The 144179-nt window shown below is 41.2% G+C and overlaps 1 protein-coding gene and 1 long non-coding RNA gene across 2 annotated transcripts; both read left to right on the top strand.

Annotated features, from left to right (window-relative positions):
* Positions 1–17221: 17221 nt before the first annotated feature.
* LOC122355059 (protein ADP-ribosylarginine hydrolase-like) lies at positions 17222–84560 on the top strand. The gene is given in 9 exon segments (XM_043253015.1): positions 17222–17554; positions 34116–34224; positions 42365–42473; positions 42583–42681; positions 53247–53300; positions 53303–53351; positions 53435–53701; positions 64101–64315; positions 84358–84560. Coding segments are annotated over 9 exon segments (1059 nt in total). The 5' UTR covers positions 17222–17546; the 3' UTR covers positions 84507–84560.
* LOC122355060 lies at positions 23066–28758 on the top strand. The gene is made up of 3 exons (XR_006252162.1): positions 23066–23244; positions 25094–25203; positions 28190–28758. It is a non-coding gene; the product is annotated as an uncharacterized LOC122355060 (long non-coding RNA).
* Positions 84561–144179: the final 59619 nt, after the last annotated feature.

The raw sequence follows: 144179 nt of genomic DNA on the forward strand, positions 1-144179 counted from the left end.
CCGACCACCACCGGAGGAGCTCTCACCGGAATACTGATCACTAAAGACTACATTTCCCACAACCCCGTGCCTTGGCAGGCTGATTAGAGCCACCAGGTGTTCCGCATTACTCAGCCTTTATAATGAACTCCCTCACGATCACTCATCGCGAAGTCTTGTTTTGTATCTACAGCAATTCCGCGTTTATTCTTGTGTTTGTTTACCTGTTGCCGACCTAGACCTTGTTTAGTTCCTGTGATGGGTCTGCCTGGAGAAAGCAGTCTTCCATTCATCTCCTTCTCTGATACTGAATCAGGTTATATGCATTTCTGAGGTCCAATTTAGTGAAAAACGTGGGCCTTACGGAGTTGTTCTAGAGAGGCTGGTGCGAGAGGCAGTGGATAGCGGTATTTTTCTGCCTGCATCTGCCTGCCCTACCGACCTTCTGCCTGTTATTGTTTACGCCTCTCTCGGATTCTCCTTGTGTATTATCGTTTGCTCCTGTTTAACCCTGCCTGCCTGACCACGAATAAAACTCAGTCGCAAATGGATCCACCTGTCTTCGACGCGTCAATACAGAAGACTTTGCCACAAACTGATCCAGTGGAAATGTATCTCCTGATGTCTGAAGTCTCGTCTCAAGCTGCCCTCTGCTCCACACATCAGCAACAGCTGCACAAGCTCACCACGTTGACGGAGGAGCTGAGTGAGGTCGATCAGGCGTTAACCCTTGCGACCACCAATCCAGCCCAACACGCCGCCCCACCTGCCCAGCCCACGCAAACCAACCATGATGCCGCCTCAACCTAACCTTAATCCGCCCCAGTCTACCTGACAAATTCGACGAGTCAGCCTCCAAATGTAAGGGTTTTTATTGCAATGTTCTCTGTTCATTCACCAGCAACCCCTAGTTTATACCCCACAGATGACAGTAAGGTTGCTCTGATCTGTTCCTGCTCACCGGGAGAGCGCTTAGATTGGGCCACAGCCACTTGGGAGGCGCGCTACGTATGTCTTTCCTCTTATCATGATTTCATGCGCGAATACAGGGAGGTTTTGAGCATGTAGCCGGAGGGAAAGAACCTGGAGACCAGCTGCTCGCCTTATCACAAGGAACCAACACTGCTGCCGATCACACGCTCAACTTTCGCACACTTGCCGCTCAATCAGGTTGGGGAGAGTCGCCACTCAAGCTATTGTATCGAAGGGGTTTGAACACTGAGCTCCAAGCTGAACTGGCGTGTCGTGATGAGGGCAAGTCACTAGAGGAATTCATGGAAATCACCATAAAATTGGATAATGTTCTCCAGAGCACGCGCAGCGGCAAGTACCCGATCCTCTTTCAATATCCTGTCCATTCACCAGCACCGGAGCCCATGCAGATCAGCTCAACTCACCTTGACTCGGAGGAGAGAGAGAAAGAGTACGTGAACAGTTATGTCTCTATTGTGGTCAAGCCGGGCACTTTCGAGTTTACTGCCTACACGTCCCCCAGCGCCAGCGCCAGCAACCTGCTTCGTGAGACCGCACACTCATCCAGATGCCTTTGAAATCAATGTTCAGTTGAGAGTGAATTCGACATGGATTACTGCAACAGCTCTTATTGATTCAGGAGCGGCTGGTAATTTTATTGACAAAGCCTTTGCAGAATCTAACAAAATCTCTCTCATTCCCTGTGAACCCCATGTAGCAGTGGCGGCGTAGATGGACGGCCAATCGGACCTGGAACTATTTCTTCCGTCACACAACCTCTAACACTACAAGCAAGCCCTCTCCATTCGAATCCATACGCCTCTTTGTAATCCACTCTCCCAAACATCACCTCATCCTCGGACTACCCTGGCTTGAGACTCACAACCCTACTATATCCTGGACTGATCACCAAATAACACGCTGGTCAACTAACTGCCACAACCACTGTCTTAAAGCACCCCGTGCACCAATCTCCCCTCCAAACCACTTCCCGCTGTAGAAGAAGTCATCATTTTACCTGAACTTCCCGCTGAATATCAAGATTTAGCCCTTGCATTTAGTGAAAAGGACAACACAATTACCACCTCACCGCCCATACGATTGCACCATCGATCTCATGCCGGGTCGCTAGTTCCTCAACGCGGTCGGCGTCTTTCCTCTTTCACAACCGGAATCGGAGGCAATGAGATCCTACATCGAGGAGGAATTGCCAAGAGGATTCATCCGTCCCTGTACGTCACCAGCGTCTGCCGGGTTTTCTTCGTCAAGAAGAAGGATGGAAGCCTTCTCGGCCTTGCATTGATTACCGCAGTCTGAACGAGGTCACTGTCAAGTACCGTTATCCGCTGCCTCTCGTACCAGCCTCTCTAGAACAACTCCGTAAGGCTAAGTTTTTCACTACATTGGACCTCAGAAATGCATATAACCTGATCCGTATCAGAGAAGGAGATGAATGGAAGACTGCTTTCTCCACTACATCTGGGCACTATAGATATCTTGTTATGCCGTTCGGGCTTGCAAACAGTCCTTCTGTCTTTCAGGCATTCGTAAATGAGGTATTTAGAGACATGTTGCACCAATTCCTCATTGTTTATATGGATGACATCCTAGTGTACTCTGATAGCTTCGATTCTCATGTCACTCACGTCAGAACGGTCCTTCAACGCTTAATTGACAATCAACTGTACGCCAAGCTTCAGAAATGTGAATTCCATAGGACCTAAGTGTGGCTTATCTGGGGTACATTATCAGTTCTGACGGGTGACGATGGACGAACACAAGGTCAAAGCGGTCGGGAGTGGCCGCGCCCCACTATAGTCAAAGAGTTACAGCGCTTTCTGGGCTTCTCTAATTTTTATCGTAGATTTATCCGCAATTTTAGTATCATAGCCGCCCACTCACCTCTTTGGTTAAAAGAAGTTCTCATCGCCTATCGTGGTCACCTGACAGCATCCAAGCATTTGATCAGCTCAAAGAAAGGTTCACGTCCGCTCCCAATACTTCATCACCCAGATCCCAACCGGGAGTTTGTAGTTGAGGTAGACGCATCTAATGTGGAGCATCGGCGCCATCCTGTCTCAACGCCACGGGCAGCCAGCAAAACTCTTCCTGTGCTTACTTCTCCACAAGCTTAACTCAGCCGAACGCAACTCACGACATGGGGACAGAGAGCTCCTCGCTATGAAATCAGCCCTTGAGGAGTGGCGGCACTGGCTAGAGGAGCCAAACTACCATTCACCATACTCACCGATCACCGTAATCTCGAATACATCCAATCCGCTGCCGTCTAAACTCGAGACAAGCCAGGTGGTCTCTGTTCTTCTCCCGGTTTGATTTTAAAGTTACTTACCGCCCAGGGTCAAAAATACCAAAGCGGATGCTTTATCCAGGCAGTTTGAGAGCATCCTCAAGAGTTCTCTCATGAACCCATCCTACCGTCAACCCGCATTGTTGCTCCAGTCCAGTGGGATATTATGACCGAGATCACAGAGGCTCAGCTTTCCGAACCAGCGCCTTCAGCTTGCCCTCCTAATCGAACTTATGTGCCCCAAGCATTATGACAAAGAGTTTTGCATTGGGTTCATGATACCCCAGCGCCGGTCATCCAGGCATCACAGCCACCCTGCAGCTAGTTAACAACCGATTCTGGTGGCCCACCATACGTTCAGACACCATCCATTTCGGTCCAACAGTGTGAGACATGCAATATCATAAAGACCTCCCATCAACGCCCAGCAGGACTCCTGCAACCACTACCCATACCGGAACGACCTTGGTCTCACATAGCTATAGATTTCAGAACTGATCTACCAGTCTCCAACTCCTTTACCACGGTGCTCACAGTCGAGATCGGTTCTCCAAGTCATGCAGATTCATACCATTGCCGAAACTACCCACAGCCTGGGAAACCGCTGAAGTCCTTCTACAACAGGTATTTCGCTTTTATGGGTTACCAGAAGATATCGTGTCTGATCGCGCCCACAGTTCACCTCTCTCGAGTCTGGTAAGCTTTCTGTTCACAACTCAACATCAACATAAGTCTAACTTCAGGTTATCACCTCAATCCAACGGCCAAGCGAACGTCTGAACCAAGAACTGTCACAATTCCTCCGGAGTTACTGCCACAACAACCAACATGACTGGAGTCGCTATTTGGTCTGGGCTGAGTATGCACAGAACTCTTTAAGGAAACAATCCACTGGGCTAACTCCCTTTCAATGCGTTCTGGGCTTTCAACCTCCTTTATTTCCTGGTCTGAGAACCTCCGCACTGCCCGCAGTCAGTCAACTCATGGTTACAAAGAAGTGAGGAGGTCTGGAACTCCGCCCACGTCCATCTCAGAGGAGCTGTCAGAAGGTTCCAAGCTCAGGCTGATCGTCATCGCGCCTAAATGCACCCTTAGTACTCACCTGGTGACTGGGTTTGGCTATCAACCGAGACCTCCGCCAGTCCAAGGTACGTGGGTCCTTTCAAAATCATCAAACAAGTTACACCAGTTTCCTACCGTCTTGACTTACCTGCTAATTACCGCATTGCCTCTACCTTCCATGTCTCACTGCTTAAACCCGCCGGTGGTCCGGGAGAGAGAGGACCAGGAGGAGGTTGCTACCAACGGCGCCCCTCCCTTAATCATCGGCGGCAGGAAGCCTACCAGGTTCGAAATCCTGGATTCACGACGCAGAGGCAGGGAATTACAGTACCTCATCGACTGGGAAGGCTATGGACCCGAGGAAAGGTCTTGGATACCTGCTCGAGACATTCTCGACCCCGCTCTCACTACCACCTTTCACCATGACCATCCCGACAAACCTGCTCCCACACCCGTGGAAGACCTCGCCGCCGAGTCACCCCTTCGCTTCGGAGCCACTCGCAGGGGGCTCTGTCACGAACAGCACCTCTGTGGCTCTCTCCGACCACCACCGGAGGGAGCTCTCACCGAATACTGATCACTAAAGACTACATTTCCCACAACCCCGTGCCTTGGGCTGATTAGAACCACCAGGTGTTCCGCATTACTCAGCCTTTATAATGAACTCCTCACGATCACTCATCACGAAGTCTTGTTTGTATCTACAGCAATTCGAGCGTTTATTCTTGTGTTTGTTTACCTGTTGCCGACCTAGACCTTGTCTGTTCCTGTGATTGATATCTGCCTGCCTACCGACCTTCTGCCTGTTATTGTTTACATCTCTCGGATTCTCCTTGTGTATTATCGCTTGCTCCTGTTTGACCCTGCCTGCCCGACCACGAATAAAACTCAGTCGCAAATGGATCCACCTGTCTTCGACACACATTACAGTTGATCTGACTCACCCTAGCACGCCAACAATGCAGAAAACCTCAGAAGTCATTAACCTACTAGAAAAGTTATTTCAGACAATATTAAGTTAACTAAGATTAACATTTATTTTGCCAGGCAAGAACAGTTTCCAAATTGGTATAGCTGATAAACATTTAATATTCAACTGATCAGCAGTACAAAATAACACAAAACAAAATAAAACAAACTTAAAAGGTCAGTATACCTGGTCTTTAAAAGTACATAGTGTAGTGTATGAGGACATACACCACATTACGGGCCAATCTGGCTACTAAATCGTGCCTTGTTGTATGTTTTGTCACTTTCCTTATATACTCAGACCAGACAAAGAGATGCCAAATGTAATTGTAAAAACCTTTTGGTGTTTAGGTTCCCGTGCTCCAGTGTCACACCTGGCTGGAACACGTTCAGTGACCTGCAAAAGGAGGACACACTCTTCTTCCCAACAGAACACAGTTCTACCAAGTTCTAATCTTTCCATAATGTAAGTGATTACTGTGAAATTGAGATCAATTTACCAATCGCACTGAAACCTTTCAAATGAGACCAAACATGAAAGTGAAGAACAATAGGTTCATAAGACACATGATATATAATGCCTTTTTCTTAATGAACTTTAAACCAAGTCTTTTGGGCAGAAGGAGGGGAAGCAGGAAGAGCAGAGGTGAAAGAGGTGTCATAAACACAACAGGGGGTGGGGTGTTTACTCTCTTTTTTGGTTCTTTTCTTCCTTTGGATATCCCTTCTCAGATCAGTCTTATTGCATTTACAGGTTTTGATTCACCTCTCACACATTAGTGAAAAGTAGGGTGGAAGAAGGGTATAAAAAAGACCTCTTGAACTCATCACACTTTCCATCAGAGTTAGATTCTATTTTTCCAGCCATCCAAGTGGCTAATCCACATTACGGTGTAGAGGACGATTGCAATAGATACCTTCACGTGTATCGCCATGGTCAGCCCAAGAAATGAAAGATGCAGTAGATGGACTTGGTCCACTTGAAAATACCGCTGCATTGTTAGAGTATTTTAACCAACTGATACTTGCGTATCGTTTAAATGGCCCAGAGGTTGATAAAGTTGCAAGATTAGTTCTTAAATACAAATATGGCCAAGTTAGGGTGATTTCACTGGTCTAGATGAAAATCCAGGTGACATAGTGGGCCAACCTCTTCGCGCTACGTGCACAGGAGGCACGAGAGAGGAACAAAGAATAGAGCAAATCACGCAGAATACAAAATGAAACAGAACAAACAATACATGCAGATGACACAAAGAAAGATATAAGGACCCCTAGTACTGCAACAAATGCTGCATTTAGCCCCAAACATACTAGAAAACAAACATCATATGATGAATCTGTCAGTGCTTTACATGCACATGAACAGAAATATGGCTATAGTGAAGGGACCTCTTCCCCACCACCATACATACCCCAACATGATCAGGGTCAATTTTACCCATCCATTCAGGTCCCAAATCCTCATTTTGGAGTGAATGGGGACCAAAATAGATGCATGTTGGTTTATAGGCCCTGGTCCCAGAATGAGCTGAAAGAGGCAGTCGATGGACTAGGTCCTCTCGATAACATAATACAGTGGGTAGATAACCTTAAAATGTTGGTCACCACTTACAATTTGAATGGAACAGAAATAAATATGGTATTGAGAATGGGTCTGAAACATCGATATGGAGCCGTAAGGAGACTATACTGGAAAGAATGCTGAAGGTGAAACATTAGCACCTAATTCAAATGTTTTAGCTAATGCATTTGATGCAGTATGCCTGAGAATCACCACTGGTTTGGCTACTAGGCCAGACTATGCAAAAATAGCACAGTGTAGACAGAAAGAAGGTGAAGATGTAGGCGAATATAGATCTAGAATGGAAACCGTATTCCAAGCTAATAGTGGAATACCAATAAATAATGATGCAGCAAGCCCTTATCAACAACATCTAAAGCAGGCCCTCCTTACTGGTTTTCTACCAACAATCTCCAGCTTTATTAGAAAGCACAATGTTAATACACCCACCGATGGGGTAACACCCATCATGAATTATGCTGCACAAGCTCAAGAAGTGTTAAAAGATAAGAAGTCTAAGACGGCCCAGGCCCAGGTTTTCACCCTGATAGGTGACCTTGTGCAGGCTGGTAAAGGTAGTACCACTGAAACCTAAGACCATAGATCAAAGAAGGGGATGAATTGAGAAATTAATTTTATATATATAGGGTAAAATATGTTCATCACGAAGTTTGTTTAAAACAGTTGCAGTATTGACACATGGGCAAGCGCATGTGTCAACAGGAGGGATGGTGCACAGGGTAGAACAATACTTTTATGCACCAGGCTTTATAAATTACTTTAAAAATTTTTGTAGATCATGCTTGATCTGCTGCAAACAACTCACAGGGAAATTTTAGGCCTAAACGTGGTAAATTTCCAACACCAGCACACCATTTTTAATTTATTCACATGGACTTCATTGAATTACCACCATGTCAACAGTATAAATATTGTCTGGTCCTGATTGACCCATTTTCTAAATGGGTAGAAGTTGTACCAAGTAAGCAGGCTCACGCACTGACAGTAGCAAAAGCTATGAGTAAGATGCTGAAATTGATGGATGTTGCAGGTGCAAATGGCCTGCCAGATACTCCTTTGTCTCCACAGGATCAAAAGGTGAAACCAGGTGACAGCATGTTGATGAAAGTCATCAAACGAAAGAACTGGTCGCTACCAAGGTGGGAGGGGCCGATACTGTATTCTCACCACACCCACGGCATTGAAAATCGCTGAGAAAGCCACGTGGATTCACCAGAGCCACTGTAAACTGCTGAATGCCTGGGATTCGGAGTGAGGGTGGAAGTCGGCCGATATCAAAACCTTTGGCTGCTGAAGAAACCAACTAATCCTCACTCCCAGCTATGGGTCTCAGGGTTCCCAACCCAAATGGGTGGTAAGTGGACTCGGGTGTGTAGTAGGTCTTGCTGCCCTCCTCACCATCATCATCGAAACTGTAAAAAGGAACATTGTGAGACTGAAAAGATGGACAGACAGCCACCCGGACGAGTGGATGTGGAAAGCTGTTGTACGTACATTCCCAACTTGTGGTTGGTAATGGCCAGAGATAGTGGAGTGGGATCAGAGTGGGATCCTGTCATGGCTTAATTCAGGAACCTGGTGGAAAATTCTTTTGAAATTCTGTATTCCTATCATCGTTGTTTTGATTTTGTTTTTCTTATTCATGACCTGTGTAATCCCTTGTATCAGATCAATGTTACAAAAAAAAAAAAAAAAAAAAAAAAATGCTTGCTAACACAATTGTGTCTTACACTCTGCTACAGCAAGAGGCCCGAGGACAGGAAGAACAGGGAAAGAACCCTGTCAGGCAGGGAATATGCTAGGCTAGGGGTTCAAAGGCTCCCCTGTACAGTGAAGTAAAACTGCAGAGAAGTGGAGGTTTCTGATGATCATTGTGTAATAATGTCAAACAGGAGGGAAATGTTGGAACTACTATTCTTGTTTTGTAGTTTTATTGACATTATTGTCTCATATATCAATATGGTTTTGAAGAACTTCTGTGTGTGTGGGTAAAGAGTTTGGCAACACGCTCACAAAGGACAGGACACTGTCCAGAGCCGACACCTTGCTGAACCCTTGCTGAACTCACCCCTAAATGATATCTAATCAGGATCAAGCACCCACAAGAAAGGAATGTGCCTCTATTGTAACCTTTTATGGGGTTGCTTTAACTTTATGTATAAATAAAGATGTGTGAGGGCTGCGTTTCAGAAGCAAACTGAAGAGAGCTGAAAACAGTTTGCTTCCCTTGCAACTGAAGCGACGTCACTTGCAAGTTACACATTCGGAACAAATTCTCGTGTCTGTTATTGAGTTGTCTTCGGGCAGGTAAAGAACCTTAAAGGCATCCAGACCCAACAGTATCAAAACCCTTGGCTGCTGAAGAAATCAACTAATCCCTTACTCCCAGCTATAGCGCCCTTAATGGGAGCGGGAGATGATGGCTGGGTTCTGGATCTGGAGTGGGGCTGGTGTCATTGTCCTCCAGCGCAGCAGTCATTGACGGACTGCACGACACCAGCACCCACTTGATGTATGCGCGCGACGCTCTCTCGAGGGTCGCTCCCGGACAGCTGCGCCTGATTGGAGATGTTTAGTCCAAGGAAGTAAATTCCGCACAGAAAGCTGTCCGGTAACGGAGTCGTTGGCGAGGACGAGGAAGTCCAGCAGGAGGAAGGTTCGGGTCATCATAGGGGAATCCGACAAAATACAAAAACAAAAGGGGAAAGCAGTGGAGAAGCAGTTGATCGGCATTAGTCTGCAGGAACGTGTAAGTGTATTTGTTTGTAGTCTAGTCTTATTGTAGCGTCTCGTCAGTTGCTAGGTTTCAGCTGTATTGTTTACCTCGTGTCACGTGATTATTGTCGTGTCACGTGATTATTGTCGTGAAGTGTCGTGTGAGTTTCGGACCTTAAAAATAGTGTTTACACCGCGCAGTGGTCGCGCAATCCCCATGCATGCAGACCTCATCGTGGTGAAGACCGACGAGTGTAAAGACCAGCGACTCTACCTGTGCGACTCCACAGAGCACAGACACCGGCTAAACACTCGCATATACCTAGTATTTATTTTCGTTTCTATTTGAGCTTTCCCTATTCCTCTTCCAAATTCTTCCACTGTTGTGTCTCTCTATTCCACCCTACTCATACAATGTCTTTCAACATCCCTAGCCTCATTACCACTCGCACTTCCTGTATCCGGCGCCATCGGAGGCGCAACTACAATAATATGCATACTATTCCCACATCGTTTACCACATCACACTCTTTCTCCATCGGCCTTTGGAATTGCCAGTCTGCTGTAAAAAAGACTGACTTCATCACAGCCATCACAGAACATTCCAATCTAAGTATTCTAGCACTTACCGAAACCTGGATTAAACCAGAGGACACTGTCACTCCAGCTGCCCTCGCTGCCAACCATACTTTCACTCATTCCCCTCGCACTTCTGGGAGGGTGGAGGTACTGGTCTGCTCATATCAAAGAATTAGAAGCACAGCCAAATACAGACCCTCAATACAAACTCCTCTTTTGAATCACACGCCATTACTGTCACCCACCCTTTTAAAATTCACCTGATTGTTCTGTATCGCCCCCCAGGGCACCTCGGTAACTTCGTTAATGACTTGGTTGTGCTGCTCTCTGCTTTTCCAGAGGATGGCATTCCTCTGGTACTGCTAGGAGATTTCAACATCCATGTAGATAAGAGTCTGGCCTCATGACTTCCACAGTCTATTGGCGCTTTTTGATCTCAGCCGTGTATCCACCACTGCCACGCACAAATCAGGTAATCAGTTGGACCTACACTGAAACTGCTCTACTCATCATGCCCAGGTAACACCACTGCACACATCTGACCACTTCCTGATTACATTCAACACCACCCTAACCTCTTCCCAACATAACACCAAACCTCCTCTGGTCACTTTTACGCCACTTTACGCACGCCTCGCCAACCTGTCTTTCCTCTGCAGTGTCACTGTCACTCCCTCCTCCTAACCGGTTATCTTTACTAGATGTTAACACTGCTACCAATACCCTCTGCTCCACGCTAACATCCTGCCTGGACTCTTTCTGTCCTCTAACAACCAAACCTGCCCGGCCAACTCCTCTGCCCCTGGTTATCTGATGTTCTCTGTGAACATCGCTCCAAACTCAGAGCTGCAGAAAGAAAATGGCGTAAAACCAAGGATCCATCGGATCTCTGTTTTTATCAGTCTCTTCTCTCCTCATTTTCTAATAATGTTTCCACTGCTAAACTATTACCAAACAAAGATTAACAACTCCTCTGACTCACAGAGCCTCTTTAAAACATTCTCTGCTCTTCTGTGCCCACCTGTCCCCCCACCATCGTCATCCTTAACCTCTGATGATTTTGCTCGTTTTTCATTAACAAAACCACTAAGATCAGCAATCAATTTCCTGCTGCTCCTCGCCTTACACACATCAAACCACAGCACCCCAACACATTCTCCACTTTTTTCCTCCTCTCTGAAACAGAGGTATCAAAAATCGTCCTTGCCACGAATGCCACAACCTGCCCTTTAGATCCCATCCCTACTAACATCTTTCAGGCTATCGCCCCTCCTTCCTCCCTGCACTCACCCACATTATCAACAACTCTATCTACACTTTCCCTCAGCTTTTAAAGAGGCTCGTGTTGCCCCTCTCCTTAAAAACCCACACTTGACCCTGAGCTCATTGAAAATGACAGACCTGTATCTCTCCCTCCCATTCATAGCTAAGACACAAGAGCGTGTTGTCTTTAACCAAATCTCCTCCCATCTCTCACAAAACAATCTCCTGGACACATCAGGTTTCAAAAGCGGCCACTCCACAGAAACTGCACTTCTATCTGTCATTGAGGCACTGAGACGGTCCAGAGCACAATCAAAATCTTCAGTGCTTATCCTGTTGGACCTGTCTGCTGCTTTTGACACTGTAAACCATAACATTCTCCTATCAACCTCAGGCAGATGGGTGTCTCTGGAACAGCCCTTCGGTGGTTTGAGTCCTACCTCTCTGGTAGGTCTTTCAGGGTATCATGGAGGGGCGATGTCTCAGAGTCTCATCACTCACTACTGGAGTGCCCCAGGGCTCAGTACTTGGGCCACTGCTTTTTCCATCTACATGACATCACTGGGTTCTGTCATTCTGAAGCATGGCTTCTCATATCACTGCTACGCTGACGACACTCAACTCCATCTCTCCTTTCAACCAGACGATCCCACTGTTTCTGCACGTATTTCTGCGTGCCTAAACGACATCTCAGTCTGGATGAAGGATCATCACCTGCAGTTAAACCTCACAAAAACAGAGCTCCTCGCTTTTTCTCGGCCGATCCCAACATACAGCACAACCTATCTTTTCAGCTAGGCTTGGCTACTGTATCCTCGCCTAGGTCAGCTAGGAACCTTGGAGTGATCATTGACGACCATCTAACTTTCACTGAGCACATTTCAAAAACTGCTCGATCTTGTAGGTTTGTGCTGTACAACATCAGGAAAATCAGACCATACTTATCAGAACACGCTACACAGATCCTTGTCCAGCCACTAGTCCTGAGTAGACTTGATTACTGCAATGCCCTTTTTGCTGGCCTCCCAGCCTCTTCAACCAGACCTCTTCAGATGGTCCAGAATGCAGCGGCAAGGGTGGTCTTCAACTAACCAAGGAGGGCCCACGCTACACCCCTCTTCATTAGTTTACACTGGCTTCCTATAGATGCCCGCATCAAATTCAAATCCCTGATGCTGGCCTACAGGACAATCACAGGCTCCGCTCCCTCGTACTTACACTTACTAATTGAATCATATGTTCCCTCCAGGTGCCTACGCTCTGCAAACGAAGCGTCTTGCAGTGCCTTCACAAAAAGGTGCAAAATCACTCTTGCACCTTCACCTGGTCTGTTCCTCGCTGGTGGAACGATCTGCCCGCTGCCACTAGGGCAGCATAGTCACTAGCAATCTTCAAAAACCAACTCAAAACTCATCTTTTTCGCTTACACTTGACCCAACATTGATAGCACTCTCTTCTTCTCCTGCTCCTTCCTATCATTTTGTTTAAAAAAAAAAAAAAAAAAAAAGCCTCGTGTCTGCGTTAGGTAAGACAAGACCCCACTCAGAGCACTTATGCACTACTGCCCTTTGCTGATATTAATTTGCTTCTATATGCCTACCTCATTTGTACGTCGCTTTGGATAAAGGCGTCTGCTAAACGACTAAACGACTAAATGAAATACGCCGCTTTACTGTTTGGTCTGATCGTACTGTCATGCTTGATGGTTTGCGTTGAGAGAGCACTCAAGACTCGAAATAAACTTAAACGGATTTAATCCAAACGGGCAAAAATAAATATACAAAGGCAGGCAGGACAAAAACCATGTAGGGACATCGACGATCGGACACCGAGAACTCAAAGCACACAGGACTAAATACACGAGGAAATTGACTAAATTAACACGACACGGCTGAAGACAATAATACAATTAACATGTAGGGAAGGCAGGGCACACAGAGCATGTGGCACGAGACAAAAACAATAATAACAGAGTCCAGAGACGTGACAACACCAAAGGGATCGTCATAATCCTGCTGTATTCCACAGACACCTAATACAGTTTTAAAAACAAATCGTAATAGTTTGTGTGTCACGCCTCTGGACTGTGTTATTGTTTTTGTCTCGTGCCATGTACTCTCTGTGCCCTACCTTCCCTTCATGTTAATTGTATAATTGTCTTCACCTGCTCCTGTTAATTTAGTCAATCTCCTCGTGTATTTAGTCCTGTGTGTTTTGAGTTCACGTGGTCCGATCGCGATGTCCTTACGTGGTTTTTGTCCTGCCTGCCTGCCTGTTTATATGTATTTTGCCCATTGAGAAGATTAAATCCGTTTAAGTTTATTTCTCTTCTCGAGTGCTCCTTTGCGCCAAACCACCACAACGTGACATTGTGTTTACAGTCATTGCAGTATTATAATACATGCTACAGTTCTTACAGTATTATAATACACTAACCGTGTGTCTTTAATACTTACAGATCACATATAACATTACCACAACTGAACCAACTAAATAAAAGTTAATAATTCTTCTAAATAGAAAAATTACAAAAACCATCTAGTAATTATAGATGACTGTGGAAAAAAACGTGGAAAATATTTATGGGAACAAAAACGGAATGCAGAGTGACTAATAATTACATGAAAACAATGTCAATTACACATAAAATACATCAGGATTTTATGTAATCTGTGATTCACAATTCTAATCTTTAAAAATTTCAATATAAAGTGAAATAAGTAAAGTATTTTACCTGTGTCTCTGTCTCAACACAAAACAAACTGCACAAAATGGCATTAATCAGAAGACAACCATGTGCGCTCTAACTGCGCATGTGCAGATATATGTCAACGTGCGGTAATGCAGGAGCAACATAATTTTAATTTGTTCATGTAATGTCAATGAATTGTGTCAAAAGAAAGAAAAAAAAAAGAAAAAAATACTAGTAGTTCCACGCTGCAAGACGGAGACCATACTAGAGCTGGCCCACTCTTACCCGATGGCAGGGCACCTGGCTGCCGCCAACACCATTCAGTGAATCAGAGACCGCTTTCACTGGCCCGGCCTGGAGCCAGAAGTCAAGTGATCAGAGAGCTCCTCCCTAGTCCGCTAATACCACTGCCCATCATTGAAGTGCCCTTCAAGAGCGCATCGGGATGGACCATGTGGGCCACTGCCAAGTCTCCCGGAGATATGAACACATCCTGGTGGTTGCTGACTCACGCACACCTGGTACCCTGAAGCAGTCCCGCTGCGTAAAGCCAATTCCATCGCCCATGAGTTGTTACTGCTGTTCAGCTGAGTTGGCATCCCCTTTATATTCCAGCTAAGGGCTGACCTCAGCCGGCTGCTGGGGTGAAGCAGCTCACACGCCGCCAGACCTGGCCAATACCACGCCTCCTCTCGAACACACCCACTCCCGCTGGAGCCTGGTGAAGGCGGCGAATAAAGGACGGGGTGATGGTGACAATAAAGAGGAGGGGCAGCCGACTCGCCACATTCCCCTCCCCAAGCGCCAACCCCGTCAGGCGGTCGCCGCCACACGCAGGAGTGCTACCTTCCTCAACCAGGCTCCAGCGGTCGGAGTGGGCGTGGCAGGGATTCCTCTCCGGGCAACTCCTCTCGCACCGGGACAGAGAAACCGGGAATTAGTCGACATGCTCAACCAGCCACCGGGTAAATGACAGTAAACACAAGCGTCACTTACCCTTCCTGGTGGCTGGGAGCGAGTCTCCGTTGTTCCTCCGTCCGGCATGGGTACCAGCGAGAGGGGATGACGCCATCAGATGTCGCCCAACTGTGCAGTCTAAGCTCCGCCTTGCCGCATTCTCCACCACTGTGACGGGAGGAGCCAAACGACAGACACAGTGGGCGTGGCGTCCAGGCCTCAGAGAGGCTTTTTATTAACAAAAATCAAAATAAAACAAAATAAAGTGTCCAGGGAAAAGTGTCCAAATAAAAGGGGATCTGGTGTCCTCGTCGTGCCGCGGGAAAGTGAAGGTTGAGGCCGTGTTCCAGGGGGAAGGGTCCAGGTAAGGGGCGGAGTCCGGCGGTCGCACACGCCCTTTTTCTGGTCCGGGGCGCGAGGGGCGGCGGCTTCTTCCCACGGCGTCTCCGTCGCCGTTGCTCTGGGCGGCAGAGTGGGATGAGCTCTGTGTTCTCGGACGGCGGGTGAGGTCCATCGCGCACCCTTCCTGGACCCACGAGGACACCAGCGTGCATGCACGGGGAAGAGACCGGTCTCGAGAGAGGCGCGCAGGGCATTTAATGGCGGCGGTGACAAGGCTAAATCCCTTCAGGTGTGCCTCGTCACACGCCGCCAGACCTGGCCAATACCACGCCTCTCCTCTCGAACACACCCACTCCGTCGGGAGCCTGGTGAAGGGCGGCGATAAAGGACGGGGTGATGATGACAATAAAGAGGAGGGGCAGCGACTGGTCACAATATATATATATATATATATATATATATATATATATATATATATATATATATATATATATATATATATACATACATACATATACATACATACATATCTATTACATACACTTATAATAGAAGCAGACTCACACAGGAGCTGGGTAAAATGATAACAAAGTTTATTTGCACAGATAAGCATGAAAAGGCAGAGGATCCGGGTGTGTATATAGTCCTTTGAAAGGTTTTAGCTGGACCGCTGTGATTGGGTGGTGACAGAACCTGGCAGACCCGTGTCAATGGATCCATGTTAGATGCCAGTGTTAATAAGACCAGACTCTCAGTAGTCTCACTAGTCAGAGTATCCTTTTGCACCATCCGTGCTAATTCAACATTAACATTAATCCTTTATTCTAAAACATCATAACACCAGAATTTTAACAGTGATTTTGCTGTGTGTATTTGCTGTGTTTTGCCAATGTGTGACATTTAAGATTTGTGTTTGTGTGTCATTACAGATATCTTTTTACAATTTTTTTTCTTAAAAGATTTCTTATTAGTCCAAATATAACTGCAGATGTAATAGTTATCATTCTGACTATTCAATGTATAATCATGACTCTTATGCATACTGTTAATTTAGTGCTTATTATAAACATTTTCTTTAAATTGCAGAGATATTTGTAATTTGGCTTTTACTTAAAGTCCAAGTAGTGCCAGTTGTATTAAATGCTAAAACGTCTGCAATGCTTTGTGAACTCTGCACAATGGAGACAGTGTGTATAAATAGGGTTTCGCACGTTAGTTGAGAATAAACCATTCCACAGCAATGCTTCAGTTAACTCTGCTCTGTTTATTTGAAAACAGCTCTTTCAATTCTGTTTCTTGAATTCTTTTTAACTTTGTGATCGTATAGTGTTTGTTTTAGATGTTAACAATTTTTTTATACGTGACACATTTTCAATTACTTATAAAGCACATGAGTAGAGATCTAAATATAATACAGAGCAATACAATTAAACCGTATTATAAGTGAAACATCCCCACCTAGCGGAGAATTTGAGCAACACATTTTGAATCAAACAATTTAACACAAACTTTTAACAACACATTCAACAACATACCTGCACAATGGAGACAGTGTGTATAAATAGGGTTTCGTGACGTTTGTTGAGAATAAACCATTCTACATAAAACACAACACACAAACAGATTACAATCGGCCTCGTAATATAATCTCGTTATAACTCGACATCAAGCAACACACTGACGCCAAACATAACTTAACAGAGTCTCAACATGTTCATTGAGAGATAACGTCACTATAAAGCAAATATTTGTGTGATTTGAACACTTATTAATGGTAATTCTCAGACCGCGACACGTGCAACTTACCCACAGCAATGCTTCGTTAACTCTGCTGTGGGCGGTCCCTACTCCACACGCTAAATTACATCCTGCACCAGGTAGATGGCGCTGTCCCCATTTATGCAGTAATTTTACATTTGCACTCCGTTACACTTGCCATACATTTCGTCAAGCGAAGAGAATTGAAACAGTAGGGGAGCAGCAAACACTGCGTACCTGCTCTGTCAATCGGAATAAGTACAACTGTTAAAAATATTAAGTCGAAAGTAAAAACGTTTGAATTCGCGGCGGTTTCCAGCAACTTCTCTCATAACGGGCAGCTGAAGTTGGCGTGAGCGTCAAATATGGAATGGTGAGTCATGCGCTACTTTTTCACAAAGCGTTGGTATGAGGACCTACAATAACGCAACACATTTCATTGAAGTAGACCAATAACTATTTATACAAAACACTAGTCAAAGGCTTGAGTAGCCGAGACGACGCTTGCATAATCGCGTAAACAGTCTCATGAAACGTAATTTGGGAGATGCATGTCATGTTATATGTTACATAAAAGCATTTTAACAGACTTATGGGACTTTGAAAAAGCCAAATAAAGAAATTATTTTGGCATTTAAAAATGAATAAGAACTGAAAAATACAATAAACTATTTTAATAAGTAGGCTATGCCATTATTGGAACTATCCAAGTTAAGGACAGGTGTTGTCCACATTTAACTAGGCTGTTTACAAAGCTAAAAATAAATGGTCTGTAATACAAGATGAAAATCTGTTTTGGCATTTCTAAATGATGACAGCAAAAATGTGTTGCACCACTGACTGTAAATTATCTTGCCGAGGTCATCCAAAATTATCTCTTGTTGAGGACAGCAAAAGTTAAAACCGTTGACCTGCCATTTATACCATGCATGTAAAAATGATAAATAATATTCGTCCCAATTACTTACAATTTGATGTGAAAGAATCTGTGACACATGCTTTAATATATGCAAATAGGAAAACTTACATCACACTGTCATACTAGGACATATATGGATATTTAAAAAAAAAAACGATTAGCCTATTATTAATTAATTACTATATATATTTACTGTATTTACTGCATTAAAGTCATATTTAGTAAAAATAACAAGCAAGAAACCAAAATTTAAGAATGCAAGTAAAATTATTTTGCACAAAATGTTTAAATTAAAGCATGGTTTCAAGATAACAATGATCACACATCAAAAAAAATAAGTGCAAATAAAATATTTAATAACACATGTAAAAAAAGTATGAATAAAAACTTTAATCACATTTAAAATTATACTGCACAATCCAATCAATCAATCAATCAATCATTTTTATTTATATAGTGCTTTTAACAACATAGGTTGTATCAAAGCACTGTACAGTATAAAGTTGAAGAATACAATGACAGGGATGTACATTGACGAGAGTGAACAATTTGTTATTAAATTCAGAGAGTCTCTATAATCAATTTGACGATAATCACTAGAAGTTAAGTGTCCCAACAAAGCAAGCCAGAGGCGACAGCGGCAAGGAACCAAAACCCCATCCATATATAATGGAGAAAAAATAACCTTTGGAGAAACCAGACTCAGTTGGGGCCAGTTCGCCTCTGACCGACACCCAGCACTTAACTTCCAGTTAAATTTTAAACGCAGCTGTGTCAGATAGTGTAAATGACTTAGTGTGTGTTTGTGTGTGTGCATCAGGATCTGGTGATCAGTCCACAGAGCGCATCTAGGTGTTCTCGTCTCTGATGAACATAATCTCTGGGTGCTGATCCATTATCTAGTCTGGATACAAACTGTGATTCTCAGATTGAAAGAAACAGGACTAATATTAGCGTAGATGCCATTCTTTTTACGATGTCACAAGTACATTGTATTTTAGGAGTAGTGTTCCCGGTTCCAGCGAAGTAATGCAGCCTAAAAATCCTTTAACGGATTTGAATAATAAAAAGTGTGTCGGTGTGTTATGTTAGGCTAAGTTAAAAAGATGTGTCTTTAATCTAGAGTGTGTCTGCTTCCCGAACAGAGTTAGGAGATTGTTCCAGAGTTTAGGTGCTAGATAGGAAAAGGATCTGCGCCCTCAGTTGATTTTGATATTCTAGGTATTATCAAATGGCCAGAGTTTTGAGAATGCAGCGGACGGGCAGGACTATAATGTGATAAGAGCTCACTCAAGTATTGAGGAGCTAAATCATTCAGGGCTTTATAGGTAATTAATAAGATTTTAAAATATATCCTATGTTTGATAGGGAGCCAGTGCAGTGTTGACAGAACCGGCTAATATGATCATACTTCCTAGTTCTAGTAAGGACTCTAGCTGCTGCGTTATGGACTAGCTGAAGTTTGTTTATCAAGCGTGCAGAACAACCACCCAATAAAGCATTACAATAATCTAACCTTGACGTCAGAAACGCGTGAATTAATATTTCTGCATTAGAGGTTGAAAGCATAGGTCGTAATTTAGATTTTTAAGATGGAAAAACGCAGTTTTACAGCTGCTGGAAACAAGGTTTTCAAAGGAAAGATTGCTGTCAAACAGCACACCTAGGTTCCTAACTGATGATGAAGAATTAACAGAGCAGCCATCAAGTGTTAGACTGCGTTCTAGAATATTATATGTGGGGTTTTAGGTCCAATTATTAGCACCTCTGTTTTTCAGTATTTAACATTAAGAAGTTACTCATCATCCAGTTTTTATATCGACTATGCATTCTGTTAGATTCTCAATTTGGTGTGTATCAGCAGGCTGCGCTGAAATATAAATCTGAGTATCAGCATAGCAGCGTAAAGCTTACACCATGTCTCCTGATAATGTCTTCCAGAGGTAACATGTATAGGTTGAAAAGTAACTGTCCTAGCACTGAGCCTTGAGGAACTCCATATTTCACTTTTGAGCGATATGATACCTCCTCATTTAGTGCTACAAACTGATAGCGGTCAGATAGATATGATTTAAACCATGCTAAGGCGCTTTCTCTAATGCCAACATAGTTTTCTAGTCTATACAAGAGAATGTTGTGATCGATAGTATCGAATGCTGCGCTAAGATCTAATAGCACTAATAACGAGATAAAACCACAATCTGATGATAGAAGCAGGTCATTAGTAACTCTAAAAGAGCAGTAAATTCTTTAATGAAATCTGTGCTGTGCCCTGGTGGCCTGTATACAGTAGCCAGTACAAACATTACAGGAATTTATCACTAGCACATGATTCTATAGATAATGTTATATGCAGCACCAAAACTTCAAATGAGTTATACTTAAAGCCTGCCCTCTGAGAAGTACTAAGAATGTTTTTATAAATTGTAGCAGCACCTCCCCCTTTACCTTTTAAACGTGGCTCATTTTTATAGCAATAATTTTGGGGGGTAGATTCATTTAGAGTAATGTATTCAACTGGTTTTAGCCAGTTTTCTGTCAAACAGAGCAAGGTTCTGATCTTTGATCAAATCATATATATAAAGTGTTTTTGTGGAAAGTGATCTAATATTCAGCGAGCCAAGTTTTATTGTTTGCTTATTTGTATTATAGGTCGTTTTTATTTGTTGAACATTAATTAAATTATTGCTTTTAATTTGGTTTGGACGTTTGTGTTGAGAATTAACTGCCTTCTGTGACGTGAGGCAGCTAGCAGACAGTCGGTTTAGCGAGTCTGTCTGCTTCCTGACCTGGGCACTAGTTGGTCAAGTTGGAGCTCTAAGACTATATGCCATATTTCTAGATAGAAGAGTGGCACCACCCCAGGAGGGATAAGGACCATCTCTTTTCAACAGGTCAGGTCTGCCCCAGAAATTCATCCAATTGTCTATAAAGCCTATGTTGTTCTGGGCGGCACCACTTAGACGTCCAGCCACTGAGACCCAGCAGTCTGCTGTAAATCTCATTACCCCGTTAAGCAGGGAGGGGACCAGAGCATATTACATTGTCCGACATCGTACTTGCAAATTCACACACCTCTTTAATATTATTTTTAGTGATCTCCGACTGGTGAAGTCGAATATCATTAGTGCCGACGTGAATAACAATCTTACGGAATTTACGCTTAGCATTAGCCAGCACTTTTAAATTTGAAAAGATGTCGACGCTCTGGCTCCCGTAAGCATTGCACTATGGTGGCTGGTGTCTCTATTTTCACGTTCCGTACAATAGAATCGCCAATTACTAGAGCACTTTGATCAGGTTTCTCAGTGGTTGTGTCACTGAGTGGGGAGAAGCTGTTTGATGTTCTGATCGGAACAGAAGAGCAGTGTTCTGACCCGCGACTAGTGCGCCTCACGGTCACCCAATTGCCCTGCTGCACAGGCTGTAAAGCTGGAATCGAACAATGTACATGATTCACTGTACTAGTCGCATCCAGAGCAGTATCTACAGCCCTCGCATTCTTACTGTCCTCAATTAACGCTTGGATGCGTGTCTCTAATTTCAAACCTGAAATATTAATAAAAATATAATCGACTTGCACACAAAATCATGTTACAGTTATTCTGGCTTGCCTATATCCAACAGATAATAAGTCTTGTTATGGTTATTACTGTTAGGAGAGGATAATAGTAAGCCTCTTTTCAGAATAAAGCTCTGTGCACAATCTGGAGACATAGCTCTGCTTGTTCGCAAAACAATAATTAGGCTAACTGATGTTTTATTAAAACACTTTGGTTGTAAAGTCTAACGTTTTGTGTGTTTGAAGACCGGGGGAAGAGTCTTAGCATTTGCCATCTGTTGTAGCCAATATAGACTAATTTTGTATGTTTTAAATATCCACAGCACTTATATAACTAAGATAACCGCAAACTACTATTTAGTTTCATGGCATAATGCAGTATTTTTTAGTCGTCACACGTGCAACGCCATTGAGTGCCCTCATATACGGGAAGAAAACCACGATGCATTGACTCCCTTCGGCAGAAATACAGAGTTTTAACATCAGATTGCCATTATTTTATTAAGTGTGAAGTAAGAACACGGAGCAAAATGACAGTCTGCAACCCAGGCAGCGCTAAATTTAACTGGATGTGCTTTCATCCTCGTCGGTTTATCAAGGTAAGTGATCAAAATTAGTTTTATTCTGTGGTATATATTCAAACCACATTACTAATAGTAACAGTTTTTTTATTATTACTTTTGTCTTTACTTGATAGAAACAAATCAGCAAAGTGCAATAGGCCTAATGTTAACGTTATAGGTTGCTTGTTCATTAGCATTTAACATGTCGCAACATTTTGCGAAGTAATTAAATGTACTGACGGTTCTTGAATTTTTTATACAATTTATATGAGAGACCGGTCTGTATTTAAAAATAGTTTTAGGGTTTTCTCAAAAGTTAATTGAAGTTAAGGCTACTTGGTTTACATAATACTTCAATCCATTTGAGAGCAGCTTCAATATTGTCTGTTTTACAACGGTAAGGTAATGATATTTTGTAGTTTAAAAATGATAACTTGCAACTTGTGTGCTAAGACCTGCAGCAACATATTTGCAAATGTCACCCATGTGCGACTTCATAGCCTTCTGCCTAGTGTGGTGAAAAGTCTTATTAGTGAAGGAAAGATGGTTACATTCCCTTTTAAACACTGATAAATTTACAGTAAAGTCTACATTCACACTTGTTGATTTTATTATCCTATGTATCAGAAATTACAGAAGTCACACTTGATAATATTCTACATCCTTCCAGTTGACTTGACAGATACAAGTCTTTGCTCTTTAGCCCAATGCCTTCATCTTTTCACTCAAGCCAATATGGCAAATAAATGGCACTGAAACCTTTGAGATTCTTTTTGGGATAAAATGCCTGAAGACTTTAATGAGAGGATAGAAGGACTAATACTCAGAGCTGATGTAAGTTTTATTTAGTATTATCTTATATGTTTAGTATTATTTGCTTTCTGCCTGCTATGATTGTACACACATTTTCGTTCTTTATTTGCATAAAATTTTGTACCATTGTTTACATATATCCTCCACCACAGCAGATGAAGGCATCTGGACACCCGACCTTCTTGCCAGTCCACGACTGATACTTGGTAAGTGTCACATATGCAAGGCATAAAGTTTAAAGGAATAGTTCACCCAAAAATAGGGGTGTACACAGTGTAAGTCAGTGATTGGAGTATAATTTGATGAATATATATTATAATGATTTTTTTAATTAAAAACCCATCAATCTGCTTTAAAAAGAACCATGTATGGGTTAGTTTTCTGATGCAGTACTTGCAGATATATCCGATATATCAAATTTATGGCCATTATCCACCAGCATTGAAAAAGCTTGGAAGAGCCAGGTTAAATGTTTAAAAACTTTAACTGTGTTAGTCTGAAAGAAGAAAGTCATATACACTTAGGATGGCTTTGGTGTGAGTACCTTATGGGGTAATTTTCATTTTTGAGTGAACTGTTCCTTTAAAAAACAAGAAGCGTTTTTATGTTTTGGGGATTTTTTGTTGTTTTTTTGGCATTTCATTGCGACTGTGTTGCATATTTTATGATAACCATTAGAAATAGACAATTAAATTGTATTTAGCCTTTTGTTAAATGGGCAATCTAGATTTGTTACCGTTTCAGGACATTAAACTTTTAGCTGTCTCTTTCAGTTGCTGGTGACAAAGTCACACTAAGCTGAATGATCAGCATTGATGTTTTCCCACCTATTATGTCTTAAATTTGCAGTACCAAGAGGAAGCTGCCCAAACATTGGACTTTGTTCGGAGACATTTTGGACATTTTGTCAATCTTATCAGCATTGTTTAGGATTGTTTATGTTAAACCAAAGTTCAACCAAAAATGAAAATGTGATGTTTATCTGCTTAACACCAGGACATCCAAGATATAGGTGACTTTGTGTCTTCTGTAGAACACATACAAAGATTTTAAACTGAAACCATTGCAGTCTGTCAGTCTTATATAATGCAAGTCAATGGGATACAATCTTTGAGAGAAAAAAAAAATGCACAGACAAATCCAAATGAAACCCTATGGCTCATGATAATACTTTGATGTTCTAAGACACGAAACAATAGTTTTGTACAATAAATTAGTATTTATATAATTTTTTACCTCTGATATACCACAATGTCTGACTGACTCACAACATCCCGAGCATGACGCATAAAAAAAACATACAAACTTACATATTATGCCCATACACAAGGAATCTATGTATATATATATCTATGTGCCAGAGTGTGACACGCTTAGCGCTGGACGTTCTCACCAAGTCAGATATTGTGGTATTAAAAAAAATACATCAGTGTATCATCACAAGCCACAGGGTTTAATTTGAATTTGTCTGTGTATGTTTTTTCTCCTCTCAAAGATTGTGCCCTTTGTCTGGCATTATATTAGTTCTGAATAGGGATAACTTTGTGAAAGGTATTTAATTATGAATATTGCAGACTGTAGTATTACAAACCAATCTACTCAAGTGGATAGTTGAAAAGTCATTACTAATGTTCAAGTAGTTCCAAATTTGTATACATTTATTTGTTCTACTGAACAGAAAGGAGGATATTTGGAAGAATGTCAGTGTCCAGACAGATGTTCTCCACTATTCACTACTATAGTAGGAAAAAGTAAAATTATGAAAGTCAATGGTGGGCAATCTATCTAGGTATTTTCCAAATATCTGTTCAGTTAAATAAAGACATTTTTACTGGTTTGGCATTGATAAGAATAATTATAAAATTGTAACAAAATTGTTGTCTACATTAATCTAAGATTCTTAGGCCCCTCAGATTGAAGCTGAACTAAAGATGGTGCAGATGCTGCCATAATGACAACAGTCTTAAATATAAAATAGGTTTCGTTGATTAAAGTGCAATTATTCTTTATTTACGAAAACCTAATATCTTATGTTTCTCTGTTTTTACATTCTAGATGCTTCATTGGTGTGAACCCTAAAAGGAGAACAAAAGAGAACCAACCAAGTAATGTCCAAGAAGACAGGGAAGCTTGTGCAGAAAAAAGCAGCTACTGTGAATCCTCAGGTGGCCACTCTCCTCAAAAACTCATGGCCTTTGGGTGGGGCTTTATCTAGTCAGATTAAACAATGTTACAGTTCAGCAGATAGATCTGCATAGTAAGCATAGATTACATTATTATAGTCACATTATTGAGTCCTTCAACAAAAATGTTTGTGATGTCACTGCATTGTATTCTGGAATAGGATGTTCATGTGATGACACATTATTATGTTCTGTTCAACCAAGCACTGGTGAAGCAGAATGTTAATAATTGGTTTAAACATTTTAATAGAAGTGTAATGTCTGAAAGATGATCTTTTGTTTGAGCCATTTGTTTGTAAAAATCTTTTCTAATTTTTCTTTCTTTTTCTAATCATTAGCTACTAGCAATGTTACAACATTAAAATGACAAGTACTTTAAAAAATAAAGGAGATTACAGTGGATGTGATAAAATAACAGTAAACAGCAGTCAAATAATTGGCAGTATTATACTGTACAGCTGTCACGTTCTCCGGACTTTTGTTATTGTTTCTGTCTCGTGCCATGTGCTCTCTGTGCCCTGCCTTCCCTCCATGTTAATTATTTCATTGTCTGCAGCTGTGTTAATTTAGTCATTTACCCTGTGTATTTAAGTCCTGTGTTTTCAGTTCCGTTGGTCCGATCGTCAATGGCCCCACCTGGTTTTGTCCTGCCTGCCTGTTCTGCCTGTCTTAGTATCTTTATTTTGCCGTTTTGGGATTAAATCCATTTAAGTTCATTTTAAGTCTCGCGTGCTTAGTCTCGCGAAAGCGTGAACGTGACAGTACGATCGGACCTTAAAAGTTAGCGGCGTATTTTCCCGTTTTAGTTTTTTTTGTTTGTCATGGATTCCCCTTACGATGACCCCAACTTCCTCATCCTCCTGCTGGAGCAGGAGGATCGCTCTCTGGAGGGTTATACGATGGACTTCCTCGCCCTCGCTAACGACTCGCACTACCCGGACAGCTTCCTCTGCTCACTTTATTACCGAGGACTCGACAACTCCCCACGAGTGAAGCTGTCCGGGGACGGCCCTCGAGAGAGCATCGCCACATACATCAAGTGGGTGCTGGTGTCCTGACGTCAATGACGGTTGCGCTGGAGGACAATGACACCAGCCCCACTCCAGATCCAGAACCCAGCCCACCATCTCCCCGCATTGCGGAGCTCAAGTCTGTGCCCACCGATGACGCAGTCGCTGAGTCTGGGACGACCACAAAACCATCGCCGAGGAGAGCGACCGGACCCGAGCCGACTGCGACAGACCAGGTGCGTGAGCCGACAACAGAGCTTGCCGCGGGGGAGACAGCCGACTGCAATGAGAGCGCGGAGTGGAGCTCCGCCCACTGCACATCGGCTGAGGATGAGCTGATCATCCACCTGGGGCTGCTGGATCTACAAGAGAAGCTGGAAGATGTGGACTTGAACTTAGACTGGGCACCTCCCCTGTATCCTGAGTTCCTGTTCCCGTTCAGCTATCCCGTTAGCCCGCTGGTTCCGCCCAGCCGTCCCGTAAGCCGCTGGTTCCGCCCAGCCGTAAGCCCGCTGGTTCCACCCAGCCGTCCTGTATGCCTGCCTCAAGAGCGCACCTGCTGGAGACTATTTCCCGTATGCGCTCCTCCAGGGCACCGCGCCACGCCGCGCGCTCCCTCCAGTGCCCGCGCCACGCTTTCCAGTGCCACCCTCCCACCCTGGTCATACCACGTCGATGGATCCCAGCAGCCCCTGTGCTCATCCTCAGCTCACCATCTGGAGCTCGCCACGGGTCTGCCGGTCTCCATCGCCGTCGAGGGTGAAGGATCCCTCACCTCGCCGTCCCTGCCTCCGAGTCCCGGACTCCATCTCGGTTCAGAGACCCGTCAGCCCCCTCCTGGGGGCCGTCCTCCACCAGAACCTCCTCCCAAGATCCGGTATCCCCAATTCCTAGTCGTTTTTTGTCACTCTTTAGGTGCGAGGACGCACCTTCCGGGAGGAGGGGGTAATGTCACGTTCTCCGGGCTTTTGTTATTGTTTCTGTCTTGTGCCATGTGCTCTCTGTGCCCTGCCTTCCCTCCATGTTAATTATTTCATTGTCTGCAGCTGTGTATAGTTAATTTAGTCATTTACCCTGTGTATTTATGTCCTGTGTTTTCAGTTCCGTTGGTCCGATCGTCAATGTCCCTACCTGGTTTTTGTCCTGCCTGCCTGTTCTGCCTGCCTTTGTATATTTATTTTGCCGCTTTGGGATTAAATCCATTTAAGTTCATTTTAAGTCTTGTGTGCTTAGTCTCGTGAAAGCGCGAACGTGACAACAGCATATATTCTACAGCATGGTACTGTAATATTTTTTACAGTAATACACTGTTGCAGCAGATTACAGTAGGTAAACTGTAAAATTACAGCATTGTACAGGCCAATGTAGCTGCCAGTAGTTTACTGTAATTTTACAGTATTTTACATGTGTGTGTGTGTGTGTGTGTGTGTGTGTGTGTGTGTATATATATATATATATATATATAAATTTTTTTTAAATAAAGAGAAGCAAATTAAAGAAAGGAGATGAAGGAGAGAAATAAGGGGAAAAAAATGGTGGGAGGGGTTGATGGTGCTCATGATCCAGCTCATTTAGCTTTTCTGGTAGGGAGGACCCAGCATCAGTGCCAAGACCACAAACAAAAGTGGCGGAACTGGGGAGCATTAGATCTAGACTAAACAAAATCTGCATCAATTTCTCCCATCATTCTTGAAACGTGCTATCTTTGGTGAGGAACTGTGGTTTTGGATGATAACACTGTCATGATTTAGTTTCAGTAGGTTCCTTCTCAGGAACTCGAGTTGTGTCATACTACGCTTTGTGAATGCCCTTGCTTGACCACACTCTAAATCCGCTGGGTAATCTGTCCAATGGAAGGGCACAACATCATAGGCAGGTGACGTCAGAGACCAGGAAGCTTAAAAAACATGTCATCCTTAAAAGCATCAGCCTCAAGTCATAAAGAACTGTGCTTGCAGGGATGCCGTAAGGGTGCTCTGGATCCTGAAAGGGAGGATGATGGAAGGCATGCAGTATGATCGGCCTTGGTGCAATAGTGGGGACATTCGGGGTGTAACCTGCTTGAGGGTACAGAAACCATTTCAGAATGGCGCCACCTGGAGGAGCTAGAGAGAACCAGATAGGACCTTGTGCATTCTCTCATGCCACAAAGAAAATTCCATTCCCTTGCCTTGGCCCCTGTCTCGACAGTAAGTCTACTCCCACATTCAGATAGCCAGGAATGTACAGTTCTCTCAGTGAGGAACTTGTTCTAGGACCATAGGATGATCTGATGTGACAGTTTGTACAATGGCAATGAGCGCAGACCCCCTTGGTGGTTGATGTAAGAGATTAGTGAGAGACGTTAACAAGAAGCTCCCAGCACAAGGCCCTGATTCAAGAACCAATTTTTCCTCCACAGATCGAGAGACCTTGATCATGGGTCTATCCCTCTGGGAAATATTCCTTGTTCTTTTGCCACCACTGTAGGGTTCTCATGTACAGAAGGCCAAAAGGTATCACATTGGATGCATCTGCTATAAGACCCAGCAATATCTGAAACTGTTTGAGATTGAGTGATTGGCCTTCTCTCACTCTCTTTGACTTACGTGAGGATCTAATCCATGCCTGCATTACGGTCGAATAACACACCAAGCCTAGATAAATGGTCCTCTGTGCCTGAGAAAGCACACTTTGGCATTTTGTCTTACATGATCATTCTCATATAATAATTTGCTGCTTATTTATGATTATTATCAATCACCTACATGCACCTAATCACATTATCACCACAATGTCAAAAAGCACTGTTGGCTTATTGTGGTCATTAGTTCCACTAGAGTATAGAAACAATGGCGGGGGAAGAAATCTTTGTACGTCTGAAAGCCAAATTGCTAAACTCTGTTAGCACACCTTGCTTGCCACCGTTCTCTGCTTCTCACCTTCATCAATAGGTGTGTTGAACATGGCTGCAATGTAGTCAAACCCAGCTGCAAAAAGCATGGAATACAAACATGCAAAAGTGTTTAGCATTAGACATAAATTCAAACAGCTGCCAGTGACATACCTAATTTAGTTTTATGCACCTTTGTTATTAATATCTTCTCAAAAGGAAAAAGTCATAGTCTTAGTCACTGCAGCCTTTTGAACTGTAGTGTAGACCAGTGTTTCCTAACCAGTGTGCTCTGACAGGTTTTCGGGTATGCCTTGGAAAATTCTGAAAAAACATTTTGGAGTTAGTATAAACCTTGTTGATATTGCCTTGTTTTTTCCTGTCGATAATCTCTGGTTTTGACCCTGCTTGTCTTTGGTTTTCAATTGTTTGCTGCCTGACCCAATCCCTGCTTGTTTTTGGATTCTGTTGTTGCCTTGCCTCTGACATTCTTTATGGCTGTGTTTTTGACGTCTGCCTGCTTTGACTATGCATTTGTTGAGTAAAAGCCTGCGAATGGATCCGCACGCCTCAGACCCTTCATTCATAATAAAAACATATTTATTGATTGACTTCTTTTGTGGGGGAATAAATCAAGCACTCAAGACACAACTTGTTCATGAGGGTCCATGTGGGTCACTTGCACAGTTTGAGGAGTTTGCCTTAATGACTGTGGGGTCAGCATTCACACTGGGTAGGAAGAGGAGGAAGAGGATATCGCATCGGCCCCTGTAATGGTGGCTTTGCCAGCAGAGCCAGTTCACAAGATGACCACCACACCTGATCCCTCAGCCAAGATGACCGCCTTCCATGAACCACTGCACAAGATGTCTGCCTTCCCTGATCCACTGCACAAGATGGCTGCCTGCCCTGAGCCAATGCACAAGATGGCCACCTGCCCTGAGCAACTGCACAAGATGGTCGCCTGCCCTGAGCCACTGCACAAGATGGCCGTCTACCGGAGCCTTCTTCCATTGCGTAATATCCAGCCCCAGTTCTCAGCCACCATGATGCCTCTCCAGTATTTCCAGGCATTGTGGATGCTGCATTTGAGGACAACAGGGCATTCCAAGGGCGCTTGAGGCTGATATCCAGTCTGGCGGACCCACCAGTGATATCAGTGAGGGCAGCCGGTATCCCCGATACCAAGATTCAGCACATGTCATTCCTGAGACTGTTCACTGTGCTTCATCCACTGTACGTCTGGGCCACACACTGCTCAACCTCTCCACCAGTCAGCAAATCCACTCCACTACCCACTCAAGTCCACAAGCTTGCTCCAAAGGACTTTCTTGTCCACATGTCTATGCCTGACACCTTTTCTGACCCTGAGTCCGCCTCTGAGATATCTCCCGTCTGCCAGTCTGCTCCAGAGGTGTCAGTGAGTATCAGTCACAACAAAGCCCTCTGCCTGCCCAGTCTCAGCCACGGTCACAGAGTATGGGCCCACAGCGAATCCGGTCAAGGTCTTTGAGATTGCAGATGAACCTTCTCTCGGCTCAAATATTGCTAGAGAGATTGAGGAATCCTCGCCTTGCACAGCTATGGCTGTGAAGGCCGTCTGTGACTCATTGACCAACCCTGCTATGGCTATGGAAGCCGCCTATGCACTCTCACCCTGTTCCTTCCCGGCTATAAGGGCCGCCTGTGAATCATCATCCAGTTCAGTCACAGCTATGGAGGCTGCCTGTGAGCCCTCATTCTGCCCAGTCAAGACTATGGAGGCTGCCTATGAACTTTCGTCTGGCCAAGTCATGGCTAGGGATGCCGTTTATGAAATGCTGCTCTGCCCAGTCATGGCTATGAAGGCCACCAGTGAACCTTCGTTTAGTCAAGTCACAGCTAAGGAGGCTGCATGTAAACTCTTGTCCCACAAAGCCACAGCTACGGAGGGCGTCTGTGAATATTCATTCAAGTCTCGGTCTTGGGCCCACGAATACCCGGTCTATGTTGTCTGTCTCTGCATCTTTCACGCCCTAGTCTCACATATGCGGCCCTGGTCAGTCCAGTCCGCACTGGAGGGTTTCAGTTCTGTCTGCTCTGCCTGTCTTTTGTGTCTCATTCCTTCTTAGGGCTATTCGCCAGATTCTCCCTGGTGGGCGTCCAACTCGCCTGATAGGCTCCTAGGAGGGGGCTATGTTACGCTAAGTCAGCAGAGGGAGACCTTACCTCTGGATGATCTGTGATTGCTTCCTCTGCTGCTACTTCCTGTTTAGGGACTATAAATCGTGAAGCAAGCCATTCACCTACAGGTAGCATTGTAGTTAGTGTATAAACCTTGTTTGTTCTTGCCTTGTTTTTTCCTGTCGATATTCTCTGGTTTTGACCCTATCTGTCTTTGTTTTTTGATTGTTTGTTGCTTGACCCGACCCTGCTTGTTTTTGGATTTTGTTGTTGCCTTGCCTCTGACATTCCTGTTTGCTGTGTTTTTGACATCTGCCTGCTTTGACCATGCCAGACCTCTTATGAACTCTATTTGTTTATGATTTTCAGAAATTAAGTGCCAATGTCAAATCATATACAAAGCCAAAATATCAACTCTGATGATGCAATGTTTAATTACTAATTAATTATCCTTTTTATATTTTTTAATATCATACTTAGTGGTGCGTCATAAGATTTTTTTATATATCAAAAGACAAAGTACATATCACAAAAAGTATTGTGCAACTGTTTTACACATTGATAAAAATCAGAAATATTTCTTGAGCAGCAAATCAGCATATGATTTCTGAAGGATCATGAAACACTGGCAGTAAATAATAAACAATAAATTAACAACTAAGGTGTATCATAAAAAACTATTATCGAAAAAGTGCAACTAGCAATCTCATTTACAAGTGCTGCTGCTGCTTGGCAGCAGTTTCAAATTTTATTCATTAAAATGCACTTTGTATGGCTAAATAAAAAGAAAAAAATAAAGTTAATAAAAATTATAATTCAATAAATAAATTGGATAATCTGAGCTGGAGCGACAGAGGACCAAGGTGGAGCCGGGGGGATGAAGGAGCCTGACATAGCTGGAGGGATGGAGGGAGGAGGTGAAGCCGGAGGAGAAGCATCCCGAAACGAAAAATGGTCGACGATAGACCAATGCGGAGCCAAAGGGACGATGGAGCCTGGTGAAGCTGGTGGAGTTGCAGCAGAAGGCCCCATCCAGAGCCCTGAGGCTGCCTTCCTGTACATGCCTGGACACTTGTTCTAGGTGCACCAGGCAAAGTCTGACCATGGGCTAAATGTGCTGTTCACACAGAGTGTCCCATGGCTCCTGCCTATCTCAGGACTAGGAGTGAAGCCAGTATTGCAGTGGTCTCATGTGTAGCAATCAGAGCAACGTGACAGCGGCTGCGTACACCATATGCCCCAGTCTTTCAGAAACTGCTCTTTTGCGAAACACCCAGTCATCTTACCTTTACTCTTCTGTGTGAGGCTGCCTTTACAAATGATTGCGGCCCCACCCTAACTTTTTAAACCCCATAAATGTAATCCTCAGTACACTTCATTCACAAGCAGTTGTCAGGAGCTTAATCAAAAACCTGTAAATGCAATAAGACTAATCTGAGAAGGTATATCCAAAGGAACAAAAGGACTTCAAAAAGAGAGTAAACAACAACATCCCTCCCTGTTGCTTTTAAACATCAAAAGGTTTTTACAACTAAATTTGGGATCTCTTTGTTTGGACTGAGTATATAAGGAAAGTGACAAAACACAACAAGGCGCAATTCTGTAGCCAGATTGGCCTGTAGTGTGGTGTGTGTCCTCATACACCATACATACTATGTACTTTTCTAAAGACCAGGTATAATTACTTTTTAAGTTTGTTTTATTTTGTTTTGTGTTATTTTTGTACTGCTGATCAGTTGTGCAAATGTTTATGAATTATACCAATTTGGAAACTGTTCTTGCCTGGCAAAATAAATATTAATCTTGGTTAACTTATAATATTGTCTGAAATAACTTTTCTAGTAGGTTAGTAACTTCTGAGGTTTACCGCATTGTTGGTGTGCTAGGGTGAGTCAGATCAATGATAAATGGATGGAGCCGGGGTCACGTTTTTGATATCTTGACTTCTGGCCACCAAACTGGCTTAGCATGCTATTACTTAGGGAACGCATAAGCAATTACTCTTTTTGAGTCTATTGAGGAAATGGCTGCATTAAGGTAAGCAATCTACGGGGTAGCCTCTGACTAAGACCTGGACTAGCCCAGATGAGTCGTGAGTCTGTTCTGGCCAAACAAGGTCTCTAAGCGACCCAGACTCCTAACAAACGATAAGTCGAAACTAGGAAGTGTCATAGTTAATTAATGATACAAATTTAATCACAACTAGAGGGATCAGCAGTTACATTTAAATAAATATAACTAAAATCACGAAAGATTGGAGTCAGATAAAATTATGTATAAGGTCAGTACTACAATTGGAAACGCAAAAGATTAATAAATATCAGTGATTTTCAAAGAGACGCAAGGAAAAGACCCGAACGCGCATTAACCTTTGACCAGGGCCTCTGGATTCCGTTCTTCCGTTCTGGAACCACCCTACTACCTAGCAGTGTGGTGACATTTTAAAGCATTTCAGGTCTATTATAACCTGCCATTAACAGATTTTTCACTCCTTGCAATTAGTGTATTCTACCTAAATTCCATTAAGAACCTCCAATCCAGGTCTCTTGGAGGTTTAGGACTTACAAAAGTAAATTCAAGGTGGCACTTGGTGGCAAAGACGCTGCTTTAAGAGAAAAGTGGCTTCTCTGGTAATGCTAAACAAGGCAGCATCGTGCTCATATTTGTGGATTTATCAGACATTTTATAGGCAAGATGTCACCATAATAGTGTATAGTTACACTTTACTTGAAGGGGTTTGCATAAGACTGACATGACATTGTGTGTCATTTGCTAAGTTATGTCATTTTTAATGCAAATATGATATTATTTGTATTGTTATTTGTATTGTTTATATTTGGTTCTTGCAGTACTGTGGATCATTACACTGCAGGAATGCTGCTCAGCGGTGTAGGAGATGCTCTGGGTTACAGGAATCAACTGTGGGAATACAACCAATCTGGCCCTGCCATCCACCAGGTCAGCCATGCAACAATACAATAATTCTTACTGTTAAATCAATTTGTGAGTAATAATAATGTGCATGGTATTAAGATCAAAGATCTATTTTTATGTCATTGCTGCACATTTCATCGCATTTTGGCACTAAAACACAGGTTCAATACAATCCTGGTACATTTTTTATCATGTTGACATATGTATACAGCATATTGCTGTGTTTTCATTACGTTGCGTTTTAGACAGGATTTGTGCAACTGTACCATGAAGCTGGTTATGCTAACATTCAACATTTTTAAATCTCCAAACATATTAATATTATGTTAAGTCATAATATTAATATGTTTGAATAATATGATATTCTTTAAGCAAACCTTTAATTCATTTATTTCATTTAACCTTTAGTTCATTTATTTTTATGTGAGGGGGAAATAGTGAGAGTAGGCCGGCCCTCAATACAAGGCACTCCTCACTGATCGAAAAAGCTTGGAGGCCCCCGACCCTCTTGATGGAATTGAATGCGGTCAGGAGTGCTGCCTGGAGACAGGAACTTAAGCTTAACTGACTCAAGCGGCTCAAAGGAATCCCTCCGAAGGCCAGCCAGGACAACAGACAGATCCCTGGAGGGCAATATGGGTGATCTAGGGGGATTTAATCTCCTGGCACTCCTCAGGAACTTCACGATGAGACTGTGTTTTCTGAAAGATGAGCTGTCCACTTCATTGTGATCTGCTGCGATAGCAGCAATATACACTTTCAAAATTGAGGGTGACAACCTATGCTCCAACTTCTCCTGCAGGAAGAAAGCACTACTCCAGTTGAACATCTTCAGGGTCCTCTCTGTGAAAGGAACACCAATCAGCGAACAGACCCTACTTCAGTGTGTAGGCCTGCCTCGTAGAGGGTCCCTTGCCTGAGTGATAGTGTCCACCATCATTGGTGGTGGAGCACTCAAGTATGCCGAGTCCCGTTCAGAAGCCATACGTGAAGGTTGCCAGAGGGTGCCATACCCCTGAGAGAGGAGGTGATTTTGGTAAATCGAACCATGCTGCCATTTTCTTCATCCCGAAATATAAACAAAGGCTCATACAACAAGCCCCTGAAAGCAGGGTAGTGAAACTGTGGTCCAACCAATCAGAAGCCGCGTTACAAGATGCGCTGGATGACGTGGACTGGGACATGTTCCGCTGATGTCAGCGAGTTTGCGGAAGTAGCCATTAGCTTCATCAGTACACTAGTTGATGAAGTTACACACACCATCACAATAAAGACTTTCTCCAACCAGAAGCCATGGGTGGATAGTACCATCCGAGCAGCGGTGAACGCGCGTACAGCTGTTTATAATGCTGGGCTCGTGTCGGGAGACATGAGTGATTATAAAGCAGCTTGTTACACTCTCTGACACATGATGAGAGCCACAAAACACCGGTACAGAGAACGAGTGGAGTCTCACTCCCAACTGAACGACTCCCGACGCATGTGGAATAGATTAAGGATGATCAGCACTTTCGGATGCAAGACCTCTAATTTGGTGAGAGCCGACTCTTCACTTGCGAAGGATCTGAATACCTTTTATACACGCTTTAAGAGAGAGCGTACATGCACTAGCCTATCGGCTAATGAAATGAAAGTGTCATTGAAAGTGGAAGTGAAAGTGCCAGACGGCATCCCCGGTCGTGTTTTAAGGTGCTGCACTGATCAGCTGGCTGGCTTACTTACCTCCATTTTCAGCGAGTCACTCACTCAATCTGTTGTCCCAGCGTTCTTCAAAAAAGTCATAGTTCCTGTACTGAAGCCGTCTTGCCTGAATGACTACCAACCTGTTGCACTTACATCGATAGTCATGAAGGTCTTCAAGAGGCTCATTAAAAACAACATCTGCTCTTACATCCCGGACAACTACAGTTTGCATACCGTCCCAACAGATCCACAGAGGACGTTGTATCTCACATTCTGCACTTCACTCTCACCCATGTTGATAAACCTGGAAACTACATCAGGCTGTTGTTTATAGACTAGAGCTCAGCCTTCAACACCATTAACCGTCAGAGACTGGCATCCAAACTCAGGAACCTTGGTCTGAATTCCTCTGTGACTGGGTTCTGAACTTTCTCTCGGACAAACCCCAGGTTGTGAAGGCCGGACAGACTATCTCCAACATCATCACCCTGAGTACAGGTGCTCCACAGGGATGTGTCCTAAGCCCCCTACTGTACTCTCTTTATACACATGACTGTGTCTCCTCTCACAGCTCCACCTCCATCATCAAGTTTGCAGACGATACAGTTGTACTGGGCCTCATATCTAACAACGAGGCAGCTTATCTTAAAAAAAATTAAATCTTGAATCTTGAATCTTCTTTAAGCAAACCTTTTTTTGTTCATTTATTTTGGAAACTGCACCAGTGTACTCATTGGTACGTAGGCAAGGTAGATTTATGCAAGGTACATTTATAGCTGAAGCTGAATTATGTATGAAGAATGTCTGCCATCTCCTTGCAGAGTGAAATGGAGTCAGTCGGCTGTGTGGACCAGCACACACCCCCACTAGCAGACTAAGAGGGGAATTCTGGATGTCACCAAAGTTATAAAAAGTACCTGACTACCTAACTATCTTGTCTCTACGTCCTTCCATGTGTCCCTCCTGAAACCGGTCCACTCGGATGCTGACCCCGGCCATAAGGCTCCAGAACTGCCCCCACCACTGGACATTGATGGGGCCCCAGCCTACCAAGTAAAGGAACTACTGGACTCTAGACAAAGAGGGGTCAGCTTCAATATCTTGTGGACTGGGATGGATACGGACCTGAGGAGAGATCCTGGGTAGCCACCTGGGATATTCTTGTTCCAAAGAGTCAGACCCGATCAACCTACTCCATGACCATGAGGACGACCACACAGGCACAACCACATAGAGCTCCAGAGGGGGGTATTCTGTAATGCCAAACCAGCAGAGGGAGCCCTCGTCTGAGTACTAGCAGTTCACAGGCTCCTCTGCTTCTTCTCTGAAGGGTTTTATAACCAGAATCTTTCCACATGTCTAATATTGCCAGTCAGACTGCCTTACCAAGCATTTCTCCTGATTACTGTAATTGTTTTCATGTGTATGACCACTGCCTGCATACCTAAATCATGTCTCTCAGATTCTGATTATCTGTCTTGTTTGCTGGATTGCATTGACAACCTGTTAGCAAAACTGCTTACTGTCTAATACCCTGAACCTGTTTGCTGTCTGGACTGTCTACCTGGTACTGACCCTTTAATTGTCTTATCATTGATGTCTATTGTCTTGCCCTCTAATAAACTTCCACAAATAGATTCTACTCCGTCTTCTGCATCATCATTACAACGGATGTTTGATAGAGAGCCAGTGCAGTGTTGACAGAACCAGGCTAATGCACTGCCAGTAGCTCTAGGCAGCTGATGTGTCAAAGCAGACAAGGTCCTGTTGCATGAAGCACCCCATCCTTTCATGGAGGCATCTGTGGTTACGACCATATCCCGTGACACTTGTTCTAAGGGCACTCCGGCTTATAGAAATGCAAGGTCTGTCCATGGGCTGAAAGTGTGATGACATGCATGCTTATCTTGAGACTCGGGAGTGTATCCAGTGGTCTCATATGAAGGAAACCGAGCAGCGTGACTGCAGCTTTGGAAGCAAGACAGGAGCATTCTGAGATGCCTAAAGTCTGGAGAATGCCACTGTACCTGGAAGGTCGCCAGGCGAATTTAATCGCATAGCCAAGCTGAATCGTCCAGATAAGCCAACACAAAGGTTTAAGCAGTGCCATCCATACATCCAAGCTTCTCATGAGTGGCACCTCAGCGCCACTGAGTGGCACGAGGGGTGTGCAATGATGAACAGTCCGAAAAGGCAGTGCGTTCGGCCTGCACTTCAGCAGACTGTCCCTATGCCTTGCAGAGCTGGTTAGAGGAACATGGGCAAGAGTAGCATCCCCTAACTGTTTTCCCTTGGCCACTGGCAATGGTGGGTGCTGTGGGAGAGTGTGAGAAACCATGGACCCCAAAGTGGGGGTGACCTCAGTGACGAGCAGGCCAAGACGAAACCCGTGGCGGAGCGTGGCAGCTGGAGGATCACGCCAGGGGAGGATATGCTGAATTGCTGAATTACTGCAGAGTACTGCTTAGCGAAGTCCTTAACGGTGTCTCCTAATAGCCCAGCTTGGGAAATGGGAGCATCCAAGAAACAAATCTTTACGCATCTTGGGCCATTAAGGTGGATATTGGCGCCGTGACCTTAACCGCCCGTAAAGCAAGCTATATACAACCGGTGTTACCATATACAACAGGTGTACCTAAGTGAAGATGTACTCTGCTCCTGTTATTTTATTTACCTCGGGAATTCACTATCTACACTATTGGAGTTTACATTCCACCCGGCGCTAATGCTAAGGAGGTTTGGGGATTTTCATTAGTTAGTTATAATCATCAAAATGAAAAGAAATACACATTTGAAATAAATCAGTCTGTGTGTAATAAATTAATATAATATAATATACAAGTTTCATTTTTTGAATGGAATTAGTGAAATAAATCAACTTTTTAATTTTATGACCAGCACCTCTTTATAGCGAGCCTCACTCTTGTTGTTGAGCCGTTTGACACAGTATTTCGCTCAATGAATGTGCTTCTGCTCGAATTCACTCTGAAGTTGAATTTGAAGTTGAAGTTTTTTTCCCCTTCAAATGTTCTGACCCTTCCCATATCTAAAGTTTAATTTGACTTCCACTACAATAGGTGGCAATAATATACTTAAGTTATTCGCTATGTATTTTTATAACATATTGATTAATTGTCCTATTTATATCCTGTGTGGGTTTAAACTAAAAATAAGTGTTTAATGTTTTTTTTCATTTACATATGATCGTCCAGAGTTTAGACACTGCCTTGTGCGTTGCACCTGAATCTTTAAGGTCAGTTTTCCATTATCCCAGTCTGGTATTCAGCTTTAGAGATCCACCACTGGTGTTACCACATGCAGCTTTTATTTCTGAACCAGCAAACTCTTCTGTTCCTGAAATGATTCCCCCTGTCTGTAGTGCTTCCCACAATGGGAATTGCTTTATGGTGTATTTGGGCTCCATTCACCACTACTGAAACTAGAGATGTTGGCGGCCACTATGATGTCTCTAGAGGTGGCGGCTGATGCTGCTGAACCTCCCTGAGCATTTCAATGCATGAAAAAGGCTGTTTCTGTCCATTTTTGGTAGTAAAGGCAGTTCTGTTAAGGTCAAAATGTCTCATCAGGGATTTTCAGTGTCCAAGTCCTGAGAGGGGAGATGGTGATCCATCCAAAAGAGTATTTAATTGTTGTACCCATGCATGATAATCCAATTTCCACCTATGATTCAAAGTTTAATTATTAGCCTATTCAGTCCATAGTAATGCCCTTGTTTTTGACCATGTCTTTTAACAAGTTTGCAAATGGATTTGTATGCCTCTCATCTCATCAGCTTGTAAGGAAGTGAATCAAAATCCGTAAATGCAATAAGACTGATCTGAGAAGGGATATCCAAAGGAACAAAAGGACTTCAAAAAGAGAGTAAACACCCCACCCCATCCCCTGTTGTGTTTATGACGCCCTCTTCACCTCTGCTCTTCCTGCTTCCCCTCCTTCTGCCCAAAAGACTTGGTTTAAAGTTCATTAAGAATAAGACATTATATGTCATGTGTCTTATGAACCTATTGTTCTTCACTTTCATGTTTGGTCTCATTTGAAAAGTCATTGGATTGGTAAATTGGTCTCAATTTCACAGTAATCACTTATATTATGGAAAAGATTAGAACTTGGTAAAACTGTGTTCTGTTGGGAAGGAGATGTGTCCTCCTTTTGGGTCTCTGAACGTGTTCCAGCCAGGTGTGACACTGGAGCACGGGAACCTAAACACCAAAAGGTTTTTATAACTACATTTGGTATCTCTTTGTATGGTCTGAGTATACAAGGAAAGTGACAAAACACAACAAGGCACGATTCAGTAGCCAGATCGGCCCAGTAGTGTGGTGTGTGTACTCATACACTACACTATGTACTTTTAAAGACCAGGTATTCTGACCTTTTAAGTTTGTTTTATTTTGTTTTGTGTTATTTTTTTGTACTGCTGATCAGTTGTGCAAATGTTTATCAATTATACCAATTTGGAAACTGTTCTTGCCTGGCAAAATAAATGTTAATCTTGGTTAACTTATAATATTGTCTGAAATAACTTTTCTAGTAGGTTAGTGACTTCTGAGGTTTTTCGCATTGTTGGCGTGCTAGGGTGAGTCAGATCAACGATCGATGGATGGAGCCATCTTGAGATCTTGACTTCTGGCCACCAAACTGGCTTAGCATGCTATTACTTAGGGAACGCATAAAAAATTACTCTTTTTGAGTCTATCGAGGAGATGGCTGCATTAAGGTAAGCGATCTACGGGGTAGCCTCTGATTAAGACCTGGACTAGCCTAGATGTGTTGTGAGTCTGTTCTGGCCAAACAAGGTCTCTAAGCGACCTAGTCTAAGTCGAAACTAGGAAATATTATAGTTAATTAATGATCCAAATTTAATCACAACTAGAGGCATCAGCAGTTACATTTAAGTAAATATAACTAAAATCACGAAAGATTGGAGTCAGATAAAATTATGTATAAGGTCAGTACTATAATTGGAAACCCAAAAGATTAATAAATATTAGTGATTTTTAACGAGACGCAAAGAAAAGACCAAACACGCATTGACCTTCGACCAGGGCCTCTGCATCCCGTTCTGCAGGAAAAGGGGACCCTTACAAGCTTTGTAAAACTCACCAGTTCTCTTGGAGTGGAAAATTAACACAGAATTACACACAAAATTATGTCAAATTGTATGTTGACAAGCATTTTTGTAAAAGTGACAAGCATGATTTGATCGAGTCAATTACATCTTAAGTGAACGTAAACAGTAGGGTGGACCTGTATCAGTACATTGCATTCAGTCTTAAATGGATAGTGCCCTAATTTAGTTGCTATTGTCCAAGTCACTGATGTTATTCAAGCAACAAAATAAAAATCGCTCACTGTACTTGACTGAATTACTTAGTAAACTTGTTTACCATATTATAAATTCAATTTAGATTAATCTTTAGGACTACTAAGTACTAAGTTTAAGAATCATTTGTTTTGCTGCTGAACCAGGATTTAGTTTAACTTGCAAACTTGTGGTACTGTGGGGAGTGCAGGACCTGGGTTTGGGTGCAGAAATGCAGCTGCTCAAAGAATTTTTCTAAAGGACTCTTGGCCTATCCCAAGAATTTGATTGATCTTGGGATAGATTGATCCCTGATTGATCTGACTGCACTGTTTCTACCTGTTAACAGATATGATTTTTAACATTGGCTGTTGACATCTTAGGTGGACACTTAAATAACCATATTGTCTCTTTTTGTACATTGACCAAACATTTTTTTTATAAAGAATGCATAATATAACCATTGGTATTTCATTGAAAAGAAGACCATATTCTTGTTCTTTATGAAAAGTGGTTTTATTCAGTGTCACTGCAGTTAACTCAGTGTCTATCATGATTAAAACTTAATGTCAAATCTTTGAGAAATAAATGCAATGTGTTGTATAGAATTTAGCTTACTAGATTTAGTGGATTAAAAGTAGACTAAAACTAAAAACAATTCAGGAGACTAAAATATGACGCCCTAGTATGGGGCAGAGTAACAGGAGGCCTCCCGGGCAGATCAGGAGTCTCGGTTCCATTGCGAATTAGGCAGTCCAGGGTGCCATTGCGGTTTAAATGTCTCAGGGCACCATTTTTGGATTAGGCTGTTCAGGTGCCAAAGTTGATTAGGCAGTCCAGAGTGCCATTTCCAATAAGGAGTCTCGGGAGCACAGAGTTCAAGAGGCCATGGCAGAACAGGAGCTCAAGACCACAGTCCCTGCCCATAACCCACCTGCACCTTAAATATGCACAGACACAATTAGGAGAACTGAAACAGGTGAATACACACAGGTGAAACAAATTAACTAATCAAACTATACAAGAAGAGGAAAATGACCAAATAAAGACAACCAAGAAGACAGACAAAACAAAAACAAAACCAACATATTCTGTAATGAGACCACCTTTTTAAGCGGAGTTAGTGTGAACTCACCATAATCTATTATGATATACTAGGAACTGCAAGAGCTAGGGGGGCTGAAAAACATCTCTGTGGAGCTTCCTGATTGGCCAGTTAGTGATGACACTGTGCTTCACTTGGCAACCGCTGAGGCCCTAGCAACAGGTTGGTCCATCCAGTTTGTGGGGTTTGGTTAAGGGAAACACTGAATTTTATTTAACAGAATTATGTATAACAGATTTTTCTGTAATATTTTGCTGTGATAAATTTGTAGGAAAAGCAGGCTTGGAGCTACTGCATGAGGTTGCTTTCCGATACGTGGAGGGAATGAAGGACATGGAAGGGAGGAAGCCAGGACCTTCAAGTATTCTAGGTATGCATTATAAAACCCTCAAACAGGAAACAGTAGCAGAGGGAGAGCTGGTGGCTAGAACTCTGGTGTGGACAACAACGTCAGTTAGCCTGCATCTCTTGAGCGCTGATTGCACATGAGCACTGTCCACAGCCTCTCAATATATTGGATCCGGTCATTGACTGCAGGCACTAAAGATGGTTCACCAGACCACGGAAAAGTGGAGCTTGGTAGCTAAGCACACATTGGAATGGAGTCAGGCTGGTTGAGGAGTGGGTGAGTGAATTTTGTGCATACTCTGCCTAGGTAAGAATTCTGCCCATCTATTTTGTTCTTGACTGCAGTAGGTGCGAATGTAATGACCAATCTCCTGGTTCACCCTTTCCACTTGGCCAGTGGACTGAGGGTGGTAACCAGAGGTTAGACTTACAGTAATGTCCGGTTGTCCATCTCATCCCAGGAATGTAGTTTATTTCACATTTGGCTTTTACCTTGCTGAAGACTTCTTGGAGATCTTTATACTCAGTGGGAGTGGATGGCATGGAAGTAACAGGAGGACTTTTAATAGATATGGTTAAACAGGGCTTTATCAAGTTGGTGTGCATGCAGTGAGTGGAGCAGAACTTGGACAAGTGAGAAAGTTTACAGTGAAACAATGTAATGGCAGGATCATGTATGGTCAACCAGGGATGTCCAAATATAACTTCATATTTGGGGGAATTTGCCACATACAAAGAGACGTCTCCTTGATGAAAAGTCAAATTTTAATGTCAATGGGCATGGTTTGTTGCTTGATGCTACTCTCAATGAGTTGGTTATTTACAGCGTTAATTTTGATTGGTGGAATGCACGATGGTGGTGAGTTTATATCTTCTTATCTCCTCGTTGATGAGGTGCAGGGCTCTCCAGAGTCAATCAGCGCTGTCAATCAATCAATCAATCAATCAATCAATCAATCATTTTTATTTATATAGCACTTTTAACAACACAGGTTGCATCAAAGCACTATACAGTATAACGTAGAAGAATACAATGACAGAGATGTATAATGACGAGAGTGACCAATTTGTTATTAGATGCAGAGACGGTCTCTGTAATCAATTCAACGATAATCATTAGAAATTAAGTGTCCCCAACAAAGCAAACCAGAGGCGACAATGGCAAGGAAACAAAACCCCATCCATACAGAATGGAGAAAAAAAAACCTTGGGAGAAACCAGACTCAGTTGGGGTCAGTTCTCCTCTGACCGGACGCCCAGCACTTAACTTCCAGTTCAATTTTAAACGCAGCTGTGTCAGATAGTGTAAATGACTTAGTGTGCGTGTGAGTGTGCATCAGGATCTGGTGATCTGTCAACGGGCTCATCTAGGTTTTCTGGTCTCTGATGAACATAATCTCTGGGTGCTGATCCATCATCTAGTCTGGATACAAACTGAAAACAGATTGAGAAAGAGACAGGACTAATATTAGCGTAGATACCATTCTTTTCACGATGTCACAAGTACATCGTATTTTAGGAGTAATGTTCCCGGTTCCAGCAAATCTAAGTAATGCAGCCTAAAAAACTAATAATAAATAGTATGTTGGGGTGTTATGTGTAGGCTAAGTTAAAAAGATGTGTCTTTAATCTAGATTTAAACTGGCAGAGTGTGTCTGCTTCCCGAGTTAGGGAGATTGTTCCAGAGTTTAGGTGCTAGATAGGAAAAGGATCTGCCGCCTGCAGTTGATTTTGATATTCTAGTTATTATCAAATGGCCAGAGTTTTGAGAACGCAGCGGACGGGCAGGACTATAATGTGATAAGAGCTCGCTCAAGTATTGAGGAACTAAACCATTCAGGGCTTTATAGGTAATTAATAAGATTTTAAAATCTATCCGATGTTTGATAGGGAGCCAGTGCAGTGTTGACAGAAAAGGGGCTAATATGATCATACGTTTTGGACTAACTGAAGTTTGTTTATCAAGTGTCCAGAACAACCACCCAATAAAGCATTACAATAATCTAACCTCGAGGTCATAAACGCATTAATTAATATTTCTGCATTACAGGTTGAAAGCATAGGTCGTAATTTAGATATATTTTTAAGATGGAAAAACGCAGTTTTACAGATGCTAGAAACATGATTGTCGAAGGAAAGACTGCTGTCAAGCAGCACACCTAGGTTCCTAACTGATGATGAAGAATTAACAGAGCAGCCATCAAGTGTTAGACTGTGTTCTGGATTATTATATGTGGGGTTTTTAGGTCCAATTATTAGCACCTCTGTTTTTCAGAATTTAGCATTAAGAAGTTACTCATAATCCAGTTTTTTTATATTGACTATGCATTCTGTTAGATGCTGAAATATAGAGCGAATATCATCAGCATAGCAGTGAAAGCTAACACCATGTCTCCTGATAATGTCTCCCAGAGGTAACATGAGCATAAGCACATAAGCACTGAGCCTTGAGGAACTCCATATTTCACTTTTGAGCGATATGATACCTCCTCATTTACTGCTACAAACTGATAGCGGTCAGATAGATATGATTTAAACCATGCTAAGGCGCTTCCTCTAATGCCAACATAGTTTTCTAGTCTATCCAAGAAAATGTTGTGATCGATAGTATCGAATGCTGCGCTAAGATCTAATAGCACTAATAACGAGATAAAACCACGATCCGATGATAGAAGCAGGTCATTAGTAACTCTAATGAGAGCAGTCTCAGTACTATGGTACGGTCTAAAACCTGATTGCAAATCCTTGCAGACACCATTTTTTCTAAAAAGGAATACAGTTGTGAGGATACTACCTTTCTAGTATCTTTGACAGAAAAGGGAGATTAGAGATTGGTCTGTAATTTACTAAGTCTTTGGGATCAAGATGTTGTTTCTTAATAAGAGGCTTAACTACAGCCAGTTTGAATGTTTTGGGAACATATCCTAAATGACAATGATGAATTAATAATGTTCAAAATAGCATCTGTGACTTCTGGAAGCAAATCTTTTAATAGTTTAGATGGAATAGGGTCTAACATACATGTTGCTGGTTTAGATGATTTAACAAGTTTGTACAAGTCTTCTTCTCCTATAACAGAGAAAGAGTGTAATTTTTCCTCAGGGATCTAAAGCTCACTATCTGATGTGAAACTAGTTGAAGGCTGCATAGTTTTACATTTTTTTACATTTTATACATTTTATCTCTGATGGTATCAATCTTAGAAGTAAAGAAATTCATGAAGTCATTGCTTCTATACTCTTGGGAATATTAGCACCTGTTGACGTTTTATTTTTGTTAGTTACTGTAGTGAATAAATACCGGGGTTGTGTTTGTTTTCTTCTAAAAGAGATGAAAAATAATCAGATCTTGCAATTTTAATGCTTTTCTGTATGACAGGATACTCCGCCAGGCAGTACACGAAATACTTCTAATTTAGTTTTCTCCACCTGTGCTCCATTTTCCGGGCTGCTCTCTTTATGGTGTGTGTGTTGTCATTATACCATGGAGTCAGATTGTTTTCTTTCATCTTTTTAAGTGCAAAGGAGCAACTGTATCTAAAGTGCTAGAAAAAGAGAGTGCATAGTTTCTGTTATATCATCAAGTTTTTGTGTCCTATTGGATGTGCTAAGAAATTGAGATAAGTCAGCAAGATTACATAGAAAGCTTTCTTTTATGGTGGAAGTGATGGTTCTACCATACTTGTAATAAGGTGCAGAGTTTACAGGTTTAACTATACAGAGTTCACACAAGACTAGATAGTGATCTGAAATGTCATCACTTTGCTGCAGAACTTCAACCATTTTAACATCCATTCCATGTGACAGTATTAGATCTAGAGTATGATTTTGACAATGAGTAGGTTCAGAGACGTGTTTTCTAACCCCAACAGAGTTAAGAATGTCTAAGAAAGCTGATCCTAATCCGTCTTTTTCATTATCAACATGGATATTAAAATCACCAACAATTAAGACTTTATCTATGGCCAGTACTAACTCTAAAAAGAGCAGCAAATTCTTTAATGAAATCTGTTCTGTTCCTAGTCGCCTGTATATAGTAGCCAGTACAAACATGACAGAGGATTTATCACTAGCACATGATTTCTCTAATGCCAACATAGTTTTCTAGTCTATACAAGAGAATGTTGTGATCGATAGTATCGAATGCTGCGCTAAGATCTAATAGCACTAATAACGAGATAAAACCACAATCTGATGATAGAAGCAGGTCATTAGTAACTCTAAAAAGAGCAGTAAATTCTTTAATGAAATCTGTGCTGTGCCCTGGTGGCCTGTATACAGTAGCCAGTACAAACATTACAGGGAATTTATCACTAGCACATGATTCTATAGATAATGTTATATGCAGCACCAAAACTTCAAATGAGTTATACTTAAAGCCTGCCCTCTGAGAAGTACTAAGAATGTTGTCATAAATTGTAGCAACACCTCCCCTTTACCTTTTAAACGTGGCTTATTTTTATAGCAATAATTTTGGGGTAGATTCATTTAGAGTAATATATTCATCTGGTTTTAGCCAGGTTTGTGTCAAACAAAGCAAATCTAGGTTCTGATCTTTGATCAAATCATATATATAAAGTGCTTTTGTGGAAAGTGATCTAATATTCAGCAAGCCAAGTTTTATCGTTTGCTTATTTGAATTATAGGTAGTTTTAATTTGTTGGACATTAATTAAATTATTGCTTTTAATTTGGTTTGGACTCTGCATATTCGGGGAACAGTCTCTATAGTGTGATATCTAGGGTCTCTAAGAGTCTCTATGTGTTGAGAATTAACTGCCTTCTGTGACGTGAGACAGCTAGCAGACGGTTGGTTTAGCTGGTCTGTCTGCTTCCTGACCTGGTTGGTCATGTTGGAGCTCTAAGACTATATGCCATATTTCTAGATAGAAGAGCGGCACCACCCCAGGAGGGATGAAGACCATCTCTTTTCAACAGGTCAGGTCTGCCCCAGAAACTCATCCAATTGTCTATAAAGCCTCTGTTGTTCTGTGGGCACCACTTAGACATCCAGCCATTGAGACCCAGCAGTCTGCTGTAAATCTCATCACTCCGGTAAGCAGGGAGGGGACTAGAGCATAATACATTGTCCGACATCGTGCTTGCAAAATTCACACACCTCTTTAATATTATTTTTAGTGATCTCCGACTGGCAAAGTCGAACATCATTAGCGCCGACGTGAATAACAATACGAAATTTACGTTTAGCATTAGCCAGCACTTTTAAATTTGACTGGATGTCAGACGCTCTGGCTCCCGGTAAGCATTGGACTACGGTGGCTGGTGTCTCTATTTTCACGCGTTCATAACAATAGAATCGCCAATTACTAGGGCACTTTGATCAGGTTTCTCAGTGGGTGCGTCACTGAGTGGGGAGAACCTGTTTGATTTTCTAATCGAACACCTCACGGTCACCCAATTGCCCTGCTGCATGGGCTGTAAAGCTGGAACCGAACAATGTACATGATTCACTGTACTAGTCGCATCCAAAGCAGTATCTAAAGCCCTCGTATTCTTACTGTCCTCAATTAAAGATTGGATGCGTGTCTCTAATTCTAAAACCTTCTCTGTCAGCCTAGCTATTTCCCTGCATTTATCACACGTGAATCCCTGATTGCTAACAGAGAAGGATAAGCTATACATGTGGCAGGCGGTGCAAGTGACGATGCAAGGAGAAGCCATTTACTCACCGTAAGTTATGGAAGATTCACTTACCACTCTTGTTTTGACGAGCTTGTGAAAACGGAGCAAACGAGCGTGAGGAACAAATGAACAGGAGCAGAAAGAAGCCAATAATAGGCATTAAAACGGATGGGAGCGAAGTGAATCGGCTAACGAGTACTAACTCACCACTGAGTTTTAGATTAAAGTGAGCAAACTAACAGCAGTCGAATTAGTTAGATTAATTTGATAGATAGTATCAGCGGTATGTAGACAATTAAATTATATTTAATCACTAGAGAAGAGGTGATAAATTGAAGAGCGAAGCTACACGGAGCTACAAACAATATAACCTCTCAGCAGACAGGAGCAATCGAGCAGGACAGAAGTCAAAAGAAGTGGGCCTTCCTCAGTAATCAGCAAAACCGGAATAGTAAAAGATTTCCTCAGATATGTGGAGAGATGGTTAGCGCTCACCCAACTGTAGGAAGCAGTGGTTTGTGTGGGCATTTTAGTCATTTTGCACGGTCTCTCTCCTCATCAGACAGACGAGCAAAACCAATTGGGTTCTGGTTGGCTAACAGATTGAACCTGGGATGACGGGGTGAGGTAATGTTGCATGCTATGGTAGATCGAGGGATCTTTCTTCATGGTGCTTGGTGTAGCGGGTTATCTATCTTGCTGGTCAGAGTGATGAAGTCAGACAATGATAATTCCTCTCCTTTGCGTGCTAATTCCGTCTTGAGCTCGGTGTTCAGACTCTGTCTGAAAAACTGCCTTGAGTGCAATATCATTCCATTTGTTTTGTGCAGCGAGTATCCAAAAATCAATGGCATAGTCAGCAGTGGTACAGTTTCCCTGAGATAACTGCAATAGTTGAGTGGAAATGTCAGGAAACAGTAGCAGAGGGAGAGCTGGTGGCTAGAATTCTGGTGAGGGCTCCCTCTGCTGGCCTGGCATTACAATAACAAATACTAATAAATATTATACTAATACTACTATACTATTATACTATATATGCTATTATGTTAATAATATTTAATAAACAACAACAGCCATTAAAAAGTCACTAAGCAATTAAGACTACAAAGGCTGCCAAAACTGTTTTAAAAACGATAATAGATTGTATTCTTTGTGATTGGTAGTTTTATTGAGGTTTATTTGTTCCTGTTCAAAAATAATAATTTTAAAAGCTGAAAACGCGTGCAGGGCGTGCTTTTTAAGCACGAAAATGGAATGGTTCTCCAGGAACAGTTGTAGAGCGAGTAGCTCTGAGCTTACAGACACTGAAATGAAAATGTAATTTTTAAAGACAGTTTTCCTTTAGAAATACAGTGAAATAAAAACACCCACATCTCAGTTTGATTTTTAAACATACATTACATGCTTAGGTTTAGTCAACAAAGCCTTGAGTAAAATCTGTCACTTTTGATTTTGTGACAGGTCACCACAAATAAATAAATGTATGGAAAACAGCACAATAACCTGAGACCAACTTTATTTCTCATCATTAGCTGCGTTTGTAGCTTTTGGCACTAACCAGACAGATAAACACACACAGACCGGAAGTTAACTTAGGGTTAGGTGCATATACCAATCAATCAATCAATCAATCATTTTTATTTATATAGCGCTTTTAACAACACAGGTTGCATCAAAGCACTGTACAGTATAATGACATGGATGTATAATGGCGAGTGACCAATTTCTTATTAAATGCAGAGACGGTCTCTGTAGTCAATTCAACGATAGTCACTAGAAGTTAAGTGTCCCCAACCAAGCAAGCCAGAGGCGACAGCGGCAAGGAACAAAACCCCATGCATACAGAATGGAGAAAAAAAAAACCTTGGGAGAAACCAGACTCGGTTGGGGTCAGTTCTCCTCTGACCGGACGCCCAGCACTTAACTTCCAGTTCAATTTTAAGCGCCCAGCTGTGTCAGGTAGTGTAAATGACTTAGTGTGTGCGTGTGCATGTGTGCATCAGGATCTGGTGATTGGTCCACGGGGCGCATCTAGGTGTTCTGGTCTCTGATGAACATAATCTCTGGGTGCTGATCCACCATCTAGTCTGGATACAAACTGAAAACAGATTGAGAAAGAGACAGGACTAATATTAGCATAGATGCCATTCTTTTTACGATGTCACAAGTACATCGTATTTTAGGAAATAGTGTTCCCGGTTCCAGCAAATCTAAGTAATGCAGCCTAAAAATCCTTTAACGGATTTGAATAATAAAAGGCGTGTTGGTGTGTTATGTGTAGGCTAAATTAAAAAGATGTGTCTTTAATCTAGATTTAAACTGGCAGAGTGTGTCTGCTTCCCGAACAGAGTTAGGGAGATGGTTCCAGAGTTTAGGTGCTAGATAGGAAAATGATCTGCCATCCTCGCAGTTGATTTTGATATTCTAGGTATTATCAAATGGCCAGAGTTTTGAGAACGCGGCGGACGTGCAGGACTATAATGTGATAAGAGCTCGCTCAAGTATTGAGCAGCTAAACCATTCAGGGCTTTATAGGTAATTAATAAGATTTTAAAAATCTATCCGATGTTTGATAGGGAGCCAGTGCAGTGTTGACAGAACCAAGGCTAATGTGATCATACTTCCTAGTTCTAGTAAGGACTACGGGAAGGCTGGACTTCCGCCGTCCCCTGTTCACAAGAACGCGTGAGGCGTTCCCAGTGTTCCAGTCTTACAAAATGGGTAGTATTGACAAGAGTAGCTTGATTCTTGTGGTCAGCCCCGGACTATGCCGATAGACTGAGGGGCTTGTGAGTTTCAACAGGACACTGCAAGAGGCAGCGTCCATAGCGTTTTTGGTAGGGATCCCAATTCGTCGTGACCGACTGAAAGGAACGTCTAGGTTACGTATGTAACCCTCATTCCCTGAAGAAGGAATGTAGGCGTTACGTCATGGTGCGAAAACCTGAATATGCCCCTGCTGCTTATTTATACTCATGCTGTAATCAGTGGCAGCTGAATACGATTAGTGCATGCAAATCTTAGATTAAATTAGCTCGTTTAGATACACTCAAAGTAGATTGGTCTCTAGAAGCAAGATCCCAATTTGTCGGTCATCCGACATGACGTCTCCGTTCCCATCTTCAGGAAACGAGGGTTATATATGTAACCGAGACAGTACACTTCTCAACCATGGACATGTAACATTATGAACAATTACTAAAGTTTCAAAGATCAATACTCATCGGACTTCCATGAAACAAATCATGAAATGGTGCTTTCACGTTTCGCTTTTCTTTCCAGTTATCGTAGTAAGTCAGCATCTTCTAATATCACTTACCAAGAGAGGTCAACTGCTACTGCAACCATTTTGGTGCCACATATTCAAACAAAGAATAGAAATATTCTCTTTGTTTGAATATGTGGTAACCAAAATGTTATATTTTTATACCCATGACAATAATTAAAAAGAGTTTGTCAGTAAAACTTCGTGCCATTAGATAATCAAAATCTCAGTGAAAACTTTACTTTGCATCCTTTTGTAATGATGCTCCAAAAGAGTCTGGAGGAAACAGATCTCCACTTTTCACAACACAAGGGCAAAATAAACAACAAATGTTTGAATAGCACAGTGTTTTCTTAACTTAAACACATATTTATTTTTATGTTTTAAGAGCAGAAAAGTACGTTATTTGCAGTCTCTTAGGCTACTTTTGTACATTTTAAATATTCTGCACATGAGTGCTTCATTTGAGATTGAGCACATGACAAGGAATATACTCTTTAAACAATCTTTAATGATCCACAATGGAAGGAAGGCAGATAATCAGGAATCACATGCATACAAACCTGACAAGACACAGACAGGAACTTATAAAGGCACAGGAAATTGCTTAATTAACAAGACACACCTAAACATAATGAAACAATCAACTTGGGCACTTTCAAAATATCAGATGCCTACCAAAGCTGACGCAGTGTTTCCCTTTGTATTTAGGTTACATATTAGTCACTTTTATTCATATAGCGCTTTAAAAATACAGATAGTATTAAAGCACAGAACAGTATCAAATTGGAGAATAAAGTGAAAGTAATATATAATGACTAAATTGAACACTATTTTTTTTTTACTTTTTTATTATATGCATAGATGATCTCTGTAATCAAATTGACCATAATCACATGAAATTAAACAAGCCAGAGGCAACAGTGGCAAGAAACCAAAACCCAATTAGTGACAAAATAGAAAAAGTTTTTGTGGGTGAAATCAGGCCAGTTCTCCTCTGGCCAAACGTCCAACACTTAATTTACTGTTAAATTTTAAGCACAGCTATGTGTAGAGGTCTCCCTTTGCGTGGAGAATGGAATCAGAGGCCCTGGTCGAAGGGTTAATGTGCATTCGCTCTTTTCCTTGCGTCTCTTTAAAATCAATCATATATAAGTTGTATAAGTATACTTATATATATTAATCTTTATGTTTCCAATTCTAATTCTGACCCTTCACATAATTTTATCTGACTCAATCTTTCGTGATTTTAGTTATATTTATTTAAATGTAACTGCTGATCCCTCTAGTTGTGATTAAATTTGGATCATTAATTAACTATAATACTACCTAGTTTCGACTTATCGTTCATTAGGAGTCTGGGTCGCTTAGAGACCTTGTTTGGCCAGAACAGACTCACGACACATCTGGGCTAGTCCAGGTCTTAGTCAGAGGCTTGTGTGCTTATAGTTTGTGTGTGTGCATCTGTGTGTGCGTAAAATATGCAGTTATGCATATAAGTTACTCAAGTTTTTAAAGATGATGCATGTACAGTATGTGCATGCAAAAAGTTAGTTTCTGTGCCCTTTTGTGAAGACACAAGGTCTCATCAGGAATTTCAATTTTCCATCAGGAATTTCCATTTCCAATTTGAAGATCCATCCAACAGAGTCTTTACGTGTTTATCATTTTCTCCTTTAAGGTATTGCACAGTTGCGCCCAGGCACTGAAGGGGGTTACAGGGTGCCGTATAACCCAAAGCCACAGGTTGTGGGGCAGCCATGAGGTCCATGTGCATTGGCCTTAGGTGAGAGTGAGGCATGCCTTCTTTTGTATTTTCATTGATATTTTGTAGCACTGTTGAGAATCTTAATTGTCATTGCTTCAAAGATATCCTTATCCTGATCAGCTGTCCTCACTGGTTGAGGTTGCTGTGGAGACTGGAAGAATGACTCATCCTCATCCAACCGGTTTCCTTGGGGCTGTTGCTTCAGCCTTGTTCACCACTTATGCAGTCCAGCGAAGACCAATCACAACCTGGGGTCTGGGTTTATTGGAGGAAGCTTGTCCTGTTGCAAAAACATTTGTTACGTCTGCAGGATATGCTGTTATGGAGACTGAGAGAGACTGGGACTACTTTACTGAAAAATGGAAATGGTAAGAAGTTATATTTAAGGCACAATGCATGAAGGTCCTTTTATCAATCAATCAATCGATCAATCATTTTTATTTATATAGCGCTTTTAACAACACAGGTTGCATCAAAGCACTGTACAGTATAAGGTAGAAGAATACAATGACAGGAATGTATAATGACGAGAGTGAACAATTTATTATTAAATGCAGAGACGGTCTCTGTAATCAGTTTGATTGATAATCACTAGAAGTTAAGTGTTTTAAAGTCTTTGTCTGTTCAGATTAAGTTTGTTAGGTCTCGTCAATGTACATGCATGTCACCAGTCTACCTGTGTGTGGATTTACCAGTTTGTGAATTTATAAAATAAATTGGTAACCTTCATCTTTGAGCATATTCAAATTTTTTTTTGTTTGGTTATGGATAATTCCAAATTCTTCCTCCTTGTCCTGGTGGAACAGGGGAACAAATTCTCAAGAACCGTACAAAATGTACCCGCTACCTGGACAACTGCCTCTGTTCGTTCTACCACTCCAGGTTAAACTTTTGTGAGCAGAGTGCAGTTCTCCAGAAATGGTCCCAAGGGAGATTTGCTCACTTTTTTAGGTTGAGTACTAGTAATCTGTGGATTTCCACTCACAGTGAACACTGTGAATAATGACACCAGTCCCACTTCTGACCTGGAGTCCAGCCTAACATCACCCCCACTGCATGGAGCAACAGCCAAATCCCAAGGATCGACAGAGCTGAAGATCGCCCCAAAACCAGAGCATCGCATGGCATTTGACCAGACATAAGAATGCGATGGTGAATGAGACAAATGAGAGCAAGGGCAAAAATAAATGCCATTCTTTTCCTGGTGGGAAAAAACACACACTATCCCACAAAGCCCTGGCTGTCAGAAGGTCCAAACCAACTTCCATCTACCACATCCTCTCTTAAGTCATCTGCCATCTTCTGCCATTTTTTCCTGCATTCTGTCAGTCCCTCAGCTCACCATCATTGGTTTGGTTTCTACATATGTCTCTGCCTAGCTCTTTCCTCCACCTGAACCACTGCGTCTGCCACGATTTGCCTGCCTTTCTTCCTGCCCTTCTTCACATCCTCCTCCCTCCTGCTTTTGTTCCTGCTGCTTTGGCTGTTAGGCCACTCATTTCAGTAAAATAAACATTCATAATTTAGTTTTACAACAAAAGTGTTTGTTTTTAAATAACCTCATTTGTTTTAGTAAACATTTCTTTTTGTGAGATTTAGTTAGAGGTGGCTAGAAGCAGCTTTATGCTCAATTTAGTAACTTAGTCTGCATAAGGACACCAGTATGAAGGTATTTCTGTTTCTACTTGCCAATTGAAATGTGTGAGTGTCAGGTCTCTGGACTCTTTGTGTATTGTTTTTGTCTCGTGCCATGTGTTTTTCTGTGCCCTACCTTCCTTCGTGTTAATTGTATTATTGTCTTCAGCCGTGTCTTGTTAATTTAGTCCATTACTTTGTGTATTTAAGTTCTGTGTGTTTGTATTCCACGTTGGTCCGAACGTCGAGGTTACATACTTGGTTTTATGTCCTGTCTGCCTGCCTGTCTGCCTGCCTGTCTGCCGGTAATTATTATTATTTTGCCCGTTCGAAATTAAATCTGTTAAACTTGTCGTGTGCTCCTTGCATCAAAACTACAGACGTGACAGTACGCGTTTGGACCAAACAGAAAAGCGTATTTCCCCTTTTGTTTTTTTTTTTTTTGTCATGGATTCCCCTTATGACGACCCCAACTTCCCTCATCCTCCTGCTGGAGCAGGAGGATCGCTCTCTCAAGGGTTATACAAAGGACTTCCTCGCCCTCTCGAGCGACTACTTTCTACCGGACAGCTTCCCCTGCTCATTTTATTTCCGGGGACTCAACAACTCCACCACGAGTGAAGCTGTCCGGAGGCGGCCCTCGAGAGAGAGCATCACCGCATACATTGAGTGGGTGCTGGTGTCGTGCAGTCGCCCGATGACTGTTCAGCCCGTGGACAAGCGACACCAGTCCCACCCAGATCCAGAACCCGAGCCCAAGCCTGTGCCCACCGATGACGCAGTCGCAGAGTCTGGCATGACCACGGAACCATCGCCGAGGAGGCGACAGAGCCGTGGGCGCCACGGACCCGAGCTGGCTGCGACAGACCAGGTGCGTGAGCCGGCAACAGAGCTCGCCACAGTGGAGACAGCCGACTGCAACAAGAGCGAGAGTGGAGCTCCTCCCACTGCACATCGGCTGAGGATGAGCTGATCATCCACCTGGGGCTGCTGGATCTACAAGAGGAGCTGGATGATGTGGATTTGGACTGTGCACCTCCCCTGTATCCAGAGTTCCTGTTCCCGTCCAGCCGTCCTGTTAGCCCGCTGGTCCCGTCCAGCCGTCCTGTTAGCCCACTGGTCCCGTCCAGCCATCCTGTTTGCCCGCTGGTCCCGTCCAGCTGTCCTGTTAGCCCACTGGTCTTGTGGGTTTTGTTAGCCCACCCGCGAAACCACGACCGTGACAGTAAGAACCTATTCATTTTTAATTGTAAGTTAAAATTTACACTCACAGCTCTGAATGAGAATGAAGAATGAAGACATTTTATTGGTCAATGTCTGATGAATAAACAAATCCAGTCATCACAATTTGCTCAGCAGAAAGAGTATCAGTTATTTGTAAAATAATGCAGATTTAGTTTTCATTGAATATCTTTAGCTTTCACTGGATTTTAAGACACTGCATTCATTGTGTCATTTAGATGTTATAGCTCAGTTCTATTTAGTTTTGAGATTTTAGATATTTTTATAAATAATGAGCAATAATTATAATCCATTAATGACCATTTAAAATATAATAATATGCTTATTATTTACATTACAATTAGTGTAGTATTTAGGTTAAAATGCTGAAAATGTTTTTAATTTCCAGGGCAAAGAGACAAATTAGATGCATTTGGTGGTCAGAAAGATATTATTTATGTAATGTCATAATTTAACCACTAGATGCTGTTTAATAAATGCATGTATTTACTCTAGAGCACTGCCAGCTTATTTTTATTTATTTATTTTTAAATTTGCCATTGTAATATACATTTAGACATTATCCAACACTTGAGTTTTATAAGTTAATTTGTTTTTAAATTTTGCATTTAAAAAGGTAAATTACTGACACGGAATAATAAGAATTTAACCCAATAAAAAGTTTTTATTGTATTTGTTTTTATAGTATTTGTCTACCAGATTATACCTGAATGACACAATGAATGCCGTGCATTAAAATCATGTAAAAGGTAAGGATATTCAATGAAAACAGTCTGCAGTGTAACATAATTTTAATACATAATACATAATTTTTCTGCAGAGCAAATCCTGATGGCAGCGTTGTTCATTGGTGAGATACCAAACAATAATATGTCTTCATTCTTAGCCAAGCCCCACCCTGTCATGTCTGCATTTAGAAGTGCATAAGTGAGTTTTGAAACAGAATATTGCAAAATGTGAAGCAAAATGAAAATGCGCCTGGATTTGAAGTTGTACTGTCAGATTGTGGTTTCACAGTGAAACTAAAGTAAAATGCAAATGTGTTTTCCATTTGTGTCTGTCATTTTGTTTATGTGAATGACATTTTACAAATTTATAACTATTAATCTGCAACTCTTAAATTTAAAACACAGGTGAGAGAGATTCAGCTTTTCACTTCAGAGCTGTGAGTGTAAATTTTAGCTTACAAATACAAATATTAATATGTTCTCACATTCCAATAAGCAAGCTCTCATGTTTTGTAACAGAAATACCTTCATACTCCAGAGATATCAGCAATATTTCTGTAACTAAGCAAACCAAAAGGCTACTGTAGTGAGGAACCCAAACTTAATCAGTGACAGAAAGAAGTAAAACTAGGCTCTCTCCGGGGCCAGTTTTCCTCTGTAAAATGTATAAGAAAAGGTTTCTTAATACAAATACCACATCTAAAGTACAATCTGGATTTCATTGTTGGTATAGTTGCACTACAGCAGTTGTAATGTTATGAATGATATTTATAATGCTTTAGAAACACAACAGTTTTGTGCTCAAATCAACTTATGGTCACTCCACTTTTGATTTTGCAGCCCCAAATGACTGGAATGTATTACAAAAGTCACAGAAATTTGAGATGAAATATTCTGCTAGGTGCTCTGACTGTGTGCTGTGTGTACCTGTACTTCTATCAGAGAATAGTAATTCTAATTATAATTGGGAAATTACTGTTAGATGGCTAGATAGAACTTAACCTTTGGAACATCTTGGTCACATATGTAACACTCATTCTATGAAAGAGGAAACAGAGATATTACAATGAGAACAAAAAAGCCAATGAGAATTGGTGAGTGGATTTTGCATGCCAAGCTGTACATATGTGTTTGTAAGATGGCAGAGTGCAAGAGTCCGTATGGGAAACACCACAACCTGAACTGCATGAGGAAATTAAAGACACAATGCTGACAGGCAAGCATGTCAGAACAAATGGCAATGAAGGACTAGAGTTCACAGAGGGAACGGATCCCAAGGGAATGGCGTTGTCAGGCAACACCAAGCCAGTCTCCCGCATTTACATGATGTTACAAAGACACAGGCTCTATGCAGCCTGTGTGCCAGCGCCTATGAGGCAACACTCCAAAAGGACAGCATCTGCTATAACTTTTCCTGGTGAAGGGAGCGATTCAAAACCTGAAGATCCAGGAGTGGCTATAACCCACTGCTCTCCTTGGGTACGATTCATCTCCATTGGAGGGACAGGTACTATTGCTTCCACCACTATGATTCATTCCCCGAATCAGAGTGTGAGGAGGTATAGCAGTGTTCACAATCTGAACATGGCACAATAGACCCAGAGATTAAGGAAATTGCACTCTTTCTAATAAGGTTGGCAGCAATGGGAGAAAGGCTGATAAATGGACTAGGGGTTACGGTGGGGGGCTTCTCAGTGTCAGGGCTGCTTCTGAAGATGATAGCCCATGTGCTACCATCTTCGGAACAAAGCACTTTGAGTAATGACCTCAAACAAAGCCTGGAAATGCAGTACAGAAATCAGCCTTGAACTGTTCAGAAGTTCCTCTTTATTGAGATCTCACTGTGCGTGGCGCTGCAGTCATCAGGAAGTCTAATAAGGGCTCAGCACAGTTTATACCTTCAATGGGAGGGGTAAATAGAGGTGCAGTCAATTTACTCAAAGTAACAGTAACAGAATTTTCCCAGTCTTGATCTAATCAACATAAAAGTGTTGTTCAAATGCATAGGTGCTTCAATTATTGTAAAATGGCATTTACAAATGATTGTAAAATTACATGTACAAATGATCGATTCTTAGATGTGACACAGCCCTAACAAAACCTGTTGGCTGTTGGCAAAAAAAATAAAAAATACTCACAAATGTTATAGCACAGATATTTTACACAAATTGGTGTAGAATTTATACCAAACAAATCTCTCTCAGAAAAGGCTAGTAAGTTTACAAATACAAATTGCCAAGTAAAAGCCTATCCATACTTATAATTTTAATTTAAGTTTACTTGGTAATTCAAGTAAATTTTATTGACTCTTTGTAAATTTTACTTAAGTAATGCTTACTATGGAAAAGTACACTGATTCACTAAAATTAAAAAACAATAAGTATACTCATGTACATTTTACTCAGTCAAAACTTACTTGTCACCAAGCCAGCAGAGGGAGCCCTTACCTCTGGGTGATCTGTGATCACTCCCTCTTCTTCTACTTCCTGTGTTGTTCCTTTTGTTTCCCAAGTCCTAGATTCTTTGGTTTTGACCCTGCCTGTTTTTGATACTTTGATTGTTTGCTGCCTGACCCGACATCTGCCTGTTTTTGGATTCTGTGGTTGCCTTGCCTCTTATACTCCTGTTTGCTGTGTTTTGACGTCTGCCTGCTTTGACCATGCCTTTGTTCAATAAAAGCCTCAGACCCCTTAATCATGACAGAATGCAACCTCACACCAGGATCCAGCGGCTTTTCACCTGATCCATGGCCAGGTAGGCGCCTCGCAATATCTTTATTAACCCTCAAGCAGGGCACCTGAGCACTTGAAGACTATACCCAGGAATATCTGGACCTGGCTTACCTCTCTGACTTTCCAGACTTTCCTGATTGAGTTCTTTCATGAGGGAATAAATCAGCCACTCAAATCCACGACTTGTTCGGGAGGGTCCATGTGGTCACTTGCACAGTTTGTGGAGTTTGCTTTAGTGACTGTGGGGTCAGCATTCACGCTGGGTATAGAGGAGAAAGAGGACACTGCATTGACTCCTGTAATGGCCGCCTTTCCAGAGCCGTTACCCAAGATTGCGCCTTCCCTGCGCCACTTCCCAAGATGGCCGCCTGCCCTGCGCCGCTGCACAAGATGGCCGCCAGCCCTGCGCTGCTGCACAAGATGAACAGCAAGACAGCTGGAACCAGTATCTGCCCTGGGTTGAATACGCCCAAAATTCAGCCTCCACTTTTTCCCTGGTCAGGTGAGCCTCCATTGTCCCAGCGGTAGATTACTGGTTCTGAGAGAGCAAGAGGGTATGGGACTCAGCGAAAGAAAAACTACCAGAAGGACTTCCAACCTTCCAAGAGGTGTGATAACCTCTTCTATTTGTTGTACAAATGGCAGAACATCAGGGAAGCAGGCCTTCCTAAGAAGGACACTACGGCAGACTACATCCTGACCAAGGAGAGGTGACACATGGAATGCTTGGAATGGCATGTACTGACCTAGGGATGGGGCAGTGAACATATGAATTATCTGTGTGGCTTACAGAGAAGATACGCATATAGAATCGCAGAGGAGAATCCGCTATATGGAACACTTAGCCTAGTATAGGGATTGACTGGAACTGGGCAAGCTATTCCGATACTGGGCCTGGTGTCAGAGTGCTCCACCAAGTCTGACTGCTGAGGGTCTCAAAGGAAACTCCACCAAGGTTCACAGACTGGGGAACTTACTGGAGGAGAAAAAACAACACCCACCGATTGTATCTTCGACACCACGGCTTGTTTCAGCTTCCCCTCTTTGTAGTAGCACTTTAAAGGTTGTAGTTATGAGACTGTCGGCTATATCCACGTGATGGGGAGGGGCTCAGGATTAGTTAACCACCTGCCAAATTTCATTGGTGTTTTCTCTTATCAGAGCTAATCAGGGCTCCAAGCAAGACCCCAGTCTGTCATCATGACATAATTCATAGTGACTGACAGAACACAATGTTTAAAATTATTGGTGTAATGTTTAAAATTATTGGTGTAATTATTTTACTGGGTAGGATTTATGTAAAATATATGTTGTATTTACAACTATTTATGGGTTGAATTAAAACTAAAAGTTGCATCTGTATCAGATGAATGTTGTAAAGCCATTAACACGAGCACACCACATCAGACAACAGATTAGGTTGTATTGGTATTGTAAAAAACATGTCCCAAACCTGACCGCTTTTCAGAAGCATATAAAAGCCATAATAGGTACTGATATGTTTCTACATTTTTAGTTTTCAGTCTTTAGGTGCTTTTTAGGTACAAGTAATATATTTTGTACATCCACAGCTCCAACGCATTTCAATGTTGTTGGAAGCAATCAAAACAGTGATGTCTTAAATCTCAACATTTAGCCTATAAATCAACCAATGAACCGTTTAGTGGTGTGACATGGACGTGTGTCTTCTAACCCATTGAACATTGATTACATCACAGTTGGAAACAAATAGGGAAGCTTTGGGTTCTGGTGTCTGGACACAAATCTTCCATAGTCGTTACCTAAAACAAAAACATGGAAGCCAAATGCCCAAATAACCTTTTTCTGACGGGGATATAGACAGGGCAAAAGGGACAAATTGGTAACTAGGCATTAACATATACATCAACAAACATTGATCCTGTTGAAATGACAGAACACATGGGATTGCGCTGCCTTTTTACACAATCTGGAAAAACCTAACTCTACGCAGGTGAAGTTAACAACAACATAAAAACGCGCAGCCATAAACCTACTCAATCTATTTTATTCTTTTGATTTACACAACCTACCCCTGTGACAGGGCAGTCAGGGTGACAGAGGGGTCATAAATCCATTCATAAATCTGTCAGTGGTACACATTTGACATATGACAGCCTGGCAATCAACGCTGACAGGGGTCATAAATTAAGCCATAAATTAGGTCAAAAATCAAATCTGCTACGTGGTACCTGTTACTACTGTTATTTATTGTTTTTCCTTTATTTTATTTACATTTGTGTTTACTTACATGTTTGGTTGGTAAAATAAAAGTCAATTAAAATCGTTTTTCTTGTCTGGAATGAAGGTATTCTTGAGTCTATAAGGTAACAATATAGTAAGATAACCTTGTTTGAAATAGGTTTGGCTAAAACAAATTTTTGGGTCCGTCTATAGTACTAGGTAAATATACAATATTAACTGAGTTGAACTGAATTAAATTGCATTACTAAAACTAGACTAAAATACAATTTCATTAAATAAAATTAGACAAAAATAATCATGGATCATCCTGACTAAAATGAGACCAAAATACTTTAAGAATTTTAGTTGACTGAAACTTGAAAAGAGCTTAAACTAAAACTAATAAACACTAATGACAGCTTCAAGATTAGACTAACACTAAAGTTAAAACAGGCCAAAAACAACATAGTAGCCACCAGATTCAGTCCATATCTCGATCAGATGGCACTATGGTACTATTAGCAACTAGAGATGGCCGCTACATCCCTGCATATCAGTGGAGACCAAGATGACTAGATGAGCTCCAGAGACATATTTCCAGTAAACACCTTGTCATTTAGATGGCCATCAGCACAAAACAACAGGAACACACAGGTTTGTGTGTTCGTCTTGCGTGTCTGAGTGCACACATACTCCTCCATTGCACAGTATCACAGCTTATGCCTATCAGAGTGCACATTTGCGGCTTGTTTGTGCTGCTTCATCTTGATGGTGATCCATTTGGTGTTGTTAGTTCATTATTCTTGTCTTGTTTCTCATCTAGTTCACCTCTGTGTCCAGCAGCTCACTCTGTGGATTCTAATCTCCTGGGATGTCTCACTTTGATGTTGCAAAAGTTCTCTGCCTGAAGTATTCTTAGAATTGTTCATTTTCGCTGTGTTTCAGTAAACTCTGTTTGCACTTGCACTTGGAACTTGTGACAGAACAAGCTGAACATGATAGATTAATCAAGTATGGCAGATTTGAGAGATTGTTTGTGAAGAGCAACACTCACATGGAGCAGCAAAATGACCACATAATGGCCACTAGTCACGCTGTCCAGGCCCTGGTTGCTCAAGTTTCAGATTTAACCACACAATTTCTGCAATTAAAGATGGACACTGCCATGTTTCTACACCCACTCGCTACTAATCCACCTGCTCTTGGGGATCAGAATGCCCGTTATGCCAAACCTGGTTTATTGCCTCCAGCATGCTACCTCTAGCATGCATACTCTGGGTGAACTCAGCTATGTTGCTAATTTTTGACTAAATTTTCATTATACATCTCTCTTCAACCCTCCTCTTTCCCCACTGAGGAGTCTAAGGTGCATTTCATTCCAGGTTTTCTATGACAAGCTCAAGAAGGTGTTTGCACTGTAACTGGTTACTCTATTTAATTCCGTACATTAGCAGAAGAATGGGGCAGGAATATTGAGGCGCAGTGGGACATGTTCTTATATGGGCTTTCTGTCAAGAATCGAACCCAGGTCGCTGGTGTGAAAGGCAAAGTTCAATCAAAGTGAGCTACTCAGGAGACTCAAGTGCAGAGGTGTAAAAGTCTTCTCAGAGTTTATTTCAAGAACTTAGAATCCACCGAAGATCAAAATTGCAACAAAGAATTCAAAAAATAGAAGTGATAAAGTCCAATAAACAGCACAGGGCAGAACTGAGAAAATCATGAAAACTTAACTTAACATCCACAGTGGAAATCCAAACATGCGAGGCAAAAAACAAAACTTAAAGGATAATCACAAAAAACTTAACTTTCTGGCTTAAGGACAGAGATGAAGACTAGATAAACAGTCACTCTCCAGCATGACTTAAAGCGAAGACTCAGTGACATTTCACCCCGAGGCCCAATATAAATAGGCAGGTAAATTAGACCACATGACTAACACATCTGACAATAATCAGGCAATCAAAAATGGCGGAAAAATGCAGTGTAGGGCAGAGACAAAAACAAAAAACAAAAACAGAGACATCACAGAAAAAGCACAATAGCGGCCACTAGGGACCCAAAACAGAATAAACTCCTAACACTTTCAGAAATCACCTTTTTAGTCATGCAGTTATAACTACTTATAAATTATTTCTAATGCATAATTAAGTGAATTAATCACTTATCACCTTTATAAACTCTTTACAAATGAAACCTTTGTTACCCATTTTTTCTTCCTTTCTTCCAAGGTATTTGGATCTAAGAGGACTATCTTTGGGGGCTGGGCCAGTTATTTGGCCTGACCAGTATGGGCCAGCAGAACGAGATGAGGCCTACAAGAGGTTCAGTCTGTCAGGTTGGGCTGGTCGAAGTGGTCATGATGCTCCAATGATAGCTCTGGATGCCCTCTTAGGAGCAGGCTTGAACTGGGAGGAACTCATGAGTCGAGCAGGATTTCATGGAGGTAATCTTACTAGATTTCAGAATAAACTATCTATCTATCTATCTATCTATCTATCTATCTATCTATCTATATATGTGACGAGTCCGCTGCCCCTCCCCTTTATTGTCATCATCACCCCGTCTTTTATTCGCCGCCCTTCACCAGGCTCCCGATGGGAGTGGGCATGCCTGAGAGGAGGGGCGTGGTGTTGGACAGGTCTGGCGGCGTGTGACGAGGCACACCTGAAGTGTATTGAGCCTCGTCACCGCTGTCGCAAATACCGAGCACGCCTCTCCTCAAAGAGACCGGTCTCCCGAGGACTCCGTCCCTTACCACACGATGACACCAGTTTCCCCATTTATTTTGGACACTTTTCCCTGGACACTTTATTTTGTATATTTTGTTTAATTAAAAGCCTCTCCGAGGCCTGACACCATGCCCACTATGTTCTGCCGTTGGCTCCTCCAGCCACACTGGTGGAGAATGCGGGCAACGCTTGAGCTTAGACGGCACAGTTGAGCAACATCTGATGACGTCATCCTCTCTTGCTCATACCCACGCCGGGACGGAGGAACGACGAAGTCTCGCTCCCAGCCACCAGAAATTTACTGTCATTTACCCGGTGGCTGGTTGAGCTTGTCGACTAATTCCCGGTTTCTCTGTCCCGGTGCGAGAGGGGAGTTGCCCGGAGAGGAATCCCTGCCCCGCCCACTTCGACCGCTGGAGCCTGGTTGAGGAAGGTAGCACTCCTGCGTGGGCAGTGACTGCTTGACGGGGTTGACGCTGAGGAAGGGAATGTGACAAGTCGGCTGCACTTCCCTTTATTGTCATCATCACCTCGTCCTTTATTCGCCGCCTTCACCAGGCTCCCGACTGGAGTGGGCATGTCCGAGCCATGACCCTTCCCCTGGAGCACTACCTGACCTACAATACAGGATACATTCTCATATATGTATTGCTATGTGCATTTTCACTGCAGTATTCTCATGCCCCTGGACCGTTTTGTTTGTGTTTTCACCAGTGTGTTTTCACCAGTTTTGCCTTGATTGAGTCATTGTATTCAGGGTGTTAATTAATGTCATTATCTCCGCAATATAAGTTCCAGTGTGTTCAGTGTCTAATCATCTGGTCTACTTTGTCCCTTTCTCATGTGATATGTGTTTGCCTCTTCAGTGTATATTAATCTTTGTGTGGATTTATTAAAAAGTTTAATTGTACTCATTCTCATACGTGCCTCGCAACACTGTTACGTGACAGAAGACAAGACCCATAAAGTTCATGTGAGTGGCATGTTTTCCCTGCCCTTTTTGTTTTGCATGTTTTTTTGATCAGTTTTTATTTTAGATTTTTTCATATGTCCTGTCCCTACCTCCTCAATACTCCTGATGGAGCAGGGGGATCGTTCTCTCGAGGACCACAAAGAGTATTTTGTGTTTCTGGTCAACCAAACATGCTACCCAGACAGCTTCCTCTGCTCATTGTAAGGATGAGACAGCCTCACTAGTGGGTGTTGGTTCATGGACAGTGACACCAGCCCACTCAGGATCCAGAGCCCAGCCCACCGTCTGCCCACAATGCAGAGTTACAGCCTGAGCCCACCGATGATGGAGGGCTGGAATTTGTGGCGACCGATGAGCCATTGCCCTATGGTACAATGAGATGGCAAAGTGGAGCTCCACCTACTGCATAAAGGCTGAGGGTGAGCTTATCATATATCTGGGGCTGCTGTATCTAAAAGAGGAGCCATTTCACTTGAATAAGGATTTGGAGTATTATCTTGCCCCACCCCTGTCTCCTGAGTTCCTACTGGTCCCTGCTGGTTCCGTCCAGCCCAGATGGGGTTTCAGATCCTCCAATGCCTGCTCCTCATGAGCGCTTTCCAAAGGCGTGCTGGCAGAGCTGTGTCTCTGTGCTTGCTGAGTATCCTCCAGAGACTGTGCTCTCCCACCCTTTCCTCTCTCCACTAATGTCTCCCAGCAGCCCCTCTGCTTACCCTCAGCCCACCATCTGTTTGCTGGATTCACCACGGGTCTGCCAGTCTCCATCGGCATCCCTCTTCTTTATCTCAAGCTTCTGAGTGTAACAGATCTAGAAAACTGTTACTTGCTTTCTGTGTTGAATGAAAGGTGTTATTTTACTCCCTGCCATTAGAGGGCACTGGGAGCTATTACTGTGAAAGGTTCTCTAGGCCAGAGAATAAAAGGAATAGGGAAGTTTGAATGAGGAGCACATGGAAGCTGAGAGTGTTTGCTCTCTCTATGCTTTTATTTGGAAACCCTTGTTGAGGAATATTTTGTTCTACATCTCAATAGGGTTTTGTGTGTCTGATTATGTGATTATGGGATCATCTACCCAGGTCATGGATCCTTTTCTACAATATTGGGATTTTCATCTGAGTACTTTTTGAGGATTGCTATTCCCTTTGGATAAAGTTTACTGGATGGACTTGGATTTATCCTTTTAACATCTATGCATTGATGAACTGAGGACATGTGCAGTAACACTGAGCTTTATTGTTGTGTGGACATTCAAATGTTTTTCTTCCAAATGTGACTGCTGCTCTGAGATATGGTCATGATTGTTGTGCGGTTTCAAACTGTATGTCTTTTGGAAATGTAAATACAATAAGATTGGTGGTGACAGATCCCTCCTCATTTTTTGTGTGACATTTTGCGAATAATCTTTGTTACAAGCCCCTCAACCCGTTAGCACCAAAATGGCACCATGTCCCTCCATTCCTCTGGCTCTGTGTTACGTGTTTGTGTTGTGCCATGTGTTTTTCCCTCTATCTGTTCTTTCGCACTTTAACTTCTTAGTTACCGGTCATTGGTTCCTGTCACCTGTCAATCTTCATCAGTGCTGACGCCACACATTCTGCAGTCTCCAATCACTCAAGACCACCTCAGATAAAAGAGCTCGCCAGACCACCCACACGCCCCCCCATTTTATTTGCTGTTGTACTCGCCACCTGCTGTGTTATCATTGTGTATTATGCGTTTGTTTTGATGTTTGTTACTTGCCACCCTGTGTAGTGTTTTTCCATTCCCTTTCCCCTCATATTGTAAGTCATCACGCAAAGTGGACAGGTAAGAAAGTCACGTGACACATTACAACACGTAGGAATCTGCCTTGTGTAGTACATTAGGTTAGGAAGCGTACACACCCCATGTACTCTTGTTTTGGCTAAGCGAGTGTAGTTTAGTTAGGGTGTCTCAGACGCTGAAGAGATTTTCTTTTCATATAGTTTTGTTGGTAGATATCTTAGGGAAATTAAGTAGCTGGAGACTTTTTTGATTTATTTTTTTGCTTTAGCACCACCCTTTGTCTCTTCTTTCCGTTCCCTCCGTCTCGTGTATATGTAAATAGTGTACCTGTATATACATTTTCCTTTTTGTTCTGTCACATCTACATTTTTCATATTTAACAATCAACAACAAAAAATAAAAGCACTATCTTGCACTTTAGTTTGCGGTGTTATCTTTGTCCGACACACTGTACGTGCACGTTCTTTAATGTCTTTTAAATGTTATACCCCAGTACCCCTAGACCTACGTGGGATTGTAACACTCTGTCAGACTCGTTCTTCCCTCCGGCTCCATCTCAGTCCTCTGTCCCCGTTTCTGCATCTGTTGCCTGTGCCATCTGCTCTGCATAGGCCCTTCAGATCCTTAGCTTCACCCAGGCTCTTCTGCTCTCTTTCTCTGCTTCAGGCTCCTCCTCTACCTGTTCTGCCACCGTCAGTTGTTAACCATCTGCCGTCTCTGGATACTCTGGCTTTTTTCATGCCTTCACCCATCTGGCTCTGTCAGGCTCCACCGGATCCCCGTTTTACACATCAGTCGCCAGTGTCATCTTTCTTTTCCTATGGTGCGAGGTCATGCCTTCCAGAAGGGGAGCAAACAGTCACAAATGTTTTGTTTGTGTTTTCACCCACAATGTGCCTGAAATTCCACTGGATGGCACCCTTTCTGCTCCAGATCACCTTATTGTTAGAGACTTGTAGCACACCTGTTCTCAATCACTCTTAATGACCAACTTTATTTAAATGTCTGACTGCCTATTGTTCTTGTTCAGTCCTGATTTCTGTTGGAGTATGTTGTCGTCAGTCAGTTGTGGTTTTGTTTTTTTGTTCTTTTTTGTGTGTGTGTGCGCGCCACTTTTCCCCTGCCTTATGTTGAAGGGAAGTTTTTCTTTTGGGATTACATTGAGACCTTACAATCAAGAAGTGTTTTGAGTTCCTTTGTGGCTGTTCCTGTACGACGACTCTAAGATTGTACTCTGGTTCTTGGAATTTATTTTGTTCATCGTGAGCAAAAGATACCTAAAGAGTCATACTCAAAACCTCTTGTTTGTTTCCTTCGCAACTGGATTTCACCTGCTCCAGGTGCAGTGGTGCAGTGGTGCAGTAGTAAGCGCCAAAGGTTAGCTCCTGAGGACCTGAGTTCTATCCCCACTGGGGTCATAACAGTGACCTAGTTGTTTGTCCTCTTAATTATGTTTCAGTATCTAATTGTCTGCTCTACTTTTTCCCTCCCTGATGTGATGTGTGTTTGCCTCTTCAGTGTGTTTTTGATCTACTTGTGCATTTATTAACATACTTTAATTGTACTCATTCTTTCATACTTACCTTGCAAAACTGTTACTTGACAAGTATTAAGACGCAAATTATATGTCCTGAAAGGTATGCTGTCCATTTCCTAAGTAGGGTTATTTGTTTGTTTTAAAATTGTATATAAACCATGTATTATTAAGAAAACATACAACTCACACTTTATTTTTTGGGGAAACCTGGGGATATTTAGAGGCAGAGTTTTGTTTGCATGTTATTGCCACTATTTCTAATTATGGAACACATTGGATTATTATTACTATTATATAGATATGATTGGATTATTTAAAATATTATTTAAAATATTAAGATTACTGGGTACAGCACATGATGGGGTGGGCATATAAAGCGGAACACACAAAGTATGACAAAATAGGACAATTAAATATTTATTCAGCTTAAAATAATGAATAAATATAATAATAATAATTTTAATAATAATAATAGTAAATAATTAAATTATTTTCACATTTATATACCCAACCCACCCCATTCATTGTAATATTAACTACAAATGAATACTGTGAACATTTTAAACAAGACTATTGTAAGTGAAATAGGAAGGTGGCGTTAGAATACATTTGCGGTTCTTTATTGGGCTCAAGACAAAGACAAATATCAAAGGGCAGGCAATGGTTCATCAACAATAAAGCAATCCAATCCGTGAACAAATTAAAGGGGATTAGAGGCAAGGCCAGGGTTAACAGGCAATGGGTCAAACAACAGGTATAGCAATCCAAATCAGGCGACAAGGCAGAAGGGCGAATCCAAGAATCAAAAAACAGGTTGACAGGCAAAAATCATACACACAGGAATCAGACAGAGTAGTAGAAAAGAACACTCAGTAAAGCAGTAGAACTGGCAATACTTCGCGAACTGGCAAACTGTGAGCTCTGGTTATATGCTGGCCAAACAGGAAATGGGAGCAGAGGGAGTGGAGATGAGTCAGTACTCGGATGAGGGCTCCCTGTGCTGTCGTGGTGTTACACCTATACAGCTGCTTGTCATAAAATTAGAATATTATTAAAAATTTGATTTTTTTTTTTTAACTAATTCCATTCAAAAGTAACATTTGTATATTCATTCATTACACATAGACTGATATATTTAAAATGCTTATTTCTTTAAATTTTGATGATTATAATTGACAAATAATGAAAACCCCAAATTCAGTATCTAAGAAATATCAGTACAATATTGAAGACACCTGGTGCCACACTAATTATCTAATCAACTCAAAACACCTGTAAAGGCCTTTACATTATATGACCAGCACCTGTAGGTCTTTTGTGCAAGCATTATAACCGCCATGTTGTGTTTGTCATCATTAAATTACATATGTTATTCTATTAGTGTGTTATGTTATGCGTTTTCATTTAAATGTGTGAATTTTTTACACTGACTACCCCTTACTTAGATGCATATACATTTTATTTTGGTGAGAACGGGAAGGGCCCAGAGAAAACGGTCAACCAGCACACGTTACACTACATAACTGGCTGATGGAGTCCTCTCCAGCAGCCAATGCTAAAAGTTGAGACAGGAGAGTTCGACAGCCTGGACCGGGCTGGCAGTTGGGGGTTGTAACCCCAGTCATGGAAGTTTTGTGCCACACAGATGTGGGACAACGTGGGAGGGTAAAAAGAGAGTGGTGTTAGTCCTTGTATTCATGGAGGCGATGCTCGTCTTCTGGCATGCATCATGTGGCTTATGTAACCGACTCTTGATGAGTCGCAGGTGTGACCGACCAGCCTGTGATGGTGCTCCTCATCCGTTACCAGGGTGACGCTGATTGTTCCTTTGAAAAAACCCATCCACTAAAGAATGGAGAAAAACCTTGGGAGAAACCAGACTCAGTTAATGCCAGTTCTCCTCTGGCCGGACATCCAGCACTTAATTTCCAGTTAAATTTTAAGCACAGCTATGTGTAAGGGTCTCCCTTTGCGTGGAGAATGGAATCCAGAGGCCCTGGTCGAAGGTTAATGTGCATTCGCTCTTTTCTCTTGCGCTCTCTTTAAAATCAATCATATATAAGTGTATAAGTATACTTATATATATTAATCTTTATGTGCCTGTCTTACTTAGCCTAACATAGCCCTTTCATAGTCATTTTTATGTTACATTATCATAGCAAATGAGTTATGAACAGGACATTAAAAGGCACCCTACAGTGATATGGACCTGACACTGTATCAAGAGGCTCAATTCAGACATAAAAATAATGAACTCTTTTTATTATTAAAGATATTACTTTATTTTAGGTGTATGAGTGTATTAACATTTAAACTATGTCTTTTGTGTAAATTCACTGATTTACAATATGTTTATATTTTAAATATACCTGCTTGCAGTTACATCTGTCCATCTGTCCTTAGTACATGTATAATTATTAGGGTAGCAATATTATTAATTATTATTAATAATTTTGCTCTGAATTTCATTTAGTCACTATTACTGCACTTTTATGTTTAATATGGTTTAATTTAACTTTTATCTAGTTTCTTAGTTTATTATACTTATCTCTACATAAAAATATACATATAATTGTAGCCCAGCTAATTACTTAACCAATGGCCTTACCAGCGTCATTCAGTGGCATGGTGGAGAATTGCATCAGCTTTCTCCTTTAATGCACATTGTTATTTGAGATGCAACCACAGCGTTTTACCATGGATAGAGGCAAAATAGCATTTATAATTTCACTGGTCATGCACTCCAGTAGGCCAGGACCATCTGGAAACAAGCTTAGCCTGCAACTTGAAACCTGGAGGGGTTTTTTTAGCACATTTTAGGAGGTGTTTGATCAATCAACAAATTTCTTTCTGTTCATGACCAGTTAAATCGGCTAAAACAGGGAAAATCCATAAATGAGTATGCAGTGAAACTTCACACCGTAGCTGCTGCTGCAAGTGGATGAAATAAGGCAGCTCTCACTTATGCCTTTACTGTGGTATAGAGGGCTACCTCATGTCTCAATGCTCTGTATGTCCAGCGGTGAGCAGTCTGACCACCAGATTTGATGTTACCTTATTACTACATTTTCCTGTTTTAGAGATACCTGCCAAAAACGTCATTTCCAGGGACTTCATCAGCTGGTTTCACATCCCCACAAATCCCCTGCCAGAAAATTAATGTTCACTCCAGAGGATGTCTTTGCTGGTGCGATCAACTGCAGATATCATCCTAGGACGCCCTTGGCTAAAGCATCATAACCCCACCTCTCCTGGACGTCTGGTGACATCCTCTCATGGAGTGACTCTTGTTTTGAATTTTGTCTATAACTCCTGCTCGACCTTTTATAACTAGTAAATCAGCTAAGGCGCCCTCCAAGCCACTACAATCAAGAGTTCTGAAGGGCAGCATGATGTTGACATCCCAGAGCTATATAGGGCATTCCAGAATACACTGTCAGGGCACTATGAATATTGAAATATGCCATATTGTCTAGCCAACTCTCCTCTGTATTCTAGGCCTTCATGAATGAGGTGTTCCAGAAGTATCTGCATTGTTTTGTTATCATATACATCAACAACATTCCAATCTACTCCTGGAACGAGGTAGACCATTGTCTCCACATTGCGCAGGTCATCTAAAAACTATACCTCAAACTTGAAAATGTGAATTTCACCGCTCCTCTATTCAGTTTCCTGGGCTACATCATCAACATAAATGGCTTACAAATGGACCAAAAGAAGGTTGATGCCATCCGTCACTGGCCTGATTTCTTGGCTTTCACTAACATATATTGACACTTTGTTGAAAACTTTAGCACCTTGGCAGCTCCTCACCTTCCTCCTGTGGAGATCTCCCACATCTCAGTCATGGATTCCAGCAGAAACAGAGGCTTTCCAACAGCTTGCTGGCATATAAGGCTCCGCCTTAATCCACCCTAACCCAGACTTGCCCTTCATCGTAGAAGTTGATGCTTTCAAATGGGTGTGGGAGCAGTACTATCATAGCGGAAGGCTGTTCCAACAAGACTGCATCCATGCTCTTCTTCTCCAAGAAGTTGTCCCCACAGAGCAAAATTACAGTATCATTAATAGAGAACTCCTAGCCATGAAATTGGTGTTAGAAGAATGGCATCACTGGCTGAATGAATACAACTAACCATTTGTATTGATTACTGACCTAGAATATCTGCAAGAAGTCAAATACGTAAACCCTTGACAAGTCAGATCACACAATCAATCAATCAAATCAAACTAAAAATTATTTTACTAAGCAAAGGAGATGGTAACATAGACAAGAAACCAAAACCCCATTCAAATCAAATCAAATTAAAAATTCAAATTCAAATTTTATTTGTCACATACACATGCATACATGGTACGACATGCAGTGAAATGTTCTTTACAACCGTCCAGCATCAAAATAGAAACAAAATAAAATTTAAATGTATATATACATATAAAATATAAGAAATATATATAAAAAGAAGTGTGCAAAGTAGAATATAAAAATAAAATAAAATAGAATATAAATATAAAGTATAAGATGTAAAGTGTAAGTGTAAAGTGGCTGTGCAATGTCCAGTGCAAAGTGGCTAGTGCAATTGTCCAAATGTAAGTGGCGAGTATCTGGGGAAAGAGGGGTGAACATGGGAATCCCGGTGATTAGGTGCTGGGTGTTCTCTGGTTCAGAGTCCGAATGGCCTCATGGAAGAAGCTCCTCCTCATTCTCTCTGTGTTTGCCTTCAGGGAACGCAAGCGCTTTCCTGAACGCAGCAGAGAAAAGAGTCCATTGTTGGGATGGCTGAGGTCTTCCACGATCTTCCTGGCTCTGGTACAGCACCGCTTGTTGTAGATGTGCTGCAGCACAGGGAGCTCAGTGCGGATGGTGCGCTCAGCTGACCGCACCACCTTCTGAAGAGCTCGCCTGTCCTGCATGGTGCTGTTTCCAAACCAGGAGGTGATGTTTCCGTCAGGACACTCTCGATGGTGCAGGTGTAAAAGTTCCTGAGCACCTGAGATGGGAGTCTGAAGTCCCTTGCCGCCTCAGATGGTATAGACGCTGCCGGGCCTTCTTCACCAGGGTGTTGATGTGACAGGACCAAGACAGGTCCTGCGTGATGTGAACACCCAGGTACCGGAAACTGTCCACTCTCTCCACTGGGGTCCCGCCGATCTTGATGGGATGGTAAGAGCGCACCTGCTTCGTGCTGAAGTCCACTATTAACTCCTTTGTTTTGCTGACGTTCAGGAGAAGATTGTTCTCCTGACACCATCTCTCCAGGTTGTTGATCTCCTGAAGGTAGGCCATCTCATCGTTGTTGGAGATCAGGCCCACCACGACAGTGTCGTCAGCAAATTTAATGATGGTGGTGGAGTTTGTAGTGGCCACACAGTCATGTGTGTACAGCGAGTACAGCAGGGGCTCAGAACACAACCCTGAGGGGCTCCAGTGCTGAGAGTGAGGGAGGATGAGGTGTGTTTTTCCCATCCGTGACGGCTTGTGGTCTGTCGGTCAGGAAGTTGGTGTAAAGACCTCCAACTTCGAGGTGAGCGTGAGAGGGAACTATGGTGTTGAACGCTGAACTATAGTCCACGAACAGCATTTTCACATAGTTCCCTTTCCTAAAATCCAGGTGGCTTGTGGTTGTGTGGAGGAGGTGTGTGATGGCATCCTCCGTAGACCGGTTTTGGCGGTAAGCAAACTGTAGTGGGTCCAGTGTGTCCGGTAGTGATGCGGTGATGAAGTCTCTGACGAGTCTCTCGAAGCACTTCATCACTACAGACGTCAGAGCTACAGGGCGGTAATCATTAAGGCAAGATGGTTGAGGTTTCTTCGGCACAGGAACAATGATGGACTCTTTGAAACACGAGGGGACTACAGACTGTTTCAGGGAAAGATTAAATATCTCAGTGAACACCGGTGCTAGCTGGTCAGCACAGGCTCTCAGAACCCGACCTGTGATGCCGTCCAGGTCCTGCTGCCTTCCTGGTGTTCACTCTTCCTGAATGCCCTCCTTACGTCGTGCTCTGAAATGGTGAACGCGATTTCCTCTCCGGCTCTCTCGGCATGCGTGCTGTTCATCATGCGCTAAGCGGCGCTAAGCGTGATTAGCGTGATTAGCTGCAGCCTCGAACGAGCATAAAGGTGTTTAGCTCGTCTGCCAGAGAAGCATCCGCGCTCTCCACTCTGGAGGTTGGCGTTTTATAGTCCGTGATGTTTCTCAGTCCCTGCCAAAGGCTCCTAGAGTCACTGTGTTGAAACTGTGACTCTAGTTTCCTCCCGTAGCGCCTCTTTTTACCTCCTTTACCGCTCTGCACGCATTGACGCAGCCTTGTATTCAGACATATCCCCGCTGACAATCCCGTGATATAGGCTGCGGAGCGGGATCTCAGAGAGTCGCGGATAGTTTTGTCTACCCACGGCTTCTGGTTGGGAAACGCCCTGATGACGGTTTTCTCTACCGTGTCATCCGCTAGTTTCCGATGAATCCCACCACCGCTTCGTGAACACGCTTGACGTCCTCGGAGCTACACCTGAACATGGCCCAGTCTCGCGCATACAAAGCGCCCTGCAGAGCGGCCACCGAATGGTCAGTCTAGCGTGACACCTCCTCTGTACCGGGCTTCCTGTTTCAGCCTCTGTTTGTAAACAGGTACGAGGAAAATGGCGGCATGGTCCGATTTACCAAACGGTGGGCATGATTTTGCCTTGTAGCTCTCTCTGAAGGGTGTGTAACAGTGATCCAGTGTCCTTTCGCCCCTGGTGGGGCAGGTGATGTGCTGGTGAAAGTTCGGCAGTGCGCGCTTGAGGTTTGCACTGTTAAAATCCCCAAGCACAATGAGTGCGCGCCCCGGTGCTGTGTCTGGTGTGTTGTGAGGTGGTCGTAGTAAGTCCCATATTGCAGCGTCCGTGTCCGCTTGAGGTGGAATATAAACGGCGCTGACTATGACCGAGCTGAATTCCGTGGAAGATAGAAAGGGCGACATTTGATGGTCAGAAGTTCCAGGTTTGGTGTGCAGGAGCGTGAAAGAGGAACAACGCTCGCGCTTGTCGCACCAGCGGTTGTTCACCATCAGACACACCCACCTCCCGTGTCTTCCCGACTCCATTGTTCTGTCCATGCGGTAAACGGAGAAAAACTCGCCGGTTGTATGGCGTGGTCCGGTACCGCTGGGTTCAGCCATGTCTCGGTGAAGCAGAGGAGGTTGCAGTCCCGAATGTCTCTCTGGAACTTGATCCTTGCCCTGAGGTCATCGAGCTTGTTTTCCAGAGACTGGACGTTGGCTAACAGGACACTAGGTAGGGGAGCGCGGTGTGAGCGTGCCCTCAACCTGTTCCTGACGCCGGCTCGCTTCCTCGTGGACGCCGGTGCGGGTCGCGCCCTTTGTCTTCGCCAGGATCTCGCCGCCAGCATGGGTCCGGGTTTAAAACGGCCCAAAGTTGGGTGCATTGTACACCAATAGATATAAGAGTGGCTCGGTCGTATGTAATAATAGCCATCTTATATAAAGAAAACCGCGCAGACTGTCCAAAATACTAACAATTAAAAGAAAACAGAAAGTTTTGCAGGAGCGGTCGTGACGGCAGCCGAACTCAACGGCGCCATCTTGGATATATATATGACAGAATGGAGATATTCATGACAGAATGGAGAAAAATAAAACCTTGAGAGAAACCAGGCTCAGTTCGGGGCCAGTTCTCCTCTGGCTGGATGCCCAGCACTTAATTTCCAGTTAAATTTAAGCGCAGCTAATTCAGGCTGCGCAAAAGACTTATAGTGCTTGTGTTTGTGTGTGTGCATGTCTGGTTTCGGTGATCTGTCCATAGGGCTCATCTAGGTGTTCTGGACTTGATAAAGGTCATCTCTTGGTAAAGTTAGTTTTAGGTTTAATATTCGCGGATATTCGCCTAGCCTGCTTTAGGACCGCTCAACCCCATAGCAAATACCTTGTAAGCAAACTCACTGAAAATATGGTAAGCTCCACTTATTTAAAAAAATTCCACTAATATATGCATGTACAAAAAATTAATAAATAAAATACAGTAATTGTAAAAAGAAAATAGTATTTTTTAATTATATTTATATTATTTATATTATTATTATTATATATATAAATAATAAATTATTTATATTATATATATTATATAAATTATAATTTTTTTTTATTTTGCCAATATATTCATTACTGTACACAATTATTCTTAAAAATAATTACTGTAATTTACAAAAATGATTGTTCATGTTATAAAAGTTGTAATATATTCTTTCTACAGACTTTCTACAGGTAAATGTTTGCCAATTTCACCAGACTGTACATACAGTAATTATTCTTAGAAAACAATTACTGTTCTTTATCGAATTTTTTTTTCATGTTCCAAAAGCTGTAAAACACCAGGCTGACTTTCTACAGGGTAAAGTTTGTGTATATATTTTGTATATATTGTAAATACAACAGGTAATAACTAATGAAAAACAATTACTGTACTTTACCAAAAGGTTTTTTTCATGTTACATTTGTTGTAGTATTTCTCTTGTGGCCAGACTCGCTCTTACTGTACGTGACAGTACATCTTTATTCTTGGATAACAGTTACTTTTATTCACAAAAAGGTTATGTAAGGTTATGTTCCAACAGTTATTAAAGGTGAAAATTTACTAATATTTCACTTACTGTACATACAGTACTTAATCTAAAAAAAAAAAGTGTAGTACACCACATTCCTTGTGGTCAGACTGATGTACTACAAGGAAATTTTTGCAATATTCTTCTTACTGTACTTACAGTACATGTTACGATCTGTGAAAGAAGTCTAGGGTCCAAATCGTAACACTTAGGAAATGTATAACGGGATAGGGTGAACTTGACAGTGAAATGACCATACGATGCGGATGAAGCTTAATTACAAGATTTATTTGGCCATCATTTGCTGAAGCTACAGGAGAACTATTTACATAAGAGAAATAAAGGTCTTAGATTAATAAAGAAAAAAAAATACAATTGACAGAACTTGATATTAGGAAAAGGAACTTGAGTGGCGCCCAAATCAAAGAACAGAATAAAACCAACCAAGTCCCATAAGCTGCCCAAACCCCATACCCTAATAAAAGAAAAATGCAGAAAGGAAACCGAAGTCTTCCGCGAGTTGTCGTTTGAACTCCCCTACTCTCACTAATAACAAAAATACAAACAGAGGCGCTCACCACTGACCTAGTGTGTCTAACACAAAGTTACTACGTGCAAGTGTACATCGCGCGATATGCTGACTGGTTCCAGTTTCCCTAATTAAAAGGAATCAGATCGGTTCTGCTTGAATATTAGACGCGTAGTACAGAATAACAACAAAACACAAAGCGCACCTATTAGACACATAGTAAAGAATAACAACCCAAAGCGCACCGACGCGCAGCACAAACAAGCCTCCTTCTGAAGTTCGCGGGAAGACCTTTAAACCACTCGGTCGACAGTCGATTGGGCGAAGACGATGACGTCACAATAATGATCGACCGTTGACCCATCCAATCAGGAACCTAAGAGCAGACAGGAGGAGGGGAAAAAAACATGCCGTATCTAAAGCACGTAACAGTACATAATACATAATTTAATTAAATTTTAATTAACTCAAAATGGTTATGTTCCATTGGATGTACATTAGTTGTATATTTGACTGACTTACTACAGGTGAGTTTTGACAATATCACCCTTACTGTACATACAGTACATAAGTATTCTTAAAAAACAATACAGAAATTCAAAGGTTGAAGTACATTCCTAGTGACTGACTTTAAGACTTGCACTACAAGTAAAATTTTGACACATGTACTGTATACTCTGAATACTGTCTATTGGCCATTCTACTGAATTATTTTTGTTGCAGTAAATATATTAGGCACAAGTAGACAGTGAAACTGCTGTTGATTGTACAACTGTTTATGTGTAGTTCCTGTTTGCCCTTATTTGGTTCAGTTGCTGTTCCTATTAGTTAATCACTTTCATTGTTTTCAGATGTCACCCCCTGAGTTTCAGTTTGTCCTGTCTCACATTGTGTTAGAGGTTTCCATTGTAAGGAGCGAAATCAAAAAACTGCAATGCAACAACACAAGGATCAAAAGAACTTCAAAAAGAGAGTAAACAACACCCCTGTTTTTGTCATCTCTCCCTGTTGCTTTACGACACCCTCTTCACCTCTGCTCTTCCTGCTTCTGCCCAAAAGAGTTGGCTTAAGGTTCTTTAAGAATAAGGCATCATATGTCATGTGTCTTGAGAACCTATTGTTCTTCACTTTCATGTTTGGTCTCATTTGAAAGGTATCAGTGCGATTGGTAAATTGGTCTCAATTTCACAGTATTCACTTATATTATGGAAAAGATTAAGAACTTGGTAGAATTGTGTTCTGTGGAAAAGGGGGTGTCCTCCTTTTGAGTCTCTGAAAGTGTTCAAGCCAGGTGTGACCCTGGAGCATGGGAACCTAAACACCAAAACTCAATTTGGGTCCTCTTTGTCTGGTCTCAGTATATAAGGAAAGTGATAAAACATAACAATGCGCAATTCTGTAGCCAGATCAGCCCGTAGTGTGGTGTGTGTCTCCATACACCACACTATGTACTTTATCAAGACCAGGCATAATGACCTTTTATGTTTGTTTTATTTTGCTTTGTTTTGTTTATGTACTGCTGAACAGTTCTGCAAATATTTATTAATTAAACCAATTTGTAAACTATTTTGGCAAAATAAACATTAACATTAACTGATAATATTGTCTGAAAAATTATTCTAATAGGTTAGTGACTTCTGAGGTTTTCCGCATTGTTGGCGTGCTAGAGTGAGTCAGATCAATGAGCAATGGATGGAGCCAGGGGCACGTTTTTGAGTTCTTCTGGCCACCAAATTGGCTTAGCATGCTATTACTTAGGGAACACATAAAACAATTTAATCTCCTCCTGGTCCTCATCCCAGGATTGTTGGCTGCAGACCCCCATGCACCTATGACAAAGCCTGCCGGCCAAGTAACATTTGTCTACCCTGGTCCTGTACAGCCCTTCTTTGTCTCCTGAGTCTCTGCTGGTCCTGGTCAGCTCTGCTCCCTTAAAGCTCTCTCGAATGGCCGAGGTTATGGATACTGCTTCACCCTGGATTCACCGTGAGATCCTATTCTTTACCTGTAGTAAGCAAGTAAGTCAGTCTGGCCATAAGGAACATACTAGAACCTTTGAAACCTTGAAAGTCCTTACTGAATTACTGTAATTACTGTAATTTAATAAAAAATTCTACATTGTATGTACAATATGGGTGATAATGGCAAACTATAATCTGCAATTAAAGTCAGTCAGTCTGGCCTCTATGAGTGTTCTACAGCTTTTGGAGCAGGAAAAAAACATTTTGTTAAAATACAATAATAAATAAATAATTTTGATTAAAATGTACAATAAGGAAAATATTGACAAAATTTCAGCTGTAGCAAGTCAGTCTGGCCAATAATAATGTACTAAATGAACAAATGGAACATGAAAAATTATTTTGGTGAACTATAGAAACTTTTATTGAAATTATTGAAAATGTGAGATACTGGCAATATCTGACCTTTAGTAATCAGTCTTGTGTCTAAGAATGCACTACAATATTTGGAGTATGGAAAAAGTATTGGTTGAATATTTTATTCTAAAATATTTGTGTACTGTACATACAGAAAAAGTATTGGGCAGATTTCACCTGTAGTAAGTTATTAGTGTAACTAATGTACTACAGCCTTTATGAACAACTGTTTGGATACTTACAGTAGTTTATGAACAATCGTGTACTGTACAAATTTGAAATAAGGTATTGAAAAAATATTGCCTGTAATAACCTATATTACAAGCTTTAGAGTTTGACAGAGTGCTATTTTTATAAGTACAATATGCTTTGGCAGTTTTGAAATAATATTTGCAAGTCTATATTAAGTTTTTGCATGATGTTAAATCTAATTGTTGTAGAGGTGTCTTTGTAAGATTGTCAATTCTATAGAACAATGGCAATCAAAAGTGAATGTCTAGCGAATATCAAACCTAAAATTAACTTTACTGTGCTCACTTAGCTGACTGCTATGAACTGATTGCAGTAAGATTTGAACCATGCTAAGACACTAATGCCAACCAAGTTTATTAGTCTGTTTAAAAGAATGTTGAAAAGTTAGGGATTATTATTCAGTCTTGCCTAAAAGAAAGATGTACATATAAATTATGACAAAGTCTTTCAAAAGCTTAAAACAGATATTGACAGATGGAGAATGCTTCCTGCATCACTGCAATCCATAGTTTCAACTGTGAAGATGAATATATTACCTAAGGTCAACTTTCTTAGTGCAATGATTCCATTGCCACCTTTACAAAAATGGTGGAAAAGACTTGATTCTTTAATTTGCACTTTACATTGGAATGCCAAACTACCAAAGTTATAATTGTCTACATTGCAGCGTACTAAAATGGAGGAAGGTACTAATTTTGAACTATATCATAAAGCATTCTAATTGCGTGCAGCCAAGACATGGTTTAACACCATGATTTCCACACTGTGTAGAGAAAAGAAGCAGCAACTGTTAAACCATTTCAACTTGAAGATGTACTTTTCTCTGGACTTTCTTTAAAGTACTGCAAACTATTTTTGGCCCCATTATAACAAATACAATTAATACTTTTAGAGCAGTGGAGAAATTATTAAGCTATAATAATGATAAAAATGATAAAAATGGCACCTACAGACTCCTTTGTGGCATAATAAGAATATTAAAAGTGGGTCTGAACCATTCATATCAGAACAGTCAAAGCAGGGAATAAGGGCTCTTACTGATATATGGGATAAGGGTATTCTTAGTTTTCAAAATATAGTTGTATCATTTAACGCACCTCGTCATCCTTTTTTTGTTCTTACAACTCAAAGCATATGGAGTCACCTGGGGCTCAGCTCTTAAAACACATCCAGTTCGTAGTTCTCAACAAAATGTAGTGTCATCTGTTTACTCTCGCCTCCTTGAAATTAAGGTAAAGCAACTACCGCTGCACACAATTTGGGTAAGGAAACTATCTGTTGACCAGATTGACTGGGAGACAGTATGGGAAAATATATTCTGTGCATCAGAGAATCCAAACCACCAATTAATCCATTTCAAATTTTTTCATAGATTGTACTGGACACCAAAGAAACTTTTTTCTTGTTAAATTATCTCCAAGTCCCCATTGTAACCCTTGTCCCTACCAACAAGTGGGAACATTTATGCATATGGTGTGGGAATGTGAGAATGTTTATGAGTTTTGGGAAAGGATAACGTCTGTACTGTCTGACATGATAGAAAAACGATATTCCACTGCAACCAGTCAAGCTTCTCCTAATGATGATTCCAGCTTAGGCCTCACTGAACTACAAAGAAAGCTCTGGTTGACAGGACTAACATTGGCCAAAAAGATAATTGCAGGAAGATGGCTCCCTCCTCATACTTTATCTATGCGACACTGGCTATTTCTGATTCATGAAATAGCAATGTTAAAACTCTCAACAGCCAGAATCAATAAAGCTAGAGTCTCAACTCTTGGGGCATGGAAAGAAGTCGCAGATGTTTTGACAGAAAAAATTAAAAATGGTGGAAGTTAATTTGGGGTAGAATTTGAATTTATAATTTGAATTTGAATTTATAATATGATCTATGTGCTGTTTCATGTACCTTGAGTTTGTTCATGTCATGGACTATATATTTTTTTATTGATTCATTTTACATATTTCTTACTGGTTATTTTACAATTGATTTTAGTTTATTATCATTTCTGTTTTCTGTTTTAATTTATTTTTGGTTTAAAATTTTTTGCAGGTGATTTGTTTTATTGATTGCAGTTTTATTGTCAAAGTGGCTTGGACTAAGGGAACCGCTGAGGGTGGGTGGGAGGGGTTCAGAGGATCAGTCTGTGTATGATCACTTTATCCAAAAGCAATAAAAAATTGATTGGTGACTTATGTGGTACCCCAGAAAAGACGTTTTCTGAACATGAAATTCACATTTTTCAGCTTTGATGTAGTTCATACGTGATGGACATGGTCAGATTCAGACTGGGAGTAAATGAGAATATCGTCGATATAAGCCACTACATAGCAGTCAATAACATCTTTGAAGATCTAGTTGATGAAGTATTGAAAGAGCTCTATTGAGTTGGCCAGGCCATACGGTCATCACCTGATATTCGTAGTGCCCCCTGCTGGTGAGAAATGCAGTTTTCTATTCATCAATTTCCTTTACACGAATCAGGTTATAGGCACTTCTCACGTCTAGCTTGGTGAAAATGGTAGCTTCCCGTAGTTGTTCAAGTGCAGATGGTACTAACGGGAACGGGTAGTGAATCCTCCATAGTCAATGCAGGGTCTCAAACCTCCAACTAACTTTCAGAAAGCCTTTACACAGATTGGCGGAACCATCATATTTATCTGGGAGAACAAAGCTTACTGTCTTGGGTGTGGGTGGTGGCAGCGCTCGGAAGAAGTGTGTGATGTTCGTTCACTGCTTGTTGAGTTGTTCTTGATTGTTTTGAAGCAGATCCTGCTGCTAGGCGAATGCTGCTTGCTGATTCGAAACCCCCACTGAATTCTTGGTTGGCAAAGTATTCTGTAATGAGGACGAGGAGGCTGTGTTAGAATCCATATGTAAGGTTTTATTGGGCACAAACAAAAGACAGAAATCAGAAGGCAGGCAGAGAGTTGGCAATGTTAAAGCAGTCCGATTCGTTACCGAATTAGTGGGCAAGTCTGTAGGCATGGTAGGTAAGCAGGCAATGGGTCAACAAATAGTTCAATAAGGCAGGTTTAACTGGAAATACTTCTCGTAGAGCATGCCGTGTGCTCTGGCTTTATGCTGGCTAGACAGCAAGTGAGTGCAGAAGGAGTGAGACGAGTCAGTACTCAGGAGAAGGCTCCCCTGCTGGCTTGGTGTTACATTTTTTTCACATTTTATTTACATTTTGCTTCTACTTTTTTCCTCTTTTTTTATATTTATCTATATTTCTACTTTTGTTCCTCTAAATTTCACTTATTTCTCATAATTAATTACTTTTTTCTCAACATTTTAAGATAATAACTTTGTTTAATCTCAACACTTTCCTTCAACATTTTTTTCAAATGTTTAATCTCATATTATAATGACTTTAATCACAAAATGGTTTATATATATATATATATATATATATATATATATATATATATATATATATATATATGTGTGTGTGTGTGTGTGTGTGTATATATATATACCTTTTACTTCAAAACAGGAGTAAGTCTATGGGTGAGGCTTCCAGTTCTTTAGGCACTATATGTACAGACCAGTGTGTTCATAATTAAGATTAAGATAATAAAATAACATGATAAGACAAACAATTTTCAGTATCAAGCAAAAAAAAAAAAAGATATCTTTCTTAATTCACTTGCACACTGCTAATTTCTGTTGAACATAAGCCCATGCATACTTATTTTTTTTCCATTTTTTTACAGGAGACAGTGACAGTACTGCAGTGATCGCCTGCTGCTGTTGGGGTCTGCTGTATGGAATGGACAGAGTTCCATGGTGTAACTATAGAAACCTGGAGTACAGAGAACGACTGGAGACTGTGGCTCAAAATCTGTATACCCTTTCTCACTGATGAAGCAAAACTGTAAACAGAGAAAATACACAAAATAAATAAGTAATATAAGAATAAGGTGGCACGGTGTCACTATGCTGAATATTTTAGAGCAGTTAACATTTTTCATATATTACATTCCCTTAAGGATCATTCACATCGACGACAATTAAATTGCTCTACGTTGTCAATGTCACTTGTAGGTGTACAGCAATCTGGTCACCTTAAAGGCACACATAATCATCAATGAGGTTGCTTTGTTGATGCAAATTACAGTCTATTCTCCTTTCGAATTAATGTAAATGTTCCATGAACTGTATATTCAAAAATAACAAGTAATAAATATATAAAAAAATGTGGATGCATTCTTCAGGCATGGATTTTTACTATACAAATAAATTTAATCTTGCTGAGCCAAAGATAATTAGTTTAAAACAGTAGAATATATTGCAGATCCCAATTTGAGCACTATGTATGAGTTATAATAAATATATTAACCGAATACTAACATGAATGTTGATGGAGTTCTTCCTTTTTCTCAGCTTTTATTTTAGCAGAAACCTGGAGATTCAAAACATCACTTGACTGAATAGTTGTTATCAGTGGTTATGGGGTTACAGATATGGTCCAGAAGGGACCTGTTACACCTGCTGGTAGGTTAAAAAGGCTGATATCGTTGAATCGCATGGTTATCATCACCAGACGCATGTATAAAGCTAAAGGTACCACTGGAGTACCAGCAGGGTTTTACTTTACTATAATTATAATTTTTCTTTTTCTTTATACAAAAAGTTTAAATTGGTTTATGCCCTAAGATCAGCGAACTTGAAACAGATGGGGTCAAGCAGAGATTTCTCACACTTGACTATTAGAAAAGGATTTAAGTACATGCCAGGCGATGGAAGACATGTTGGTTGCAGTCAGTGGACAGGTAGATTAAATATCAAGTCGGCTTCTAGAATGAACAAAACTGTTGTTATTTTTCTTACAGATGTTCAAATGGTTGATGATCTGACTGATTGTGTAATCACAATTAGTGAAACGTTCTTACCAGTACTGCCATTATCGAGTAGTATTAAATAGTACTATCGAATGTTCCACCCTTCATTACAAAGTTATTCAGGAAGTACTTAAAACATATGGCAAGATAACAGCGCCTATTAAGATGATCCTGTTTGGTCTCAAAATACAGATTTCAAGTACGTCATGTATTTTCGACAATATACATACATGATAATAAATGAGCTGAAAAACCTGCTTAACTTGACCGTGTAAAGTGATAATTAGGACATGTAAAACAGACGTGTTCAATTAAATGACCAAGCCATCTCATTCAGAAATAATCAAACAAGATTTACTGAAGAAAATGGACATACTCCTGCAGTGAAAACTGCACTTGGAAATCAAATTGATGTAACATTAAAAAGATTTAAAAATGATGTTAATAATGTGATCGAAAATCAAGTTGATGTTGGAGAAATATCTACGGCAACAGAAAACAAAGATGATAAATAATCAAAAAAGAACAAATAATAACTGACGCCAGTGAAGTAAATGGTGGAAGTGAGAGTGCTGTAGAAAACTGTACTCAGATGTCCACTATGAGTTCCAGGATCGGTCAGAACACACCACCTTCAGCTAGAGGGATTTAACTCTGTTGCGCCCTTCGCTAGAAGAACCACAATCTTCTCTCACAAGACAGGGGCATCCACATTGTTCACTGATGTAAGTGGTGGTGCAGACTGGCCCGCCCACAACCCCCATCCTCTCTGGAGACCCAGAAATAGAGAAAATTGCTCTTTGTTGAAGTTTTGATACCACTGACCACAACGTCACCAGCCGATTCGCCGTAACGCCAGTCACTTTTGAAGTAGAATGGGAGCAAAACGCGGTCACGCTTGGCTCCGAAGCAGAAAGCTGAATATGCGCTGCACTCACTACTCATTTATACTTACGCTGTAATCAGCGGCAGCTGAATGCAATTAGTTCATGACAGTCTTCATTGGCTCATTTAAATACACTGGCGTAGATTGGTCTTTTGAAGCGAGATCCCAGATCGTCGGTCAACCGACATGACTCAGAGTGACCGACTGAAAGGGAGCTGTGTTAGTAATTTTGTAATTTGCAATGGAAAGATTGTGCACAAAACAAAAATACGTTTAAAATTAACTTTTGAGTCCAAAACTAGAAATTGTCTAAAAACCTTTCTTCTGTATTAGAAATGCTTAAAACAGCATTCTCGCACTGAGAAACACATTTTCCAGCAATTCTGAGCTTGTTTTGAGTTCTTTTGGTCGGAAATACTAATTCAGCATTTCTGCTCATAAAAGTCAAAAACTAAGCAAATTGTGCATTTTGTGCTCTGAAATGACATTTTTGCCCAAAACTAGAAGCTGTCTAAAAGCTTTATTCTGTATTGGAAATGCTCAGAACAGCATTCTCTCACTGAGAAACACATTTTCCAGCACTTCTAAGCTTGTTTTGAGTTACTTTGGTCAGAAACACTAATTCAGCATTTCTGCTCATATAAGTCATAAACTATGCAAATTGTGCATTTTGAGCTATGAAATGACATTTTGTGTCCCAAACTAGAAAATGTCTAAAAGCTTTGTTCTGTATTGGAAATACTTAAATCTGCATTCTCACAGAGAAACACATTTTCCAGCATTTCTAAGCTTGTTTTGAGTTCCTTTAGTCAAAAGCACTAACGAAGCATTTCTGCTCATACAACTCAAATACTAAGCAAATTGTGCATTTTGAGCCCTAATAAAGACATTTTGTGTCCAAAATTAGAAGTTGTCTAAAAGCTTTGTTCTGTATTGGAAATGATTAAAACTGCATTCTCGCAATGAGAAACTCATTTTCCAGCACTTCTAAGCTTGTTTTAAATTCCTTTGGTCAGAAATGCTAATTCAGCATTTCTGAACATGAAAGTCAAAAACAAAGCAAATTGTGTATTTTGAGTTCTGAAATGACATTTTGTGTCCAAAACTAGAAACTGTCTAAAAGCTTTGTTCTGTATTGGAAATGCCTAAAAAGCATTCTTGCACTGAGAAACGCACTTTCCAGGACTTCTGAGCTTGTTTTGTGTTCCTTTAGTCAAAAGCACTAACAAAGCATTTCTGCTCATAAAACTCAAATACTAAGCAAATTGTGCATTTTGAGCTCTGAAATGACATTTTGTGTCCCAAACTAGAAAATGTCTAAAAGCGGTGTTCTGTATTGGAAATTCTTAAAACAGCATTCTCGTATTGAGAAACACATTTTCCATCACTTCTAAGCTTGTTTTGAGTTTCTTTGGTCAGAAACACTAATTCAGCATTTCGGCTCATGGAAGTCAAAAATAAGCAAATTGTGCATTTTGAGCTCTGAAATGACATTTTGTGTCCAAAACTAGAAACTGTCTGAAAAGCTTTGTTCTGTATTGGAAATGCTTAAAACTGTATTCTCTCACTGAGAAACTCATTTTACAGCACTTCCAAGCTTCTTTTAATTTCCTTTGGTCAGAAATACTAATTAAACATATCTGCGCATAAAAATAAAAACAAAGCAAATTGTGCATTTTGAGCTCTGAAATGACATTTTGTGTGCAAAACTAGAAACTGTCTAAAAGCTTTGTTCTGTAATGGAAATGCCTCAAAAAGCACTCTCGCACTGAGAAACACACTTTCCAGCACTTCTGAGCTTGTTTTGAGTTCCTTTAGTCAAAAGCACTAACAAAGCATTTCTACTCATAAAACTCAAATACTAAGCAAATTGTGCATTTTGAGCCCTAATAAAGACATTTTGTGTCAAAAACTAGAAACTGTCTAAAAGCTTTGTTCTGTATTGGAAATGCTTAAAACTGCATTCTCGCACTGAGAAACACATTTTCCAGCACTTCTGAATTTGTTTTGAGTTTTTTGGTCAGAAACACTAATTCAGCATTTCGCTCATGGAAGTCAAAACTAAGCAAATTGTACATTTTGAGCTCTGAAATGACATTCTGTGTTCAAAACCAGAAACGGTCTAAAAGCTTTGTTCTGTATTGTAAATGCTTAAATCTGCATTCTCGCACTGAGAAACACATTTCAAGCACTTCTAAGCTTGTTTTGAGTTCCTTTTTCAGAAAAACTAAATCTAAATTTCTGCTCATAAAAGTCAAAAACGTCTCAGGTTACAACTGTAACCATGGTTCCTCTAGGGAACGAGACGCTGCGCCACAAACGCTTTGGGAACGCCTTCAGCGTGAGCCGCTCTGAACCACGTGTGAAATCTGTCCAATGGAGGGAGCGACGCCATGGACGAGATGACGCCACCGACCAGGAAGTATAAAGTCACGCCTGCAGCGGCCGGCGCCAGCCTCTGTAGTGAAGTGCGCGCAGGGGTGCGGGAAGTATGGCATCGGGACGCAGCGGCTCGCTCCTAGAGGGAACCTGAGACATGGTTACATGGTTACATGGTTACAGTCCTCTTCAGGAACTCGAGCTGCGTCCACAAACGCTTTGGGAATGAGATGCCCACGCCACCATAATTACAAGGCCCTGCCTGAAAAGAGGTCCTCAGACCACCCATCAGGATAAGACAGAGGAGCCATGAGCGGGCCTCATGTCGAAATTATAGAAAGGGCAAAAGTGGAGGGCATGGACCACCCCTGCAGCGTTGCAAATGTCCCCGAGGGGCACACTGCTAAGATAGGCCATGGAGGCCGCCATATCCCTTGTTAAGTGGGCTCTGACCCCAAGAGGGCATGGGAGTGCCGAGGCCCTCATAGGTCTGGAAGGGGGAGGACAGAAGGCCTGCAGTACGATTGGTTGCGGTGTAACAGAGGGCACTTTAGGTGTATAACCCACTCTTGGGTATGCAAAAGCCTTGGCCATGCCTGAGGCAAAGTCCAAGAGGAGAGGGCCTGCAGATCTCCCATCCTCCAAAGAGAGGTGATGGCGAGGAGAAATGCTGTCTTATAGGACACCGTGGAGGAATCGTGTAACTAATGGGTGTCTGCCCACTGAGTGGCCACCAATAGGGTCATGATATGCAGATATGACTGGCAGGTAGACCTTTAGGGGAGTGGAGTGGTGGAGGAACTCCAGCACTGAGCCTACTGGGCAGTTAACTGAGTTTAAGTGGCGGTCTCCACACCAGGAAGTGAACATTTCCCACCTCCTGACATACACGCTCCTCGTAGAGGGAGCTCTGGTTTGGTGGATGGTCTCAACAACCTCAGCTGAAAGACCAGAAGCTATGAGTTGTGCCCCAGGGGCCACACCCACAGCTTCAATAACTCCGGGCGAGGGTGAACTATTGTTCCCCGCCTGAGAGAATAGCTCCGCCTCAGGGGTTCTCGGCTGACCGTATACTAGGCCGATCAGGTCCGCAAACCCTACTCGGCCCGGCCAGAACGGTGCTACTAGCAGTAGTCTGATTCCGCCCCAGCGCACTCTTGCCAGAACTCCTGGGAGCCGGGCAATCAGGGGAAATGCATACAGGCGAAGCCTTTTTTTTTGGGCACGCCTGTGACATAGCATCCAGTTCCAGGAGCTGGATGAACTAGAGAGAACCAGAGGGGACATTGTGCATTCCATCGAGAAGCAAAAAGGTCTCCTCCGCCTGGTAACATCTCTCAACCAGATCTGCTTCACCACCTCGGGTGAAGCATCCATTCTCTCGGCCTCGACTCCTGTCTCGACAGGGTGTCGGCTCCTATTAAGATGCCCAGGAATGTAAGTCGCTCTCAGCGAGCGGATCTTGTCCTGGGGCCACACAAGGATCTGGTGCGCCAGCTTGTTCAAGGGCGCAACGCAGACCTCCCTGGTGGTTGATGTAAGAGACCACCGCTGTGTTGTCGGTGTGCCCGGGTGGTACACATGGTGACCTCTCAGGTCTGGGAGGAAGTGCTTCAGAGCACGAAATACAGCTAACATCCCTAGCTGAATGATATACCACCCTGGTGGTGATAGCCACAGACCGTGGGCCGGGCGCTGCTTCAGCACTGCGCCCCAACCGGTTTAGGGAATGCATCCGTCGCAAGCGAGATGCGCGACAAAGAGTTCCTAACACTGGGCCCTGATTCAGAAACCAAGGTTTCTCCACAAGTCTAAGGCACGACATGATGCTTGATTTTGCGAAGTGGGTTTCCTCGGGAAACCCCTTGGTCCTCTGCGCTGGGTCCCGAACCCCTGGGAACGCTGGTGAAGGCTCCTCCTCAAAGAGAGCCCCGGTAGCTGCAAACAATGCGGGCAATCACTCCCCTCGAGGGCTGACGCCCGTATGCGGATCGCGAACGCATCTCTGGGGATCAAAACCAGGAACGGTCTAAAAGCTTTGTTTTGTATTGGAAATGCTTAAATCTGCATTCTCGCATGGAGAAACATATTTTCCAGCACTTCTAAGCTTTTTTGAGTTCCTTTGTTCAGAAAAACTAAATCAACATTTCTGCTCATAAAAATCAAAACTAAGCAAATTGTGCATTTTGAGCTCTGAAATGACATTTTCTGTCCAAAACTAGGAACTGTCTAAAAGCTTTGTTCAGTATTGGAAATGCCTTAAGAAGCATTCTTACTCTGAGAAACACATTTTCCAGGAGTTCTGAGATTGTATTGCGCTTTTTTAGTCAAAACCACTAACAAAGCATTTCTGCTCATGAAAATCAAAAAACCAAGCAAATTGTGCATTTTGAGCCCTAATAAAGACATTTTGTGTCCAAAACTAGAAAGTGTTTAAAAAGATTTGTTCTGTATTGTAAATGCCTTGAGAAGCATTCTTACTCTGAGAAACACATTTTCCAGCACTTCTAAGCTTGTTTTAAGTTGCTTTGGTCAGAAACACTAATTCAACATTTCTGCTAATAAAAGTCAAAACTAAGCAAATTGTGCATTTTGAGCCCTAATAAAGACATTTTGTGTCCAAAACTAGAAATTGTCTAAAAAGCTTTGTTCTGTATTGGAAATGCCTAAAAGCATTCTCGCACTGAGAAACACACTTTGCAGCACTTCTGAGCTTGTTTTGAGTTCCTTTAGTCCAAAGCACTAACAAAGCATTTCTGCTCATAAAGCTCAAATACTAAGCAAATTGTGCATTTTGAGCCCTAATAAAGACATTATTTTCCAAAACTAGAAACTGTCTGAAAAGCTTTATTCTGCATTGGAAATGCTTAAAGCTGCATTCTCGCACTGAGAAAACACATTTTCAAGCACTTCTGAGTTTGTTTTGAGTTTCTTTGCTCAGAAACACTAGTTCAGCATTTGTGCTCATGCAAGTCAAAACTAAGCAAATTGTGCATTTTGAGCTCTGAAATGACATTTTGTGTGCAAAACCAGGAACGGCCTAAAAAGCTTTGTTCTTTATTGTAAATGCCTAAAAAAGCATTCTCGCACTGAGAGACAAGTGTTCCAGCACTTCTGGGCTTGTTTTGAGTTTTTTTAGTCAAAAACACTAACAAAGCATTTCTACTTTGGGAGGACAGAAGGCCTGCACATAAAAAGTAATTTTAGAGCTCAAAATACACAATTTGCTAATTTTTGAGTTTCTCAGGCTTCCAGGAGCAGAAATTATGTTTTTAGTCATTCTGAGCAAATTGACTCAAAACAAGCTTTAAAGTGCTGAAAAATGCGTTTCTCAGTGAGAAAACGCTATTTCATGCATTCTCAAAGCAGAATGAGCCTTATAAGTATGTTTATAGATTTGGACACAAAAAGTCATTTTAAAGCTCAAAATACACATTTTGCTTATTTTTGATTTCTAGGAGCAGAAATCATGTTTTTAGTCATTCTGAGCAAATTGACTCAAAACAGGCTTTAAAGTGTTGAAAAATGCGTTTCTCAGCGAAAAAACGCTATTTCTTGCATTCTCAAAGTAGAATGAGCCTTATAAGTGAGTTCATAGATTTGGACACAAAACTCATTTTAGAGCTCAAAATACACATTTTGCTTATTTTTTGGTTTCTAGGAGCAGAAATCATGTTTTTAGTCATTTTGAGCAATTTGAATCAAAAGCTTTCAAAGTGCTCAAAAATGCGTTTTCAGTGAGAAAACACTATTTCATGCATTCTCAAAGCAGAATAAGTTTTTAAGTGTGTTTATAGTTTTGGACACAAAACTGATTTTAGAGCTCAAAATACACACATTTTATTTATTTTTGGCTTCTATGAGCAGAAATTGTGTTTTTAGTCATTCTGAGCAAATTGACTCAAAACAAGCTTTCACGTGCTGAAAAATGCTTTTCTCAGTGAGAAAACGCTATTTCATGCATTCTCAAAGCAGAATGAGCCTTATAAGTATGTTTATAGATGTGGACACAAAAAGTCATTTTAAAGCTCAAAATACACATTTTGCTTATTTTTTGATTTCTAGGAGCAGAAATCATGTTTTTAGTCATTCTGAGCAAATTGACTCAAAACAGGCTTTAAAGTGCTGAAAATGCGTTTCTCGGCGAAAACGCTTATTTCATGCATTCTCAAAGTAGAATGAGCCTTATAAGTGAGTTCATAGATTTGGACACAAAAACTCATTTTAGAGCTCAAAATACACAATTTGCTTATTTTTTGGTTTCTAGGAGCAGAAATCATGTTTTTAGTCATTTTGAGCAATTTGAATCAAAACAAGCTTTCAAAGTGCTCAAAATGCTTTCTCAGTGAGAAAACACTATTTCATGCATTCTCAAAGCAGAATAAGTTTTTAAGTGTGTTTATAGTTTTGGACACAAAACTGATTTTAGAGCTCAAAATACACATTTTGCTTATTTTTGGCTTCTAGGAGCAGAAATTGTGTTTTTAGTCATTCTGAGCAAATTGACTCAAAACAAGCTTTCACGTGCTCAAAAATGCGTTTCTCAGTGAGAAAACGCTATTTCATGCATTCTCAAAGCAGAATGAGCCTTATAAGTTTGTTCATAGCTTTAGACATAAAAACGTCATTTTAGAGCTCAAAATACACATTTTGCTTAGTTTTTGGTTTCTAGGAGCAGAAATCATGTTTTTAGTCATTTTGAGAAATTTGACTCAAAACAAGCTTTCAAGTGCTCAAAAATGCGTTTCTCAGTGTGAAAACGCTATTTCATGCATTCTCAATGCAGAATGAGCCTTATAAGTGTGTTTATAGTTTTAGACACAAAAACTGATTTTAGAGCTCAAAATACACATTTTGCTTATTTTTTGTTTCTAGGAGCAGAAATTATGTTTTTAGTCATTCTGAGCAAATTGACTCAAAACAAGCTTTAAAGTGCTGAAAAATGCGTTTCTCAGTGAGAAAACGCTATTTCATGCATTCTCAAAGTAGAATGAGCCTTATGAGTGAGTTCATAGATTTGGACACAAAAACTCATTTTAGAGCTCAAAATACACATTTTGCTTTTTTTTTGGTTTCTAGGAGCAGCAATCATGTTTTTAGTCATTTTGAGAAATTTGACTCAAAACAAGCTTTCAAGTGCTCAAAAATGCGTTTCTCAGTGAGAAAACGCTATTTTATGCATTCTCAATGCACAATGAGTCTTTTAAGTGTGTTTATAGTTTTAGACACAAGAACTGATTTTTAGAGCTCAAAATACACATTTTGCTTATTTTTTGGTTTCTAGAAACAGAAATTATGTTTTTAGTCATTCTGAGCAAATTGACTCAAAACAAGCTTTAAAGTGCTGAAAAATAAGTTTCTCAGCGAGAAAACGCTATTTCATGCATTCTCAAAGCAGAATGAGCCTTATAAGTGTGTTTATAGATTTGGACACAAAAACTCATTTTAGAGCTCAAAATACACATTTTGCTTATTTTTTTGGTTTCTAGGAGCAGAAATCATGTTTTTAGTCATTCTGAGTAAATTGACTCAAAACAAGCTTTCCAGTGCTCAAAATGCGTTTCTCAGCGAGAAAACGCTATTTCAAGCATTCTCAATGCACAATGAGCCTCATCAGTGTGTTTATAGTTTTAGACACAAGAACTGATTTTTAGAGCTCAAAATGCACATTTTGCTTATTTTTTGGCATCTGGGAGCAGAAATTGTGTTTTTAGTCATTCTGAGCAAATTGACTCAAAACAAGCTTTCAAGTGCTCAAAAATGCGTTTCTCAGTAAAGCCTATTTCATGCATTCTCAAGCACCATGAGCCTTATGCAAATTTATAGAGGACACAAAAACTCATTTTAGAGCTTGCAATGCACAATTTTCTTTATTATTGGGCTTCTAACCTCAGGCCTTGATCTCTTTAGATTTTTCTTCAACAAATTGATAAAACAAGTTGTTATTAGAACAGCAAAAATGTCTCACCATATTCTATTAATGCGATACATTCTCAAACCAGAATGAGCATTTCAAGTTCACTCTACAATCAAAAACTCATGTTATAGCTAACTCAATTCATTTTGCTTAAAACACATTTCGATTTCACCCAAATGTCATTTTTAGCTATCTATTGCAGCTAACCTCTCTTTCTCTCCTTCTCTTCAAGACAAGTGCATTTGAAGTTTGGAAAAATGCTGGGTTCAAAGTATAAAAGGACTTACAGTATATTTCTCAAGGCAAATTTGCCTCCTTTCAACAGTTGTCCGAGCATTTTAATATTCCAACTAATAATTTCTTCAAAATACACAAATAAGAGACTTTTTTGAAGTCTAACATCCCTAATTATGTTTTTACAGCAGCACCAAATGTGTTTAGACACATTTCTTTAAATATTATTAGAAATGGTAGCTCAATTTCTTTGATTTACAGGGGTTTAGAACAGCTTAAACAGCCTCCTATGGAGAATATTAAACATGCATGGGAAGAAGAACTTGGACAAGAAATTCCAAAATGAAATTTGGGAAGAAAGTCTTAAAGTCTAGGTCCAAATTGATGTTTTATCAATGCAAGACATTGACTCAAAACAAGCTTTAAAGTGCTCCATAATACGGCTTCATTACTCCAAGTCTAAATTGCATCATTCTCAATGATATTTCCTTATGAGTGTGTCCATAGTTTGATAAAAAAACTCATTTTCTCCAACCAAAATACATATTTTGTTTTTTGTTCCAAATTACAGAATTTTTTTTAGTCAAAATATTTCAAAACTTTTTCAGAGACATTAAACATTTCTATTGAAACGCGTTGACCTCAATATTAATTATATTTGGTGTTTCATAGTATTTTTCCAACTCACTCATTTTAGAGCTCAAAATAACAGTTTGTTGCATATGGTCTAATTTCTGTTTTTAGTCATTTATCCTTTTGTTTTCAAAAAAGTTTCTACTGTTAAATTACGGCTGGCAGAGCTGACAGGTACACTACACCTGGAGAGAATCCGTGTTTATCCTACAGGACAAGATTTTGTTTTCGAGAGCTCAAAATACACATCTCCTTTATTTTCTTCTCTAGAAAAGTGTGATTGAGGTCTTATAGCAAATTGACTCAGTACCTGCATTTACCACTAGATAGCAAAATGGGGTTGGTGGGGTAGGGAAAACGTACTTCATGCATTGTCTTTTACTGTTAATATTGTTTCTATGGTTTGTCTGTCTTTTATATTTTGTATGTGTGTGTGCTAAAAATTAATTACAAGAGAAATTGACTATACATTTGACAAATTGATAAAAATATTTTAAACAGAAAAATGCGTTTCTCAGTGAGAAAACGCTATTTCATGCATTCTCAAAGCAGAATGAGCCTTATAAGTTTGTTCATAGATTTAGACATAAAAACTCATTTTAGAGCTCAAAATACACAATTTCCTTAGTTTTTGGCTTCTAGGAGCAGAAATTTTGTTTTCAGTCATTTTGAGCAAATTGACTCAAAACAAGTTTTCAAGTGCTCAAAAATGCGTTTCTCAGTGAGAAAACGCTATTTCATGCATTCTCAACGCAGAATAGGCCTTATAAGTGTGTTCTATAGTTTTGGACACAAAAACTCATTTTAGAGCTCAAAATACACATTTTGCTTATTTTTTGGTTTCTGGGAGCAGAAATTGTGTTTTTAGTCATTCTGAGCAAATTGACTCAAAACAAGCTTTCAAAGTGCTCAAAAATGCGTTTCTCAGTGATAAAACGCTATTTCATGCATTCTCAATGCACAATGAGCCTTATGAGTGTGTTTATAGTTTTGGACACAAAAACTCATTTTAGAGCTCAAAATACACATTTTGCTTATTTTTGGAACGAGACTAGGAGCAGAAATTAGCCGCTTTTTAGTCATTCTGAGAAATCTGACTCAAAACAAGCTTTTAAAGTGCTGAAAATGCGTTTCTCAGTGAGAAAAGCTAAAGTCACGCATTCTCAAAGCAGAATGAGCCTCTGTAGTGAAGTGTGTTTATAGATTTGGACACAAAAACTGGCATTTTAGAGCTCAAAATACACATTTTGCTTTTTTTTGGTTTCATGGTTACAGAAATTAACCTTTTTAGTCATTCTGAGCAACTTGACTCAAAACAAGCTTTAAAGTGTTCAGATGCCCACGCCGCCATAATTCTATTTCAAGCATTCTCAAAGCAAATGAGCCTCCTCAGACCACCCATCAGAATAAGACAGAGGATTTTAGAGCCTCATGTCGAAATTATAGAAAGGGCAAAAGTGGAGGAAATGGACCACCCCGTCAGCGCTGCAAATGTCCCAAAGGGGCACACTGCTGAAAAATGCGTTTCTCAGCCATGGAGGCCGCCATATCCCATTCTTGAATGGGCCTGAGCCCAATGAGTGCACGTGAGTGCCGAGGTTCATAGGCCAGGTGGATAGCCTCGACTATCCACCTGCTGAAGTTTGCTTAATAGCAGCACAAATTATGTTTTTAGTCTGTCGGGAGCAAACGGATAAAAACTGGCCCGACTCTCTGCAAAATGCACAGTTCTGCACTTAGAAAACGCTTTGCAGTTCACTGCATTCTCAAAGCAGAATGAGCGATTATGTTGTGTTTATAGAGAGGACACTTTAGGTGTTTTAGAGCTCAAAATACACATTTTGCTTAAAGTCCTTGGTTTCTAGGGGCAGAAATTCCCATCCAAGTCAGTCTTGGGCAAATTGACTCAAAACAAGCTTTCAAGATGCTGCCCTCCAGCGAGCCTCTAACACCACAACCAAATCCCAGGGGGAACTCTCAAAGCGCACTGGAGGTCTCAGCCTCAGCACACCGTGGAGGAATCGACACAAAACTGGGTGTCTACCCACTGAGTGGCCACCAATAGGGTCATGATATGCAGATATGACTGGCACGTAGACCTCATTTTTTGGTTTCTTAGGGTGGAGTGGTTAACCCAAAACAAGCTGGAGAATGTTTCCTGGAGGAACTCCAGCACTGAACCTACTGGGCAGTTAACTGGGTTCTAGTGGCATTCTCCACACCAGGAAGTGAACATTCCTCAAAATCCTGGCATACACGCTCCTCGTTTGGGAGCTCTGGATTGGAGGATGGTCTTAGTCAACCTCAGCTGAAAGACCAGAGGCTATGAGTCGTAGTGCTTTCAGGGCCAATGCACAACTTCAGTAACTCCGGGCGAGGGTTTCTATTGTTCCTCCGCCTGAATGAGTTATAGTGGCCTCAGGGGATCTCCCACGGATGACCGTCTACTAGGCTGATGAGGTCCGTGAACCATACTCGCCCGGCCAGAACGGGAAACTATGAGCAGTAGTCTGATTCCGCCCTGGCGCACTCTCACCAGAACTCCTGGGAGCAGGGCAATCGAGAGGAAATGCGCACAGGCGACGCCTCAAAGCCACGCCTGTGACATGGCATCCAGTCCCAGGGGAGCTGGATGAACTAGAGAGAACCAGAGGGACATTGTGCATTCCCTCGAGAATCAAAGAGGTCCAACTCTGCCTGGTACAATGCTGACCAGATCTGCTTCACCACATCGGGTGAAGCAAAATATCCATTTTGCCTCAACCCCTGTCTCGGACAGGGTGTCGGCTCCTCAAAATTTGAGATGCCCAGGGATGGTGGGTTGACTCAAAAGCAGATTTTGTCCTGGGACCACACAAAATCTGGTGCGCCTCTTGTTCAAGGGGCGCGAACACAGACCTCCCTGGTGGTTGATATGTTTAGACCACCGCACAAAACTTGTTAGAGCTCAAAAACACATTTTGACCTCTCCGGTCTGGGAGCAGAGGTGCGTCAAAGCACATTCTGAGCAAGCTGACATCCCTAGCTGCATGATATACCACCCCTGGTGGTGATAGCCACAGACCGTGGGCCGGGCGCTGCTTCAGCACTGCGCCCCAACCGGTTAGGAATGCATCTGCATCTGTCGCAAGCAAGAAGCGGCGACAAAGAGCTCCTAACCTGGGCCCTCATTCGAAACCAAGGTTACTCCATGTAGGCATGACATGATGCTTGATTTTTCGGAGTGGGTTTCCCTCGGGAAAGCCCCTTGGTCCTGAGTCGCCACTGTAGGAGTCTCATGTACAGCAGGCCAAAAGGTATCACGCTGGACGCAGCTGCCATCAGCCCCAGCAGTTTTGATACTGCTTGACAGTGATTGAATGGACTCCTGACTCTCTCGACTTTAAAGGATCGAAATGCACACGAGCAGGAGATAATTGTGCCCGCATCATGGTCGAATCCCATACCACGCCTGGGTATATGGCCCTCTGATCGGGACGCAATACACTTTCTTGGCGCTCAGTCTCAAACCCCACTTCCCATGTGGGTTTCAGAACAACATCTCGATGTTGAACTGCCATCTGCTCTGATTGAGCTAATATCAACCAATCGTCGATATAGTTGAGTATACAAATGCGCTGGAGTCGCAGTGGAGCCAGAGCTGCATTCATACACTTTTGTAATTGTGCGGGGTGAGCCTTTAATCACACACTGATCTGGTGCGCCAGCTTGTTCAAGGGGCAGAACACAGTTCTCCCAGGTGGTTGATGTAAGAGACCACTGCTGTTTCATGCATTCTCAAAGTCTGAATGAGCCTTATGAAGTGTGTTCATAGCACGAAATACAAACTAACATCTGTCAAGATTGATATGCCACCTCTGGTGGTGGTGATCCACAGACCGTGGGCCGGGCGCCATTCAACAAATTTGCCCCAAAACGGTTAGGGATGCATCTGTCGCAGTGGAAGTCCGCTACATAGAGCTCAAAACCTTGGGCCTTATTCAGGAACCATAGGCTTCCTCCACAAGTCTAAGGAGCGGAACTGCACATTTTGTGACACTTTGATTTTGCGGAGTGGGTTTCCCCTCGGGAGAACCCCTTGGTCCTGAGCCACCACTGTAGGGGTCTCATGTACAGCAGGCCAAAAGGTATCACGTTGGACGCAGCTGCCATTAGGCCCAGCAGTCTCTGATACTGCTTGACAGTGAGTGACTGGCCTTCCTGACTCTCTCGACTGACATGAGGATCGACTGCACACGAGCAGGAGACAAACATGCCCACATCGTGGTCAAAATCCCGCACCACGCCTAAGTATGTGGTCCTCTGAGCGGGACGCAATACACTCTTTCATGGCGTTCAGTCTCAAACCCAACTCCCCATGTGAGACAGAACAACATCCCGATGCTGAACTGCCATCTGCTCGGATTGAGCTAATATCGAGCAATCGTCGATATAATTAAGTATGCGGATGCCCTGGACTCTCAATGGAGCCAGAGCTGCATCCATACACTTCATAGATGTGCGGGGTGAGAATTCTAGGCCGAAATGAAGTACTGATATTGGTTTGCTACGCTGAGCTCATTTTAGACTCAAAAACTTCCCGTGTTGAGGAAGCTTCCATGGATATGTTCTCAAGTATGCGTCCTTCAGATCTATGTTGACAAACCAGTCCTCGGATCTGATTTTAGAGTCACCATATGCTTGATTGGTAAGCATTTTGAACTTCAGTCTGTTGACTGAGCGGTTCAAGACCCTCAGATCTATGATAGGACGCAAAAATGCGTTTCTTCTTGAGAAAAATGAGGTAGCATTCTCAACCGAACTGAATTCGATAGCCTTTCTCTATCGTTTGTATGACCCATTGAGATACATTTGGCAGAAGTTTCCACGCTAGCTAAATAATCTACTAAGGAATCAGCCCCTCAAATTGACCTCTGGTATGCTGAGATACGGGTGACTCGGTGGCCTGAAGCGGCTGACCGCAGGCAGACACCGGCTAGGAGTAAACGGGACCCCGCAGGGTGTGTTCATAGATTTGCCACAAACCTCATTTTAGAATCCGGCTGGGGAAACGTGTTGCTTATTTCCGCGTTCTGGCACGAGGGCAGAGATAGCGGAGTTACTCCTGAGGGCACTGAGGAGGAACGGGTGCCGCCTGACCAGGCATAACCTGATCCTCCCCAGGAGGGGCAGTCCTCAGAAGCCCTGAACCACTCATCTCAGCTTCTTATGAGTGTGACTTTAGTCCAAAACAGGCCCTCAGGTCTTTAGACCTGGAAGTCCCACATTTTGAGCTTCGCCGCCCCTTGCTGTTTTTAGGGGGAACGAGAGGCGATATTCTGTTTCTGCGCCATTCTGTAAATTGAGCTGGCACGCGGTGGGGCATCTCTCGCCCTGATGCCCCTGAGATCGACGCGTTTAGCATTTGAAAACGCTGCTTTCCTGGTGCCTATGCCTCTCAAAGCAGAATGAGCCATTGTGTGTTTATAGATTTAGACCCAGCTCAGACCTGCTGTCGAGCTCAAAATACACAAAGCCTTAGTTTTTCTCAGCTAGCCACGAGAAATTATGTTTTTAGTCATTCTGAGCAAATTGACTCAAAACAAGCTTTAAAGACTGTTCAAAATGCGTTTCTCAGCGAGAAAACGCTACTCTCCGCATTCTCAAAGCAGAATGAGCCTTATGCTCATCGCAAACTTCAGCAGTGTGTTTAAAGCTCGAGTTCATGAAGACAAAACTCATTTTAGAGCTCAAAATACACATTTTGCTTATTTTTTGGTTTCTAGGAGCAGAAATTATGTTTTTAGTCATTCTGAGCAAATTGACTCAAAACAAGCTTTCAAGTGCTGAAAAATGCATTTCTCAGTGAGAAAACGCTATTTCATGCATTCTCAATGCACAATGAGCCTTATGAGTGTGTTTATAGTTTTGGACATATACACTCATTTTAGAGCTCAAAATACACATTTTGCTTTTTTTTTGGTTTCTAGGAGCAGCAATCATGTTTTTAGTCATTTTGAGAAATTTGACTCAAAACAAGCTTTAAAGTGCTGAAAAATGCGTTTCTCAGTGAGAAAACGCTATTTTATGCAGTCTCAAAGCAGAATGAGCCTTATAAGTGTGTTTATAGATTTGGACACAAAACTCATTTTAGAGCTCAAAATACACATTTTGCTTATTTTTTGGTTTCTAGGAGCAGAAATTATGTTTTTAGTCATTTTGAGAAATTTGACTCAAAACAAGCTTTCAAGTGCTGAAAAATGCGTTTCTCAGTGAGAAAACGCTATTTCATGCATTCTCAAAGCAGAATGAGCCTTATAAGTGTGTTTATAGATTTGGACACAAAAACTCATTTTAGAGCTCAAAATACACATTTTGCTTATTTTTTGGTTTCTAGGAGCAGAAATTATGTTTTTAGTCATTCTGAGCAAATTGACTCAAAACAAGCTTTAAAGTGCTGAAAAATGCGTTTCTCAGTGAGAAAACGCTATTTCATGCATTCTCAAAGTAGAATGAGCCTTATGAGTGAGTTCATAGATTTAGACACAAAAAGTCATTTTATAGCTCAAAATGCACAATTTGCTTAGTTTTTGGTTTCTAGGAGCAGAAATTATGTTTTTAGTCATTCTAAGCAAATTGACTCAAAACAAGCTTTCAAGTGCTCAAAAATGCGTTTCTCAGTGAGAAAACGCTATTTCATGCATATTCTCAAAGCAGAATGAGCCTTATAAGTGTGTTTATAGATTTGGACACAAAAACTCATTTTAGAGCTCAAAATACACATTTTGCTTATTTTTTGGTTTCTAGGAGCAGAAATTATGTTTTTAGTCATTCTGAGCAAATTGACTCAAAACAAGCTTTCAAAGTGCTCAAAAATGCGTTTCTCAGTGAGAAAACGCTATTTCATGCATTCTCAATGCACAATGAGCCTTATGAGTGTGTTTATAGATTTGGACATAAAAACTCATTTTAGAGCTCAAAATACACATTTTGCTTATTTTTTGGTTTCTAGGAGCAGAAATTATGTTTTTAGTCATTCTAAGCAAATTGACTCAAAATAAGCTTTAAAGTACTCAAAAATGCGGTTCTCAGCGAGAAAAAACGCTATTTCATGCATTCTCATAGCAGAATGAGCCTTATGAGTGTGTTTATAGATTTGGACATAAAAACTCATTTTAGAGCTCAAAATACACATTTTGCTTATTTTTTGGTTTCTAGGAGCAGAAATTATGTTTTTAGTCATTCTGAGCAAATTGACTCAAAACAAGCTTTCAAGTGTTCAAAAATACGTTTCTCAGCGAGAAAACGCTATTTCAAGCATTCTCATAGCAGAATGAGCCTTATGAGTGTGTTTATAGATTTGGACATAAAAACTCATTTTAGAGCTCAAAATACACATTTTGCTTATTTTTGGTTTCTAGGAGCAGAAATTATGTTTTTAGTCATTCTGAGCAAATTGACTCAAAACAAGCTTTCAAGTGTTCAAAAATGCGTTTCTCAGTGAGAAAACGCTATTTCATGCATTCTCAATGCACAATGAGTCTTTTAAGTGTGTTTATAGATTTGGACACAAAACTCATTTGTTTTTTTGGCTAGAGCAGAAATTATGTTTTTAGTCATTCTTTTGACTCAAAACAAGCTTTAAAGTGCTGAAAATGCGTTTCTCAGCGAGAAATTGTTCAAGCATTCTCAGCAGAATGAGCCTTATGAGTTTTTATAGAGCTCAGAGCTCAAAATACACATTTTGCTTAGTTTTAGTGGTTTCTAGGAGCAGAAATTATGTTTTTAGTCATTCTGAGCAAATTGACTCAAAACAAGCTTTAAAGTGCTGAAAATGCGTTTCTCAGCGAGAAAACGCTATTTCATGCATTCTCAAAGCAGAATGAGCCTTATAAGTGTGTTTATAGATTTGGACACAAAAACTCATTTTAGAGCTCAAAATACACATTTTGCTTATTTTTTGGTTTCTAGGAGCAGAAATTATGTTTTTAGTCATTCTGAGCAAATTGACTCAAAACAAGCTTTAAAGTGCTGAAAAATGCGTTTCTCAGTGAGAAAACGCTATTTCATGTATTCTCAAAGCAGAATGAGCCTTATAAGTGTGTTTATAGATTTGGACACAAAAACTCATTTTAGAGCTCAAAATACACATTTTGCTTATTTTTGGTTTCTAGGAGCAGAAATTATGTTTTTAGTCATTCTGAGCAAATTGACTCAAAACAAGCTTTAAAGTGCTGAAAAATGCGTTTCTCAGCGAGAAAACGCTATTTCAAGCATTCTCATAGCAGAATGAGCCTTATGAGTGTGTTTATAGATTTGGACATAAAAACTCATTTTAGAGCTCAAAATACACATTTTGCTTATTTTTTGGTTTCTAGGAGCAGAAATTATGTTTTTAGTCATTCTAAGCAAATTGACTCAAAACAAGCTTTCAAGTGCTCAAAAAACGTTTCTCAGTGAGAAAACGCTATTTCATGCATTCTCAATGCACAATGAGCCTTATAAGTGTGTTTATAGATTTGGACATAAAAACTCATTTTAGAGCTCAAAATACACATTTTGCTTATTTTTTGGTTTCTAGGAGCAGAAATTATGTTTTTAGTCATTCTGAGCAAATTGACTCAAAACAAGCTTTAAAGTGCTGAAAAATGCGTTTCTCAGCGAGAAAACGCTATTTCATGCATTCTCAAAGCAGAATGAGCCTTATAAGTGTGTTTATAGATTTGGACACAAAAACTCATTTTAGAGCTCAAAATACACATTTTGCTTGTTTTTTGGTTTCTAGGAGCAGAAATTATGTTTTTAGTCATTCTGAGCAAATTGACTCAAAACAAGCTTTAAAGTGCTGAAAAATGCGTTTCTCAGCGAGAAAACGCTATTTCAAGCATTCTCAATGCACAATGAGCCTTATGAGTGTGTTTATAGATTTGGACATAAAAACTCATTTTAGAGCTCAAAATACACATTTTGCTTATTTTTTGGTTTCTAGGAGCAGAAATTATGTTTTTAGTCATTCTGAGCAAATTGACTCAAAACAAGCTTTAAAGTGCTCAAAAATGCGTTTCTCAGCGAGAAAACGCTGTTTCTCTCATTCTCAAAGCAGAATGAGCCTTATAAGTGTGTTTATAGATTTGGACACAAAAACTCATTTTAGAGCTCAAAATACACATTTTGCTTATTTTTGGTTTCTAGGAGCAGAAATTATGTTTTTAGTCATTCTAAGCAAATTGACTCAAAACAAGCTTTAAAGTACTCAAAAATGCGTTTCTCAGTGAGAAAACGCTGTTTCACTCATTTCTCAAAGCAGAATAAGCCTTTATGAGTGTGTTTATAGATTTGGACACAAAAACTCATTTTAGAGCTCAAAATACACATTTTGCTTATTTTTTGGTTTCTAGGAGCAGAAATTATGTTTTTAGTCATTCTGAGCAAATTGACTCAAAACAAGCTTTCAAGTGCTGAAAAATGCGTTTCTCAGCGAGAAAACGCTATTTCAAGCATTCTCATAGCAGAATGAGCCTTATGAGTGTGTTTATAGATTTGGACACAAAAACTCATTTTAGAGCTCAAAATACACATTTTGCTTATTTTTTGGTTTCTAGGAGCAGAAATTATGTTTTTAGTCATTCTGAGCAAATTGACTCAAAACAAGCTTTAAAGTGCTGAAAAATGCGTTTCTCAGCGAGAAAACGCTATTTCAAGCATTCTCATAGCAGAATGAGCCTTATGAACGTGTTTATAGATTTGGACATAAAAACTCATTTTAGAGCTCAAAATACACATTTTGCTTATTTTTTTGGTTTCTAGGAGCAGAAAAGATGTTTTTAGTCATTCTAAGCAAATTGACTCAAAACAAGCTTTCAAGTGTTCAAAAATGCGTTTCTCAGTGAGAAAACGCTATTTCATGCATTCTCAATGCACAATGAGCTTTATAAGTGTGTTCATAGTTTTGGACAGAAAAACTCATTTTAGAGCTCAAAATACACATTTTCCTTAGTTTTTGGCTTCTAGGAGCAGAAATTTTGTTTTCAGTCATTTTGAGCAAATTGACTCAAAACAAGTTTTAAAGTGCTCAAAAATGCGTTTCTCAATGAGAAAACGCTATTTTATGCAGTCTCAAAGCAGAATGAGCCTTATAAGTGTGTTTATAGATTTGGACACAAAAACTCATTTTAGAGCTCAAAATACACATTTTGCTTATTTTTTGGTTTTCTAGGAGCAGAAATTATGTTTTTAGTCATTCTGAGCAAATTGACTCAAAACAAGCTTTAAGTGCTCAAAAATGCGTTTCTCAGTGAGAAAACGCTATTTCATGCATTCTCAAAGCAGAATGAGCCTTATAAGTGTGTTTTATAGATTTGGACACAAAAACTCATTTTAGAGCTCAAAATACACATTTTGCTTATTTTTTGGTTTCTAGGAGCAGAAATTATGTTTTTAGTCATTCTGAGCAAATTGACTCAAAACAAGCTTTAAAGTGCTCAAAAATGCGTTTCTCAGTGAGAAAACGCTATTTTATGCAGTCTCAAAGCAGAATGAGCCTTATAAGTGTGTTTATAGATTTGGACACAAAACTCATTTTAGAGCTCAAAATACACATTTTGCTTGTTTTTTGGTTTCTAGGAGCAGAAATTATGTTTTTAGTCATTCTGAGCAAATTGACTCAAAACAAGCTTTAAAGTGCTGAAAATGCGTTTCTCAGTGAGAAAACGCTATTTCATGCATTCTCAATGCAGAATGAGCCTTATAAGTGTGTTTATAGATTTGGACACAAAACTCATTTTAGAGCTCAAAATACACATTTTGCTTATTTTTTGGTTTCTAGGAGCAGAAATTATGTTTTTAGTCATTCTGAGCAAATTGACTCAAAACAAGCTTTAAAGTGCTGAAAAATGCGTTTCTCAGCGAGAAAACGCTATTTCAAGCATTCTCAAAGCAGAATGAGCCTTATAAGTGTGTTTATAGATTTGGACACAAAAACTCATTTTAGAGCTCAAAATACACATTTTGCTTATTTTTTGGTTTCTAGGAGCAGAAATTATGTTTTTAGTCATTCTGAGCAAATTGACTCAAAACAAGCTTTAAAGTGCTGAAAAATGCGTTTCTCAGTGAGAAAACGCTATTTCATGCATTCTCAAAGCAGAATGAGCCTTATAAGTGTGTTTATAGATTTGGACACAAAAACTCATTTTAGAGCTCAAAATACACATTTTGCTTATTTTTTTTTGGTTTCTAGGAGCAGAAATTATGTTTTTAGTCATTCTGAGCAAATTGACTCAAAACAAGCTTTAAAGTGCTCAAAAATGCGTTTTCTCAGCGAGAAAACGCTATTTCAAGCATTCTCATAGCAGAATGAGCCTTATGAGTGTGTTTATAGATTTGGACACAAAAACTCATTTTAGAGCTCAAAATACACATTTTGCTTATTTTTTTGTTTCTAGGAGCAGAAATTATGTTTTTAGTCATTCTAAGCAAATTGACTCAAAACAAGCTTTAAAGTGCTCAAAATGCGTTTCTCAGTGAGAAAACGCTATTTCATGCATTCTCAATGCACAATGAGTCTTTTAAGTGTGTGTTTATAGTTTTAGACACAAGAACTGATTTTTAGAGCTCAAAATACACATTTTGCTTATTTTTTTGGTTTCTAGGAGAAGAAATTGTGTTTTTAGTCATTCTGAGCAAATTAACTCAAAACAAGCTTTCAAGTGCTCAAAAATACGTTTCTCAGTGTGAAAAAGCTATTTCATGCATTCTCATAGCAGAATGAGCCTTATGAGTGTGTTTATAGATTTGGACATAAAAACTCATTTTAGAGCTCAAAATACACATTTTGCTTATTTTTTGGTTTCTAGGAGCAGAAATTATGTTTTTAGTCATTCTGAGCAAATTGACTCAAAACAAGCTTTCAAGTGCTCAAAAATGCGTTTCTCAGTGAGAAAACGCTATTTCATGCATTCTCAAAGCAGAATGAGCCTTATGAGTGTGTTTATAGATTTGGACATAAAAACTCATTTTAGAGCTCAAAATACACATTTTGCTTATTTTTTGGTTTCTAGGAGCAGAAATTATGTTTTTAGTCATTCTGAGCAAATTGACTCAAAACAAGCTTTAAAGTGCTCAAAAATGCGTTTCTCAGCGAGAAAACGCTGTTTCTCTCATTCTCAAAGCAGAATGAGCCTTATGAGTGTGTTTATAGATTTGGACACAAAAACTCATTTTAGAGCTCAAAATACACATTTTGCTTATTTTTTGGTTTCTAGGAGCAGAAATTATGTTTTTAGTCATTCTGAGCAAATTGACTCAAAACAAGCTTTAAAGTACTCAAAAATGCGTTTCTCAGTGAGAAAACGCTATTTTATGCAGTCTCAAAGCAGAATGAGCCTTATAAGTGTGTTTATAGATTTGGACACAAAAACTCATTTTAGAGCTCAAAATACACATTTTGCTTCTTTTTTGGTTTCTAGGAGCAGAAATTATGTTTTTAGTCATTCTGAGCAAATTGACTCAAAACAAGCTTTCAAGTGCTCAAAAATGCGTTTCTCAGTGAGAAAACGCTATTTCATGCATTCTCAAAGCAGAATGAGCCTTATGAGTGTGTTTATAGATTTGGACACAAAAACTCATTTTAGAGCTCAAAATACACATTTTGCTTATTTTTTGGTTTCTAGGAGCAGAAATTATGTTTTTAGTCATTCTGAGCAAATTGACTCAAAATTATGTTTTTAAGCTTTCAAAACAAGTTTTAAAGTGCTCAAAAATGCGTTTCTCAGTGAGAAAACGCTATTTTATGCAGTCTCAAAGCAGAATGAGCCTTATAAGTGTGTTTATAGATTTGGACACAAAAACTCATTTTAGAGCTCAAAATACACATTTTGCTTATTTTTTTGTTTCTAGGAGCAGAAATTATGTTTTTAGTCATTCTGAGCAAATTGACTCAAAACAAGCTTTAAAGTGCTCAAAAATGCGTTTCTCAGCGAGAAAACGCTGTTTCTCTCATTCTCAAAGCAGAATGAGCCTTATAAGTGTGTTTATAGATTTAGACACAAAAACTCATTTTAGAGCTCAAAATACACATTTTGCTTATTTTTTTTGGTTTCTAGGAGCAGAAATTATGTTTTTAGTCATTCTGAGCAAATTGACTCAAAACAAGCTTTAAAGTGCTCAAAAATGCGTTTCTCAGTGAGAAAACGCTATTTTATGCATTCTCAAAGCAGAATGAGCCTTATAAGTGTGTTTATAGATTTGGACACAAAAACTCATTTTAGAGCTCAAAATACACATTTTGCTTATTTTTTGGTTTCTAGGAGCAGAAATTATGTTTTTAGTCATTCTAAGCAAATTGACTCAAAACAAGCTTTCAAAGTGCTCAAAAATGCGTTTCTCAGTGAGAAAACGCTATTTCATGCATTCTCAAAGCAGAATGAGCCTTATAAGTGTGTTTATAGATTTGGACACAAAAACTCATTTTAGAGCTCAAAATACACATTTTGCTTATTTTTTGGTTTCTAGGAGCAGAAATTATGTTTTTAGTCATTCTGAGCAAATTGACTCAAAACAAGCTTTAAAGTGCTCAAAAATGCGTTTCTCAGTGAGAAAACGCTATTTCATGCATTCTCAATGCACAATGAGCCTTATAAGTGTGTTTTATAGATTTGGACACAAAAACTCATTTTAGAGCTCAAAATACACATTTTGCTTATTTTTTGGTTTCTAGGAGCAGAAATTATGTTTTTAGTCATTCTGAGCAAATTGACTCAAAACAAGCTTTAAAGTGCTGAAAAATGCGTTTCTCAGCGAGAAAACGCTATTTCAAGCATTCTCAAAGCAGAATGAGCCTTATAAGTGTGTTTAAAGATTTAGACACAAAAACTCATTTTAGAGCTCAAAATACACATTTTGCTTGTTTTTTGGTTTCTAGGAGCAGAAATTATGTTTTTAGTCATTCTGAGCAAATTGACTCAAAACAAGCTTTCAAAGTGCTCAAAAATGCGTTTCTCAGTGAGAAAACGCTATTTCATGCATTCTCAAAGCAGAATGAGCCTTATAAGTGTGTTTTATAGATTTGGACACAAAACTCATTTTAGAGCTCAAAATACACATTTTGCTTATTTTTGGTTTCTAGGAGCAGAAATTATGTTTTTAGTCATTCTGAGCAAATTGACTCAAAACAAGCTTTAAAGTGCTGAAAAATGCGTTTCTCAGCGAGAAAACGCTATTTCATGCATTCTCAAAGCAGAATGAGCCTTATAAGTGTGTTTATAGATTTGGACACAAAAACTCATTTTAGAGCTCAAAATACACATTTTGCTTGTTTTTTGGTTTCTAGGAGCAGAAATTATGTTTTTACTCATTCTGAGCAAATTGACTCAAAACAAGCTTTAAAGTGCTGAAAAATGCGTTTCTCAGTGAGAAAAAACGCTATTTCATGCATTCTCAAAGCAGAATGAGCCTTATAAGTGTGTTTATAGATTTGGACACAAAAACTCATTTTAGAGCTCAAAATACACATTTTGCTTATTTTTGGTTTCTAGGAGCAGAAATTATGTTTTTAGTCATTCTGAGCAAATTGACTCAAAACAAGCTTTAAAGTGCTCAAAAATGCGTTTCTCAGTGAGAAAACGCTATTTTATGCAGTCTCAAAGCAGAATGAGCCTTATAAGTGTGTTTATAGATTTGGACACAAAAACTCATTTTAGAGCTCAAAATACACATTTTGCTTATTTTTTGGTTTCTAGGAGCAGAAATTATGTTTTTAGTCATTCTGAGTAAATTGACTCAAAACAAGCTTTCAAGTGCTCAAAAATGCGTTTCTCATTGAGAAAACGCTATTTCATGCATTCTCAACGCACAATGAGTCTTTTAAGTGTGTTTATAGTTTTAGACACAAAAACTCATTTTAGAGCTCAAAATACACATTTTGCTTATTTTTTGGTTTCTAGGAGCAGAAATTATGTTTTTAGTCATTCTGAGCAAATTGACTCAAAACAAGCTTTAAAGTGCTGAAAAATACGTTTCTCAGTGTGAAAAAGCTATTTCATGCATTCTCAATGCAGAATGAGCCTTATAAGTGTGTTTATAGATTTGGACACAAAAACTCATTTTAGAGCTCAAAATACACATTTTGCTTGTTTTTTGGTTTCTAGGAGCAGAAATTATGTTTTTAGTCATTCTGAGCAAATTGACTCAAAACAAGCTTTAAAGTGCTTCAAAAATGCGTTTCTCAGTGAGAAAACGCTATTTCATGCATTCTCAAAGCAGAATGAGCCTTATAAGTGTGTTTATAGATTTGGACACAAAAACTCATTTTAGAGCTCAAAATACACATTTTGCTTATTTTTTGGTTTCTAGGAGCAGAAATTATGTTTTTAGTCATTCTGAGCAAATTGACTCAAAACAAGCTTTAAAGTGCTCAAAAATGCGTTTCTCAGTGAGAAAACGCTATTTCATGCATTCTCAATGCAGAATGAGCCTTATAAGTGTGTTTATAGATTTGGACACAAAACTCATTTTAGAGCTCAAAATACACATTTTGCTTCTTTTTTGGTTTCTAGGAGCAGAAATTATGTTTTTAGTCATTCTGAGCAAATTGACTCAAAACAAGCTTTAAAGTGCTCAAAAATGCGTTTCTCAGTGAGAAAACGCTATTTCATGCATTCTCAAAGCAGAATGAGCCTTATAAGTGTGTTTATAGATTTGGACACAAAAACTCATTTTAGAGCTCAAAATACACATTTTGCTTATTTTTTGGTTTCTAGGAGCAGAAATTATGTTTTTAGTCATTCTGAGCAAATTGACTCAAAATAAGCTTTAAAGTACTCAAAAATGCGTTTCTCAGCGAGAAAACGCTATTTCATGCATTCTCAAAGCAGAATGAGCCTTATAAGTGTGTTTATAGATTTGGACACAAAAACTCATTTTAGAGCTCAAAATACACATTTTGCTTATTTTTTGGTTTCTAGGAGCAGAAATTATGTTTTTAGTCATTCTAAGCAAATTGACTCAAAACAAGCTTTAAAGTGCTCAAAAATGCGTTTCTCAGTGAGAAAACGCTATTTCATGCATTCTCAAAGCAGAATGAGCCTTATAAGTGTGTTTATAGATTTGGACATAAAAACTCATTTTAGAGCTCAAAATACACATTTTGCTTATTTTTGGTTTCTAGGAGCAGAAATTATGTTTTTAGTCATTTTGAGAAATTTGACTCAAAACAAGCTTTCAAGTGCTCAAAAATGCGTTTCTCAGTGAGAAAACGCTATTTCATGCATTCTCAAAGCAGAATGAGCCTTATAAGTGTGTTCATAGTTTTGGACACAAAAACTCATTTTAGAGCTCAAAATACACATTTTGCTTATTTTTTGGTTTCTAAGAGCCGAAATCATGTTTTTAGTCATTCTGAGTAAATTGACTCAAAACAAGCTTTCCAGTGCTGAAAAATGCGTTTCTCAGTGAGAAAACGCTATTTCATGCATTCTCAAAGCAGAATGAGCCTTATAAGTGTGTTTATAGATTTGGACACAAAAACTCATTTTAGAGCTCAAAATACACATTTTGCTTATTTTTTGGTTTCTAGAAGCAGAAATTATGTTTTTAGTCATTCTAAGCAAATTGACTCAAAACAAGCTTTAAAGTGCTCAAAAATGCGTTTCTCAGTGAGAAAACGCTATTTCATGCATTCTCAAAGCAGAATGAGCCTTATAAGTGTGTTTATAGATTTGGACACAAAAACTCATTTTAGAGCTCAAAATACACATTTTGCTTATTTTTGGTTTCTAGGAGCAGAAATTATGTTTTTAGTCATTCTAAGCAAATTGACTCAAAACAAGCTTTCAAGTGCTCAAAAATGCGTTTCTCAGTGAGAAAACGCTATTTTATGCAGTCTCAAAGCAGAATGAGCCTTATAAGTGTGTTTATAGATTTGGACACAAAAACTCATTTTAGAGCTCAAAATACACATTTTGCTTATTTTTTGGTTTCTAGGAGCAGAAATTATGTTTTTAGTCATTCTGAGCAAATTGACTCAAAACAAGCTTTCAAGTGCTCAAAAATGCGTTTCTCAGTGAGAAAACGCTATTTCATGCATTCTCAAAGCAGAATGAGCCTTATAAGTGTGTTTATAGTTTTGGACACAAAAACTCATTTTAGAGCTCAAAATACACATTTTGCTTATTTTTTGGTTTCTAGGAGCAGAAATTATGTTTTTAGTCATTCTGAGCAAATTGACTCAAAACAAGCTTTAAAGTGCTGAAAAATGCGTTTCTCAGTGAGAAAACGCTATTTCATGCATTCTCAAAGTAGAATGAGCCTTATAAGTGTGTTTATAGATTTGGACACAAAACTCATTTTAGAGCTCAAAATACACATTTTGCTTATTTTTGGTTTCTAGGAGCAGAAATTATGTTTTTAGTCATTCTGAGCAATTTGACTCAAAACAAGCTTTCAAGTGCTCAAAAATGCGTTTCTCAGTGAGAAAACGCTATTTCATGCATTCTCAAAGCAGAATGAGCCTTATAAGTGTGTTCATAGTTTTGGACACAAAAACTCATTTTAGAGCTCAAAATACACATTTTGCTTTTTTTTGGTTTCTAGGAGCAGAAATTATGTTTTTAGTCATTCTGAGCAAATTGACTCAAAACAAGCTTTAAAGTGCTGAAAAATGCGTTTCTCAGTGAGAAAACGCTATTTCATGCATTCTCAAAGTAGAATGAGCCTTATGAGTGAGTTCATAGATTTGGACACAAAAACTCATTTTAGAGCTCAAAATACACATTTTGCTTTTTTTAGGTTTCTAGGAGCAGAAATTATGTTTTTAGTCATTCTGAGCAAATTGACTCAAAACAAGCTTTAAAGTGCTGAAAAATGCGTTTCTCAGTGAGAAAACGCTATTTCATGCATTCTCAAAGTAGAATGAGCCTTATGAGTGAGTTCATAGATTTGGACACAAAAACTCATTTTAGAGCTCAAAATACACATTTTGCTTATTTTTTGGTTTCTAGGAGCAGAAATTATGTTTTTAGTCATTCTGAGCAAATTGACTCAAAACAAGCTTTAAAGTGCTGAAAAATGCGTTTCTCAGTGAGAAAACGCTATTTCATGCATTCTCAAAGCAGAATGAGCCTTATAAGTGTGTTCATAGATTTGGACACAAAAACTCATTTTAGAGCTCAAAATACACATTTTGCTTATTTTTTGGTTTCTAGGAGCAGAAATTATGTTTTTAGTCATTCTGAGCAAATTGACTCAAAACAAGCTTTCAAAGTGCTCAAAAATGCGTTTCTCAGTGAGAAAACGCTATTTCATGCATTCTCAAAGCAGAATGAGCCTTATAAGTGTGTTTATAGATTTGGACACAAAACTCATTTTAGAGCTCAAAATACACATTTTGCTTATTTTTTGGTTTCTAGGAGCAGAAATTATGTTTTTAGTCATTCTGAGCAAATTGACTCAAAACAAGCTTTAAAGTGCTGAAAAATGCGTTTCTCAGCGAGAAAACGCTATTTCAAGCATTCTCATAGCAGAATGAGCCTTATAAGTGTGTTTATAGTTTTGGACATAAAAACTCATTTTAGAGCTCAAAATACACATTTTGCTTATTTTTTGGTTTCTAGGAGCAGAAATTATGTTTTTAGTCATTCTAAGCAAATTGACTCAAAACAAGCTTTAAAGTGCTCAAAAATGCGTTTCTCAGTGAGAAAACGCTATTTCATGCATTCTCAATGCACAATGAGCCTTATAAGTGTGTTTATAGATTTGGACACAAAAACTCATTTTAGAGCTCAAAATAACATTTTTGCTTATTTTTGGTTTCTAGGAGCAGAAATTATGTTTTTAGTCATTCTGAGCAAATTGACTCAAAATAAGCTTTAAAGTGCTCAAAAAATGCGTTTCTCAGTGAGAAAAACGCTATTTCATGCATTCTCAAAGCAGAATGAGCCTTATAAGTGTGTTTATAGATTTGGACACAAAAACTCATTTTAGAGCTCAAAATACACATTTTGCTTATTTTTTGGTTTCTAGGAGCAGAAATTATGTTTTTAGTCATTCTGAGCAAATTGACTCAAAACAAGCTTTAAAGTGCTGAAAAATGCGTTTCTCAGTGAGAAAACGCTATTTCATGCATTCTCAAAGCAGAATGAGCCTTATAAGTGTGTTTAAAGATTTAGACACAAAAACTCATTTTAGAGCTCAAAATACACATTTTGCTTGTTTTTTGGTTTCTAGGAGCAGAAATTATGTTTTTAGTCATTCTGAGCAAATTGACTCAAAACAAGCTTTAAAGTGCTGAAAAATGCGTTTCTCAGTGAGAAAACGCTATTTCATGCATTCTCAATGCACAATGAGCCTTATGAGTGTGTTTATAGATTTGGACACAAAAACTCATTTTAGAGCTCAAAATACACATTTTGCTTATTTTTTGGTTTCTAGGAGCAGAAATTATGTTTTTAGTCATTCTGAGCAAATTGACTCAAAACAAGCTTTCAAGTGCTCAAAAATGCGTTTCTCAGTGAGAAAACGCTATTTCATGCATTCTCAAAGCAGAATGAGCCTTATAAGTGTGTTTATAGATTTGGACACAAAAACTCATTTTAGAGCTCAAAATACACATTTTGCTTATTTTTTGGTTTCTAGGAGCAGAAATTATGTTTTTAGTCATTCTGAGCAAATTGACTCAAAACAAGCTTTAAAGTGCTGAAAAATGCGTTTCTCAGCGAGAAAACGCTATTTCATGCATTCTCAATGCACAATGAGCCTTATGAGTGTGTTTATAGATTTGGACACAAAAACTGATTTTAGAGCTCAAAATACACATTTTGCTTATTTTTTGGTTTCTAGGAGCAGAAATTATGTTTTTAGTCATTCTGAGCAAATTGACTCAAAACAAGCTTTAAAGTGCTGAAAATGCGTTTCTCAGTGAGAAAACGCTATTTCATGCATTCTCAATGCAGAATGAGCCTTATAAGTGTGTTTATAGATTTGGACACAAAAACTCATTTTAGAGCTCAAAATACACATTTTGCTTATTTTTTGGTTTCTAGGAGCAGAAATTATGTTTTTAGTCATTCTGAGCAAATTGACTCAAAACAAGCTTTAAAGTGCTGAAAAATGCGTTTCTCAGCGAGAAAAACGCTATTTCATGCATTCTCAAAGCAGAATAAGCCTTATGAGTGTGTTTATAGATTTGGACACAAAAACTCATTTTAGAGCTCAAAATACACATTTTGCTTGTTTTTTGGTTTCTAAGAGCAGAAATCATGTTTTTAGTCATTCTGAGCAAATTGACTCAAAACAAGCTTTCAAGTGCTGAAAAATGCGTTTCTCAGTGAGAAAACGCTATTTCATGCATTCTCAATGCACAATGAGCCTTATAAGTGTGTTTATAGATTTGGACACAAAAACTCATTTTAGAGCTCAAAATACACATTTTGCTTATTTTTTTGGTTTCTAGGAGCAGAAATTATGTTTTTAGTCATTCTGAGCAAATTGACTCAAAACAAGCTTTCAAGTGCTGAAAAATGCGTTTCTCAGTGAGAAAACGCTATTTCATGCATTCTCAACGCACAATGAGTCTTTTAAGTGTGTTTATAGTTTTAGACACAAAAACTCATTTTAGAGCTCAAAATACACATTTTGCTTATTTTTTGGTTTCTAGGAGCAGAAATTATGTTTTTAGTCATTCTGAGCAAATTGACTCAAAACAAGCTTTCAAGTGCTCAAAAATGCGTTTCTCAGTGAGAAAACGCTATTTCATGCATTCTCAATGCACAATGAGTCTTTTAAGTGTGTTTATAGTTTTAGACACAAAAACTGATTTTTAGAGCTCAAAATACACATTTTGCTTATTTTTTGGTTTCTAGGAGCAGAAATTATGTTTTTAGTCATTCTGAGCAAATTGACTCAAAACAAGCTTTCAAGTGCTCAAAAATGCGTTTCTCAGTGAGAAAACGCTATTTCATGCATTCTCAAAGCAGAATGAGCCTTATAAGTGTGTTTATAGATTTGGACACAAAAACTCATTTTAGAGCTCAAAATACACATTTCCTTAGTTTTTGGTTTCTAGGAGCAGAAATTATGTTTTTAGTCATTCTGAGCAAATTGACTCAAAACAAGCTTTAAAGTGCTGAAAAATGCGTTTCTCAGTGAGAAAACGCTATTTTCATGCATTCTCAAAGCAGAATGAGCCTTATAAGTGTGTTTATAGATTTGGACATAAAAACTCATTTTAGAGCTCAAAATACACATTTTGCTTATTTTTTGGTTTCTAGGAGCAGAAATTATGTTTTTAGTCATTCTGAGCAAATTGACTCAAAACAAGCTTTAAAGTGCTGAAAAATGCGTTTCAGTGAGAAAACGCTATTTCATGCAGTCTCAAAGCAGAATGAGCCTTATAAGTGTGTTTATAGATTTGGACACAAAAACTCATTTTAGAGCTCAAAATACACATTTTGCTTCTTTTTTGGTTTCTAGGAGCAGAAATTATGTTTTTAGTCATTCTGAGCAAATTGACTCAAAACAAGCTTTAAAGTGCTGAAAAATGCGTTTCTCAGTGAGAAAACGCTATTTCATGCATTCTCAAAGCAGAATGAGCCTTATAAGTGTGTTCATAGTTTTGGACACAAAAACTCATTTTAGAGCTCAAAATACACATTTTGCTTATTTTTTGGTTTCTAGGAGCAGAAATTATGTTTTTAGTCATTCTGAGCAAATTGACTCAAAACAAGCTTTCAAAGTGCTCAAAAATGCGTTTCTCAGCGAGAAAACGCTATTTCATGCATTCTCAAAGCAGAATGAGCCTTATAAGTGTGTTTATAGTTTTGGACACAAAAACTCATTTTAGAGCTCAAAATACACATTTTGCTTATTTTTGGTTTCTAGGAGCAGAAATTATGTTTTTAGTCATTCTGAGCAAATTGACTCAAAACAAGCTTTAAAGTGCTTAAAAATGCGTTTCTCAGTGAGAAAACGCTATTTCATGCATTCTCAAAGCAGAATGAGCCTTATAAGTGTGTTTATAGATTTGGACACAAAACTCATTTTAGAGCTCAAAATACACATTTTGCTTATTTTTGGTTTCTAGGAGCAGAAATTATGTTTTTAGTCATTCTGAGCAAATTGACTCAAAACAAGCTTTAAAGTGCTGAAAATGCGTTTCTCAGCGAGAAAACGCTATTTCATGCATTCTCATAGCAGAATGAGCCTTATAAGTGTGTTTATAGATTTGACACAAAAACTCATTTTAGAGCTCAAAATACACATTTTGCTTATTTTTGGTTTCTAGGAGCAGAAATTATGTTTTTAGTCATTCTGAGCAAATTGACTCAAAACAAGCTTTAAAGTGCTGAAAAATGCGTTTCTCAGCGAGAAAACGCTATTTCAAGCATTCTCAATGCACAATGAGCCTTATGAGTGTGTTTATAGATTTGGACATAAAAACTCATTTTAGAGCTCAAAATACACATTTTGCTTATTTTTTGGTTTCTAGGAGCAGAAATTATGTTTTTAGTCATTCTGAGCAAATTGACTCAAAACAAGCTTTCAAGTGTTCAAAAATGCGTTTCTCAGTGAGAAAACGCTATTTCATGCATTCTCAATGCACAATGAGCCTTATGAGTGTGTTTATAGTTTTGGACACAAAAACTCATTTTAGAGCTCAAAATACACATTTTGCTTATTTTTTGGTTTCTAGGAGCAGAAATTATGTTTTTAGTCATTCTGAGCAAATTGACTCAAAACAAGCTTTCAAGTGCTGAAAAATGCGTTTCTCAGTGAGAAAACGCTATTTCATGCATTCTCAATGCACAATGAGCCTTATAAGTGTGTTTATAGTTTTGGACACAAAAACTCATTTTAGAGCTCAAAATACACATTTTGCTTATTTTTTGGTTTCTAGGAGCAGAAATTATGTTTTTAGTCATTCTGAGCAAATTGACTCAAAACAAGCTTTAAAGTGCTGAAAAATGCGTTTCTCAGTGAGAAAACGCTATTTCATGCATTCTCAATGCACAATGAGCCTTATAAGTGTGTTTATAGTTTTAGACAGAAAAACTCATTTTAGAGCTCAAAATACACATTTTCCTTAATTTTTGGCTTCTAGGAGCAGAAATTATGTTTTTAGTCATTCTGAGCAAATTGACTCAAAACAAGCTTTAAAGTGCTCAAAAATGCGTTTCTCAGTGAGAAAACGCTATTTCATGCATTCTCAAAGCAGAATGAGCCTTATAAGTGTGTTTATAGATTTGGACACAAAAACTCATTTTAGAGCTCAAAATACACATTTTGCTTCTTTTTTGGTTTCTAGGAGCAGAAATTATGTTTTTAGTCATTCTGAGCAAATTGACTCAAAACAAGCTTTCAAGTGCTGAAAAATGCGTTTCTCAGTGTGAAAAAGCTTTTTCATGCATTCTCAATGCAGAATGAGCCTTATAAGTGTGTTTATAGATTTGGACACAAAAACTCATTTTAGAGCTCAAAATACACATTTTGCTTGTTTTTGGTTTCTAGGAGCAGAAATTATGTTTTTAGTCATTCTGAGCAAATTGACTCAAAACAAGCTTTAAAGTGCTGAAAAATGCGTTTCTCAGTGAGAAAACGCTATTTCATGCATTCTCAAAGCAGAATGAGCCTTTTAAGTGTGTTTATAGATTTGGACACAAAAACTCATTTTAGAGCTCAAAATACACATTTTGCTTGTTTTTTGGTTTCTAGGAGCAGAAATCATGTTTTTAGTCATTCTGAGCAAATTGACTCAAAACAAGCTTTCAAGTGCTCAAAAATGCGTTTCTCAGTGAGAAAACGCTATTTCATGCATTCTCAAAGCAGAATGAGCCTTATAAGTGTGTTTATAGTTTTAGACACAAAAACTCATTTTAGAGCTCAAAATACACATTTTGCTTATTTTTTGGTTTCTAGGAGCAGAAATTATGTTTTTAGTCATTCTGAGCAAATTGACTCAAAACAAGCTTTCAAAGTGCTCAAAAATGCGTTTCTCAGTGAGAAAACGCTATTTCATGCATTCTCAAAGCAGAATGAGCCTTATAAGTGTGTTTATAGTTTTAGACACAAAAAGTCATTTTATAGCTCAAAATGCACAATTTGCTTAGTTTTTGGTTTCTAGGAGCAGAAATTATGTTTTTAGTCATTCTGAGCAAATTGACTCAAAACAAGCTTTCAAGTGTTCAAAAATACGTTTCTCAGCGAGAAAACGCTATTTCACGCATTCTCAAAGCAGAATGAGCCTTATAAGTGTGTTTAAAGATTTAGAAACAAAAACTCATTTTAGAGCTCAAAATACACTATTTCCTTAGTTTTTGGTTTCTAGGAGCAGAAATTATGTTTTTAGTCATTCTGAGCAAATTGACTCAAAACAAGCTTTAAAGTGCTGAAAAATGCGTTTCTCAGTGAGAAAACGCTGTTTCTCTCATTCTCAAAGCAGAATGAGCCTTATGAGTGTGTTTATAGATTTGGACATAAAAACTCATTTTAGAGCTCAAAATACACATTTTGCTTATTTTTTGGTTTCTAGGAGCAGAAATTATGTTTTTAGTCATTCTGAGCAAATTGACTCAAAACAAGCTTTCAAGTGCTCAAAAATGCGTTTCTCAGTGAGAAAACGCTATTTCATGCATTCTCAAAGCAGAATGAGCCTTTATAAGTGTGTTTAAAGATTTAGACACAAAAACTCATTTTAGAGCTCAAAATACACATTTTGCTTATTTTTTGGTTTCTAGGAGAAGAAATTGTGTTTTTAGTCATTCTGAGCAAATTAACTCAAAACAAGCTTTCAAGTGCTCAAAAATACGTTTCTCAGTGTGAAAAAGCTATTTCATGCATTCTCAATGCACAATGAGCCTTAAGAGTGTGTTTATAGATTTGGACACAAAAACTCATTTTAGAGCTCAAAATACACATTTTGCTTCTTTTTTGGTTTCTAAGAGCAGAAATCATGTTTTTAGTCATTCTGAGCAAATTGACTCAAAACAAGCTTTCAAGTGCTGAAAAATGCGTTTCTCAGTGAGAAAACGCTATTTCACGCATTCTCAATGCACAATGAGCCTTATAAGTGTGTTCATAGTTTTGGACAGAAAAACTCATTTTAGAGCTCAAAATACACATTTTGCTTATTTTTTGGTTTCTAGGAGCAGAAATTATGTTTTTAGTCATTCTGAGTAAATTGACTCAAAACAAGTTTTCAAGTGCTCAAAAATGCGTTTCTCATTGAGAAAACGCTATTTCATGCATTCTCAACGCACAATGAGCCTTACGTGCCATGCCTGCGTGTGTTGCAGGCAGGCCGAGATCGATCAGAAAAGAAAAAAAAAAAAAAAAAACAGCAAGGGGGCGAAGCGGCGACGCCTGGGCCGGGACTTCGGGTCTAAAGACCTGAGGGCCTTTTGGACAGAAAGTCCACGGCCAAGAAGCCCTGAGTGGTTCAGGGCTTCTGAGGGCTGCCTCCCTGGGGAGGATCAGGTTACGCCTGGTCAGACGGCACCCGCTCCTCCTCAGGGCCCTCAGGAGTAACTCCGCTATCTCTGCCCTCGTGCCAGAGCGCGGAGGCTTCCAGCACGCTTCCCAGCCGGATTCACCCGAGGGTGCGTCACGGTCAGGAGTGCGCCACTTCGCTGGGTCCGTTTACAGCTGCCGGTCAGCCGCTTCAGGCCACCGAGTTACCCGTATCTCACATACCAGAGGTGAGCTTCGAGGGGCTGATTCCCTTAGTAGATTATTTGGCAGCGTGGAAACATCTGCCAAATGTATCTCAATGGGTCATACTGAACATTAGAGAAAGGCTATCGATTCAGTTCGGTTTACAGCCGCTACCTCATTGTTCCGAAGAAGGACGGGGTTGCGTCCTACCATAGATCTGAGGGTCTTGAACCGCTCAGTCAACAGACTGAAGTTCAAAATGCTTACCAATCAAGCATGTGGTGACTCTAATCAGATCCGAGGACTGGTTTGTCAACTGTAACCATGGTTCCTCTAGGAACGACGCCGCGCCACAAACGCTTTGGGAACGCTTCAGCGTGAGCCGCTCTGAACCACGTGTGAAATCTGTCCAATGGAGGGGAGCGACGTCATGGACGAGATGACGTCACCGACCAGGAAGTATAAAGTCACGCTCTGCGAAGCCGGCGCCAGCCTCTGTAGTGAAGTAAGCGCCGGCAGGGGTGCGGGAAGTATGGCATCGACGCAGCGCCTCGCTCCCTAAAGGAACCATGGTTACAGTTGTAACCTGAGACGTTCCTCTTCAGGAACTCGATCTGCGTCACAAACGCTTTGGGAATGAGATGCCCACGCCGCCATAATTACAAGGCCCTGCCTGAAAAGAGGTCCTCAGACCACCCATCAGGATAAGACAGAGGAGCCAGGAGCGGGCCTCATGTCGAAATTATAGAAAGGGCAAAAGTGGAGGGCATGGACCACCCCGCAGCGCTGCAAATGTCCCCGAGGGCACACTGCTAAGATAGGCCATGGAGGCCGCCATATCCCTTGTTAAGTGGGCTCTGACCCCAAGAGGGCACGGGAGTGCCGAGGCCTCATAGGTCTGGAAGGGGAGGACAGAAGGCCTGCAGTACGATTGGTTGCGTGTAACAGAGGGCACTTTAGGTGTATAACCCACTCTTGGGTATGCAAAAGCCTTGGCCATGCCTGAGGCAAAGTCCAAGAGGAGAGGGCCTGCAGATCTCCCATCCTCCAAAGAGAGGTGATGGCGAGGAGAAATGCTGTCTTATAGGATAAGACAGGTAAGGGAACCTCTTCGAGGGCTCAAAGGGAGCCTTATACAGAGCCTCTAACACCACAACCAAATCCCAGGGGAACTCTGGTCCGCACTGGAGGTCTCAGCCTCAGTACACCGTGGAGGAAATGTGTGTAACTAATGGGTGTCTGCCCACTGAGTGGCCACCAATAGGGTCATGATATGCAGATATGACTGGCAGGTAGACCTTTTGGGGTGGAGTGGTGGAGAATGTCGCCTGGAGGAACTCCAGCACTGAGCCTACTGGGCAGTTAACTGAGTTTAAGTGGCGGTCTCACACCAGGAAGTGAACATTTCCTACCTCCTGACATACACGCGCCTCGTAGAGGAGCTCTGGTTTGGTGGATGGTCTCAACAACCTCAGCTGAAAGACCAGAAGCTATGAGTTGTGCCCCATCAGGGCCACACCCACAGCTTCAATAACTCCGGGCGAGGGTGAACTATTGTTCCCCTGCCTGAGAGAATAGCTCCGCCTCAGGGGTTCCCCGGCTGACCGTATACTAGGCCGATCAGGTCCGCAAACCCTACTCGCCCGGCCAGAACGGTGCTACTAGCAGTAGTCTGATTCCGCCCCAGCGCACTCTCGCCAGAACTCCTGGGAGCCGGGCAATCAGGGAAATGCATACAGGCAAAGCCTTTTTTGGGCACGCTCAGACATAGCATCCAGTTCCAGGGGAGCTGGATGAACTAGAGAGAACCAGAGGGGACATTGTGCATTCCATCAAGAAGCAAAAGGTCTCCTCCGCCTGGTAACATCTCAACCAGATCTGCTTCACCACCTCGGGTGAAGCATCCATTCCTCGGCCTCGACTCCCTGTCTCGACAGGGTGTCGGCTCTATATTAAGATGCCCAGGAATGTAAGTCGCTTCTCAGCGAGCGGATCTTGTCCTGGGGCCACACAGGATCTGGTGCGCCAGCTTGTTCAAGGGGCGCGAGAACGCAGACCTCCCTGGTGGTTGATGTAAGAGACCACCGCTGTGTTGTCGGTGTGCCCGGGTGGTACACATGGTGACCTCTCAGGTCTGGGAGGAAGTGCTTCAGAGCACGAAATACAGCTAACATCCCTTGCTGAATGATATACCACCCCCCTGGTGGTGATAGCCACAGACCGTGGGCCGGGCGCTGCTCAGCACTGCGCCCCAACCGGTTAGGGAATGCATCCGCCGCAAGCGAGATGCGCGACAAAGAGTTCCTAACACTGGGCCCTGATTCAGAAACCAAGGTTTCTCCACAAGTCTAAGGCACGACATGATGCTTGATTTTCTGCAGAAGTGGGTTTCTCGGGAAAACCCCTTGGTCCTCTGCGCTGGGTCCCGAACCCCTGGGAACGCTGGTGAAGGCTCCTCCTCAAAGAGAGCCCCCGTAGCTGCAAACAATGCGGGCAATCACTCCTCGAGGGCTGATGCCGAGGCGGATCGGCAAACGCATCTCTGGGGATCAAAACCAGGAACGGTCCCGAACCCTGGGAACGCTGGTGAAGGCTCCCTCCTCAAAGAGAGCCCCCGTAGCTGCAAATAATGCGGCAATCACTCCCCTCGAGGGCTGATGCCGAGGCGGATCGCAAACGCATCTCTGGGGATCAAAACCAGGAACGGTCTAAAAGCTTTGTTCTGTATTGGGAATGCTTAAATCTGCATTCTCGAATGGAGAACCATATTTTCCAGCACTTCTAAGAGTTCCTTTGTTCAGAAAAACTAAATTAACATTTCTGCTCCTAAAAGTCAAAAACGCCCTCAGGTTACGAATGTAACCATGGTTCCTCTAGGGAACGAGACGCCGCGTCACAAACGCTTTGGGAACGCCGGCGTGAGCCGCTCTGAACCACGTGTGAAATCTGTCCAATGGAGAGGAGCGACGTCATGGACGAGATGACGCCGCCGACCAGGAAGTATAAAGTCACGCTCTGCGATGCCGCACCAGCCTCTGTAGTGAAGTAAGCGCCGCAGGGGTGCGGGAAGTATGGCATCGGGCGCAGCGCCTCGCTCCTCTAGAGGAACCATGGTTACATTCAGAACCTGAGACGCTCCTCTTCAGGAACTCGAGCTGCGCCACAAACGCTTTGGGAACGAGATGCCCACGCCGCCATAATTCCAAGGCCCTGCCTGAAAAGGGGTCCTCAGACCACCCATCAGAATAAGACAGAGGAGCCAGGAGCGGGCCTCATGTCGAAATTATAGAAAGGGCAAGTGGAGGGCGTGGACCACCCGCGCAGCGTTGCAAATGTCCCCAGGGGCACACTGCTAAGGTAGGCCATGGAGGCCGCCATATCCCTGTTGAATGGGCCTTGAGCCCAGGAGAGCACGTGGAGTGCCGAGGCCTCATAGGCCAGGTGGATAGCCTCGACTATCCACCTGCTGAAGTTTGCTTAATAGCAGCACAACCCCTATCTGTCGGGCCAAACGGATAAGTAACTGGCCCGACCTCTCAGAGAGACACAGTTCTGCACTACATGTCCAGTACTCGCACTGGACGATTTGCAGTTGGACTTTAGCTGCCTGGAAGGGGTGAGGACAGGAGGCCTGCAGTACGATCGGTTTGCGGTGTAACAGAGGGCACTTTAGGTGTATAACCCACTCTTGGGTATGCAAAAACCTTGACATGCCTGGGGCAACGTCCAAGTAAGTAGGGGCCACGGAGAGGGCCTGCAGATCTCCCACCCTCCAAAGAGAGGTGATGGCGAGGAGAAATGCTGTCTTATCCTATAAGACAGGTAAGGGAACCTCTTCGAGGGCTCGAAGGGTGCCTTACACAGAGCCTCTAACACCACAACCAAATCCCAGGGGGGAACTCTGGTCCGCACTGGAGGTCTCAGCCTCAGCACACCGTGGAGGAATCGTGTAACTAATGGGTGTCTGCCCACTGAGTGGCCACCAATAGGGTCATGATATGCAGATATGACTGGCACGTAGACCTTAGGGTGGAGTGGTTAACCCGGTGGAGAATGTCGCCTGGAGGAACTCCAGCACTGAACCTACTGGGCAGTTAACTGGGTTCAAGTGGCGGTCTCCACACCAGGAAGTGAACATTCCTCACCTCCTGGCATACACGCCTCGTAGAGGGAGCTCTGGATTGGAGGATGGTCTCACAACCTCAGCTGAAAGACCAGAGGCTATGAGTCGCACACGTCAGGGGCCACACCCACAACTTCAGTAACTCCGGGCGAGGGGTGAACTATTGTTCCTCCGCCTGAGAGTAGATCTGGCCTCAGGGGATCTCCCACGGATGACCGTCTACTAGGCCGATGAGGTCCGTGAACCATACTCGGCCCGGCCAGAACGGGGCTACGAGCAGTAGTCTGATTCCGCCCTGGCGCACTCTCACCAGAACTCCTGGGAGCAGGGCAATCGGAGGAAATGCGTACAGGCGACGCCTTAGCCACGCCTCAGACATGGCATCCAGTCCCAGGGGAGCTGGATGAACTAGAGAGAACCAGAGGGGACATTGTGCATTCCTCGAGAAGCAAAGAAGTCCACCTCTGCCTGGTACAATGCCGACCAGATCTGCTTCACCGCATCGGCATGAAGCATCCATTCCCCGGCCTCAACCCCTGTCTCGACAGGGTGTCGGCTCCGTATTGAGATGCCCAGGGATGTAGGGTCGCCTCGGGCGAGCAGATTTTGTCCTGGGACCACACAGGGATCTGGTGCGCCAGCTTGTTCAAGGGGCGCGAACACAGACCTCCTGGTGGTTGATATAAGAGACCACCGCTGTGTTGTCGGTGTGCACCAACACATGGTGACCTCTCCGGTCTGGGAGGAGGTGCTTCAGCACGAAATACAGCTAACATCCCTAGCTGCATGATATACCACCCTGGTGGTGCTAGCCACAGACCGTGGGCCGGGCGCTGTTCAGCACTGCGCCCCAACCGGTTAGGGAATGCATCTGTCGCAAGCAAGATGCGCGACAAAGAGCTCCTAGTACTGGGCCCTGATTCGAAACCAAGGTTATTCCAAGTAGGCATGACATGATGCTTGATTTTGCGGAGTGGGTTTCCCTCGGGAAAGCCCCTTGGTCCTGAGTCGCCCCTGTAGGAGTCTCCATGTACAGCAGGCCAAAAGGTATCACGTTGGACGCAGCTGCCATCAGCCCCAGCAGTTTTTGATACTGCTTGACAGTGATTGACTGCCCTGACTCTCTCGACTGACATGAGGATCGACTGCACACGAGCAGGAGATAATTGTGCCCGCATCGTGGTCGAATCCCATACCACGCCTAGGTATATGGCCCTCTGATCGGGACGCAATACACTTCTTCTTGGCGCTTCAGTCTCAAACCCCACTCCCCATATGGGACAGAACAACATCTCGATGTTGAACTGCCATCTGCTCTGATTGAGCTAATATCAACCGATCGTCGATATAGTCGAGTATACGGATGCGCTGGAGTCGCAGTGGAGCCAGAGCTGCATTCATACACTTCGTGAATTGTGCGGGTGAGAGCTTTTAACCACACACGGATCTGGTGCGCCAGCTTGTTCAAGGGGCGCGAACACAGTCCTCCCAGGTGGTTGATGTAAGAGACCACTGCTGTGTTGTTGGTGTGCACCAACACATGGTGATCTCTCAGGTCTGGGAGAAAGTGCCTCAGAGCACGGGAAATACAGCTAACATCTGTCGCAGATTGATATGCCACCTCTGGTGGTGATCGCTCCACAGACCGTGGGCCGGCGCGCCGTGAACACTGCGCCCCAACCGGTTAGGGGATGCATCTGTCGCAAGGGAAGTCCGGCGACATAGAGCTCCTAACCTTGGGCCCTGATTCAGGAACCAAGGCTTCCTCCACAAGTCTAAGCCCGAACTGCATGGCGTGACACTTTGATTTTGCGGAGTGGGTTTCCCCTCGGGGAGAACCCCTTGGTCCTGAGCCACCACTGTAGGGGTCTCATGAGCAGCAGGCCAACGGGTATCACGCTGGACACAGCTGCCATTAGGCCCAGCAGTCTCTGATACTGCTTGACAGTGAATGACTGGCCTTCCCTGACTCTCTCGACTGACATGAGGATCGACTGCACACGAGCAGGAGACAAACATGCCCACATCGTGGTCGAGTCCCACACCACGCCTAGGTATATGGTCCTCTGAGCGGGACGCAATACACTCTTGTTGGCGTTCAGTCTCAAACCCAACTCCCCCATGTGAGACAGAACAACATCCCGATGCTGAACTGCCATCTGCTCGATTGAGCTAATATCGAGCAATCGTCGATATAATTAAGTATGCGGATGCCCTGGAATCTCAATGGAGCCAGAGCTGCATCCATATACTCCATACATGTGCGGGGTGAGAGTGCTAGGTCGAACGGAAGTACTGATATTGGTTTGCTACGCCCGGCGAACCTCAGAAACTTCCATATATGAAAGTATGCGTCCTCCAGATCTATGTTGACAAACCAGTCCTCGGATCTGATTTGAGTCACCATATGCTTGATGGTAAGCATTTTGAACTTCAGTCTGTGACTGAGCGGTTCAAGACCCTTAGATCTAAGATAGGACGCCACCGTCCTTCTTCGGAACAATGAGGTAGCTGTAAAACCGAATTGAATTCGATAGCCTTCCTCTATCATTTGTATGACCCCTGAGATACATTTGGCAGAAGTTTCCATGCTGCTAAATAATCTACTAAGGAATCAGCCTCTCAAAGCTGACCTCTGGTATATGAGATACGGGTAACTCGGTGGCCTGAAGCGGCTGACCGGCAGGCAAACACCGGGCTAGGTGTAAACGGGACCCCGCAGGGGTAGCGCGCTCCCTGGCCGTGATGCACCCTCGGGTGGATCCGGCTGGGGAAACGTGTTGGAAGCCTCCGCGCCTGGCACGAGGGCAGAGATAGCGAGAGTACTCCCTGAGGGCACTGAGGAGGAACGGGGCCGCCTAACCAGGCATAACCTGATCCTCCCCAGGAGGGGCAGCCCTCAGAAGCCCTGAATCACTCATCTCAGGGCTTCTTGGCCGGAACTTCCTGTCCAAAAGGCCCTCAGGTCTTTAGACCCAGAAGTCTTCGGCCCTGCTGTTTTTTAGGGGGAACGAGGCGACGCTCTGTTTCTGCGCGCGCCTGTGCGAGGAGCTGGCACGCGGTGGGGCATCTCTCGCCCTGATGCCCCTGAGATCGACGTGGGGAGGACGCTTTTGAACGCCGCCGCCTGTTTTACGGGCCTCCTGGTGCCTATCGACGACCTCGTTGACAGAGTCGCCGAACAGGCCAGAAGGCTGCAGGGGCGTCAATAGGCAGACCCTGTCCCGCACTTTTATATCGGACAGGGTCAGCCAGAGATGCCTCAGCGGCCACAAGGATGACATAGACCGCCCAAAGCACGTGGCGGTCTCCTTGTGACGCGGAGGCAGAGGTCAGCAGTCCGGCGCCGCAGTTCTGCGATGTCATCGGCCCTGACCCTGACCTCCTCATCGACCTCTTTTCAGCAGGTCGGCTTGGTATGCCTGCAACACCGCCATTGTGTGCATGCACGACCCAGCCAGACCTGCTGCCGCAGCACTTTTAGCCACCAAAGCCGACGTGCGTTCTCAGCGGCTTTGATGGTAAGGTCGGAGCCTTCAAAGACGATGCCAAACCGGGGACAGATAGGTAGCAAGTGTAATGGAAATTATTCTAATTGATTACTTTTAATGTTTATTGTTCACTTTTAACACTGAATTGAATTAACTTCACTATTAAACTAACTTTACTTAAAGATAGATTACATATATATTCGTAACATCACGGTACTAGGCACGAACACAGAAACATACATTAGTGACCTGGAATGTTAGAGTTATGGGAAACATACACTGTGTGCGTGACAGAGGTTAAACCCATGTTAAACAACCTCATGGGAGTACAGGATGCCCTATCTGTGCTAGGTACGGGAGATAAACTGGAGAACAATCAGACACTGTAAGCACAGATGGGTGGCGTGACTTTGGACTATTTCAATTGGTTCGAGATGAATTTGAGCGACCTTGGAATGTATACTTTTGCCTATAAAACCTCTAATCTGTGAGCTCACTGTTATCTCTTTGCTCACAGACTTCACTGTGTGTAAACCAGATCATTTCATTCTCTGTGCAGAGAAATAAAGCAAGACAAAGACAAATTTGCTGGACTCTTTATTTTTCAGTCTTCACATAATTCTGAGTTGAAAATTCCACGACAATCTTGGCGACGAGGATGGGATCCGACAGCTGATCGTCCGGGACTTGAAAAGGCGTTGGTAGGCTGATCACCCTAAGCCCACAAAGGGTCTTAGCCCTGTACCCCTAAACGGTTTCAGGGAAGAGGGAACTGACGTCTGAGGGCCCAGTGGACCGTCACTGCTGGATTCCTTAAAAGAACCAGGAAAACGCGTGCTGAAAACGGTGAGACTGATTTTGAGACACGAGTTTGTCTTTGTCTTAAAAAATTATTAACGGGTATATATATATATAAATAAATTAATTTTCTTTCATCTTGGTCTGACAAAAACAACGAGTGGTTTGATATTCCTAGATTCACGAGCATGGCCGAGCCGCCTATAGGTTTCACGGGTTAGTGAAAAAGGGTATTGTCTGCGAGTAAGCAAGAAAAAAAAGGGCGTGTAAGGGACTCTGTACGCAGTAAGTACAGGAGTAAGAAGACTCTCTGCGCTGGTTAGTGCAGAGCCACACACGGCAGTGACGACTGAGTGTGAGGAAAGAGGACGCGTCCCAGGTACAGGTAAAGTCTCGGATTGCAAGTATGGGGTCTAGTAATGTCAAACCTGAAATCGATCTAGATGATTTGAACAGCCCAATTTATGTTGACATGAGAAAGAAATATGGACAGAGAATTATGGAAGTGATACCGATTTGGATCGAAGATCATGATTTTCCAAAAGGGGCACGCTTTAGTGTGACTCTAAACAGGGTGAAGGAAAGTTTGGAAAGCGTGAAAGTAAACTTAGGGATGAGAAAAAGTTGAAAAACAAACAAAAAGATCTGTTTCAGAAACATAGACAATATCTGAACTATTGGCTAGAAGAGGCAGAACGCCGAGAAAACGGCGAGCCCTGAAAGAACTGCCTCATAAAAATGTAGAGTCAGAAACAAAGAAAGTTAAAGGAACAGAGTATACTGCTCAGAAATCTTCTTCTCTCTATCCTCTCTAGAAAACCAGTGCGCCATGGTGGACTTTGATCTTGACTCCTGGCCTTACCCCACCAACAAATGCCCCAGCCGCTGGCGCCACCACCGCAATCGCCACCACCACAACCGCCGTCTTACTACCCTGCTGCGACGACACCCGTGGGCTTATGGAAAGGAGGACAGTTGCCCGCCTCTCTTACCGCTCCAACGGCACCTGCACCATCTCAGCCTTCTACATCCAGCGACGGAGTTCGAAAGATGAGATACTCCGTGACCGGCACGAGAACCAGATCCAGATCGCTTGAAAGACTGGCACTAGAACCGGACTGCGTGGATGAGAACGACGGTGAGGAAAGCGCGACATCTTTCCCCATGATTCAGGTGGCTGGCCCACAAGGAACCACGATGGTTTTCCGACCATGGACTGAGACAGACTTGAGGCAGGTTATGACAAATCTGCCAAACCCCAGAGACTCGGGAGAAAAGTTTGTAGTGGAACTGGATGCGTTCTGTCAAGAATTCAGCCCAACGATGCTCGAACTCAAACGTCTGCTGATGATCAAGATGGGGCCGGCGGACTGGCACAAGATCCGACCAGATTTCCCCAGGTGGACACGCCGGAGAGTTCAAGCAGAGTGGGGACACGCTGAGAACGAGCCATACAGGTCAGCAGTAAAAGCTCTGGGCGGACGATTCAAGGCCCTTTTTCCTGCTAGGATTAACACCGACAAGATCAACTACTGCACACAAAGAAGGGACGAGTCAGTTGACGACTATTTTGTGCGACTGTATGAGACTTTCAACACTTATAGTGGAATGCCAGAGCCGGACATTAGAGGGGAAATTCCAAAGATGTGGGAAGCTCATTTTACGCAGCCGCTTCTGAGTGGACTGAAACTCGGAAATAACGACTATCGTCAAGCAAACCTGCATCGAGTGGGAAGACGAGAAACTGGAGAGGATTCAAAACATGCGTTACATGCTGAAAAGATGTTGGCGGAGAAAAGTGCGAAAAAGGCTGAAAAGGAGCTCCAGCTGCCAAACCTGACAATGTACAGAGGAGCGAATTATCGAGGCCGAGGGCGGGGAGAGGAAGAGGGCAAAGACTGTCTCAAGTTGATCCGGATGTTTGTTTTTATTGCAAAAAGCCCGACATTGGAAAATGAGTGCCCGCTTTTGAATAGACACACGGCGGCTGCTGCGGCAAAGTCTAAACCGAAAGCAGATTGACGGCAGAGTGCGAGAGGAGGGGGAGTTGAGAGCAAAGTCTACGGGCGACCACACTTCAGTAACAGATAAGTTTGACACACACACACCCACATCTGACACTGCGAATTGCAATGAAGAAACGCTTGCTGTCATACACGATTGCATTGCTAAATTGGAAAATGAGAAATCTTTCAGACAAAGAGAATTAGGCACATATACTCATTTGAATGACTTAGCATATCAACAAATGCCAGAGGTTAGCTTATGGATAGACGGAGTTGAAAGGGTGTTTTTAGCTGATACGGGGGCCACGAGTTCAGTATTAAGGATAAATGAGTTTGCCTCTGTCCCCAAATTGAGTGGAAATTTTGCATGGACGATTTCTGCATCTGGTCATACTGTTAAAGAGAATTATACAGTCCCTCTGAGGTGTAAAGATGAGAATGGTGCAAGTTTCAGACACAGCTTCCTCCTCTCACAGCACTGTCCAAAAAAATCTGCTGGGAGAGATTTGTTGTGCAAACTGGGTATTTCTCTAATATCTGGTCCAGAAGGTGTGAAAGCAGTTCAGTGCCAAATTCAAACTCTGACTGCAATCCAACATACACCACTATACGTTTATCAATGGAAATTGCAAGATGATGAATTATGCGAAAAGTCTTGTCAATGGCGCTAAAGACAGAGTTTCGCCTGATTCTGATTTTATGCCATTCTCAGACTTACATTGCTCAGCACATGTGTCTCTGGCTAGAGACGAGTTGTTTGAACAGAAATGGTTTCCACGTATTGAGATATTGCAATTGAATTGGCTAATTTGGACAGAAAATAAATGTGCTGCTGCTGTTGCATTAACCGATGAACAGCAGGTGTTTTTGATGTTGTGGATTCTTTTCCCCATGTGTCGTTGTCGAAAGGAGCGACAATCGTTGGGAAGACATTGGTCCCTTTGTAAAGATGTGTATCTTTCATGAAAATTGGTTGCGGACTGCTGAGAAAATGTTGAATATAATCCAACTCTGTCTGCATATCAACGAATTTGACTGAGCCTGCTGCGATGGCTGAACGCACAGTTCATGTGAGTGAAAGTGCATTACCCAATCACTGCTTCCTTACAGAAACTGAAATGGAAAGCATTCCAGCTCTCAAGGAAGTTCCAAAGACTGTTTGGGCTTCTTCTAAATATGACGTGGGGTTGATCAAGAATTGTGACCCTATTCAAATTATTCCAAAATCTGATTACAGACCATGCAAACCTCAATATCCTTTGAAAAGGGAAGCTATTGAGGGAATCAAGCCAGTTTTTGAGGCATTGAAAAGGGCTGGAGTGATTGTGGAATGTGAGAACTCTCCTGTCACGTACACCCATCTTTCCTGTCAAAAAGATAAGAGACGCAGACCAGCCGGTTGAGTGGAGGTTTGTGCAAGACTTGCAGGCTGTAAATGATGCAGTTCAGACACAGGCTCCTATTGTTCCCAACCCGCATACACTCTCTATCACAAATACCAGGTGATGCTGAATGGTTTTCGGTTGTTGATCTTTCCAATGCTTTCTTTTCTGTGCCGGTTCATAAAGACAGCCAATTTTGGTTTGCTTTTTAATTTTAATGGCAAACCTTACACTTTACTCGACTTTGTCAAGGATTCAAAAATTCGCCTGTATTGTTCAAGCGAGGCACTGAAGAGAAGTTTGGAAACATTACAATTGGCACCAGGGTCAGCTTTAATTCAATATGTCGATGATCTCTTAATAACAGCCAGAGATGAAGAAACTTGTACACAGGACACTGTAAAGCTGTTGAAACATTTGGCTGTTGAAGGCCACAAGGTCAATTTGTCAAAGTTGCAGTTTGCAAAAAGGGAGGTGACGTTTCTAGGTCACATTATCAACAAGCAGGGAAAATCTCTAACACAAAGAGAATAGAGGCAATTCAAAAGATTCCAAAGCCTCTGACAAAAAAACAGCTCATGTCATTGTTGGGGAATGTGTTCATATTGTAGAACATTTATTCCCAACTATGCCATTGAAGAGTCACCTTTGAGCGCTTTGGCTCACGGAAAAAGGTTGCAGCCACATGACAAACTGACCTGGACTCCTGAAGCAGAGAAAGCATTTGAAAGGTTGAAAATGTTGTTACAGACATCCCCAAGTCTGGGACTTCCAGACCCTGAGAGAAATTTGTACAAACAGTTGATGAGAAAAATGGTTTCATGTCTTCTGTTCTGTTACAGGATCACGGGGGAAAGCTGAGACCGGTGGCATATTTTTCAAGTAAACTCGACCCTGTGGCAGCAGGTCTACCAAATTGTCTGAGAGCTGTAGCAGCAGCAGAAAAAGCTATTTTAGCTTCAAGGGAAATTGTGGGATATTCTGATGTAACATTACTAGTGCCACACGCTGTCTCTATGATCCTGTTGGAACAGAAAACATCTCATTTGTCAACAGCCAGATGGCTCAGATATAATACCATTCTATTGGAAATGCCAAACATCACAGTAAAACGGTGTACAGTATTGAATCCTGCCACACTGCTCCCGACCGAGCAGGATGGCGAGGAACATAATTGTATCGCCGCATTGGAACAGGTGTGCACACCGCGACCAGATTTAAAAGAAACCCCCCTTGACAATGCAGATTTGGTTTTGTTTGTTGATGGTTCAGCGTCTCGAGACCCAGAAACCGGTAAAAACAGAGTAGGTTACGCCCAGTAACCACAGCGCATCGCGACATTAGTAAGCGGAGCGCTCCCACGCGCACTTACTGCATGGCGGCCGAATTAGTAGCATTAACAGAAGCCTGTAAAATCGCAGAAGGAAAAACAGTCACCATCTACACAGATTCTCGTTATGCTTTTTCGACCTGTCATGATTTTTCGGCTCTATGGCGATGTAGGAAATTTCTAAAATCCGATGGAAAACCCATCCAAAATCATGATAAAATAGCAGCCTTGTTAGAAGCGATTTTGCTTCCAAGGTCGATTGCTATTTGCAAGTGCGCCGCGCATTCCAAGTTTAACGATTTTTGTATCATTAGGAAACAACGCGCTTGATATCGCTGCGAAGAAGAACAACAAAGGGAACAGAACCTTCTCTTACATGTGTAACTGTTAACGATGACGAACTAACCTTCCCTTCTAGTTCTCTTGCAGCTATGCAGGGTTTCGCAACACCAGAAGAGAAAAACAATGGGTGAAGGCCGAGTGCAAGCTGAAAGACAACGTTTGGCTGAGCACCGAAGACAAACCTTGTTTGCCAAAAACACTTTTTCCACACTATGCCAAATTAGTGCACGGGTTAGATCACATAAGCAAAATGGGAATGTTTGACATGATCAATCAATATTGGTTTACAAAAGGATTTACTTCCTTTGCAGACAAATATTGTCAATCTTGTATGATCTGTGCCACAAATAATGTAGGAAGAGGACAACAGGTCCTTTTGGCAGCACATCCACCACCAAGTCAACCTTTTGATCACATAATGTTCGATTTCATTGAACTGACACCATGTGAAGGTAAGAAATTCTGCCTTGTTTTGGTTGATATGTTCTCAAAATGGGTGGAAGTCTTCCCCACATCTAAGCAAAATGCTGGGGCTGTTGCAAAGGCACTAGTGTCTGAGATCGTCCCAAGATGGGAATACCAAAAAGATTAGTAGTGATAATGGCACACCTTTTTGCTAATGAGGCAATCGATCAGGTTGGGAAATTCTTGGGAATTGACATACGTAAACATACCTCCTATCATCCAGCGTCCGGGGTAGTGTTGAAAGAGAAAATGGAATTTTGAAAAATAAACTGGCAAAGTGTTGTGAGCAAACAGGTCTGTCTTGGGTCAAAGCACTTCCCATTGTGTTGATGTATATGAGAATGAGAAAAAGAGCAAAGTCTAATCTCAGCCCATTTGAAATCTTGTTTGGCAGGCCTCCATCGCTTGAGTGGGACCGGAACCCCGACCATTGCCCTCTACTGCTCTGTGTGAAAGATGACATGTTGAACTATTGTAAAAATCTGTCTTCGACTCTCTCTCAGATCTCTCAACAGGTCAAGGACGCTCTACCTAAACCAGCAGAAGGATTTCTGCATGACATCAGACCTGGTGATTTTGTGGTGGTCAAGGATTTCAGAAGGAAACATTGGAAATCAAGGAGGTGGAACGGCCCGTTCCAGGTCCTGCTGATAACGCATACTGCGGTTAAGGTGGCTGAGAGGGCTACGTGGATACACACCAGCCACTGCAAAAGGTCCCAGCACCACCAGAGGAGACGCGGCCCAATAAACAGTGATTGACCCGCTGCCCCGTGCCAAGGGGACGTCTGACTGACAAAGGTAAACGAACACACAGTGGTGTATGGGAGCTGAACACGCAGCAACATCACTGTGTGGGGGAGTGAGCTGATGTCAGTACAGGCCAACGGATGCCGAAAAAAAAAGGATTTTTCCCATCACCATAGAAGAGCAAGGACTCTATGGATCAGACGCTTTCGTGGTGGAACACTAGATACCCGTTCACCCCGATTCTATATCGCTGCTATAAGAGGAAAATAGGAAACGACGTATGTAAAGCAGTTAGACAAATAGTTGAACAAGATAGTGCAGTGTTAGCTGTCATTACCACAATTGGCTGGAGAGCATCACATTTCTATGAAGGACAGACTGCTGCGTTCCTGTATAGTAAACCAAATATAAGACCTCAATTAGATAGACAAACAGGGCAAATTTGTTTCTTCCCTACAAAAATACCAGGTGTCACGTGGCAGTATCTGACAAGATGGTATCCTCTAAATTGAGAAGGAAGATAGACAAGTTCAAAAACCTATACGACTTGTACCCAAACCTTTTGACCCTAATCATAAGTATGACGCTGGTCGTCCTCTCATTTGCATTATTCATCATGATATACATGGAGAAACAACGTGAACATCATGTCACCGAATGTGACGATATGGTTAATCAAACTCTCCTCCGGCAAGTCAGAGCGGTCAAGACAGGAGATGAGCACTGGTTAGACCACCCGAATCCGCCACATCCGTATGCTAACAATATGTGGTGGAGGCTGCTTAACTTCACTGCTAAAACGAATGGCTTGACTGACTGCTACGTGTGTGCACAACTCCCTCACAGCATAACCGAGGGGATTGGTGGGCCTATCAAGACCTGTGATAAGGATCTGATCAAGCACATAACAGCAATATCAGTGGCAGCAGCAGGACTACCCGAACACAGTGACTTCTGGATCATGGAGAATTCAACTGAGTGGACAAAGATTAGAACCCTGAAGAGGGTGGCAGGCCGCATTGCTATAGTGAAAGACATACCATCTAACCTGACCTGTTATCGAAATGACGGGGGACAAGACTCCATGGGAGAAATACCTATCAATCACTGCAATGAGATGTACAACTCACTCCTGATCACTCAAGAAGCCGGTCACAAATGCATGGGGTGCTTGTTGAATTCCATCATTGGGGTAGGACTTCTGCCACAATGTCACATCAGCCGGCGTTATCTCACGGTAGCAACCCCAACGATCGGGTGAGATGCAAACAAGATTGCTCAGAGGTCCACATTCCTGACAACGATGGTACCAGTGTGGTGGAGGAATGGTACTGGCTGTGTGGACATGTCGTGTATGCTTCACTGCCCGACGGTGGACAGGCACATGTGCTATGGTACAGTTATATGGAGGAGCGATCGCGGTAAGAGCACCAGAACAACTTCCCCACACGAGAAGCCAGGACATCGCCTCACTAAGGCCAAGAGAGAAATCGAGAAGAGGGTGACTTCACTGCGTGACCGAGTCAAGATATCAAGCCTTGGACGGGACAACCCTGTCCCGAAAGAACATCGACTATGGAACGGAGCTGAGAAATTCTTCCAGGCTTTGGTCCCGTCTCTTGGTGTGGCATTCCTCCAAAATGAAGTGGAAGTGACACGGTATGAACTAATCAGCTTCATGAATACCACAAAGGTAATGATGGAGGATCAAGGAGGAACTGAGAGGCCTGAGACTGACAGCGTTGCAGAATCGACTTGTGTTGGATCAACTTACAGCCATTTCCGGAGGCGTGTGCTGTTGTAGGATCTGCATGTTGTACCTATATTCCTGACAATGATGCTGATGGTCATATGATAGATTTGGGTATTCAGAATATCACCAATGCGGTAAACAGGCTAAAGGCTAGGGAGATTAGTGCTGATGATGATGTGTGGGGATGGAATTGGTTCAAGGGATTATGGCAAAAGGCTGAGTATATTGGTTTGCTTGCCATTTCAGCACTATCTGTGTTTGTTCTGTTACTGTGTATATGGCCTTGTGTGATGAGCATGGTAAAAAGAGCAGTGAATTCGACTATGAGAGCTTCTGCCACACACCAAATGATAATGTTTAATCACTGGGGGAGTAAGATAGAGGATAAATCCAGAAAGGTGGTGAATATTGTTGATTGTGATGATTATGATGATTCAAGTGATGATGAAGAGTAACCTAATGGTTAAAGGGGTCTCGAGTAGATAATTTCACAAGATAACACCATTTAAAGGGAAAATTCTACATTTCAATTAACGTTTTTTTATATATATATATATAGTCAAGCGATGATTTCCTCAGATTGAGTTTTATGTAATCTCCAGTTAATCACATGTTAAAGATGTTTATTATGTTTTTCAAACCCTTATTGTGTGATGGTGTGTTCTGAATCCATGTGAATTTACACACTTGATGTTATCGTTAAAGGATTTTATTTTATTATATTCTAATTTGACAGGTGATCAAGAATGATCAAAAGGGAGGAGTGTAATGGAAATTATTCTAATTGATTACATTTAATGTTTATTGTTCACTTTTAACACTGAATTGAATTAACTTCACTATTAAACTAACTTTACTTAAAGATAGATTACATATATATTCATAACATCACGGTACTAGGCACGAACACAGAAACATACATTAGTGACCTGGAATGTTAGAGTTATGGGAAACATACACTGTGTGCGTGACAGAGGTTAAACCCATGTTAAACAACCTCATGGGAGTACAGGATGCCCTATCTGTGCTAGGTAATGGGAGATAAACTGGAGAACAATCAGACACTGTAAGCACAGATGGGTGGCGTGACTTTGGACTATTTCAATTGGTTCGAGATGAATTTGAGCGACCTTGGAATGTATACTTTTGCCTATAAAACCTCTAATCTGTGAGCTCACTGTTATCTCTTTGCTCACAGACTTCACTGTGTGTAAACCAGATCATTTCATTCTCTGTGCAGAGAAATAAAGCAAGACAAAGACAAATTTGCTGGACTCTTTATTTTTCAGTCTTCACATAATTCTGAGTTGAAAATTCCCACGACACAAGCGACTGTTCTACCCGGGGCATCGCCTTATAGCCGCACTCCATGACTCCGCCACATTGCTATAACAACTAACAGCGGTGGGGAAAAACGCGGCCAGAGTGCATCGGCCTTCCCAGGACCTCGACAGCTCACTGTGGAGGTCTGGGAAGAAGCGGAAGGCTCCGTCTTGGAGGTGGCTGCTTGCTCTCAGAAATCTATCCTCTAACTTAGACTTCTGAGGCTGAGCAATACGCTCGTCGGGCCAATCGATATTTAATCTAGCTACACGCACGAGTAACCACCTCCAGAGCTCCTCATACTGGGGCGTGCGCAATGGCGCATCGTCCACCGTCAACATCAACCTCCTCGGAGGAAGAGTGAACGCGAGGGCGTCTCCCCGTGGCGAAGAAGCCGAGTTCGGGCTTGGACACACCGGATCGAGCGCCCGATCTGGCGGATTCTGGCGGAGAAAGGGCGAGCCCGTCTCCATCTCCTCCGCCAGATCGAGTTGCGATCCCCAGCCGTGCGTTCGCCGCTCCGCCTGGCGGCAGCGGTCCCGCACCTCTGGGAGCGCCGGTGAAGGCTCCCTCCTTGAAGAGAGCCCTCCGGGAGCGGAGTGTTCGCAGTGGTAACTGCGAACAATGCGAGCAATCAGTCCCCTCGAGGGCTGGCGCTGCGTGCTCCGCTCCCAGGCACGCCACGCACAAGCTGTGTGTGTCCCCGCTCGTGATATAACGAGGGCGGGGATCAGCACACGGCAAGCGTGACGGATCACCCTTTTAAATTTCCTCTCTAGCCCTGAATATCAGCCATAATACAATATTTAAGCTGGACAAACAGACAGCAAATAGACAATACAAAATAACACGTAGCGCTTACTGAACAGCAGAAAGCTGGTGCGGCATCGCAGAGCGTGACTTTATACTTCCTGGTCGGCGACGTCATCTGCGTCCATGGCGTCGCTCCTCTCCATTGGACAGATTTCACACGTGGTTCAGAGCGGCTCACGCCGAAGGCGTTTCCCAAAGCGTTTGTGGCGCAGCTCGAGTTCCTGAAGAGGAACTAAGCAAATTGTGCATTTTGAGCTCTGAAATGACATTTTCTGTCCAAAACTAGGAACTGTCTAAAAAGCTTTGTTCAGTATTGGAAATGCCTTAAAGCATTCTTACTCTGAGAAACACATTTTCAGGAGTTCTGAGATTGTATTGCGTTTTTTTAGTCAAAACCACTAACAAAGCATTTCTGCTCATGAAAATCAAAACTAAGCAAATTGTGCATTTTGAGCCCTAATAAAGACATTTTGTGTCCAAAACTAGATATTGTCTAAAAAGCTTTGTTCTGTATTGGAAATGCCTAAAAAGCATTCTCGCACTGAGAAACACACTTTCCAGCACTTCTGAGCTTGTTTTGAGTTCCTTTAGTCCAAAGCACTAACAAAGCATTTCTGCTCATAAAGCTCAAACACTAAGCAAATTGTGCATTTTGAGCCCTAATAAAGACATTATTTTCCAAAACTAGAAACTGTCTGAAAAGCTTTATTCTGCATTGGAAATGCTTAAAGCTGCATTCTCGCACTGAGAAAACACATTTTCAAGCAATTCTGAGTTTGTTTTGAGTTTCTTTGGTCAGAATCACTAGTTCAGCATTTCTGCTCTGTCAAAAACTAAGCAAATTGTGCATTTTGAGCTCTGAAATGACATTTTGTGTAAAAACCAGGAACGGCCTAAAAAGCTTTGTTCTGTATTGTAAATGCCTAAAAAGCATTCTGCACTGAAGACACCCAGCACTTCTGGGCTTGTTTTGAGTTTTTTAGTCAAAAACACTAACAAAGCATTTCTACTTTGGGAGACAGAAGGCCTACACATAATTAGTAATTTTAGAGCTCAAAATACAAGCTTTGTTCTCATTTTTTGGCTTCCAGGAGCAGAAATTATGTTTTTAGTCATTCTGAGCAAATTGACTCAAAACAAGCTTTAAAGTGCTGAAAAATGCGTTTTCAGTGAGAAAACACTATTTCATGCATTCTAGAAGCAAAATGAGCCTTTTAAGTGTGTTTATAGTTTTGGACACAAAAACCCATTTTAGAGCTCAAAATACACAATTTCCTTAGTTTTTGGCTTCTATAAGCAGAAATTGTATTTTCAGTCATTCTGAGCAAATTGACTCAAAACAAGCTTTAAAGTGCTGAAAAATGCGTTTCTCAGTGAGAAAACGCTATTTCATGCATTCTAGAAGCAAAATGAGCCTTTTAAGTGTGTTTATAGTTTTGGACATATAAACTCATTTTAGAGCTCAAAATACACAATTTCCTTAATTTTTGGCTTCTAGGAGCAGAAATTATATTTTTAGTCATTCTGAGCAAATTGACTCAAAACAAGCTTTCAAAGTGCTGAAAAATGCGTTTCTCAGTGAGAAAACGCTATTTCATGCATTCCCAAAGCAGAATGAGCCTTATAAGTGTGTTTATAGTTTTGGACACAAAAACTCATTTTAGAGCTCAAAATACACATTTTGCTTATTTTTTGGCTTCTAGGAGCAGAAATTATGTTTTTACTCATTCTGAGCAAATTGACTCAAAACAAGCTTTAAAGTGTTGAAAAATGCGTTTCTCAGTGAGAAAACGCTATTTCATGCATTCTCAAAGCAGAATGAGCCTTTAAGTGTGTTCATAGTTTTAGCCAATAAACATAAAAACTCATTTTAGAGCTCAAAATATACAATTTCCTTAGTTTTTGGCTTCTAGGAGCAGAAATTATGTTTTTAGTCATTCTGAGCAAATTGACTCAAAACAAGCTTTCAAATGCTCAAAAATGCGTTTCTCAGTGAGAAAAAGCTATTTCATGCATTCTCAAAGCAGAATGAGCCTTATAAGTGTGTTCATAGTTTTGGACACAAAAACTCATTTTAGAGCTCAAAATACACATTTTGCTTTTTTTTTGGTTTCTAGGAGCAGAAATTATGTTTTTTAGTCATTCTGAGCAAATTGACTCAAAACAAGCTTTAAAGTGCTGAAAAATGCGTTTCTCAGTGAGAAAACGCTATTTCATGCATTCTCAAAGTAGAATGAGCCTTATGAGTGAGTTCATAGATTTGGACACAAAAACTCATTTTAGAGCTCAAAATACACATTTTGCTTATTTTTTTTTGGCTTAGGAGCAGAAATCATGTTTTTAGTCATTCTGAGCAAATTGACTCAAAACAAGCTTTCAAGTGCTTAAAAATGCGTTTCTCAGTGAGAAAACGCTATTTCATGCATTCTCAAAGCAGAATGAGCCTTATAAGTGTGTTTATATAGTTTTGGACATAAAAACTCATTTTAGAGCTCAAAATACACATTTTGCTTATTTTTGGTTTCTAGGAGCAGAAATTATGTTTTTAGTCATTCTGAGCAAATTGACTCAAAACAAGCTTTCAAGTGCTTAAAAATGCGTTTCTCAGTGAGAAAACGCTATTTCATGCATTCTCAAAGCAGAATGAGCCTTCTAAGTGTGTTCATAGTTTTGGACACAAAAACTCATTTTAGAGCTCAAAATACACATTTTGCTTATTTTTTGGCTTCTAGGAGCAGAAATTATGTTTTTAGTCATTCTGAGCAAATTGACTCAAAACAAGCTTTCAAGTGCTGAAAAATGCGTTTCTCAGTAAGAAAACGCTATTTCATGCATTCCCAAAGCAGAATGAGCCTCATAAGTGTGTTTATAGTTTTGGCCATAAAACTCATTTTAGAGCTCAAAATACACATTTTGCTTATTTTTGGTTTCTAGGAGCAGAAATAATGTTTTTAGTCATTCTGAGCAAATTGACTCAAAACAAGCTTTAAAGTGTTGAAAAATGCGTTTCTCAGTGAGAAAACGCTATTTCATGCATTCCCAAAGCAGAATGAGCCTCATAAATGTATTTACAGTTTTGGCCATAAAAACTCATTTTAGAGCTCAAAATATACAAATTCCTTAGTTTTTGGCTTCTAGGAGCAGAAATTATGTTTTTAGTCATTCTGAGCAAATTGACTCAAAACAAGCTTTCAAGTGCTTAAAAATGCGTTTCTCAGTGAGAAAACGCTATTTCATGCATTCCCAAAGCAGAATGAGCCTCATAAGTGTGTTCATAGTTTTAGCCATAAAAACTCATTTTAGAGCTCAAGATATACAATTTCCTTAGTTTTTGGCTTCTAGGAGCAGAAATTATGTTTTTAGTCATTCTGAGCAAATTGACTCAAAACAAGCTTTCAAGTGCTGAAAAATGCGTTTCTCAGTGAGAAAACGCTATTTTCATGGATTCTCAAAGTAGAATGAGCCTTATAAGTGAGTTCATAGTTTTAGACACAAAAACTGATTTTAGAGCTCAAAATACACATTTTGCTTATTTTTTGGTTTCTAGGAGCAGAAATAATGTTTTTAGTCATTCTGAGCAAATTGACTCAAAACAAGCTTTAAAGTGCTTAAAAATGCGTTTCTCAGTGAGAAAACGCTATTTCATGCATTCCCAAAGCAGAATGAGCCTCATAAGTGTGTTCATAGTTTTGGCCATAAAAACTCATTTTAGAGCTCAAAATATACAATTTCCTTAGTTTTTGGCTTCTAGGAGCAGAAATTATGTTTTTAGTCATTCTGAGCAAATTGACTCAAAACAAGCTTTCAAGTGTTGAAAAATGCGTTTTTCAGTGAGAAAACGCTATTTCATGCATTCCCAAAGCAGAATGAGCCTCATAAGTGTGTTTATAGTTTTGGCCATAAAAACTCATTTTAGAGCTCAAAATATACAATTTCCTTAGTTTTTGGCTTCTAGGAGCAGAAATTATGTTTTTAGTCATTCTGAGCAAATTGACTCAAAACAAGCTTTCAAGTGCTGAAAAATGCGTTTCTCAGTGAGAAAACGCTATTTTCATGCATTCCCAAAGCAGAATGAGCCTCATAAGTGTGTTTATAGTTTTGGACATATAAACTCATTTTAGAGCTCAAAATACACAATTTCCTTAATTTTTGGCTTCTAGGAGCAGAAATTATGTTTTTAGTCATTCTGAGCAAATTGACTCAAAACAAGCTTTCAAGTGCTGAAAAATGCGTTTCTCAGTGAGAAAACGCTATTTTCATGCATTCTCAACGCACAATGAGTCTTTTAAGTGTGTTTATAGTTTTAGACACAAAAACTGATTTTAGAGCTCAAAATACACATTTTGCTTATTTTTTGGTTTCTAGGAGCAGAAATTATGTTTTTAGTCATTCTGAGCAAATTGACTCAAAACAAGCTTTCAAGTGCTGAAAAATGCGTTTCTCAGTGAGAAAA

This window comes from Puntigrus tetrazona, chromosome 12, assembly GCF_018831695.1.
Source record: "Puntigrus tetrazona isolate hp1 chromosome 12, ASM1883169v1, whole genome shotgun sequence".
In the NCBI taxonomy this organism is placed as follows: Eukaryota; Metazoa; Chordata; class Actinopteri; order Cypriniformes; family Cyprinidae; genus Puntigrus; species Puntigrus tetrazona.